Raw genomic sequence first — 123,863 nt, forward strand, 5'->3', positions numbered from 1 at the left:
AGAGCTCACCTCTAGCCTTTTTATACAACAGGGACTCCAAGCTGAGTATAATAGAAAGATTCAGAATTAGGTAAACCATACTCCTCTTGTAAACTTTCCCAAGACAGCATTCCCTGGTCATCCCACAATTGACCTAAGGTGGACAACGAAGCTTTAGCCCAACGCACAAATACCGCCCAAGAGACAGTCTGTAATCCAGGTGTATATAAAATAGCTGTAAATCTGAAATATTGGCAAAGCTGACGAAGAGAATACCAAAGGTGTAATAAACAACTTAACATCGGGAAAGCTCTACGCATCAAAACCGATAACTGAGGTAAAGGAAAACCTAGTATAGCCCACAGCGGCACCAAAGGCATTAACTGCTGCTCCATATGCACCCATAATTTAGGTAATGTTTTTAGTTTTAAAGCAAAACTAAAAACATTCTTGTTCCAAGATGCTTTTGGATAACAACTGTCCTCTTAAGGGCAAAATTTAAAATATCTGCTTGTTTACCCTAACCTATTTTTTTTTTTTAATTTATAATTTTGAATACATTACAATATCCAATACTTCAAAAGAAAAAAGGAAATCACATAAAACAATACATAATCAAATCATACATACATAATTCCTTTTAAGCCCACATTAATGGGGAGTATACCTTGCTATTTCTAATTAAATAAAATTCAAGCAAGTAAAGGACAATAATTCATGGTTCACTTATAGAACCGTGGATCATTCCTTAAACAATGGGATACTTTATATTAATTCTCCTCACAATCTCAGCTAGGTGAAACAAATCTCATTTATATTTATATTTCTATTGTCTTGCAACTAAAAATTGTTGTAATTGTATAGGGTCCCAAAATGAATACTCAATATCTTGTAACTTAATCAAACATTTGCAGGGAAATTTCAGGTAAAAGGATGCATCCAGTGCCAACACTCTCTCCTTCAATTTCAAAAATTCTTTTCTCCTCATCTGAGTGGTTCTGGATACATCCGGAAAAATCCTAACCAAATCCCCACAAAATTTCATTAACCTGTTTTTAAAGTAAAGTTTCATTATCAAACTCTTGTCCATCTGACTCATGCATGTTATTACCAGGGTGGACCGACTCTGAATCACATCCTGTGTATCTTCCAAAAATTCAGTCAAATTTACCTCTGGTGTGATCAGATGATCCGCCTCCTGGGTAGATTCAAGTTTTTTTGGAGAAATGTAATAGTAGTTATTTATTGGAAAATTCTCCGCATTGGCCATCCCCAGTACTTCTTTAAGAAACTTCCTTAATAAAATCTCAGGTGACAGTAAATGAGTTACTGGAAAATTAACCAAGCGGAGATTTTTCACTCTATTCATGTTCTCTATTGATTCAATTTTAGAATGTATCACTGTAGAATCTTTAACAGCTGATACTGAGACAGCTTGTAAATTATTACATTGAGATTCAATAACATTTAATCGTTTGTCCAAACAACCTAGATTATAATCCACATTTTCTAATTTGGAAGAAACTAACTGAGAAAAGTCTCCCATTTGTTTCATCGTTGATCTGAGAAACCCTTCAACTCTGGATATTCCTAACCATAAGTCCTTTAAAGTAATATCCTGTGTTTCCTCTGTTCTTGGGTTTTCATCCACTCCTCCAGAAAATATCAATGGTTTAGGTATTTCAGCATATACTAATTTACTTGTATGGGTAGATGAGACCACTTGAGCATCGGATATAGTAGGGTTTATATTCCCACTATCACTGGGTAATGGATGAAGGGGAGGAGTGCAGTTGAGGGGACTTATTGAGGCTCCTGACAAGGAGGAATCTATATTTGGTAGTACCCCAGGTAAATTATCAGAAAGTAATGTTAAATGTCTGTCCATTGGACCTGATACCACTGGTGTGGAGCTTTTTGGTTTAATTTTTCTTTTTCTCATTTTTAACTGTCATGTGAAAATATTTTTATAGGAAAAATTTATATTACTAACCAATTCCAGCTCCCGGACTCCTCATGGCTCCAAGGGGTTCCCAAGGGGCCTTGCGTGCCCCTTAGGGCACGCCCCTGCGGCCGCAACCGCGGCAGCGGCTTGATTTTAAAGAGTTGGAGACAGACCCGATGACGTCAGGGGGTCCGTCTCTGTAGATGCCTGCCGGGCACTGAAGAAAAAGCAAGAACCGCTGCTGCAGGGGGGGTCAGGAAGCAACAAGCAAACCCCTCCGTGGTATCCTCTGGGCAGATACAAGGCTCCTGGTACAGCCGCGGCAGCGGCTTGATTTTAAAGAGTTGGAGACGGACCCGATGACGTCAGGGGGTCTGTCTCTGTAGATGCCTGCCGGGCACTGAAGAAAAAGCAAGAACCGCTGCTGCAGGGGATCAGGAAGCAACAAGCAAACCCCTCCGTGGTATCCTCTGGGCAGAGACAAGGCTCCCCCTAACCTATTGTCTTTCCCTTTTATGTTGCTCCTTTTCTATAATAATTGTAGTTCTTCCCCACTACCCTAATGTTTGAAGTAGTTCCGTACATTACATTAAAACCTTCTGTTAAGTTTGGGCATTATCTAGTATCCCTTGTTTTCATGTGCTTTTATGTAATTTTATATTGTAAACCGCTTAGAAATCTGAATAAGCGGTCTAAAATTTTTTTTAATAAACTTGAAACTTGAGAACTTGTAATCTATTTGTCCAAGTCGTCAAAATTTGCAATTGCGCCATCCGACAATATTATGCAAAATCAGGTACTCCCATTCCCCCATGTTTTTTTTTAAAATGACACAAAACTGAACGTTTCACCTTGGGGGCGGGTTTCTGCCAAATATAGTGAAACACCTTTTTATTCAAATCATGAAAAAAAGAGCCTGGTAAAGCTATCGTTAATGACTCAAACAAATAAAGGATCTTGGGAAGCACTATCATTTTAATAGCAGCTATCCGCCCCAGCCATGAATGAGAAAGCTTATTCCAATCCTCCAAAAGCCCAAAGAGGTCCTGAATACAACCCAGAAAATTACTAGCATACAGATGATCTATAGTGCTAGGCAAGTTAATCCCCAAATACCAAAGTGTCCCAGAGGTCCACTTTGGGATACAATTGTTGTAAACATTGGACCTCATCCCCAGGTACCGTCAAATCCAAAATTTCAGATTTTACATATTGAGATCTTGAAGTCTGTCCACATACGTCTTATTACGTAGACCACACACCATTTTAGTGGCCTCCTTCTGGACCGACTCCATCCTTTTTATATCTTTTTGAAGATGCAGTCTCCAGAATTGTACACAATATTCTAAATGAGGTCTCATCAGAGTCTTATACAGAGGCATCAATACCTCCTTTTTCCTATTGACCATACCTCTCTCTATGCACCCTAGCAACCTTCTAGCTTTCACAGTCACCTTTTCAACCTGTTTGGCCATCACATACAATAACACCCAAGTCCTGCTTTCCCTCTCATACACAAAAGTTCTTCACCCCCTAAACTGTACCGTTCCTTTGGGTTTTTGCTCCCCAAATGCATAACCTTGTATTTCTTAGCATTAAAGTTTAGCTGTCAAATTTCAGACCATTCTTCAAGCTTCACCAGGTCTTTCTTCATGCTGTTCATACCATCTGGGTGGCTACTCTATTGCAGATTTTGGTATCATCCACAAAGAGGCAAATCTTACACAACAGCCCTGCAACAATATCATTTATGTTTAAATGTGTTTTATTAAATTTTTCATATAGTGCCAGAACAAACATTCAGAAAATATGAACAGATTCTCCTACATGTGCACAAATCGATTCCTACCCCCCCCCTACATCTAAAGGGTTAGAGTCCAGTAACAGATCATGCAATAGGCGGTCATCTTCACAAATTCAATAATCTACGCCAAGCACGGGGTGTGAGGTCCATCCAAAAGTGTTCCCAAATCTGAGAAAAGTGATGTCCTCGTCTCTGGTCAAGAGCACCAACCTGTCTCCGCTCCAAAGTAGCATACACTTCAAGGTAAAATAACACTATTCGCCGATGACGCCAAACTATGTAATATAGTATGTGAATGCAGTTTACAGAATTATATGGCGCAGGACCTGCTTACATTGGAAAGTTGGTCCTCAACCTGGCAGCTAGGCTTCAATGCTAAGAAATGTAAGGTCATGCACCTCGGAAGCGGAAATCCATGCAGGACGTATTTCTTGAACGGAGAAACTTTAACTAGGACTTCAGCAGAACGAGATTTAGGAGTAATCATCAGTGCAGACATGAAAACTGCCAATCAAGTGGAGAAGGCTTCATCTAAGGCAAGGCAGATATTGGGTTGTATCAATAGAAGTTTCGTCAGCCGAAAGCCTGAAGTCATAATGCCGTTGTACAGGGCCATGGTGAGACCTCATCTGGAGTACTGTGTGCAATTCTGGAGGCCACATTACAATAAAGATGTGTGCAGAATTGAATCGGTTCAGCGGATGGCCACCAGGATGATCTCGGGGCTCAAGGGTCTCTCGTACGAAGAGAGACTGAACAAATTGCAGCTCTATACTCTTGAGGAACGTAGGGAGAGGGGAGACATGATCGAAACATTTAAGTATCTCACAGGATGTGTCGAAGTGGAAGATGATATTTTCTTTCTCAAGGGACCCTCGGCCACAAGAGGGCACCCGCTCAAACTCAGGGGCAGAAAATTTCATGGCGACACCAGAAAGTATTTCTTCACAGAGAGAGTGGTTGATCATTGGAACAAGCTTCCAGTGCAGGTGATCGAGGCAGACAGCGTGCCAGACTTTAAGAATAAATGGGATACCCATGTGGGATCCCTACGAGGGTCAAGATAAGAAAATTGGGTCATTAGGGCATAGACAGGTGGTGGGTAAGCAGAGTGGGCAGACTTGATGGGCTGTAGCCCTTTTCTGCCATCATCTTCTATGTTTCTATGTTACACTATCATTAAGGTTCTCCATTGACTGTATGAAGGCGGATCCCGAGACAGACAGTTGGTTAAGATAGCTTTTTTACCCATAAGTAACACTCGGGTCACAAAGGCTGTCATCCCTTTCGGTTTCGGCGCTGTTATTGTATAATATCCAAATAATGCTCTTGGAGTAGGAACCCAGCACTGGCCCCAAAGAGAAGTTGTATAATTACCCAGTCAAATCCAAAACTGCTGGATGTGTGGACAAGTCCAAAGCATATGACCCAAAGAAGCATGGGCTTGATCACATTTGGGGCAATTATGATGTGAAGTGATTCCCATTCTGGATGCTCGCTCAGGTAATATGTAGAGCCACAAAACAATCTTCAGTTGTAATTCCCAGTGAATAACATTAGAGGACAATTTCTGTATGTTTTTTAGTACTTGTACCTGTTGCGCTGTCAAAGAGCATTGCAGGTCGTCCACCCAGGATGCTGCCAAAATGTCCAAATTCGGGCCCGGTTGGAATTCCTGGATGCTTTGTAAGTGAAAGCGAAGTGGTATCCTCTGTTGCGCTGAAAGACAAAAAAGTTCAGAGAGTGTTTCTCGGCTATCTTCTGTCAAATGCTCTGCTGGTAAAGAGTGAACATAATGTTGAATCTGGTAATAAGCATAAATATCCGTTGCCGGTATGTCAAATGAACGACATAAAGCAGGAAAGGATGCCATCCGTCCATCATCCGTAAATAATTGAAAAAGATATTGTAATCCTTTCTTGTCCCTGCGTTTAAATGAAACATTCTGTAAACCAGGCAGAAAGGAGCCATTTCCCTGAATGGGTAAGTACAAAGAGACCCCAGAGGACAATTTAGCAATTTTACACAGCCAGCACCATGTCCGCCGAGCGGGGGCCAAAACAGGTAGTTTGCCACCACTGGGCGGAGCTTCTGGTCTGAGCCATGTAAAAAATAGCTGATATGATAAGGAGCTAGCACTGATAATTCCAGGGAAGTAGCAGTGAAACAAGAGGTACCCCTAAACCAATCATTGATATGTCACATTTGGCAAGCCAGGGCATACCAACGAATATTCAATAAACCATACCCTCCCCTGTCTCTAGGCAGGCACATCCAAGAAAGTGTCATACGAGGTTGTTTGCCCCCTTATATAAAACGTTGCAAACCCTTAGTAAGCTGTGTGTTATGAGTATGGGATAATAACAACGGGAGCACTTGAAAATAGTACAACCATTTTGGAAAAAGGACCATATTATATAAAGCAACCCATCCTGCCATTGTGAGGGGAAATGTAGACCGGATTTGCAAGTATTGTAAAGTGTCCTGCAGTACAGAAGAGATATTGCTTTTATAAAGAATCTTCAGATCTCTAGGGATCCATATCCCCAAATATTTAATAGAGGTAAAGGCCCATGTAAAGGGAAAGTCCCCGTCCCATGACTGTTGCACTGTAATCGGGCTGGCCATAGCGATAGATTTCTGGTAATTTAAGGTAAAGACCGAGTAAAATCAAAATTCCTCCAGAGCTTGCAGAAGGTGGGGAATAGATTGACCAGGACTCGTTAGGGTAAAAAGTAAATCGTCGGCAAAAGCTAAGACTTTGATTGATTGGTCTACAAAATCAACACCATGAATATCACAGTCTTGAGATACGGTTCGAAGAAAAGGTTCCAAGTAAAGCAAAAAAAAGTAAGAGGGACAAGGGACAACCCTGCCTAGTACCCGTTCTATTAATATAGGGTCTGTAATGACCTCATTAACCAGCAGCTGAGCTCTTGGATTAGAATACAAGGACCGCAACGCACTAACATACCCGCCTGTCATTTCCATATAATCAAGCACTTCAAATAAATACGTCCAATTTACTTGGTCAAAAGCTTGTGCTACATCTAAACTAAGTAACAGCATCTGTATGTTTTGGGATTGTGTATGTGCCAATGCTAATATTGCCTTACGGACATTATGTACAGCCTGTCTATCTCTCACAAAGCCCACCTGATCCGAAGCAATAAGGTTCGGAAGAAGGAGAGCAAGTCTATCAGCTAAAATTTGTGAAAGAATTTTAATGTCCACATTTAAAAGAGAAATGGGTTGGTAGGACTCGGGGGCGGCACCTTCCTTCCCGGGCTTTAGAATCAAAGTAATTAGGGCATCAGTAGCTCCCTCTGGGAACTTCTCATCCTTTATCGCCCAAGTATAATATTCGCGTAAAAAGGGCCCAATCTGTACAGATAACATCTTACTGCCGTAAAGCCATCTGGCCCTGGTGCAGAGTAGTTTCTTTGAAGCTGAATGACCTTTTGTAATTCTTTGGGTGTAATAGGTGCATTCAAAGACTCCACATTCCAGTCCGATAACCGATGGAGGCCTGAATCTTCCAAATAGTCCCGAATAAGATTCTTATCCCCCGGGTCCCGTCGACCATAGACTCTCTGAAAATAAGCATGAAAAATCTGCGCTATCTGCTCAGTAGAATGTTGCAACTGACCCATATCATCTCTAAGACCTGACACAAAACGTTGTCCCCACGCCTGTTTAGTTAAACAGGCTAAGAGTTTCCCAGAACGATTCCCATAACGATGATATTGAAATTTCTGATATAACAACATCTTAACTGTACGCTCATGTATGTAAGAATTAAGGGTCGTTTCTACAGAAATTAATTATTCTTTAAGAGTTCGTGTCAGTTGTTGAATGTATCATCTTTTAGTTGCTGCCAACTCTCGCTCTAATCAGATTATGCCCTCTAGACAAACATCGATTTTGAGCTATAACGTATGCAATGCAATCCCCTCTAAGGATCATCTTAGCAGTATTCCAAAACAAAGCAGGATTGTGACAATGCTGACCATTGAACTCTAAATATTCTTCCCATTTAGTTGCTAAGTATGTGTTAAAATGATCATCAAAAAACAAACAGCTAGGAAATCGCCAGCGGACTGGGCCCCGTAAGCCAGAGCCTACATTCACATCTATCCATATCAATGCATGGTCTGATATAACTGTGGGGCCTATGACCTCAGAATCAACATTTAAAAAGGCCCGGCTCGTGGTAAGTATATAATCTATTCGGGAAAGCGTGCCGTGCGCGCGCGATCTATGTGCATAGTCCTTTTCCATCGTATGTAGCAAGCGCCAGGGATCTACCAAGTCTAGTGTGGAACAAAGATATGGGATGCCAAAAATGCAAGGTCATGCACCTTGGCAGCAAAAATCCATGCAAGACTTACACCCTTAATGGTGAGATCCTAGCGAGAACTGTAGTAGAACGAGACTTAGGGGTGATCATCAGTGAGGACATGAAGACTGCTAATCAAGTGGAGAAAGCTTCATCTAAGGCCAGACAAATCATAGGTTGTATACGCAGGAGTTTCGTTAGCTGTAAGCCTGAAGTCATAATGCCATTATATAGGTCCATGGTGAGACCCCATCTGGAATACTGTGTACAATTCTGGAGGCCACATTACCGCAAAGATGTGCTGAGACTTGAGTCGGTCCAGCGAATGGCCACCCGGATAGTCTCAGGACTCAGGGATCTCCCGTATGAGGAACGGCTGAATAAATTGCAGCTCTACACACTATAGGAACGCAGGGAGAGGGGGAGACATACATAGTAACATAGTAACATAGTAGATATGATCGAGATGTTCAAATACCTCACGCGCCATATCGAGGTGGAGGAGGATATCTTTTTTTCAAAGGTCCCACGACAACACGAGGGCATCCGTGGAAAATCAGGAGAGGGAAATTGCATAGTGACACTAGGAAATACTTCTTCACCGAGAGGGTGGTGGATCGATGGAATAGTCTTCCGCTACAGATAATTGATGCCAGCAGTGTACCTGATTTTAAGACTAAATGGGATCAACACGTGGGATCTCTTCACAGAGAGAGGTAAGGGAGGGTCATTGGTTTGGGCAGACTGGATGGGCCATGGCCCTTATCTGCCGTCACTTTCTATGTTTCTATGTTACCCCATGTTTGTATTCCTCCAGTACATGGTCCTGGAAAGGATTGGTCACAACTCAGAGCTAGGACTTGGTTAAAATCGCTGCAAGGAATATTGGATCCAGCACCCGCTCTAACAACAGAGTTGTGATATGTTCAAAAAACGAGTGGTCATAAATAATGGGAGCATACACATTTAAAAGATAAAATGAATATGTGCCCACTGTCAAAAAAAGCAACAAATAGTATCCTTGGGGCTTGCTTTCCCCCATTCGGACAGTGCAGGGCAAGGATTTGCGTATTAAAATTGCTACCCCTGCTCGCTTCTGCGGAGACGATGCGGCATATACTGCGCTCACCCAGGATCTACCCAATTTAGAGAGCTCCACATCCGTCAGGCGGGTTTCTTGCAAGCAGTCTATATCGACCCTATGTCATTTTAACTGATTTAAAATTTTTGTTCTTTTAATAGGGGAAGTAATGCCTGATACATTCCAAGATATAATTCGTAACGTGGTAGCTATAGTCTAAGGCGTACTATCCCGCCTGTGTTCCTTTTTCTGTCACTAATATACCTGAAGAAGGATTTGTCCCCCTTTTTAATGTTTTTTGCCAGAATTTCTTCCACTCAAAGTTTTGCCTCCCTAACTGCCATTTTGACCGCTGTAGACCTGGTCCTATATTCTACTTTTGCCTCTCTTTTCTCCGTGCACTTGTAGGAGAGAAACGCTTTTTTCTTCTCCTTAATGAAGTGCGAGATCTCCGCGGTGAACCATTGGGGTTTACTGTTTCTTTGTCGTTTATTTACTGATTTTATGAAGCGGCTAGTTGCTTCATGTATGGTTGATTTCAGTGTTAACCACTTGGCTTCTACATCATCGGTCTCCGCTTGGTCCTGTAGCGTCCGATGGACGAAATCTCCCATGCGTGTGAAGTCTGTGCCCCGGAAATTGAGTACCTTTGTTTTCGTGTTTGATCTAGGGAAGCCTTTCCTAAGGTTGAACCATACTATGTTGTGGTCGCTGGAGGCTAGCGTATCTCCTACTGAGACCTCTGAGACGCTTTCCCCGTTGGTGAGTACCAGGTCAAGGATCGCCTGGGCCCTAGTGGGCTCCGTTACCATTTGTTTGAGACGTGCTCCCTTTATGGAGGTTAAGAGCCTCCTGCTACTGCTGGTTGTCGCTGAAAATGAATTCCAGTCTGCATCAGGCATATTGAAGTCCCCTAGCAGTACAGCTTCTCCTCGTAAAGTGATATTCTCTATGTCTTCAATTAATTCTGCGTCCATGTCTTCCAGTTGTCTTGGGGGTCTGTATACCACACCTAGATACAGGCATTTTTCTCTGCCTCTTGCCAGGTTTACCCAGAGGGACTCCCCTCTGGGTAAACCTGGGTACTTGACATCTGTGATCCTGGTGGTTTTGGTGTCCTCTTTAATGTATAGAGCTACCCCCCTTCCTAACCTGCCCTCTCTGTCCTGACGATGTAGATTGTAGTCCGGTATAGCCATATCCTACCCATGTGAGTCCGTGAACCAAGTTTCAGATATTGCCACCACATCTAGGTCGGCATTCCTTATTTCAGCCTCCAATTCTAGAATTTTGTTACCTAAACTGTGTGCATTGACATACATGGCCCTCCATATCTTGTGTTTGCTAAGTCCCTGTGAGGCGTATCCTACCCGAGTCGGTGTGACTCCTAAAGAACTGTTTGCAATGTGGGTACTTACCTTGGACATGGAAGCGGAGTTTCGACTCACCTCATCAGGATAATTCCTTTCTGCACTAATATGTGAATGGGTACCCTCCCCCGACTTACCTAGTTTAAAGCCCTGTGAAGCAGGCGGGCTAGTCGGTGTCCGAAAACGTTCTTACCCTTACTGGTCAGATGGAGTCCGTCTGGTCCCTGAAGTCATTGTAGCGCTTCCCCATGGTTTAGGAATCCGAAGTTCATATCCCGGCACCATCCCTGTAGCCACTCGTTCGTCCTCAGGATACGTTCATCTCTGGCTCTTCCCTTGCCTCTAACTGGGAGGATCGATGAGAAAACCACCTGCGCTCCTGTCCGCCTCAGCCTCTCACCCAGTGCTCCAAAGTCTCTGGTGATGGTCTCCGGTGTGTTCCTGGCAGTGTCATTGGTTCCTATGTGGACAAGAAGCATAGGAAAGTGGTCTCGGGGCATGAGTAGTCTATCCAGACTGGCGGTGACATCTCGTATCCTGGCTCCAGGCAGACAGCAGACCTCCCTAGATTGCATATCCGGTCTGCAAATTGGTCCCTCGGTGCCTCTCAGCATGGAATCCCCGATGACTATTACTCTGCGCTTCTTTGGGGGGAGCCGGTCAGTTGTCCCTGGAGATGGAGCTGTGTGTTGGGCCTGCTCCTGTTCCTGCTCCTCATCGGCAGTTCCTTCCTGAAGAATCTGGAATCTGTTCCGCAGGGTGAGTTGAGGGGTTGATGTATAGCTGCCCTGTTTGTAAGAAGAAGGAGAAGATGAAGAGATTGAAAAAGGGGGGGGGGTGTCTCCTATGTTTGACCGTGGAGGAGGTCACCAGCTGCCAGGAGTCAGTGCCGCTAGCCATTTCCTGTATCCCAATTGTTGGTTTCAAAGCTGATGATTTGGGCGTCTCGAGGATGGACTTGTCATGGGCCTGCTCGGTGTTTGGGACAGCTCCTGGACGACTCCGTCGATGTAGGCCTCTTCCTCTCGGATGCTTCTCAGGCGTATCACCTCCTCCCTGAGGCTCCTTAGTTCCTGCATGAGATCTCCATCCAGCTGCGCGGCCTCCTCTGTCTGTGTAGAGACTGTAGTGTAGCACTGGGGGATGGTCTCGGTCTGTACAGAGACCTCTGTCCACCGTCCTGGGTCCTCCTCCTTCTGCACGCAGTCCATGGTCACTTCCTGGATACCCATAGCGACTGGAATACTGGTCTTTGATTGTAGACTTCGCGCTTCTTGTCCTCCCTGCCATTGCTGAGTTGTAATTAAGGACTGCCTGTCAGTAAGGTAGAGAATTAGGAAAATTAGAAAAATCTGTCTGTGAGCAGGTGTGAGATTTTGAAAGATTAGGGTGTCTGAGAGTTGGAAGATTGGGGTATCTAGTGCTTGAAAGATAAGGGTGTATGAGAGACTGAGAGTTTGAGATGTCTGAGAGGGTTGCTGTCTGTGAGTTAGTATGAGAGCCTGTACGATTAAGGTGAAGGGAAAGTGTGTTTGAGAGGTCCGCTTGTTGCCCTAAGGTATCGTTGTCTTGTGTAGTTTGGCTCTTCGCAAAGGCGCTCTCGCTAAGGCGAGCGCCTTTGGCTTGTCCCCTTTTATGGGGGGAGTTTGGCTGGTGACGTCAGGGGTGGGCGGAGTTAGCTCTCGCCTCTTCCCCTGCTAGCACCGCCTTCTCTGCTTCTTCCTGCTAGCACACTCTCCGCTCACTGTTCTGCCATGTGCTCAGGACTCTTCTACCATGTGCTCAGGACTAGGCCCAGCTCCTACAGTCTCCCTTCGGCTGGCCTTGTTCCGTCCTCTTTGATCTCTCATGGTTTTGTCCTTTTGCGTACTATTTCCTTTAATATGCTTCATAGGGAGTAGGAATATAAATTCCTTCATAGAACGTTTATTTCCCCGCAGAGGGCCTACCGAGCTGGCTTTGCCGATCATGCCTGTTGTCCCAAGTGCCCTGTGAGTCCTGCTACCCTGAGTCATATGTTTTGGGTTTGCCCTCTGATACGGGCTTTTTGTTTACGGATGTGGGCCTTTTTGTCCTCCTTATATCCTTCGTTGCCTACATGCACCCCTCCTATTTCCCTTTTTTATGATGGAGCGGCCCTTTTATGCTGCTCAGTTGGGCAGCGGCTGTTAGTGTTCAAGGCTCTCTTTTTAGCTAAGAAGGCCATTTTGATTTCTTGGCGGGCCCCGCATGCTCCCTCCTTCTCTCAGTGGCAACTCTCACTCTATGACTTAGTGCTTTTGGAGCGCAGGGCAGTGGGGACGCATGATGAGAGCCGGTGGAACAAATTTCAGGATGTTTGGGAGGGGTACTAGTTGTCCCTTCCGCAGCAGGAGCGGAGCTTGCTGCTGAACTGCTAACCTGATGGGCTGTGTGGTTCTTGAGGGGGGGTTGGGTGTTGTTTTCTGGGTGCACTGTTGGCTCTGCTTTTCTTTTCTCTCTTTTTCCTTTTCTTTTCCCATGCTTTCTTTCATTTTGTATCAGTCTACTCACTACATGGGTCTGGGTCGGGGGGGGGGGGGGGGTTGGATGGTTTGGTTTCTGTAAGGGAGGTTGTTGGAGGTTATTGGAAAATCCTGTATTGGGCTTGTTGTTGATCTTTTACCATCTGCCTTCTCCTGTATTATTGTCTTGTGGTGTTTGTTTGCCTTGTTTCGGTAGCCGATCTGGGGATGCGGATGTGTTTTGGCTTCCTATTGTTCTGTATCCTATTGCTTTTGCCCAATAAAGAAATATCATACTAAAAAAACCCAAACTTCGATAGTAGAGTTTCCATCTTAGAATAGGTATTTAGTGGAAGCAGAAACATAGAAACATAGAAATAGACGGCAGATAAGGGCCACGGCCCATCCAGTCTGCCCACCCTAATGTCCCTCCCCTACCTTCGCCCTGTGAATAGATCCCATGTGACGATCCCATTTGGCCTTAAAATCAGGCACACTGCTGGCCTCGATCACATGCAGTGGAAGACTATTCCAGCGATCAACCACCCTTTCTGTGAAAAAGAATTTCCTGGTGTCAGCTCATAGTTTCCCTCCCCTAATTTTCCACGGATGCCCTCTTGTTGTTGTGGGACCCTTGAAAAGGAAGATATCTTCCTGCGCCTCTATGCGGCCTATGAGATACTTGAACGTCTTGATCATGTCCCCCCTCTCTCTGTGCTCCTCGAGTGAGTATAGCTGCAATTTGTCTAGCCGTTCCTCGTATGGGAAATCCTTGAGTCCCGAGACCATCCGGGTGGCCATTCTCTGAACCGACTCCAGTCTCAGCACATCCTTGCGATAATGCGGCCTCCAGAATTGCACACAGTATTCCAGATGGGGCCTCACAATGGATCTATACAATAGCATAATGACTTCCGGCTTATGGCTGACGAAACCCCTGCGTATGCAACCTATGACTTGTCTTGCCTTGGATGAAGTGATTTTAGGAGACAATACCATTTTAATAGAGTCCAATCTCCCGCACCATGTAATGGAGACCATTGTGATGTTGTGGTCTTGATTAAATGGAAAATGTGATCGACAATAAAAGAAGTAGATTCCTCAATAGTAGTACCAAAATAAATTCCTAAATATTTTAACTTGGTCTGAGTATACTTAAGATCATGATGAGATATAATGTCTCTACATGGGAAATCAATCAGGGGCATTACTTCTGTCTTGGAACTATTTAATTTGTAGCCTGATAGAGGAGCATAAGATCTTATAGTATTGAGAACATGCGGTATTGAGTCCAATGTAGCATAGATCAATAGGTCATCTGCATATGCTGAAAGTTTGATCTCCAATTCTTCTATTCGTACTTGAATTGACAAAAAATAAATATAAAGTGCATTTAGTGCTTAAGGTGCTAAAAAGGAAGGCACTTATCTTTTGTGCCCAAAGGAAGACACTTATTTTTTGTGCCCGACGGCTGCCCAACCGTTTCACACGATGTTTCATCAGGGGCTATGCCTCCTTTATGTTTAAATGATTTTTATTATTCCAGCAGTAAGAAGCAAATACAAACAGTAGTACCATTCAGGAAATAACATTTTTAACAATATAATCAGTTCCCCTCCCATCCCCCCCTCCCCTCCGCTCCCCAAGAATCCATGGCCAGTCCAACAGCTGAGAGTGGGAATAAAATCTTAAAGATTCAAAAGTCTACTGCGAGCACACGGTGTGAGGTCCTGCCAGAAGTGCTCCCACACCTGACAAAATTTGCGACCCGGGCCAAGAGTCAAGTCTCCCACCATGCGTCTCTCCAGTGTTGCGTGCACTATCATTAGGGATCTCCATTGTGCATATGACGGGGGATCACGGGAGAGCCAGTTGGTGAGGATGGCTTTTTTTCCCATCAAAAGGGCTCTGGAGATAAATGCTGACATTCCCCTGGGTTTGGGCGAGGCTATATTATAAAATCCAAATAACGTCCTCGGTTGCAGAAGCCATCGCCGTCTCCAAAGCGATGTGGTATATAGGCCCAGATGTCTCCAAAACTGTTGGATTGCGGGGCAGGCCCAAAACATGTGACTCAAAGATGCGTGAGCCTGATTGCATTTCGGGCAAGAATGTGACGCAGTAATCCCCATCCGGGCTGCACGTTCCGGTGGAATGTAAAGTCAAAGAACAATTTTCAATTGCATTTCCCAGTGAGTAATATTGGGTGACACCTTCTGAATGTTCTTCAGAACCCATTGTAACTGTTGAGCAGTCAACTGGCAATGCAAGTCCTCAGCCCACGCTGTCGCTAATATATCCAGATTCGTACTTGGTTGGCAATCCCGGATCCCCACAATATGAAATCGTAGAGGAATCCTCTGTTGTGCTGAAAGGCTGAAGAGTTACGAAAGCGCCTCCCTGCAGACTTCAGTAAGGGCAGCCACTGGGAGGGACTGAACATAGTGACGGATCTGGTAATAGGCAAAGAGATCATTAGCCTGTAGGTCAAAAGTCCGTTGCAGCTCGGCAAATGTGACCCAGGCTCCCCTCCTCCGAAAACAGGTGAAAAAGATATTGTAGACCTTGTGCTTGCCATCTAAGAAAGGTGGCATTTTGCATGCCCGGCTGGAAAGCGCTATGCCTCCTTTAAATATATGCACCAAAAATTGTGTAAACTGCCCTGAATACGCAAAAGATATCCAGCACCCGCACAGCTTGTCTCGTATCAATAAATTAAAAAGATTTGAGCATATGTCATTCACCAAGACCAATGATGAATTACCACCTCAGTAAGAGCATGAAAAATCACGAAGTAGTGCCTTGGGTATTTGTGATCTGGTTAATTAATTTGACTTGATATCAATTTGCTCAACTGATGGCAGCTGAGTCAGCAGGGGAAGCCCCGAATGGCCGAGTGGCAGGGGAAGTAGTGCTGTGACTTAGTTGATTGGAGCAGGGAGAGCAGTTCGAGACTGACAGGAGGGAGGAGCTGTGCCAAGGAAGAGCAAGCACCAGGCACAGTTCCTCCCCTTTTACCAGTGATTCTTTGCATGAATAGCATACATATAATTTGCATGCTATTATGCTGAGTACTACATGTACATAAAAAATCGCTCCCACCACGGTAATTTTTACCATGATGGAAGTTTGTGCATCCTGCCCATAATCTGTTTATTTTATCTGGGTAATGGAGGTTTAAGTGACTCATCCTGGGTCATAAGTAGCTGCAGTGAGAATTGAACCTGGTCCCCTGCACTGACCATCGGGCTACTCCCTATGACGCTTTTGTGATGGAGACCACTGACTATTTTAGTGGCCAGAACTTTAAAGGGCAGTTTTACAAAACAGCAGCAAAATTTGGCCTTAGTGTGCTTTCCCGCTCATTTCAAAAAAGAAAGAAGTCCAGAAAATGGCAGAGATCGGCACTTGCATGTCTTACTGACAAAGACGCCCAAATGCTGATTTTCAAAACCAGCTTTCTTTCTAGTCGTCTTGCTAGATTTTTTGTCTGCATTGCATCTAAAGTTCAGGGGGGTGGTTTTGAGGCATGCTATGGGCGAGAGTTGGACGTGCTTAGCACTTGGACTTCTTGGGCCATAACCATTTCCCAAGATGTCCACAATGCCATTTAGACGTCCAGAATTACATGTTTTAAAAGGTTCCCAAACTGACCAGATGACCACTGGATGCATGAAGGTAGGAACCCCCCATCCCCCCAGTGGTCACTGACCCCCCCTTCCATCCCCCATTGCATAAAACAGTATATATCTGTCTTCTAGAAACAGAGAAACATGAAGGCAGGTAAGGGGCCCATCCATTCTGCCCATCCGCAGAATCCACTAGCTCCTCCTCTCCCTAAGAGATCCCACGTGCCTGTTCTGGAATGGAAAATCCTAGTAGAGCAGCAAGCAGGTATCTGAAGCAGTGAACCATAGAGAGGAGGATCCAGGCCCATAACACAGTATAGCCACTACATTTATGGTGGAAAGTGTGAGCCCACCAAAACTCACGCAAAACATACTGTACTGCTATATAGGTGCCATCTGCAGTCATAAAGCCTATTGAGATGGTAGACAGGTGGGCATAGTAGGTTTGGGGGAGTTTTAGAGGGCTCACCACAAACTAAAAGGGGGTTCTAGTGAAACATGTACTTAGCACACACACACCCCCCGGTTGCTTAAAGGTCCTTCTATGAGTTCATCCGGGGAGGAGCCTAAGGCTCTGATTTGCCTAGATGAGTATGACTTAGGTAATGTAAGCCAATCAGAGCCTTAGGCCCCTCCCCGGCGCATCTCAGTATGCACCAAGGTGGGGAATGCCCGCCATTTTGAAGAGGCGAGTCTGCTGGCTGGAGAGAGTAGGCATCCCTTTGGCCGGCCTTTATAAACAAGGTAAGGAGGGCAGGGGTTTGCTGGAGGTCTGAGAGGGTTGTTGGGGGCATGACAGTGACAGGGGAAGGGAGTGGGCATCCCTCTCGCTGCAGGTGGGTATCGGGGGCTTGGTTGGCAGTGGGAGGGATTGGGCATCCCTCCTACTGCTGAGAGAGTGTCTGTGGGGCTGCAGCAAAATTTTCTGGTAGGTAGTGCTGCCTACTTCAGTTGAATCGTTTTAAAATTAAAAAATCAGCCTCCCGATTCAGTGACTGACCCTCCCCCCTCGCCCTCTAAAACAGGAGCAGCAGCGCTGCCTCTTGCTGGCTGGCTGCTGCCGCTCCTGCTTTAGAGGGTGAGGGGGGAGGGTCAGTCGGTAAGTGTTGGTGTCTGTCTTCCCCCCAGGCCTCCAGCGCATCCATTTACCTAATTCCAGCAGCAGAGCAGCCTGCAGAGAGGATCGCCGGTTCTTTAGTGATCCTTGAAGGTTCCCATTGGCCTCCTGAGCTATTGTTTCCTCTGCTGCGATCCTGCCTCTGACGTCAGAGGTGGGGTGGGACCGCGGCAAAGGGTCTAGCACCGGAGGCTAGCACCAGCGAATCTCTCTGCAGGCTGCTTTGCTGCTGGAATTAGGTAAATGAGGAGTGTGTGGCGCAGTGGTTGAATCTACAGCCTCATCTCCCTGGGGTTGTGGGTTCAAACCTCGCGCTGCTCCTTGTTACCCTGGGCAAGTCACTTAATCCTCCATAGCCCCAGGTAGATTGTGAGCCCACCGGGACAGAGAGGGAAAATGCTTGAGTACCTGATTGTAAAAACCGTTTAGATAACCTTGATAGGCGGTATATAAAATCCTAATAAAAACTTGGAAAAAAAAACTTGATGTGCGGGAGGTCAAGGGGGAGCACGCAGGCCTTCGGGGGGGGGAGGTGCAGGCCTTCGGGTGGAGTGTAGACATTCAGGAGGGATAGGCAGGACTTCAGGGGTGAGCTGCAGGTCTTCAGGGGGGACGGTGCAGGCCTTCAGGGAGAGGGTCCTGGTGTAGAAGTACACGGAGAGAGGGAAGGGGGGGTTCAAAGAAATGTGCATATGCCAAGCTTTGGGGGGAAGAAATAAAGGGTCTAAAAACAGAGGAGAAGGAGGGAGATAATGGACAATGGGATTTAGGGAGGGAAGGAACAGAAAGGGAGAGAAGTTGGACATAAGTGATGGTGGGGGGGGAGATAGAGATACTAGATAGGAGGGTAGTTGGGAAGAGAAAGGGAGAGATGGTGGACCCAGGGGTGGTGGGGATGGAGTAAGAGATGAAGGATGACAGGGTAGTTGAGAAAAGGTGGATCTGGGAATGGAGACGAAAAAAAGGAAAGATGCCATACCTCCAGGGGTAGGAAGGGGAGGACAGAGATGGAAGATGGATGGTTAGCACGGAGAAAAAAAATGGCAAATGGGCAGGAAACCCTGGCAAGTCCATCTAATGATGGCATCAAATGATTAATAGAATAAGGTTTCCCTTAAATGGCATGAATGATGTGGGGGAGCTGTTACTGTCTGAGTGCCAGGCAAGAAATAGAAGCTCACAGAAATGAGAGCTTTATGTTCTAAGTGCCAGTGTGAGAAGGAATGTGGTTGGAGAGAGAGAGAGCAAACTAAGGCTCCAAGGCTTTCTCCCTTTCTACCCTTGAGTGGATGGGGAGAGATTCTGCTTAATGCAACTTTAGGAGGGGTCACAACTAGAGAGCTGCACGGGAACGGGGACGACGGGAATCCCGCGGGTTCCCCCTTCGGGTCACGGGGATCCCGTGGGGACGCCACCTAGGGTCGCGGGGATCCCGTGGGGACGCCTCCGAGGGTCGCGGGGTTCCTGCGGGGCTGGATGTATTCAGCCGCGAGGCTCGTCTCCCTACCTACCTGCCCTGCCGCACACAGCCGAACGAAAGTCTTCCTGATGTCAGCGCTGACGTCGGAGGGAGGGCGTAAGCATAGCCCTCCCTCCCTCCGACGTCAGCGCTGACATCGTGAAGACTTCCGTTCGGCAGTGTGCTGCGGCAGGGCAGGCAGGGAAAAGGCAGTGGTACAAGGCGGGGGGCGGTCCGCCCCGGGTGCAGCACAGCCAATTAATATTTCCAAATTAATAAAGTCTTTTTGCTTATTTGTAAACGGGTTTCTACCAGAGCCTTTAATTCAGTAGCATAATTAAATGAAATAACTATTTCTGTAGTTTATAGGGACGGAGGGGATTCCTCATGGGGACGGGTGGGACTTTGGCGGGGACGGGTGGGATTTCTGTTCCCGCGCACCTCTCTAGTCACAACCCAGGCTGACAAGATGCAACTGAAGAAATAAATATATATAAAGGAATGAGCACTTTTAAAGGAATATTCAGAATAGAAAAAACTCCAAAGAGAGAGATTAATGTCAGACTCTTTTCATTACCACTGTGGTCTAAATTCCCAGAAGAGTCTCTTTCTCCTGTTTTTAGCCAGAGCTGACAGGCTGGTAGACTCTTTCTCTCCACAGTGGGCTGAAAATGCTTCCGGGGTTGGTTCTGCTGGAGGATCTGAGAGTGACGCCTTCTTTTCTCCCCTCCTCCAATCAGGGATAGAGGGCGGACCCTGCAGCCATCGTCCGGCCATCTGCACAGTTCCATGTCCAGCCCTTGCTCCGCCTCCCGCCCTAGCTATGAGTAGCAGGAGCTGAGAGTGACGCCTTCTTTTCTCCTCTCCCCCAATCAGAGCTAGAGGGCGGACCCTTCTATGACTCTCCCAAACCAGGGACCATTCTGACCAATCAGCACTGAAAGGGATTGGAGACCGTGCGTCACTCAGCCCTCAGTGAGAACAAGCTCCACCCAACAGGAAACCTCGTGTTTCGTTCTTTGTTCTTTTCGTTTGCAGATAAACCGGAGATCTCGAGCTCCATATCTCCGTCTCTGCCCTTCTCTCCCTCCCTCCAGCGCTGCAAGAGGCCAGAAAAAGAGCCTCCAGGTCAGGAAAATGCCTGCAAGAGCTTCTGCGCAGGTAGGAGACTGGCCCTAACATCCTGCCCCTGCTGCACTTTTCTCATCTGGGATCCTAAGCAGTCCTGGGGCTGGACACTGGCACTTTGGGCCTCTTGTCTAGTTGCTCTGCTCCTTTTCTGGGACACAAATCTCTCTTCAAATAAATATGACCCTTCTCTGAGCCTGTGTTATGTGACACTGAATTATATACTCACAAAAATATGTTCTTCTGCTCTGCTGAGCCCCAGTACTGGGTGATGTGAACTATAACCCCACTGTGGCTTCTGCAGTTCTAAATTATATGCATTCTGCAAACTTTTCCCTACCCCAATGGGCACCAGCATTGGGAGATCTGGAGATCTATGCAATGCTGAAGATTCTGAGTGTGTTTCTGCTTTGAATTTCAGATGCTGGTAAAATTTGAGGACATGGCTGACTCTTTCTCCCAGGAGGAGTGGGAGTATTTAAATGAAGAGTGGGAGTATTTAGATGAAGAGCAGAAGGAGCTCTACAGGGAGGTGATAAAGGAGAATTATCAGATCCTGATCTCACTGGGTAAGGGATGATGTTACTTTTTTTTTTTTTAATCAGTATTAAGACACCATTATAAAGCCAAAAACCGCACTGATGACCTTTAAAATCCAACAAATTAACGCAACAATATTTCTGGATCGTCTTCTAATACCATATTCTCCAGTTAGGACACTTAGATCAACAGAACAGCATATGCTGACTATCCCTTCTTTAAAAGTAATAGGTACTAGGAGATCTACTTGTATAAGGATGCATTTGAGACATAGATAGCATAATTCATCTATCATTAATGTATATGCTCTAATACCTAATTTTAATCAGATTTTACGTATAGGTCACAATCTCCTTTACCTTCTCCTTTAGGCTTAGCCATGCTTTCAAGATTATTTTTATTACCCTCCAGTTGTTTTTTTCCCCTAAATTTATCTCTATTTTCTTTAAAGATTGTAGTTCACCCTCCTTTTCTTTTGTACTGGTAAATATTTGTACGTATACACTATGGCCCTGATTCTCCAAAAGTGCGTCCCGATTTTAGGCAGCTGTAGGCGTCCTACAGCTGTCTAATCAGCCAATCGGGATGCACGTTTTTTAAAAAAATGCTCCCCAGGCATGCCGCCTATATTGAAGGCGAGGCCCGACCGCCCCCCCCCCCCCCCGACACTACTGATCGCTGGCAGGAGGGTGCCCAATCCCTCCTGCCAGAAGATGCCCCCCCCCCCGACATGACCGCCCGCCCCCCAACACTACCGACCGCCCCCCCCCCGACTCTACCGATCGCTGGCAGGAGGGTGCCCAATCCCTCCTGCCGGAAGATGCACCCCCCCCCGCGCTAACAGCCCTCAAACCTCCCCCCAACCAAACTAACCTTTCCTTGTTGGCCAGATGGGACTTGCCCGTCCAGCCGGCAGGCCAGTCTCGTCGAAAGGAGGCGGGCCCGCCCCTTCCCGGCCCATCCTTTCGAAGCCTAAGGCCTCATTGGCCCAGGCTCTAGAAGCCTGGACCAATCAGGCCTTAGGCATAGCGGGTCCGCCCATCCTCACTAAGTCTAAGGCCTGATTGGCCCAGGCGCCTAGCGATCGGTAGTGTTGGGGGGGGCGGTCAGTAGTGTTGGGGGGGGACGGTCGGTAGTGTCGGGGGGGGGGGCATCTTCTGGCAGGAGGGATTGGGCACCCTCCTGCCAGCGATCAGTAGTGTCGGGGGGGCATCTTCTGGCAGGAGGGTTTGGGCACTCTCCTGCCAGCAATTGGACAGGCGGCCGCGGCCTGCTATACTTATAGCAGCAGAGGGATCCCTTGCCGCAATAAGTATAGCGGCCGCGTCTACTTACAATGTAGACCAGCATTTTGTTGGCCTACATTATAAGCGTCTCTTCCTCTACTAGGGAGATGTGTAGGGCTGCCTAGGTTCGCCTAAGGCCCTTAGGCGAGCTTAGGTGTCTTGCGGGCCTCGCCTTAAATATAGGCGGCCTGCCTGGGGAGCATTTGTTTAAAAAACGTGCATCCCGATTGACTGATTAGACAGCTGTAGGACGCCTACAGCTGCCTAAAATCGGGACGAACTTTTGGAGAATCAGGGCCTATATGTTTATTTGTATAAAGTTCTTTTATTGTTTGTCTCCTACTTTTAAACTGTCATGTGCATTGAAGTATTTGACATTGCATGTACAACAAATTTTTAATAAACTTGAAACTATATGTAGATAGATAAAAAAAATCACATAGATACAAATTTTTTATTAATGCTCAAAATAATGTTATGTAGAAGCACCAGCACACTCAGTCGATCACATCAGTGAAAAAATAGACAGCAATTGACAGTCTCCCTTCATAAATTGGCACCTATCGATCACAGGTGCTTAAACTACATAAATAATGGACATACTTTCAATCCCAGCTTTATCCATATTTACAGATAATGTTATGGTAATCTTTTATTTCCTTTTCTGTTTTGCCTCTCTGAATCTTAAAGACAGGCCTTAGGCATAGCGGGTCCGCCCATCCCCACTAAGTCTAAGGCCTGATTGGCCCAGGCGCCTAGCGATCGGTAGTGTTGGGGGGGGCGGTCAGTAGTGTTGGGGGGGGACGGTCGGTAGTGTCGGGGGGGGGGGCATCTTCTGGCAGGAGGGATTGGGCACCCTCCTGCCAGCGATCAGTAGTGTCGGGGGGGCATCTTCTGGCAGGAGGGTTTGGGCACTCTCCTGCCAGCAATTGGACAGGCGGCCGCGGCCTGCTATACTTATAGCAGCAGAGGGATCCCTTGCCGCAATAAGTATAGCGGCCGCGTCTACTTACAATGTAGACCAGCATTTTGTTGGCCTACATTATAAGCGTCTCTTCCTCTACTAGGGAGACGTGTAGGGCTGCCTAGGTTCGCCTAAGGCCCTTAGGCGAGCTTAGGTGTCTTGCGGGCCTCGCCTTAAATATAGGCGGCCTGCCTGGGGAGCATTTGTTTAAAAAACGTGCATCCCGATTGACTGATTAGACAGCTGTAGGACGCCTACAGCTGCCTAAAACGGGACGCACTTTTTGAGAATCAGGGCCTATATGTTTATTTGTATAAAGTTCTTTTATTGTTTGTCTCCTAATTTTAAACTGTCATGTGCATTGAAGTATTTGACATTGCATGTACAACAAATTTTTAATAAAACTTGAAACCATATGTAGATAGATAAAAAAATCACATAGATACAAATTTTTTATTAATGCTCAAAAATAATGTTATGTAGAAGCACCAGCACACTCAGTCGATCACATCAGTGAAAAAATAGACAGCAATTGACAGTCTCCCTTCATAAATTGGCACCTATCGATCACAGGTGCTTAAACTACATAAATAATGGACATACTTTCAATCCCAGCTTTATCCATATTTACAGATAATGTTATGGTAATCTTTTATTTCCTTTTCTGTTTTGCCTCTCTGAATCTTAAAGACAGTGATTCATAATTTAAACTTGATTCTTGGGGTTATAGGCAGCCTGTGTATTTATTTGATTAATTTTCCATCCCATTTGCTGATAAGAGCTTGGAACGGGTTACAGGTTGACATACATAATATACACAGGAGGATTGCGAAGACCTGCAACAGGACATAAACATGCTCGAGAAATGGGCTGTGACATGGCAAATGAAGTTTAACGTGGATAAGTGTAAGGTGATGCATGTCGGTAACAAAATTCTTGTACACGAATACAGGATGTCTGGTGCAGTACTCAGAGAAGCCCCCCAGGAAAGAGACTTGGGAGTACTGGTCAACAAGTTGATGAAGTCCGCGCAATGTGCGGCAAAAAGGGCGAACAGAAAGCACAGTTACTTACCATAACAGGTATTATCCAGGGACAGCAGGCAGTTATTCTCACATATGGGTGACGTCACCGAAGGAGCCCGGATGCGGAAGCCTCGCAAACAGACTTGCTTGTGGAAACTAGAAGTTTTGAGTCAGCCGCACCACGCATGCGCGAGTGCATTCCCGCCCAGCGCAGGGCCCGTCTCCTCAGTTCAGATAGCTAGCAGAGAAGCCAACCAGGGGAGGTGGGTGGGTTGTGAGAATAGCTGCCTGCTGTCCCTGGATAACACCTGTTACGGTAAGTAACATTGCTTTATCCCAGGACAAGCAGGCAGCCTATTACCTTCTTTTGCAGCAACGTCGCAGCGTTTGGTAACGCGACACGTTTCTTCAAAGCAGCATTTAGTGAGATTGTGCACTTTTTATACGAAGACTCATAAGACTCCTGAGGCAGGCCGTTTGGGCCGAAACATGCGCATGTCGAGTCGTAGAGTCATTTTATGAATTTTGGAAGAATAAAGGCATTTGGATTTATCAGATGAGTAGAAAGACACTTTTTTGTGCACCATTCTAATTGGGACAATTCCACCTTTGTTCTGACCTCCAAGCTAACCAGAATGGGATGGTGGGAGCGTTGGCAAATTAGGAGAATAAATTTTGTAATACGCTCTAGCCAAAATGGCCATCCCTTCTGGAGAAAACATCCAGACAATAGTGAGAAGTGAAAGTATGAACTGAGGACTAAGTAGCAGCTTTGCAAATTTCCTCAAGAGGTGTAGATCTGAGGAAAGATACTGAAGCTGCCATTGCTCTGACTTTATGGGCTGTAACTCTACTCTGTAGTTGTAATCCAGCTTGGGCATAGCAGAAGGAGATACAAGCAACCATCCAGTTGGAGATGGTATGCCTAGAGATTGGATTGTCCCAACTTGTTTGGATCGAAGGAGACAAAAAATTGAGGAACAGTTCTGTGTGGTTTAGTGCGTTCCAAATAGAAGGCCAAAGCACGTTTACAGTCCAGAGTGTGAAGAGCTGATTCTACAGAATGAGAATGAGGCTTTGGAAAGAACACTGGAAGAATAATGGATTGGTTGAGATGAAATTCCGAAACCACTATAGAGAGGAATTTAGGATGAGTAGGAAGAACCACCTTGTCATGATGGAACACAGTGAAAGGTGGGTCAGCAGAAGTGAGGGCAATAAGAAACACCACTTTCCAAGTGAGATACTTCAGATGAGCCATAGACATTGGTTCAAAGGGAGGCTTCATCAATTGAGTAACAACAACTTTGAGGTCCCAAACTATTGGAGGTGGTTTGAGAGGAGGTTTGACATTGAAAAGTCCTTTCATGAATCTGGAAACCACCGTATGAGCAGAGAGGGGTTTCCCGTCAATAGGCTGATGGAAAGCAGCAATTACACTGAGATGGACTCGGATAGATGTAGACTTGAGGCCAGAGGTGGATGTGCAATAGGTAATCTAAAATAGAAGATAAGGAGGAATGTTGAGGCTTCTTATCGTGAGAAAGCCTGTATCTCTCACATACCCACCCCAATCTCTCTCTCATTAGGGTCAAAGTAGGTGTAACAGTGCTTCGCCAGTGGCGAGCCACAGTCAACCTAGCCGCTGTGAAAGCTAACCGTACCAGTCTATCTTGGGTATCATCTGCCCAACCCGTGGGAAACCCCAATAAGACCATCTCCCGCCTGTTCTTCAAGGGGCACCTGAAGGAGTGTCCCCACATACTTAAACACCTGCCTCCAGAAGTCTTGAATTGAAGGGCAGCTCCACCACATGTGAAAAAATGTTCCCCGCTGTCCACATCCCCTCCAGCAGAAATCTGAGCCTTGAGCAGACATCTTACTCGGGATAATTGGGGTCATGTACCAGCGGACCAGCATTTTAAGAGCATTCTCCACCATATGGTGTATCCTAAACGAGATATTTTCCCATAGAACCTCATCAAACACCTGCCCCAAGTCCCCTTCCCAAGCCACTAGGTACGAAGGCTTCCAGGCCCTGTCCTGATGCACCCATTTATACAACAGCAAAATGCAACCTCTGCGCACTGGTGACACCAACATCTGCTCAAAGTCAGAGCAGCTATAAACCGCGTCTGTAAATAACTTTTCACTTGAAGATATGGGAAAAGGTCCTTAGAGTCTAACTTGTGCTTGGAGCTCAGGAAAAGCACGGATGGACTCCCCCTCAAGAAATTGGCCAAAGTACTGCAACCCTTTCCTTGCCCACCCGGCAAGAAATCAGATGCATGGCACAATGGCAGATGATACAAACCCTTGCTTTTACTGAGTAATTTGCGAGCTTCTCCCTTCCAAACCCACATTGTCCATTTAGTGAATGGATTAGAAATGGACCCCAACTCCTGCGCCCCCAAGCCCCCCCCCCACATTAGCGACCTAAGGGTCCGTGCCCCGCATGAACACCCAACACTCCCTGCTCAACCTGCACCCACAACTTCAAAGAGGGTGCATGCTACTCCACTCCTGCCCTTAGCTGAGCCACTCGATAGTAATGTTCCAGATGGGGGATTTCCAGACCCCCTTCCACCTTAAACTTAAACATGGCCCATTGAGCCACCCATTGATGTCTGCCTCCCCACACAAACCGTAATAGGCTACGCTGCCACCGGAGAAAATACTTTTGAGGGATTTCTATAGATAAAACTTGAAAAAAATATAAAAAGTTAGGTAGTATTAACATTCGGGCTACCTCCATTCGCCCCATGCAAGACACATATAATTTGTCTCACCATTCCATATCCCTAACCAGGAATGCCACCAAGGGAATATAGTTAAGTTGAAATAAGGACGTCCAATCCACCCCAGCTGGATAACCAAATATCTTATAAGGCCCTTACCCCACCGAAAAGGCACCACCCGTTTAGTATGCGGTATATCTGAGTCCGGGACCGATATATTAAGTATCTCCATTTTAGTTATATTGGCCTTAAAGCTCAATAAAGCCCCATAGTCTGTCATAAGGTTCTGGAGGGTCCTAAGCGACTTCTCCGAACCCTCCACAATTGCTAAAATATCATCAGTGAATAAGGACAATTTATGCTCGCACCGCTGAACCTTTATGCCATGCACCTGAGCTGTCTGTCAGATCTTTTGCATGAGAGGCTCGATCACCAATGCAAAAAGCAAGGGCAATAACAGGCAGCCTTGCCTCGTCCCCCACCGTAGCTCAAAAGGGGAGGAATAGACCCCGTTGACTTTCACACACGCCATGGGTCCGTTATACAGAGATAGAATCCAAGACACATAGCGAGCCCCCAGGCCTACATGTCGGAGGACCGCCTCCATAAATCGCCATTCCACGGGGTCAAAAACCTTTTCGGCATCCAATGCCACTGCTACCCAGGAGTCTCCACTACATCGGGCCTGCCAGACCAAATTCAAAACTTTACGGATCCCATCCGCCGCCTGCCGTCCCCTTATGTACCCCATCCGGTCTGGGTGAATAAGTGCCGGCATATGAAGCGACAAACGATCAGCCAACACTCGAGCAAGAATTTTGGTTTCAATACCCCACAGTGAGATAGGCCTGTAACTCCCACACTGAGTGGCATCCTTCCCTGGCTTTGGTAAAATTGTAATCCCCGCCAACTGCATAAAGAAAGGCAATTGGGCTCCCTCTCTCATATCATTATATAACCGCACGAACAATGATGCCACCAAGATAGATATCTTCTTATAAAACAACCCCGTGAACCCCTCTAATCCTGGGGATTTTCCCGGTTTCAGCTGTCGAATCACATTATGCACCTCCTCTAAGGTAATATCCTCATCCAGCCCAGAGTCCATAAGGGATGCCAAGGCCAAGTCCCGAAGATAAGTTCCGATCTCTTCCTCTGTCCCCTGACTCTCTGGCGTATAAAGTTGCTGATAGATTTCACAAAATCGTGCGTGGATAGCTCCTTCAGCTGTCAACGTCTGGCCAGAGCCATCCTTAATAGCCATAATATTAGATTGTGTCTGCTGCAGGCGTAGAGGATGAGCCAACAATTTCCCTGCTCTGTTACCAGATTAAAAAAAACCATAAATGAAGACGCTCAAGATAGAAAGGGGCACTGAGGGCATTAAGGACATAGGAAGGGGCACTAAGAACATAGGAAGGAGGCACTGAGGGCACTAAGGACATAGGGAGAGACACAGGCAGAAAAAATGACAGAGAGCCAGGCAGCGTCCAAGGAGAGAGAGACAAAAAAAAAAATCCCAGACAGACAGACATCTATTCTAGCATCCGTTAATGTAACGGGTTTAAACACTAGTAATATAATAATAATAAATTGTCTGGTTTCAGGAGTGAACTGCCATAGAGATGGAAGTAATAACTTCACAGTGTGGGAAAGAGCACTGGGTTCATGAAGGACATCGTTATTGTCGTGACCGAGTTATGGCAGACGATTCCACATCCTGGAGGTGTGTGCGTCGTGACTGTGTAGGCAGAAGAAAAAGGCACATGGATGGATCTTCTGTCGAGATAATGGTGCATGTACATGCACCCAACAATGCCACTCACTTGTCTGCTCTCAGATGTCTTGGCTCACTTATCTTGTGCTCACTTGTCTTCACGCTCATTTGTCTGCGCCCATTTGTCTGCTTCCCATTTGTCCGCGCTTATGTCTTGGTGCACTTATCTTTCGCTCACTTGTCTTGCGCTCACTTGTCTTCGCGCTCATTTGTTTGCTCCCAATTGTCCACGCGCTTAAGTCTTGCGCGCATTTGACTATGAACCCGCTTATGTTGATCAACTAGCCGACATAGATTCTCTCTCAGACTCTGTTCCTTCTGCAATTTAAGCTTCTTTTTATGAGCGGCCATAGATATAAGCTCCCCCCCACAGTAGGCCTTCAGACTTTCCCATATCATTATCGGAGAGTAGTGACTAACATTATTATGCTCCAAAAAATCCAAAATAACCTGCTCCACCTTACGGACCAGCATCGGATCCCTTAATAAGCTATCATTCCATCTCCAGTATCGATCCCCTACTGTCGATGCTTCCCATCTTATATCCATCCAAATGGGAGCATGATCCAACCACCCAATGTCCTCAATGTGGGACCCCATTAATCTACCCAAGTACAACATATCTAATTTTGATATAAACCCCATGAACAGGTGAGTAATATGAATAATCTTTACCCATCCAGTGCTGGGATCGCCATCCATCTACAACAGGGGTGCCCAATAGGTTGATCGCAATCGACCGGTAGATCGCCAAGGCAAAATGAGTCGGTCGCCCAGGACTCCCTTTACCTTGGCGATCTATCGGGCCGATCAGCATTCCTCTCCCAGACGTCAATTCTGCTGTTGGAGAAGAAGTTCTGGCCAGCCAATCGCTGCCTGGCTGGGGCGGAACGTCCTCTCCGACGGCAGAATTGACGTTGGGGAGAGGAATGCTGGTCGACCCGACGCAGGGAAGCAGAGAGAGCTTGGGGCGACGGAGACGGCTTTGGGGCCTGTTATCCGATGGCGGTGGCTTGGAGGCCTGTTCCCCGATGGCAGCGGCAGTGGCTTGGGGGAGGGCAGGGAGAAAGAAAGAAAGAGGACAGGTAGGGAGACAGAAGGAAAGAAGAGAAACAAAAAAAAAAGAAAGGGAGGCAGAGAGAAAGAAAGGGCAGGGAGAGAGGAAGAAAACGTTGGAGGAGTGAATGAGGTCTGGAGGAGAGGAAGCATACAGGCTGAAAGAAGGGAAGAAAGATTAGATGCACAGTCAGAAGAAGAAAGTGCAATCAGAGACTCATGAAATCACCAGACAAGGTAGGAAAAATGATTTTATTTTCAATTTAGTGATCAAAATGTGTCTGAATTTATATCTGCTGTCTATATTTTACAATATGGTCACCTTTTACTAAACCGCAATAGTGTTTTTTAGCGCAGGGAGCCTATGAGTGTCGAGAGCAGCGCTGGGCATTCAGCGCAGCTCCCTGCACTAAAAACTGCTATTGTGATTTAATAAAAAGGGAGGGATTATATTTGTCTATTTTTGTATGGTTGTTACTGAGGTGACAGTGCATAGAGTCATCTGCTTTGACCTCTTTGAAAAAAACCCCGGAATAGGAATGATAATTAACATTTTCTATGCGTACAGTGTGCTTTGTGGTTTTTTTTTTAATTTTATTGTTGTTAGATCATTTTGACTTGGTCATTTTAAAAGTAGCTCGCAAGCCCAAAAAATGTGGGCACCCCTGATCTACAACATTTAGTACTTCTACAAAGTGCTTAAGATACTTCCTATCCGACTTAAGCCGGTCCCCCCAACCCCCAGATTAAAGTCCCCTCCCACAAGCACCGAACCCTTCTTAACCAGCAGTACCTTGGCCAATACCTCATCAAAAAAGGAACCCTGCTTAGAATTCGGGGCACACAGATTCACCAAAGTAACCACTTCCCCATTTATCTGACCCAACCAAATAACCCAAAGCCCCCCCCTCATCCCTCCATTCTTGTTCAGGCACTATTTTAAGATGTTTAGCGAACAAAATACCCACCCCTGCCTTCTTCCTCTCTTTCCTATTAGAGGCCCAGACCCGTCCTGGATATTCTCTATATTGTATCAACTTTTCCCCTGGTTCATAAAGTGAGTTTCTTGAACAAAACTAATATCTTTAATTCTTTTAACAATAACTGATGTTTACGGGGCATGTTGAGCCATCTCTCAATAAAGGTGAGCAATACTGGACCTGGTACTCACAAATGGAGACAGTGTCTCGGAAGTATCAGTGGGAGACACGCTGGCCTCCAGTGACCACAACATGGTATGGCTTAACCTCAGGAAAGGCTTCTCTAAATCAAACACAGCAACGAGGGTCCTCAACTTTAGGGAGGCAGATTTCGACCACATGAGGGACTTTGTCCATCAAGAGCTGCAAAACCATGCAGAAACTGACAATCCGGAAACTATGTGGTCAAATCTAAAATCCATCCTGAATGAAGCATCTAGCCGCTACGTAAAAACAGTAAGCAAACGCCGGAGAAACAAAAAACCACAATGGTTTAACAAGGAACTTTCGGACCTCATTAAAATGAAAAAAGAAACATTTATCACCTATAAACATCTTGGGAAAAGGGAGGCAAAAGAAGACTATCTGGCCAGATCTAAGGCTGTCAAAAAGGCAGTCAGGGAAGCCAAACTTCAAACAGAGGAAGATCTAGCACGGAACATTAAAAAAGGGGACAAATCCTTCTTTAGGTACATTAGCGACAGGAAGAGAAACAAAAATGGAATAGAACGCCTTAGGCAATCAGATGGAAACTACGCAGAATCTGATACTGCCAAGGCAGAACTGCTAAACGAATACTTTTGCTCAGTATTCACCTGTGAAGCACCGGGAAATGGTCCACAACTGCAAATAAGAGACAGCCAAAATGACCTGTTTCGTGATTACGAGTTTACACCTAGTAGCGTCTACCACGAACTTTCAAGACTCAAAGTAGACAAAGCCATGGGGCCAGACAACCTACACCCCAGGGTACTCAGAGAGCTGAGTGAAGTTCTGGCAGAACCACTATCCGTACTCTTCAATCTTTCCATGCGCACGGGAAAAGTACCCCTAGACTGGAAAACAGCTAACGTAATTCCACTCCACAAAAAGGGCTGCAGAACAGAGACAGGAAATTATAGACCGGTGAGTCTCACGTCCATAGTGTGCAAACTCATGGAAACACTGATCAAACAGGAACTTGACAAAATTCTAGACGAAGAAAATTTACGTGATCCACATCAACACGGATTTACCAGGGGAAGGTCCTGCCAATCTAATCTGATTGACTTCTTTGATTGGGTGACCAGTCATCTGGATGCCGGTGAGTCCCTTGACGTGATATATTTGGACTTCAGCAAAGCTTTTGATAGCGTCCCACACCACAGGCTGTTGAACAAACTAAAATCGATGGGATTAGGAGATACATTCACTACATGGGTAAGGGATTGGCTAGATGGTAGGCTTCAAAGGGTGATGGTAAACGGTACCCCCTCCAAAATGTCAGCAGTGATGAGTGGAGTACCTCAGGGCTCCGTCTTAGGGCCGATTCTATTCAATTTATTCATAGGAGATTTGACCCTAGGACTTAGAGGAAAAGTATCACTGTTTGCCGACGATGCCAAACTATGCAACATAGTTAACAAAAGCAGTGTGCCTGACTTTATGACGCAGGACCTAAAACAGCTTGAACAGTGGTCATCAACTTGGCAGCTAGGCTTTAATGCTAAAAAATGTAAAGTAATGCACCTAGGCAAAAAAAATCCACACAGAACTTACACACTAAATGATGAAACCTTGTCCAGGACCACGGTGGAACGGGATTTAGGAGTGATCATTAGCGACGACATGAAGGCTGCCAATCAAGTGGAGAAGGCTTCGTCCAAGGCAAGACAAATGATAGGCTGTATCCGTAGGGGTTTTGTCAGCAGAAAACCTGAAGTCATAATGCCACTGTACAGATCCATGGTGAGACCTCATCTCGAGTATTGTGTTCAATTCTGGAGACCACACTACCGAAAAGATGTGTTGAGAATTGAGTCGGTTCAGCGAATGGCTACCAGGATGGTTTTGGGGCTCAGGGAACTCACGTATGAAGAAAGGTTAAAAAAACTGCGGATGTACTCGCTGGAGGAGCGAAGAGAGAGAGGGGACATGATTGAGACCTTTAAGTATATTACTGGGCGTATAGAGGTGAAAGATGATATCTTCAGTCTTACAGGGCCCTCGGTAACCAGAGGACACTCGCTGAAAATCAGAGGAGGGAAATTTCAGGGTGATGCTAGGAAGTACTTCTTCACTGAAAGGGTGGTAGATCATTGGAACGAGCTGCCTCAGCGGGTGATTGAGGCCAGCAGCGTGTTAGATTTCAAGAGAAAATGGGATATTCATGTGGGATCTCTAGGAGAGTAAGAATCAGGGAGTGGGTCATTGGTATGGGCAGACTCGATGGGCTGTGGCCCTTTTCTGCCGTCAATTTCTATGTTTCTATCTTATGTTTTGCTTCAACTTGTGTCAAACAGCTGCATAGAATCTGGTGCTATAGCCCCAATCAGTATCTGTCCGACGAGGACCCATTTTGCCGCTAACAAGCGGCTTCCTCAGGGTTTACAAATTGGGCTACAACTGAAAATAAAGAAAAATGTTAGGCAGTCATTGCCATAATTCTAACAGTTGAAGCAAAAAAGCTGTACTTACTTTTAGCGTTAACACATCATACGCTCTGACACAAAAGTACAGTTGTAAAAATGGGTCAGGTTTATAAAAGCATGAACGCAGTAAAGTGAATGACGTGATCGTGTCTCATTGGTTTAAAAACTCCCTCAGCGGTACCATTATGCCCATGAAACAAACTAAACAAAAACTAACCAATCCATAACTATATTTAATGTATGCAGATGCATGCTTTTCAGAAGGTAAATCCACCTTAACTCTTTCTGTTTAAGTCTTTTTACCCTGTCCCCTCCGCTTAAAGATTTGGGTTCCTGGTCAATAGCAAGACATCAGAGATCCTGAAATTTATGTTGAAATAATGCACAATGTTCAATTATAACCTCTGAGCTACGATTCCGCTTCAGGTTTGACTTATGTTCACACATTCTGGTCTTCAGTTCTCTCGTAGTCATGCCCACGTAAAGTAAATTACAGGGGCAAATGATATAAATGATAAAGGTGGATCTACAATTTTTTAAAAATTCCGATCATATCTCTTGTTATTAGATGGATTGACGAAAACTTTAGCCTGTAACGTGATCTGACAAATGCTGCATGAATGGCATTTACAATATCGCTCTTTGATGTTGTCTTTGATTTAATCATTGCAGGGCATAGAATTTCTTTTAAGTTAGAGTTACGAGATGATTTGTACCACAGAATTACTTTTTGAACAGTATCGTAAAAACATGTTTCAACATAATCCTCAAACTCATTAGATCTTCGTTCATCCAAAAGATGTTCTCTATTGATGTATTTTGCGTGATGTCTCGCTCTTTCCATCACATGATTAGGGTATCCTCTAGACAAAAATTTTTTGTGAAGTTTTTAAAATTGAATTTTGAACTCATCAATTTCTGAACAATTTCTTCTAATCCTTACCATTTGAGAAAACGGTAAGCTCTCTTTGAGTTTCTTCGGATGGCAGCTGTCATATTTCAAAAGTGTGGTCTTATCGGAATTTTTTTTTTAACTTTATCTTTATTGAATTTTCAAAATATACACAAGACAACCTTGTTCAAGAAAATCAGCTGTAAAAATACAAGATTAAATCAGTTCTCAAAAAAAAAAAATTAAACCTTCTTAGATCACAATCCTCCTTAGGAAATTCCTGGAAAATGTGAAGAGAAACAGTATTTCGAATAGTAACTTGATATATAAAGAATAGGCTTAGCAGTAAGGTTCCCTGTACAACTTAACACTAGCAGTGGACAACTTCTTCATATCAAGAAATGCGCGCAAGTGTTCAGGTAAAAGAAATACATATTTCACTGCAAGGTACTTAACTAAACATTTATGGGTAGGCTAATAAAAAAGTTGCCCTCAGCGTCACCAAGATAAGTTTATGTCTCTCTTGTGTTTGTCTTGCGACGTCTGGGTATATCCAGACTCTTTTCCCCAAAAATGGTACTTGAGAATTTCGAAAATATAATCTCAGAAGTGAATTAGCGTCTTGCTCAAACACAAAAGAAACCAGTAAAGTGGCTCGCTCTGTGGAGTCTGTAAGAGATGATTCAAGCATATCTGTAAAATTTAATTGCTCCATCAGGAGTGGCTCCTGACTTTTTTGTAGGAATATAATATATACGATTAACCGAAGGAATTAAGTCAGATGAGGACTTCAATACTTCAACAAGATATTTTCTTAACATCTCTATAGGTGACACTCCAATAGAATGAGGAAAGTTGAGAATCCGCACATTTAATCTATTATAATTCTCCAGTTGTTCTATTTTCCTATTCAAATTAAGTTTATATTTTACCAGTTCTGAAGATAGTCTGTAAATCAGAAACTTTAGCCTTAACCTTAGATACTTCCATTTTGAATTGGTCTATAGTACCTTTTGGTTTCTCTCCCAAGGTATTTACTCACGAGCGCTGCAATTTCTTTAGAAGAGCTGGAAACTGTTGTGTTGATCTTCATGAGAGCCTTAATTGGGGAGAAATCGCCATGGTTTCTCTTGCCTCCAGCTTTTTCCTCGCGGCTGCAGCCCCTGCTACCGGGGTCTCCCTCGAGATTGCCAAATAGGGAGTCACATCCAGGTTAGGTGCTGGGATCGGCGGTGGAACTGACATCGGAGGGGAGAGAGAAACCTCCAGTCCAAAGCCCCAGCCTCTCTTCCAGCCGGGGAACTGCCAGACTCTGCTACGATGAAAGGGGAACCTGCCCCGACAAACTCCAGCATGGAGCATTGTGAGGGAGTTGAAGTTCGTGCCGCAGGGGGATCGGCTCGGACTACTCCCTTTCTCTTTGAATGTGGCATACTCGCCATGAGTAAGGCACAAATCAATGAAGTTCCGCTCCTGCAGGTCGAATTCAGAGACGCCGAGGGTAAGCTGCCACCATTTTGGAACCTACACCCTTATCGGTATTTTTTGTATAAACCTTTGTAACAAAGGTATTTTCAACTTGACAGATGTTCACATCTAAAAAAATTTCTGGAGGCCGCACCTTCAAAAAGATATAAAAAGGATGGAGTTAGTCCAGAGGAAGGCTACTAAAATGGTGTGTGGTCTTCATAATAAGGCGTGTGGGGACAGACTTAAAGATCTCAAACTGTATACTTTGGAGGAAAGGCGGGAGAGGGGAGACGTTTAAATATCTACGTAATATAAATGTGCATGAGTCTTTTTCATTTGAAAGGAAACTGCAATGAGTGGGCATAGAATGAATTTAAGAGGTGATACGTTCCAGAGTAATCTGAGGAAATACTTTTTACAGAAAGTGTGGTAGATGCGTGGAACAGTGGAAGAGGTAGTGGAAACAGAGACTGTGTCTGAATTCAAGAAGGCCAGGGATAGGCACGTGGGATCTCTCAGAGAGAGAAAGAGATAATGGTTACTGCGGATGGGTAGATTAGATGGGCTCCTATCGTCCTATATCTTTGATAAATCAGGACATCAAAATGTTTGCTGCTATCTTGGCTACCAGGTTGGGTACTGTCTTGCTGCCTTTGGTTCACTTGGATCAAGCCGATTTTGTGCCTGAGAGCTACCCTTCTGTTAATGTTCTTCATGCTCTCTCAGTGTTAACAACAGCCTGGGTTACTGAGCAAATGCATCTCTAAGTCAAGACTTACAGGTTCCAGATATCAGTAATTGATCCTCTAAACCTCTCCCTCCCAGATTTAAAACTCCCTTGCTGTGCTGTAAATTTGGCAGCAACATTCACTGCAAGGAGAGAGGAGGAAGCTGATCAGGCAGCAGGAGAGAGAGGCAAGCGGGGAGGCAGAGGCAGAGGAAAGCGCTAGGAGTGCCAAGACTCGTGCGGATCACTTCGGGGCAGCGGCAAGAGAGAAGCTCCGCCCACCCCACCGCGTCAGCGATTCTCGACCGGGCTCCTCCATTAAAGGAGGCAAGCCAACGGGCGCAGCGCTGTTCGGCTGCAGGAGAGAGGAGGAAGCTGATCAGGCAGCAGGAGAGAGAGGCAAGCGGGGAGGCAGAGGAAAGCGCTAGGAGCGCCAGGACTCGTACGGATCACTTCGGGGCAGCGGCGAGAGAGAAGCTCCGCCCACCCCACTGCATCAGCGACTCGCGACCGGGCTCCTCCAGTAAAAGAGGCAAGCCAACGGCGCACGGCAAAGGCGCTCGCCTTAGCGAGAGCGCCTTTGTGAAGAGCCTAACTACACACAACAAGGATACCTTAGGGCAGCAGCCGACCTCTCCAACACCCTATCCCATCACCCTAATCGTACCAACTCTCATTTTAACTCACAGCCACCCTCTCGGATACTCTAAACTCTCAATCTCTCAGACACCCTTATCTTCAAATTCTAGGCACCCCAATCTCCCAACTCTTGACACCCTAATCTTTCCAATCTCACACCAACTCACAGACAGAGTTTTCTAATTCTTCTACTTCTCTAACTTTTTGACAGGCATACCTCAACTACTTAGAAATGGCAGGAAGGACAAGAAGCACAAAGTCTACAATCAAGAACAGCATTCCAGTTGCCATGGGGATCCAGGAGGCGACCACGGACTGCGTGCAGAGAGAGGAGGACCCAGGTCGGTGGACAGAGGTCTCTGTGCAGACCGAGGCCATCCCCCAGTGCTACGCTACAGTCTCTACACAGACAGAGGAGGCCGCTCGGCTAGATGGAGACCTCATGCAGGAACTAAGGAGCCTCAGGGAGGAGGTGAAACGCCTGAGGAGCATCCGTGAGGACGAGACCTACATCGACGGAGTCGTCCAGGAGCTGTCCCAAATCATCGAACAGGTCCACGATAAGTCCATAAATCATCATCGGCTTTGAAATCAACAACAATTGGGATACGGGAAATGGCTGGCGGCGCTGACTCCTAGCAGCTGGTGACCTCCTCCACGGGCAAGCGTAGGAGACCCCCCCCCCCTTTTTCAATCTCTTCATCTTCTTCTTTTTCTTGCCAACAGGACAGCTCTACATCAACCCCTCAACTCACCCTGAGCAACAGATTCCAGATTCTTCAGGAAGGAACTGCCGATGAGGAACAGGAGCAGGCCCAACACACAGCTTCATCTCCAGAGACATCTGACCTACTTCCCCCGAAGAAGCGCAGAATAATAGTCATCGGGGACTCCATGCTGAGAGGCATAGAGGGACCCATTTGCAGGCCGGACATGCAATCGAGGGAGGTCTGCTGTCTGCCTGGAGCCAGGATACGAGATGTCACCGCCAGTCTGGGTAGACTACTCACACCCCATGACCACTTTCCTATGCTTCTTGTCCACATAGGAACAAATGACACTGCCAGGAACACCCCGGAGATCATCACCAGAGATTTTGGAGCATTGTGTGAGAGGCTGAAGCAGACAGGAGCACAGGTGGTCTTCTCATCGATCCTCCCAGTTAGAGGCAAGGGAAGAGCCAGAGATGAACGTATCCTGAGGGTCAACGAGTGGCTACAGGGATGGTGCTGGGATATGAACTTCGGATTCCTCAACCACGGAGAAGCGCTTCAAGGACTTCAGGGACCGGACGGACTCCATTTGACCAGTAGAGGTAAGAAGGACTTTGGACACCGACTAGCCCACCTGCTTTGCAGAGCTTTAAACTAGGTAAGTCGGGGAAGGGTACCCACTCACTTACTGGTGCAGTAAGGAACTATCCTGATGAGGTGAGTCGAAACACCACTTCCTTGTCCAAGGTAAGTACCTACATTGCAAACAGTTCTCTAGGGGTCACACCAACTCAGGAAGGAAACGCCTCACAGGGACATAGCAAACACAAGGTGTGGAGGGCCATGTATGTTAATGCACACAGTTTAGGTAATAAAATTCTGGAATTGGAGACTGAAATAAGAAATGCCAACCTAGACGTGGTAGGGATATCCGAAACTTGGTTCACGGACTCACATGGATGGGATATGACTATACCGGGTTACAATTTAATTCATAAGGACAGAGAGGGCAGGTTAGGCGGAGGGGTAGTACTATACATCAAAGAAGACATCAAAACCACCAGGATCACAGAGGTCAAGTACACCAGGGAGTCCCTATGGGTAAACCTGGCAAGAGGCAGTGAAAAATGCCTGTATCTAGGTGTGGTATATAGACCCCCAAGACAACTGAAAACCATGGACACAGAACTAATTGAAGACAGAGAATATCACTCTACGGGGCGACGCTGTACTGCTAGGGGACTTCAATATGCCTGATGCAGACTGGAACACATTTTCAGCAACAACCAGCGCCAGCAGGAGGTTATTAACCACCATAAGGGGAGCACGTCTCAAACAGATAGTAATGGAGCCCACTAGGGCCTAGGCGATCCTCGACCTGGTACTCACCAACGGGGAAAGTGTCTCAGAGGTCTCGGAAGGAGATGCACTAGCCTCCAGCGACCATAATATAGTATGGTTCAACCTTAGGAAGGGCTTCCCTAAATCAAGCACAAAAACAAAGGTCCTCAATTTCCGGGGAACTGACTTCGCATGCATGGGAGATTTTGTCCACTGGAAGCTGCAGGACCAAGCAGAGACCAGTGATGTGGAAGCTATGAGGTCAACCCTGAAATCAACCATACACGAAGCAACTAGCCGCTTCATTAAGACAGTAAATAAACGACAAAGAAACAATAAACCTCAATGGCTCACCACGGAAATCTCGCAACTCGTTAAGGAGAAGAAAAAAGCATTTCTTTCCTACAAGCGCTCGGGGGAAAGAGTAGCTAACGTGGAATATAGGAACAGGTCTACAGCGGTCAAAACGGCAGTTAGGGAGGCCAAACTTAGAGTGGAAGAAACTCTGACAAAAAACATTAAGAAAGGGGACAAATCCTTCTTCAGGTATATTAGTGATAGGAAAAGGAACACAGGAAGGATAGTACGCCTTAAAAGACCGGACGTAGAAGCAGATTCCGATAAAGCAGAACTACTGAATGAATATTTCTGCTCGGTCTTCACCTGCGAGGCACTGGGACACAGTCCACAATTGAAGGTGAAGCAAAACGCGGAAGACCCTTTTCAGAATTTTGAATTCACTCCAGGTGAAGTTTACAGCGAACTGACAAAACTCAAGGTGAACAAAGCCATGGGACCTGACAATCTACACCCAAGAGTGCTCAGAGAGTTGAGTAATATCCTGGCAGAACCGTTGGCCGTGCTCTACAATCTCTCCCTGAGCATGGGGATAGTTCCCCTGGACTGGAAAACAGCTAACGTTGTTCCTCTACACAAAAAGGGCTGCAGGGCAGAGGCTGCGAATTACAGACCGGTGAGTCTCACATCAATAGTGTGTAAACTCACGGAAATACTAATTAAACGCAAATTGGACATGGTCCTGAATGAGGGGAATCTTCGGAATCCCAGTCAACATGGTTTCACCAAGGGTAGGTCCTGCCAATCTAATATCATAAGCTTCTTTGATTGGGTAACAAGAAAGCTGGACTTGGGAGAGTCTTTGGACGTCGTGTACCTGGACTTCAGTAAAGCTTTTGACAGCGTCCCACACCACAGGTTGCCAAGCAAGATGAAATCGATGGGGTTAGGAGAGAAAATAACAGCATGGGTCGAGGATTGGCTAAGGGGCAGACTTCAGAGAGTGATGGTCAACGGTACCCCCTCTAAAACATCGGAGGTGACCAGCGGAGTGCCACAGGGCTCAGTCCTGGGTCCACTCCTTTTCAACTTATTCATAGGGGATCTGACTCAGGGGCTTCGAGGTAAAATAACATTATTCGCTGACGACGCCAAACTATGTAATATAGTGGGTGATTGCAATTTTAAAAATAATATGGAGCAGGACCTGCTTACTTTGGAAAATTGGTCCTCAACCTGGCAACTAGGCTTCAACGCTAAGAAGTGCAAGGTCATGCACCTCGGAAGCGGTAATCCATGCAGGACGTACTCCTTGAATGGAGAAACTTTAACTAGGACTTCAGCAGAACGAGATTTAGGAGTAATCATCAGTGCAGACATGAAAACTGCCAATTAAGTGGAGAAGGCTTCATCCAAGGCAAGGCGTATGATGGGTTGTATTAATAGAAGTTTCATCAGCCGGAAGCCTGAAGTCATAATGTCATTGTACAGGGCCATGGTGAGACCTCATCTGGAATACTGTGTACAATTCTGGAGGCCACATTACCGTAAGGATGTGCGCAGAATTGAATCGGTTCAGCGGATGGCCACCAGGATGATTACAGGCTTCAAGGGTCTCTCGTACGAAGAGAGGCTGAACAAATTACAACTCTACACTCTCGAAGAATGTAGGGAGAGGGGAGACATGATTGAGACATTTAAGTACATCACAGGACGTGTCGAGATAGAAGATGACATTTTCTTTCTCAAAGGACCCTCGGCCACAAGAGGACATCCGCTCAAACTCAAGGGCGGGAAATTTCATGGCGACTCCAGAAAGTATTTTTTCACGGAGAGAGCGGTGGATCATTGGAACAAGCTTCCAGTGAAGGTGATTGAAGCAAGCAGCGTATCAGACTTTAAGAACAAATGGGATGCCTATGTCGGATCTCTACGAAGGTTAAGTTAAGGAATTGGGTTATTAGGGCATAGACTAAAGGGGGTGGGTCAATAGGGTGGGCAGACTTGATGGGCTATAGCCCTTTTCTGCCATCATCTTTCTATGTTTCTATGGAAATTGGTTGGGGTCCAGAGAGTTCAATATCAATCTTTTCGCAGATGATATGCTCATATTTCTGAGTGATGTGGTACGTGGTGTCCCCTTAATTAGGAACTCTTATATATCACTGTGGGGCATTCTCAGGTTTGTGGATCAACTTTGAGAAATCAGAGGCTTTGGCACTATCCCCTGGGTGTGTGGCCCAAGGTGATCCGTCCTTTCCCATGTTATTCCCCGAAAGATTGGCTACGTGATTGGCTGGGCCATTGTATGCTAATTGCCAAAGAATGATGTTAGAAAAAATATAAATGTTTAAACTCTAAAACTGCTGTTTGGAGATAAGATCATGAGGTGCTAAAGGGTGCTCTTCTCTCCCTGGACACAAAAGAATGTTATATTTGACTCATCTTGTTATAAAATAAACTCAAATATCTGTTTATTGTAGCACATCTTTTTTGTGTCCAATCTATTTGAAATAGCAGGTGAGAATCCTCTCTCATTCTTATCTTGGGAAACTAATATCCAAGGAAATAGCAGCTGCCTTGGATAGGATACTTCTTCCACTTTCTGAAAAGTTCTCTTTTAGCTCTAATAGCTTCCTTCATGTATCTCATTAACCACTCAAAGGGCAAATACAATGGCACACAGTCTCACTAATCAACTGAAAAGCAACAAAAGAGACTTGTGTAGAGAATGCCTGTGTGAATAGAGCTCTCAGATACCTACACCGTCAAATCATAATAGATTAGACAAACGGCTCTTGTAGGTTACAGATATCATTCATTGAGCTCTAAACATTTAAAGTGCAAATGCTTGTGCAATAAACTTAATAAATTCAAAGTGCACAGTGCTAAATAAAAACTGAATGGCACTTATCTGCTGAAGTTTGGCACTCAGCTCAAAATAGAATTCAGAATACTCTGTGCCCAACGGGACCCGTTTCGCCTCAATAATGGCTTCTTCAGGGGTCTAAATCATCTAAAAGCACACAGAATCAAAATTAATCCCTCTAAACCATCACAGACATTAATAAAAAGTTTAACAGTAGGTTTACTCACTGAACAGCTCCTAAAGCATTACTTGTCAAAATGGCGTTGGCGATTGTAGAACGCCACGCATGCGCTTTTGAAGGTGCATTAATTATTCATCACTTTCAAAATTTAAAGCGCCAAACATTGCTTCATTGATGTATGATTAAACAACTACTAAATACAAAATTCAAAAGAATGAGCTACAGTAGCATTTAAACCTCCTGGTTTTAGAGTTCCCAAACGAAAAATCCAACGGGACTCTTTTTGTAAAAGTCTTCTCTGTCTGTCTCCCCCACGTATATTCGGCAACTCTCTGTCTATCGCAAAACATTTGAGATCTGCAGATCTATGATTAAACTGGTTGCAATGCTCGACGAGAGGTGCTGTACCCCTTATATACGTGATGTTTGATCTGTGCTCAATTATCCGTGTTTTTAATGATCGTATAGATTTTCCTACGTGCCATTTATTGCATGGACATATGATGACATAAACTATATAATCCGAAGAACAAGTTAAAAAATGTTTTATCGAAGAAACTTTACTGTCCACAGGATTGGTAAACTCCTTAAGTTGAATCATGTTGTCACAGACACTGCATTTACCGCATTTATAAAAGCCCTTAGGGAAAGGATTCAAATCTCTAAAGCTGGCATGTTGATGGACCGCTGGTGAGAGTATCTCTTTCAAGTTTTTCATCTCTTGCAAAAGCAGTGCGTAAATCCACATTCTCAAAAACAGGATTAGTTCTCATGATCTTCCAATTATTTTGTAGAATAGTGGCGACACCATTGCCATGTGCTAAATATTTTAACACACAGGTCATTTTATCATCCGCTCTGATCTCACTGGTTGTTGCTTGCTTATCTAAAAGCCAATCTCTGTGATAATATTTAGTTCTCTTGTATGCTCTCTTTAGTATGTTCCTTGGGTATCCTCGATTCTCTAGTTTTTGAATTAAGGCTTTAGAGCGATAGTTAAACTTACTTGAGGAAGAGCAATTCCACTTCAATCATAGGAATTGCGAAAACGGTAAGTTTTTCTTCAAACTCACTTGGGGACAGCTCTGATAGTTCAAGAACGTATTTCTATCTGTTGGCTTGATAAATACATCAAACTCAAAGTGTCTATCTTGAATAATCATCACATCTAAATAATTCAACTGGTGAATTGAATACTGCATGGTGAACTTGATATTAGTGTCACATCTGTTTAACCAAATTAAAAAACTATGTAGATGTTTCTCTTCACCTTTCCAGAGCATCAAGATGTCATCTATATATCTGGACCAATTGTAGATGTTAGACAGAAATGGAGAATGTTCTAACCAGATAGTTTCAAAATCAGCCATATAAAGATTGGCCACTGATGGTGCAAAAACCACCCCCATAGCTACTCCCAGCTTTTCCTTGAAGAATTCTTTATTGTACATAAAAAAATTTTCCTTCATGACTAATCTTGCCAAATACAGTAAAAATTCAGAGGGAATCGCATGCGGACTCATTCTGTTATCGAAAATCTTCTTTATAATGTTCAAAGCATCATCCTGCGGTATAGAAGTGTAGAGTGAAGTAATATCGAGATAAACTATTATGAAGGGAAACATTTTAGGAGGGACCTTTTCTAGTTTAGCCATAAGAATACTTGAATCTTGAATATAGGACTTAATTTTAGGAACCTCACTTTTCAGAAACATGTCAACAAGTTGAGAGAGAGGTTCTAGTAAGGAATCACGTGACGACATTATAGGTTTACCAGGACGATCTATTAGACTCTTGTGAATTTTTGGTAATGTGTAAAAGATCGGTATTGTTGGAAATTTTTGTTCAAAAATCTATAGTCTTTCAAGGTTAAAAAACCTTGTTTTAAGCCTCATCGGTGACTCTTGCTATCTGTTTTTGTAACCTTTTAGAAGGGTCTAAGCGAAGTTTTTCATAGACCTCTTGCTCGTTCAATTGTCTAAGATTTTCTGAATGATATTTATCACTTATCCAAAAGCTCAATCGCTCCTCCTTTATCAGCTTTTTTTTTATCACGATCGAATTGTCTCTACTGAGCTTTTTGATGGACTCTTGTTCTATTTTGTTCAGATTACTGTAATGATATCTTTTATTGACTCTCCAAGATTCAATGTCTTTTAATACACATGATTTAAACGCATTCACTATAGGGTCCAGAGGAATCAGAGGGGACCATGTGCTGTTAGGGGATATTGTTGTGCGATCTTGAGAACTAGGTTGAGCATCAAAATTAATTTTTAGTTATAATTTTCTTATCAATTTTTCTAAGTCCACATTAAATTGGAAAAAATCAAAATTTGTGGAAGGTACAAAAGAAAGACCGAAAGACAAAATTTTAATTTCTTCAGGGCTAAGACTACGTTGAAAAAGATTGATCACCACTGGTTCCTCTGTGTTTGGGACTTAAATTCATGGAATAAAGATCCGAATGAAGAAAATAAGAAGAGACACAAGCACTGGTAAGTTAGATGCAAAGCATTGATAAAGACAGCTAAGAAAGAATATGAAGAGAAACTTGTAAAAGAGGCAAAAACTCATAGCAGTTTTTTTAGGTACATCAAATCAACAAAATACAAAGTGATAAATCATCAGGACCAGATGGTATACATCCCAGGGCATTAAAAGAACTCAAAATTGAAATTGCTGACCTGCCGTTAGTGATCTATATAACTTGTCACTAAAATCGTCTATAGTACCTGAAGATTGGCAATGGTGGCTAATGTTACGCCGATTTTTAAAAAGGGCTCCAGGGGAGATCCAGGAAGTTACAGCCCGGTAAGCTTCACTTCGGTACCAGGCAAAATGTTAGAAACGATTATAAAAAAGAAAATTGTGGAACACGTAGACAAGCATGATTTAATGAGACGGAGTCAGTATGGGTTCAGCCGAGGGAGATCTTGCCACACAAATTTGCTTGACTTCTTTGAAGGTGTGAATAAACATGTGGATAAAGGTGAGCCAGTTGATATATTATATCTAGATTTTCAGAAAGCTTTTGATAAAGGTCCTCACGAGAGGCTTCTGAGAAAATTAAAGTGCCATGGGATAGGTGGCAAAGTTCAGTTGTGGATTAGGAATTGGTAATCGGATAAAAAACAGAAGGTAGGGTAAATGGTCATTTTTCTCAATGGAGGAGAGTAAGCAGTGGAGTGCCACAGGGTCTGTACTGGGACCGGTGCTATTTAACTTATTTATAAATGATCTGAAAATTGGAATGACAAGTGAGGTGATTAAGTCTGCAGATGACACTAAACTGTTCAAAGTTGTTAAAACACAAGCGGATTGTGAAAAATTGCAGGTGGACCTTAGGAAACTGGAAGACTGTGCGTCCAAATGGCAGATGAAATTTAATGTGGACAAATGCAAAGTGATGCACATTGGGAAGAATTACCTGAAACACAGTTACTGGATGCTAGGGTCCACCTTGGGGATTAGCGCCCAAGTAAAGCATCTGGGTGTCATTGTAGACAATACAATGAAATCTTCTGCCCAGTGTGCAGCGGCGGCCAAAAATCAAATAGGATGCTAGGAATTATTAAATAAAGGGATGGTTAACAAGACTAAGAATGTTATACTGCCCCTATATTGCACCATGGTGTGACCTCATCTAGAGTATTGCGTTCACTTCTGGTCTCCTTATGTCAAGAAAGATATAGTGGTGCTAGAAAAGATTCAGAGAAAAGCGACCAAGATGGTAAGGGGAAGGAACTCCTCTCTTATGAGGAAAGGCTAAAATGGTTAGGGCTTTTCAGCTTGGAAAAGAGACAGCTGAGGGGAGATATGATTGAAGTCTACAAAATCGTGAATGGAGTGGAACGGTTACAAGTGAATTGATTTTTCACTTCGTCAAAAATTACAAAGAATAGGGGACACTCGATGAAGTTACAGGGAAATACTTTTAAAAACCAATTGGAGGAAATTTTTTTTTCACTCAGAGAATACTTAAGCTCTGGAACGCATTGCCAGAGGATGTGGTAAGTCTGTTATTGAGAAAGATACGGGGGAAGCCACTGCTTGCCATGTATTGGTAGCACGGAATATTGCTATGCCTTGGGTTTTGGCCTGGTACTTGTGACCTGGATTGGCCACTGTGAGAACGGGCTACTGGGCTTGATGAACCATGGGTCTGACCCATTAAGGCAGGGGTGTCCAATGTCGGTCCTCGAGGGCCGCAATCCAGTCGGGTTTTCAGGATTTCCCCAATGAATATGCATTGAAAGCAGTGCATGCAAATAGATCTCATGCATATTCATTGGGGAAATCCTGAAAACCCGACTGGATTGCGGCCCTCGAGGACTGACATTGGACACCCCTGCATTAAGGCCATTCTTATGTTCTCATGTAACTCTATTCATCATATACTATATACTACCATATCGAACCACAAATGCATTACTTGCAATCCCATTACATAAACACCAAAAGAGAATGCAAAGAGTAATCCTCTCTTCCCCCCCCCCAGACCACATTATAATACCTGGGATCTAGTGATGTTGTGAGGGAAAGAGCAGGATTGAGCCCCAGCAATTCTTGGCCTTGTCAGCTCAAATCTTAAAATGGCTGTCATGATCTCGTATGCTGTCTCATGAGATTGGTGCCAGAGGTTGGACAGCCATTTGAGATCATAGCCAGCATGGGTAGGAGCGACTGGAGATCACTCCTGCCTTGACTACAACCCTAAACCACCAGGGATTGTAAAATAGGCCCAAGGGGGGCATCTGCAGGTACAAGGGAGTGGCAGCTACACCTCTTCAGAGGGGAGATAGAGGGATGGCCAAACTGAAACTGTGGCCACGGTCTTTAAGCTGAAACTAAAATTGGGCAGAGAAAGGAATTTGGGTGATTTTGTCACCAAAACTGAAATTTGATCAGCTTCTACTCATGCCACTTCCAAGAAACAATTCACTATTTCAAAAATCTGCAATTTGTTAGAAACAAATGGTTTTCAATTAAGAAAGAGACCAAATTGAATCCACACATAGAAAATCCCACTGTAAGATAATCAGTCCTCCTCTTAGAAACCACCACTGTCTTCTGGCACATGATTAATACCTTCTGTTTATATCCAACAGATCATCAGATCACACAAGAAAAGAAGCAAGGAGAAGATCCTGTAGAAATAGAACAAGTCCAAAGGCAATCAGGAAACGTCTGTGAGAATATTTCCCAGGGAAATGAGAGGATTAACACAAAGAATTGTAAGCAGGAATCAAAGGAGCATGAAGACCCTACAGGAGACTCAAGGGATGGACATCTAACAGGGAGACCCTTCCAAATTAATAGTAGTGATAAAATGACTTCTGAAGTCCACCATGGTAAGAGAAAAGGAAAAACACACCACAAAGAATTTACATGTATTAAACATAAGAGGAACTTTCCCTTGTTTTCAGAACTCCAAAGGCACAAAAGCAATCATCAAAATGAGAAACTAGATACATTCACTGAGTGTGATAAAAGCTTCACTTGGCTTTCAGAGCTAAAAATTCACCAGAGAATCCATACAAGAGAAAAACCATTTACATGTACTGAGTGTAAGAAAAGATTTACTCGGCTTTCATATCTAAAAAGTCACCAGAGGATCCATACTGGACACAAACGATATACATGTACCGAGTGTAATAAAAGCTTCACTCATCTTTTAGCTCTAAAACGTCATCAAAAGATTCACACGGGCAACAAACCATTTACATGTACTGAGTGTAATAAAAGCTTCACTCAGCTTTCAGATCTAAAAAGTCACCAGAGGATCCATACTGGACTCAAACCATATATATGTACTGAGTGTAATAAAAGCTTCAATCATCTTAGAACTCTAAAACAGCATGAAATGATTCACACAGAAAACAAACCATTTACATGTACTGAATGTAATAAAAGCTTCATTTGGCTTTCATATCTAAAAATTCACCAGAGGATCCATACTGGAGAGAAACCATATGCATGTACTGAGTGTAATAAAAGCTTCACTCGCCTTTTAAATCTAAAATGTCATCAAAAGATTCACACGGGCAACAAACCATTTACATGTACTGAGTGTAATAAAAGGTTCAGTCAACTTTCAAATCTAAAAAGTCACCACAGGATCCATACAGGAGAAAAACCATTTACATGTAACGAGTGTAATAAAAGCTTCAATCATCTTATAACTCTAAAACATCATCAAATAATTCACACAGGCAACAAACCATTTACATGTACTGAGTGTAATAAAAGCTTCACTCAGCTTTCAGAGCTAAAAAGTCACCAGAGGATCCATACTGGAGAGAAACTATTTACATGTACTGAGTGTAATAAAAGCTTTACTCTGCTTTCAAATCTAAAACGTCACCAGAGGATCCATACTGGAGAGAAACCATATACATGTACTGAGTGTAATAAAAGGTTCAGTCAACTTTCAAATCTAAAAAGTCACCACAGGATCCATACAGGAGAAAAACCATTTACATGTAATGAGTGTAATAAAAGCTTCAATCATCTTATAACTCTAAAACATCATCAAATAATTCACACGGGCAACAAACCATTTACATGTACTGAGTGTAATAAAAGCTTTACTCTGCTTTCAAATCTAAAAAGTCACCAGAGGATCCATACTGGAGAGAAACCATATACATGTACTGAGTGTAATAAAAGGTTCAGTCAACTTTCAAATCTAAAAAGTCACCACAGGATCCATACAGGAGAAAAACCATTTACATGTAACGAGTGTAATAAAAGCTTCACTCAGCTTTCAGATCTAAAAAGTCACCAGAGAATCCATACAGGAGAAAAACATTTACATGTACTGAGTGTAATAAAAGCTTCACGCAATTGTCAAATCTAAAACGTCATAAAATGATTCATACGGGAAACAAACCATTTACATGTACTGAATGTAATAAAAGCTTCACTCAGCTTTCAAATCTAATACGTCATCGAAAGATTCACACGGGCAACAAACCATTTACATGTACTGAATGTAATAAAAGCTTCACTCAGCTTTCAGATCTAAAAAGTCACCAGAGAATCCATACAGGAGAAAACCATTTACATGTACTGAGTGTAATAAAAGCTTCACGCAATTGTCAAATCTAAAACGTCATAAAATGATTCATACGGGAAACAAACCATTTACATGTACTTAATGTAATAAAATCTACACTCGGCTTTCAGAGCTAGAAATTCACCAGGAGATCTATACAGGAGAAAAACCATTTACATGTACCAAGTATAATAAAAGCTTCACTCAGCTTTCACATATGAAATGCCATCAAGTGATTCACATGGGAAACAAACCATTTACATGTACCGAGCATAATAAAAGCTTCAGTCAATTTTCAAATCTAAAAAGACATCAAATGATCCATACTGGAGACAAACAATATACATTTAGTGAGTTTAATTAAAGCTGCATTTGACTTTCAAAGCTAAAAAGTCACTAGATGATCCACATGGGAGACAAACCATATAGACTCGCTGAGAGCTAAATTCTATATATAGCACCTTGAAAATCAGTGCTGAAAAATGAGCTATTCTATAAGCTAGATATGGTTTATAAAATAGCATTTACACCTGGGAACTGCACCAACGAAAAGATGGTGTAAGTGCCTGTGACTAAATTTAAATGATGGTTAAATCTTCCAGAAAAGGAATTGAAACCCACTCAGCTATAATTGATATTGAAGCCTTAAGGTCTCTTCCCTTAAACTTTCTCTTATTTGCAATCTGAAATTTGTACTATTGTGTCCAAAGCTAAGAAGTAGAGAGTGACATGGGGACGGGTACCTGCCTTTAAACACGGGGTGGAGGATGAGCACCGACTGTGTCCCCATGTCTTTTTCTAGGCCTTAAACAGGCTTTTTCAAATAGATGGAACAGTATCTATAAAATGCTGGTATCAATAAGTAAACATAAGAACATATTAATAGCTTTACTGGGTCAGACCAATGGTCCATCAAGCCCAGTAGCCTGTTCTCACAATGGCCAAACCAGGTCCCTAGTACTTGGCCAAAATCCAAAGAGTAGCAACATTCCATGCTACTGAACCAGGGCAAGCAGAGGTTTCCCTCATGTCTTAATAACTGACTATGGACTTTTCCTCCAGGAATTTGTCCAAATCTTTTTTTTCCTCTGAATAAATTTTTTTGAATATATTCCAACAATAGCAAGCATATGGTCCTCATAAGACTGCTACAACCAAGTTGAAATCACACATCCAGGTGTTCTATCTAATACGAAGAAGCTTCTCTCTGTGTACTCCATTAAGATCAATTACATGAACCAACTGAGAAATGAATTGTCCAAACCTTTTTGGTAAATCAGCTATGCTATCCGCTTTTACCACAACCTCAGGCAAATTGCTCCAGAGCTTAACTATTCTCTGAGTGAAAAAATATTTCCTCCTATTGGTTTTAAAAGTATTTCCCTACAATTTCATCGAGTGTCGCCTAGTCTTTGTAATTTATGATGATTTGAAAATCTTACAAGACAACAGAGAACCAAATGGTAATCTATTAGCAAAATAAACAAATATTAGACCATTTACAAAAAATCAAAAATGAACACCAATTCTAAATATACTCATTAAATCATAGCATTTAGTTAATTTATTTAGCTATGAGTTCATTTAAATTTGAATTAAGCCTCAGACTTAGGAGTACATCTTCCCATCCTGGGACTTCTTCAAGAGAAGAATGACTTATTCTCTTGCCTCCTTATAACATCACTTCCTACCAATGTATTGAATTCATTAATCAACTAACTTTTTTTAAGCCTACATTGATCTTATATAAAAATGCTAATAAGTTTTATTTCCACTATCTATATAATTTAATTTTTTTTTTTAAATTAATCAATTTTAAAAAATTCCTTCAATATTCTCACTTTTTTGGTATGAAATTGAAGGAGGTGCTAGACAGATGAAGAAGTAATGAATTGGAAGAATAACCTTGAATGAGATAACTCTGAAGGAGAATAATTAGATGAATTGAGAATATTAATTACGGGTTGGTTTTGAGTTTCAAAAATGGCTTGATGATTCTTTGGAATTTATGTGTACCCCATACCAAAAAAAGTGAGTTTTTCAAATAGTGAGCGAATTGAAAATCTTAACACATCTTGTAAACTGGTAACTGAATTCAGTGATTAAAGAAACTGCTTTTGGATTGAAATGAACCACTGTTAAATGGCATCATTTGTGTTTTGTCTGCCTTTGATGTGCCATCGAGAGTCTTGTTTGCTGATCAGATTCATACCACTTGCAATGTCCTTCCATCACGTGCTCAGTTGGTCAGGCATCTTACTGTTACTGCAACAGACTCATAGAAACATGATGGCAGATAAAGGCCAAATGGCCCATCTAGTCTGCCCATCCGCAGTAACCATTTCTCTCTCTCTCTCTCTTTCTCTCTGAGTCCCCATGTGACTATCCCACTTCTTCTTAAATTCAGACTCTGTCTCCACCACTTCTTCCGGGAGACTGTTCCACACATCTACCACCCTTTCTATAAAAAAGTATTTCCTTAGATTACTCCTGAGCCTATCATCTCTTAATTTCATCCTATGCCCTCTCACTCCAGTGCTTCCTTTCAAATGAAAGAGACTCGACTCATCTAGGTATTTAAACATCTCATCTCCCCTCTCCCACCTTTCCTCTAAAGTATACAGATTGAGATCTTTTTTTTTTTAACTGTTTAATTTTGCAAAATAATATACAACAATAATACAAAAGCCTCTACCCAAGACTGTATTATGGCCCACCATACATGCCTTCAGAAACAACAATCCCAAACCCCATCCCAAAGACCCCACAACAAGCAGCCTTACCAAACAAAGCTCCCATAGGAGAACTCCGGACCAGAATATCCCATGAGGCACCTAGAGAGCGAAAGATATGATTCCAAAAGGATTGTATGTTAGGACGTTGCCAGAGGGCATGAGCATATTTGTTACATGAGGAAGAGATAAGCCAGCAGGAGTAAAGTACGCCCTATGTATGACTGTAGGGTTGCCAGATTTTGTGGAATTAAAATCTGGATCCATGGCCCACCCCAAATCCTATCCCATTCCGCCCCCACTGCCCTGCCCCAGCCCCGCCTCCCTCAGCATGTTCACTTGCCAGGAGGGCATCTGAGCAGGCGAAAGTGTAACATCACTGTATTGCATCCGTGCATGCGCAAATGCTGTCCCGACATTGCTCCTAGCTGGAAGCTTTTCAAAACCTGGACAAAAGTGCCAGGTTTTGAAAAGTTGTCCAGACACCCAAACATGTCCTCTAAAAGAAGGACATGTCCAAGGAAATCCAGACTTCTGCTAACCCTATCTATAAGTGCACTCTCTCCAGACATGTTATGATTTTTGAGAGTCGTAGAATCGCCTAACATCTGTGGCCCCTGATTCTTTTTCCTGTGGCTCCTCCTTAATATTGTGGACTATTTCCTTATTTGTGTAATTTTCTCTTATTAGTTTACTGATTTCTTTATTTCAACTGGTATTTTGCTTGAATATTAAATATACAGTATGTGTGTGTTTGTATAAAAATGTAAAATATAAAAAAATAATTCCACTCCATTCTTTATAGTCTAAGATTGTATGTCATTTAAAAATGAAAAGGCTCTCTTTTTACGAATCTATGCTTTTTATCTTTGAAATAATACTACATCCAAGTGTCTAGTGTGAAGTGACGCCATTCTGAAACAGGGCGATGTCAGCGCACTGATTTCTAAGCCCCTGTGAAAGAATGCTGAATTATTCCCTCTCTCCCCCTTACCTGTCACAAATTAACCCTTATCTTAAGCAGTCCTTATTTGGAAAGGACATCAGCTGACAGGGAACAGGTTTTGTCTACGTGTTAATCAGGCATTGCCTACGTGCAGAGTTCAGAGTGACACGATGTAAATGCATGTGACTTTGTATTCTACCAATCATTAGTGATGTACACAAGGGAGTTAAATGTAATGTAATGTAATTTATTTCTTATATACCGCTACATCCGTTAGGTTCTAAGCGGTTTACAGAAAATATACATTAAGATTAGAAATAAGAAAGGTACTTGAAAAATTCCCTTACTGTCCCGAAGGCTCACAATCTAACTAAAGTACCTGGAGGGTAATAGAGAAGTGAAAAGTAGAGTTAGAGGAAAAATAAAAATAAAATAAACATTTTAACAGCATTGATCTAAATGCTTTGGAAGGTAGAAGAGAGGAGAGAAAGGAATAGAAGCAGAAGGGGGAGTCGTTGAACAGTAGAATTCTGGAGAAATTTAAATGATAGAAATAGAACAAAACAAAGTCAAAAGGCAAAACAATAGATAAGATTAAGTTACTATGATGTCAGTTTGGAGCTGACCCTTATCCTGCGTGTGTGTGTGCTGTGTTCCATCCCTACACTAGGACAAGGGAAGAGCCGAACACATAATCTTCATAAATATGGTAAATTTTTCGTAAGTATATAGATTGGTTAATCTGGTTTTCAGTATCTGATGAGGTCAGGAATTGTTTTCCTCTCATGTGGGTGGAATCTGTAAAAGGAAATTTCATGTGATCTCCAGAGATCCCCCCCCCCCCCAGGTCCATGGAACTACCGCGGGGATGGACACTGCTTCTCCATGGTTCCCATGGAAATATCAGCCTACCTTCGTTCCAATGTTCCCTCTAAGCTTCTTGCTAATTTTCATCAAAGGGTGTCAGTAGTCCTTGAGCTGGGCGATCTAACCTAACCAACCCAGCCCTTTAGACCACCAGGATTTTGGCTTGGGGGAGCAGTCGTGGGAAGGGTCTTTGAGTTGGTGGGGTCTGACCCCTCCCAGCCCACTAGTTCTCCAGTGTTTTGTTTCAGGAGCTTGGAAGAGTGTTGGGGGTTGAAGAGGGCTTTTGCTGGCTGATCAGGTGAGTTGGCAGGGGAAGCCCCGAATGGCCGAGTGGCAGGGGAAGCAGTGCTGTGACTCAGTTGATTGGAGCAGGGAGAGCAGTTCGAGACTGACAGGAGGGAGGAGCTGTACCCAGGAAGAGCAAGCACCAGGCACAGTTCCTCCTCTACCGGTGATTCTTCGTATGAATAGCATACATATAATTTGCATGCTATTATGCTGAGTATTACTGTGCAAAAAGAATTGTTCCCACCACGGTAATTTTTACTGTGATTTTGGAACTTTGTGCATCCTGCCCATAATCTGTTTATTTTATCTGGGTAATGGAGGTTTAAGTGACTCATCCTGGGTCATAAGTAGCTGCAGTGAGAATTGAACCTGGTCCCCTGCACTGACCATCGGGCTACTCCCTATGACGCTTTTGTGATGGAGACCACTGACTATTTTAGTGGCCAGTACTTTAAAGGGCCGTTTTACAAAACAGCAGCAAAACGTGGCCTTAGTGTGCTTTCCCGCTCATTTCAAAAAAGAAAGAAGTCCAGAAAACGGCAGAGATCAGCCCAAGTGTCGATTTTCAAAACCAGCTTTCTTTCTAGTCATCTTGCTAGACTTTTTGTCTGCACTGCATATAAAGTTCAGGGGGGCGGTTTGGAGGCATGTTATGGGCGAGAGTAGGGCGTGCTTAGCACTTGGACTTCTTGGGCCATAACCATTTCCCAAGATGTCCAGGATGCCATTTAGACATCCAGAATTAGACCCGTTTTAAAAGGTTCCCAAACTGACCAGATGATCACTGGATGCATGAAGGTATGAACTCCCCATTCCCCCAATGGTCACTGACCTCCCCCTTCCATCCCCTATTGCATAAAACAGTATATATCTGTCTTATAGAAACAGAGAAACATGAAGGCAGATAAGGGGCACATCCAGTCTGCCCATCTGCAGAATCCACTAGCTCCTCCTCTCCCTAAGAGACCCCACATGCCTGTTCTGGAATGGGAAATCCTAGTAGAGCAGCAAGTAGGTGTCTGAAGTAGTGAACCATAGAGAGGGGGATCCAGGCCCATATCACACTCTAGCCACTACATTTATGGTGGAAAGTGTGAACCCACCAAAACTCACACAAAACCTACTGTACTGCCATATAGGTGCCACCTGCAGTCATAAAGCCTATTGGGATGGTAGACAGGTGGTTATAGTAGGATTTGGGGAAGTTTTAGAGGGCTCACCACACACTAAAAGGGGGTTCTAGTGAAACATGTACTTAGCACACACACACACCCCCGGTTGCTTAAAGGTCCTTCTATGAGTTCATCCGGGGAGGAGCCTAAGGCTTTGATTTGCCCAGATGAGTATGACTTAGATAATGTAAGCCAATCAGAGCCTTAGGCCCCTCCCCGGTACATCTCAGTATGCACCAAGGAGGGGAATGCCTGCCATTTTGAAGAGGCAGGTGTGCTGGCTGGAGGGAGTAGGCATCCCTTCGGCCGGCCTTTATAAACAAGGTAAGGAGAGCAGGGGTTTGTTTGAGGTCTGAGAGGGTTGTTGGGGGCATGACAGTCGAAGGAAGTAGGCATCCCTCCCGCTGCAGGAGGGTGTCGGGGGCTTGGTTGGCAGTGGGAGAGAGTGGGCATTCCTCCTGCTGCTGAGGGGTATAGGGGGGTTGGTTGGCGGTGGGAGGGATTGGGCATCCCACCTACTGCTGGGGGAGTGTCTGTGGGGCTGCAGCAAAATTTTCTGGTAGGTAGTGGTGCCTGACTCACGATTCGAATCAATTCACCGATTCACTTCATATGAATCGATTTAAAACCAAAAAAATTCAGCCTCCCGATTCAGTGACTGACCCTCGCCCCCTAAAATAGGAGCAGCAGCGCTGCCTCTTGCTGGCCGGCTACTGCCGCTCCTGCTTTAGAGGGGAAGGGTCATTTGGTAAGTGCTGGTGTACGGCTTCCCCCTGGCCTCCAGCGCATCCATTTACCTAATTCCAGCAGTAGAGCAGCCTGCAGAGAGGATCGCCAGTACTTTAGTGATTCTTGAAGGTTCCCATTGGCCTCTGGAGCTGTTGTTTCCTCTGCTGTAATCCTGCCTCTGATGTCAGAGGTGGGAGCGGGACTGCGGCAAAGGGGAAGACAGCCCCGGAGGTTAGCACCAGCGATGCTCTCTGCAAGCTGCTCTGCTGCTGGAATTAGGTAAATGGATGTGTGGGAGATCAGGTGGGAGCACGCAGGCCTTCGGGGGGGGGGGGGGTGCAGGCCTTCGGGTGGGGTGTAGGCCTTCAGGGGGGATAGGCAGGACTTCAGGGGTGAGCTGCAGGTTTTCAGGGGGACGGTGCAGGCCTTCAGGGAGGGGGTCCTGGTGTAGAAGGGGGGGGGGGGTTCAAAGAAACATGCATATGCCAAACTTTGGGGGGGAAGAAATAAAGGGTCTAAAAACAGGAGGAGGGAGATAGTGGACAATGGGATTTAGGGAGGGAAGGAACAGAGAGAGAAGTTGGACATAAATGATGGGGGGGGGTGGGGATAGAGAACTAGATAGGAGGGTAGTTGGGAAGAGAAAGGGAGAGATGGTGGACTCAGGGGTGGTGGGGGTGGAGTAAGAGATGAAGGATGACAGGGTAGTTGAGAAAAGGTGGATCTGGGAATGGAGACGAGAAAAAGGAAAGATGCCATACCTCCAGGGGAGGGAAGGAGAGGACAGAGATGGAAGATGGATGGTTAGCATGGAGAAAAAAAATGGCAAATGGGCAGGAAACCCTGGCAAGTCCATCTAATGATGGCATCAAATGATTAATAGAGTAAGGTTTCCCTTAAATGGCATGATTGATGTGGGGGAGCTGTTACTGTCTGAGTGCCAGCCAAGAAATAGGAGACCTCACAGAAAGGAGAGATTTATGTTCCAAGTGCCAGTGTGAGAAGGAACTGTGTTTGGAGAGAGAGAGCAAACTAAGGCTCCAAGGCTTTCTTCCTTTCTACCCTTGAGTGGATGAGGAGAGATTCTGCTTAATGCAGCTTTAGGTCACAACCCAGGCTGACAAGATGCAACTGAAGAAATAATTATATATAAAGGAATGAGCACTTTAAGGGAATATTCAGAATTAAAAAAAAGAGAGATTAATGTCACTCTTTTCATCATCACTGTGGTCTAAATTCCCAGAAGAGTCTCTTTCTCCTGCTTTTAGTCAGAGCTGACAGGCTGGTAGACTCTTTCTCTCCACAGTGGGCTGAAAATGCTTCCGGGGTTGGTTCTGCTGGAGCAGAAGGAGCTGAGAGTGACGCCTTCTTTTCTCCTTTCACCCAATCAGGGCTAGAGGGCGGACCCTGCAGCCATTTTCCCGCCCATCTGCACAGCAACATGTCCAACCCTGGCTATGATTAGCAGAAGGAGCTGAGAGTGACGCCTTCTTTTCTCCTCTCCCCCAATCAGGGCTAGAGGGCGGACCCTTCTTTGATTCTCCCCGCCCAGGAACCATTCTGACCAATGAGCACAGAAAGGGATTGGAGACCATGCGTCAGTCAGTGAGAAGATTCGCCTCTCCGTTGTGACGTCATCGGTCTGCGCCAATCCGGAGATCTCTTGTTTCCTGCTTCCTTTGTTTCTCTTGTTTGCAGATAAACCGGAAATCTCCAGCTCCATATCTCCGTCTCTCCCTCCCTCCAGCGCTGCAAGAGGCCAGAAAAAGAGCCTCCAGGTCAGGCAAATGCCTGCAAGAGCTTCTGCGCAGGTAGGAAACTGGCCCTAACATCCTGCCCCTGCTGCACTTTTCTCATCTGGGATCCTAAGCAGTCCTGGGGCTGGACACTGGCACTTTGGGCCTCTTGTCTAGTTGCTCTGCTCCTTTTCTGGGACACAAATCTCTCTTCAAATAAATATGACCCTACTCTGAGCCTGTGTTATGTGACACTGAATTATATACTCACAAAAATATGTTCCTCTGCTCTGCTGAGCCCCAGTACTGGGTGATGTGAACTATAACCCCATTGTGGGACTGTGTCTTCTGCAAACTTTTCCCTACCCCAATGGGCACCAGCACTGGGAGATCTGGTGGTCTATGCAATGCTGAAGATTCTGAGTGTGTTTCCGCTTTGTATTTCAGATGCCTGTAAAGTTTGAGGACGTCGCTGTCTCTTTCTCCCAGGAGGAGTGGGAGTATTTAAAAGAAGAGCAAAAGGAGCTCTACAGGGAGGTGATGAAGGAGAATTATGAGACCCTGATCTCACTGGGTAAGGGATGATGTTACTCTTATTTTTATCAGTATTAAGACATCATTATAAAGCCAAAAACCGCACTGATAACCTTTAAAATCCAACAAATTAACGCAGCAGTATTTCTGGATCATCTTCTAATACCATATTCTCCAGTTAGGACACTTAGATCAACAGAACAGCATCTGCTCACTATTCCCTCTTTAAAAGTACTAGGTACTAGGAGATCTACTTGTATAAGGATGCATTTGAGACATAGTTAGCATAATTCATCTATCATTAATGCATATGCTCTAATACCTAATTTTAATCATTTTATGTATAGGTCACAATCTCCTTTACCTTCTCCTCTAGGCTTATCTAAATTTATCTCTATTTTCTTTAAAGATTGTAGTTCACCCTCCTTTCCTTTTGTACTGGTAAATATGGTAAACACTGTATGTTTATTTGTATAAAGTTGTTTTATTGTTTGTCTCCTAATTTTAAACTGTCATCTGCATTGAAGTATTTGACATTGCGTGTACAACAAATTTTTAATAAACTTGAAACCATATGTAGATAGATAAAAAAATCACATAGATAAAAAATGTATATTAATGCTCAAAAATAATGTTATGTAGAAGCACCAGCACACTCAGTCGATCACATCAGTGAAAAAATAGACAGCAATTGACAGTCTCCCTTCATAAATTGGCACTTATCGATCAGTGCTTAAACTACATAAATAATGGACATACGTTCAATCCCAGCTTTATCCATATTTACAGATAATGTTATGGTAATCTTTTATTTCCTTTTCTGTTTTGACTCTCTGAATCTTAAAGACAGTGATTCATTATTTAAACTTGATTCTTGGGGTTATAGGCAGCCAATGTATTTATTTGATTAATTTTCCATCCCATTTGCTGATAAGAGCTTGGAACGGGTTACAGGTTGACATACATAATATACACAGGAGGATTGCGAAGACCTGCAACAGGACATAAACATGCTCGAGAAATGGGCTGTGACATGGCAAATGACGTTTAACGTGGATAAGTGTAAGGTGATGCATGTCGGTAACAAAATTCTTGTACACGAATACAGGATGTCTGGTGCAGTACTCAGAGAAGCCCCCCAGGAAAGAGACTTGGGAGTACTGGTCAACAAGTTGATGAAGCCGTCCGCGCAATGCGCGGCAAAAAGGGCGAACAGAAAGCACAGTTACTTACCGTAACAGGTATTATCCAGGGACAGCAGGCAGCTGTCCCTTCTATTCTCACATATGGGTGACCTCCAAGCTAACCAGAATGGGATGGTGGGAGCGTTGGCAAATTAGGAGAATAAATTTTGTAATACTCTCTGGCCAAAATGGCCATCTCGTCTGGAGAAAACATCCAGACAATAGTGAGAAGTGAAAGTATGAACCGAGGACCAAGTAGCAGCTTTGCAAATTTCCTCAATAGGTGTAGATCTGAGGAAAGCTACTGAAGCTGCCATTGCTCTGACTTTATGGGCTGTAACTCTACTCTGTAGTTGTAATCCAGCCTGGGCATAGCAGAAGGAGATACAAGCAACCATCCAGTTGGAGATGGTATGCTTAGAGATTGGATGTCCCAACTTGTTTGGATCGAAGGAGACAAAAAATTGAGGAACAGTTCTGTGTGGTTTGGTGCGTTCCAAATAGAAGGTCAAAGCACGTTTACAGTCCAGAATGTGAAGAGCTGATTCTCCAGAATGAGAATGAGGCTTTGGAAAGAACACTGGAAGAATAATGGATTGGTTGAGATGAAATTCCGAAACCACTATAGGGAGGAATTTAGGATGAGTACGGAGAATCACCTTATGATGGAACACAGTGAAAGGTGGGTCAGCAACTAAAGCTTGCAGTTCATTGACTCTTCGAGCAGAAGTGAGGGCAATGAGAAACACCACTTTCCAAGTGAGATACTTCAGATGAGCCGTAGACATTGGTTCAAAGGGAGGCTTCATCAATTGAGTAAGAACAACATTGAGGTCCCAAACCACTGGGGGTGGTTTGAGAGGAGGTTTCACATTGAAAAGTCCTTTCATGAATCTGGAAACCACCGTATGAGCAGAGAGGGGTTTCCTGTCAATAGGTGAACAAGAGGGCATTCGGAAAAGTTGAAAGGGGACAGATTCAAAACAAATGCTAGGAAGTTCTTCTTTACCCAACGTGTGGTGGACACCTGGAATGCGCTTCCAGAGGACGTTATAAGGCAGAGTACGGTACTGGGGTTCAAGAAAGGATAGGACAAATTCCTACTGGAAATGGGGATAGAGGGGTATAGATAGAAGATTACTGCACAGGTCCTGGACCTGTTGGGCCGCCGCGTGAGCGGACTGCTGGGCACGATGGACTTCGGGTCTGACCCAGCAGAGGCATTTCTTATGTTCTTATGTGATGGAAAGCAGCAATTGCACTGAGATGGACTCGGATAAATGTAGACTTGAGGCCAGAGGTGGATGTGCAAAAGGTAATCTAAAATAGAAGATAAGGAGGAATGTTGAGGCTCCTTATCGTGAGAAAGCCTGTATCTCTTACATACCCACCCCAATCTCTCTCTCATTAGGGTCAAAGTAGGTGTAACAATGCTTCGCCAGTGGCGAGCCACAGTCAGCCATGCCGCTGTGAAAGCCAACCGTACCAGTCTATCCTGGGTATCATCTTCCCCACCTGTGGGAAGCCCCAATAAGGCCACCTCTGCCTGTTCTTCGAGGGGCACATGAAGGAGTGTCCCCACATACTTAAACACCTGCCTCCAGAAGTCTTGAATTGAAGGGCAGCTCCACCACATGTGAAAAAATGTTCCCCGCTGTCCACATCCCCTCCAGCAGAAATCTGAACCTTGAGCAGACATCTTACTCAGGATAATTGGGGTCATGTACCAGCGGACCAGCATTTTAAGAGCATTTTCCACCAACACAGGAGCCACCGCTATATGGTGTATCCTAAACGAGATATTTTCCCATAGAACCTCATCAAACACCTGCCCCAAGTCCCCTTCCCAAGCCACTAGGTATGAAGGCTTCCAGGCCCTGTCCTGATGCACCCATTTATACAACAGCGAAATGCAACCTCAGCGCACTGGTGACACCAACATCTGCTCAAGTCAGAGCAGCTATAAACCGCGTCTGTAAATAACTTTTCACTTGAAGATATGGGAAAAGGTCCTTAGAGTCTAACTTATAAAGTGCTTGGAGCTCTGGAAAAGCACGGATGGACTTCCCCTCAAGAAATTGGCCAAAGTACTGCAACCCTTTCCTTGCCCACTGCACAAAGATCCCCCCATCTCTCTACCTGGCAAGAAATCAGATGCATGGCACAATGGCAGATGATACAACCCCTTGCTTTTACCGAGTAATTTGCGAGCTTCTCCCTTCCAAACCCGCATCGTCCATTTAGTGAACGGATTAGAAATGATCCCCAACTCCTGCGCCCCCAAGCCCCCCCCACACACATTAGCGACCCAAGGGTCCGTGCCTCCATGAACTACCCAACACTTCCTGCTCAACCTGCACCCACAACTTCAAAGAGGGCGCGTGCTACTCCACTCCTGCCCTTAGCTGAGCCACTCGATAATAATGTTCCAGAAGGGGGATTCCCAGACCCCCTTCTGCCTTAAACTTAAACATGGCCCATTGAGCCACCCGGGGACCATAATAGGCTACGCTGCCACCGGAGAAAATACTTTTGAAGGATTTCTATAGGTAAAACTTGAAAAAAATATAAAAACTTAGGTAGTATCAACATTCGGGCTACCTCCATTCGCCCCATGCAAGACACATATAATTTGTCTCACCATTCCATATCCCTAGCCAGGGATGCCACCAAGGGAATATAGTTAAGTTGAAATAAGAACATCCAATCCACCCCCAGCTGGATACCCAAATATCTTATAGGGCCCTTAACCCACCGAAAAGGCACCACCCGTTTAATATGCGGTATATCTGATTCCGGGACCGATATATTAAGTATCTCCATTTTAGTCATATTGGCCTTAAAGCTCGATAAAGCCCCATAGTCTGTCATAAGGTTCTGGAGGGTCCTAAGCGACTTCTCCGAACCCTCCACAATTGCTAAAATATCGTCAGCGAATAAGGACAATTTATGCTCGCACCGCTAAACCTTTATGCCCCGCACCTGAGCTGTCTGTCGGATCTTTTGCACGAGAGGCTCGATCACCAATGCAAAAAGCAAGGACAATATCGGTCAGCCTTGCTTCATCCCCCACCATAGCTCAAAAGGGGAGGAATAGACCCCGTTAATTTTCACGCACGCCATGGGTCCGTTATACAGAGATAGAATCCAAGACACATAGCGAGCCCCCAGGCCTACATGTCGGAGAACCGTCTCCATAAATCGTCAATCCACGTGGTCAAAAACCTTTTCGGCATCCACTGCTACCCAGGAGTCTCCACTACGTCGGGCCTGCCAGACCAAGTTCAAAATTTTACGGATCCCATCCGCCGCCTGCCGTCCCCCTATGAACCCCATCCAGTCTGGGTGAATAAGTGCCGGCATATGAAGCGACAAACTATCAGCTAACACTCGAGCAATAATTTTGGTATCAATACCCAACAGTGAGATAGGCCTGTACCTCCCACACTGAGTGGCATCCTTCCCTGGCTTTGGTAAAATCGTGATCCCCACCAACTGCATAAAGAAAGGCAATTGGGCTCCCTCTCTCATATCATTATATAACCGCACCAACAATGATGCCACCAAGGTAGACATCTTCTTATCAAACAACCCTGTGAACCCATCTAATCCTGGGGATTTCCCCGGTTTCAGCTGTTGAATCACATTATGCACCTCCTCTAAGGTAATATCCTCATCCAACCCAGAGTCCGTGAGGGATGCCAAGCCCAAGTCCCGAAGATAAGTTCCAATCTCTTCCTCCGTCCCCTGACTCTCTGGCGTATAAAGTCGCTGATAGAATTCACAAAATCGTGCGTGGATTGCTCCTTCAGCTGTCAACATCTGGCCCGAGCCATCCTTAATAGCCATAATATTAGATTGCATCTGCTGCAGACGTAGACGATGAGCCAACAATTTCCCCGCTCTGTTAATAGATTCAAAAAAACATAAATGAAGACGCTCAAGATAGAAAGGGGCACTGAGGACATTAAGGACATAGGAAAGAGGCACTGAGGGCACTAAGGACATAGGGAGAGACACAGGCAGAAAAAATGACAGAGAGCCAGGCAGCGTCCAAGGAGAGAGAGACAAAGAAAAAAACCCCAGACAGACAGACATCTACTCTAGCACCCGTTAATGTAACGGGCTTAAACACTAGTAATATAATAATAATAAATTGTCTGGTTTCAGGAGTGAACTGCCATAGAGATGAAAGTAATAATTTCACAGCGTGGGAAAGAGCACTGGGTTCATGAAGGACATCGTTATCGTCGTGACCGAGTTATGGCAGACGGTTCCACATCCTGGAGGTGTGTGCGTCGTGACTGTGTAGGCAGAAGAAAAAGGCACATGGATGGATCTTCTGTCGAGATAACGGCACATGTACATGCACCCAACAATGCCACTCACTTGTCTTGGCTCACTTATCTTGCGCTCACTTGTCTTCACGCTCATTTGTCTGCGCCCATTTATTTGTCCATGCGCTTATGTCTTGGTGCACTTATCTTTCGCTCACTTATCTTTTGCTCACTTGTCTTTGCGCTCATTTGTCTGCTCCCATTTGTCCATGCGCTTATGTTTTGCGCGCATCTGACTATGAACCCGCTTATGTTGATCAACTAGCCGACATAGAGTCTCTCTCAGACTCTGTTCCTTCTGCAATTTAAGCTTCTTTTTATGAGCGGCCATGGATATAAGCTCCCCCCACAGTAGGCCTTCAGACTTTCCCATATCGTTATCGGAGAGTAGTGACTAACATTATTATGCTCCAAAAAATCCAAAATAACCTGCTCCACCTTACGGACCAGCATTGGATCCCTTAATAAGCTATCATTCCATCTCCAGTATCGATCCCCTACTGTCGATGCTCCCCATCTTACATCCATCCAAATGGGAGCATGATCCAACCACCCAATGTCCTCAATGTGGGACCCCATTAATCTAACCCCCACCCCTTATCCAAGTACAACATATCTAATTCTGATATAAACCCCATGAACAGGTGAGTAATATGAATAATCTTTACCCATCCAGTGCTGGGATCTCCATCCAGGGGTGCCCAATAGGTTGATCGCGATTGACCGGTAGATCGCCAAGGCAAAGTGAGTCGATCGCCCAGGACTCCCTTTGCCTTTGCGATCTATCGGGCCGATCAGCCTTCCTCTCCCCGACGTCAATTCTGCAGTCGAAGAAGTTCTGGCCAGCCAATCGCTGCCTGGCTGGGGCGGAACTTCCTCTCTGATGGCAGAATTGATGTTGGGGAGAGGAATGCTGGTCGGCCCGACGCAGGGAAGCAGAGAGAGCTTGGGGTGGCGGCGGCGGCGGCTTTGGGGCCTGTTATCCGATGGCGGCGGCTTGGGGGCCTGTTCCCTGATGGCTGTGGCTTGGGGGAGGGCAGGGAGAAAGAAAGAGGGCAGGTAGGGAGACAGAAGGAAAGAAGAGAAACAGAAAAAAGAAAGGGAGGCAGAAAGAAAGAAAGGGCAGGGAGAGAGGAAGAAAAAGTTGGAGGAGGGAATGAGGTCTGGAGGAGAGGAAGCATACAGGCTGAAAGAAGGGAAGAAAGATTGGATGCACAGTCAGAAGAAGAAAGTGCAACCAGACAGGTTAGGAAAAATTATTTTATTTTCAATTTAGTGATCAAAATGTATCTGAATTTATATCTGCTGTCTATATTTTACAATATGGTCCCCTTTTACTAAACCGCAATAGCGGTTTTTAGCGCAGGGAGCCTATGAGTGTCGAGAGCAGCGCTGGGCATTCAGCGCAGCTCCCTGCGCTAAAAACTGCTATCATGGTTTAGTAAAAAGGGAGGGGGGTATTTTTGTATGGTTGTTACTGAGGTGACAGTGCATAGAGTCATCTGCTTTGACCTCTTTGAAAAAACCCCGGAATAGGAATAATAATTAACATTTTCTATGCGTACAGTGTGCTTTGTGTTTTTTTTTTTATTTTATTGTTGTTAGATCATTTTGACTTGGTCATTTTAAAAGTAGCTCGCAAGCCCAAAAAATGTGGGCACCCCTGATCTACAACATTTAGTACTTCTACAAAGTGCTTAAGATACTTCCTATCCGACTTAAGCCGGTCCCCCCAACCCCCAGATTAAAGTCCCCTCCCACAAGCACCGAACCCTTCTTAACCAGCAGTACCTTGGCCAATACCTCATCAAAAAAGGAACCCTGCTTAGAATTCGGGGCATACAGATTCACCAAAGTAACCACTTCCCCATTTATCTGACCCAACCAAATAACCCAAAGCCCCCCCCCCTCATCCCTCCATTCTTGTTCAGGCACTATTTTAAGATGTTTAGCGAACAAAATACCCACCCCTGCCTTCTTCCTCTCTTTCCTATTAGAGGCCCAGACCCGTCCTGGATATTCTCTATATTGTATCAACTTTTCCCCTGGTTCATAAAGTGAGTTTCTTGAACAAAACTAATATCTTTAATTCTTTTAGCAATAGGTGACGTTTACGGGGCATGTTGAGCCATCTCTCAATAAAGGTGAGCACTTATCTTTTGCTTCAACTTGCGTCAAACAGCTGCATAGAATCTGCTGCTATAGCCCCAATCAGTATCTGTCCGACAGGGACCCATTTTGCCGCTAACAAGCGGCTTCCTCAGGGTTTACAAATTGGGCTACAACTGAAAATAAAGAAAAATGTAAGGCAGTCATTGCCATAATTCTAACAGTTGAAGCAAAAAAGCTGTACTTACTTTTAGCGTTAACACATCATACGCTATGACACAAAAGTGCAGTTGTAAAAATGGGTCAGGTTTATAAAAGCATGAACGCAGTAAAGTGAATGACGTGATCGTGTCTCATTGGTTTAAAAACTCCCTCACTAGCCTGGCAGCAGAACCATTATGTCGATGAAACAAACTAAACAAAAACTGACTAGTCCATCACTGTATTTAATCTATGTGGATGCATGCTTTTCAGAAGGTAAATCCACCTTAATTATTTCTGTTTAAGTCTTTTTACCTTGTCCCCTCCGCTTAAAGATTTGGGTTCCTGGTCAATAGCAAGACATCAGAGATCCTGAAATTTATGTTGAAATAATGCTCAATGTTCAACTATAACCTCTGAGCTACGATTCCGCTTCAGGTTTGACTTATGTTCACACATTCTGGTCTTCAGATCTCTCGTAGTCATGCCCACGTAAAGTTTATCTTTTACAAGTTCTGAAGATAGTCTGTAAATCAGAAACTTTAGCCTTAACCTGAGATACTTCCATATTGAATTGGTCTGTAGTACCTTGTAGTTTCTCTCCCAAGGTATTTACTCACGAGCGCTGCAATTTCTTTAGAAGAGCTGGAAACTGTTGTGTTGATCTTCATGAGAGCCTCTGGTTTTCTTAATTGGGGAGAAATCGCCATGGTTTGCCTCCAGCTTTTTCCTCGTGGCTGCAGCCCCTGCTACCGGGGTCTCCCTCGAGATTAAATTGGGAGTCACATCCAGGTTAGGCGCTGGGATCGGCGGTGGAACTGACATCGGAGGGGAGAGAGAAACCTCCAGTCCAAAGCCCCAGCCTCTCTTCCAGCCGGGGAACTGCCAGACTCTGCTACGATGAAAGGGGAACCTGCCCCGACAAACTCCAGCATGGAGCATTGTGAGGGAGTTGAAGTTCGTGCCGCAGGGGGATCGGCTCGGACTACTCCCTTTCTCTTTGAAAGTGGCATACTCGCCATGAGTAAGGCACAAATCAATGAAGTTCCGCTCCTGCAGGTCGAATTCAGAGATGCCGAGGGTAAGCTGCTGCCATTTTGAAACCTACACCCTTAACGGTATTTTTTGTATAAACCTTTGTAACAAAGGTATTTTCAACTTGACAGATGTCCATATCTAAAAAAATTTCTGGAGGCCGCACCTTCAAAAAGATATAAAAAGGATGGAGTTAGTCCAGAGGAAGGCTACTAAAATGGTGTGTGTTCTTCATAATAAGGCGTATGGGGAAAGATCTCAATCTGTATACTTTGGAGGAAAGGCGGGAGAGGGGAGATATGAGAGAGACGTTTAAATATCTACTTAATATAAATGTGCATGAGTCTTTTTCATTTGAAAGGAACTCTGCAATGAGTGGGCATAGGATGAATTTAAGAGGTGATAAACTCCAGAGTAATCTGAGGAAATACTTTTTACAGAAAGGGTGGTAGATGCGTGGAACAGTGGAAGAGGTAGTGGAAACAGAGACTGTGTCTGAATTCAAGAGTGCCTGGGATAGGCACATGGGATCTCTCAGAGAGAGAAAGAGATAATGGTTATTGCGGATGGGTAGATTAGATGGGCCATTTGGCCTTTATGTGCCATCATGTTTCTATTACAAGTAAAAAGGCGCCCAATGGGTCGATGGTGTCCACACTGGAGGATGTTCAACAGAATTTTGTTAATTTTTACCAATAAAGGACATTGTGATGTAGATATGCAATCTTTTTTTCAAGGGCTTTAACTCTCCACTGTGAGTCGGGAACAGAGGGATCTGCTGAATGCTCCTATGCAAGGGCTAGAAATCCAAAGGGCAATTAAAGCTGAGATAGATGACAGGAGCCTATGGGAGACTTTGACAAGTTGTGAGACCTATTCCTGCATTTTGCTGAAGTTGCTAAAGTCACGGGCTTATATAAACTGGTTTCAGTTCAGATGCTGAGATGCTAATGTGTTATAACAACCTAAAGAGAGGGTTTCACTATAACCCTCCCACGAAATCTTCTATGCCACAACTGCTCAATAACCAGAACCTTCAGGCCCTCAGAGGTGCCACCAGATGCTCAATAATATCTCATAGCAACTGGCTTTACGCCCCCTATCGTCATCGGGTCATTAATTTTTTAGAGATATTTTTTTGTGCAATGCTATAGTTTGCTCGTGTGTTCATTCAATAAATAGTTAATAAAATTTGTTACACTTATTTTGGGTGGTTCAGCCAAGAGGGACAGAGTACTGCCAACATGTTTCACCCTATCCGGGTTTCCTCAGGGCACAATCCCTCAAAACTGTGTAACTCTATACGACGTGGCCACCCGAATGATTGATCATTGTGTGTTCATTCAATAAATAGTTAATAAAATTTGTTACACTTATCTTGGGCAGTTCAGCCAAGAGGGACAGAATGATTGATCATTCGGGTGGCCACGTCGTATAGAGTTACACAGTTTTGAGGGATTGTGCCCTGAGGAAACCCGGATAGGGTGAAACATGTTGGCAGTACTCTGTCCCTCTTGGCTGAACCACCCAAAGTAAGTGTAACAAATTTTATTAACTATTTATTGAATGAACACACGAGCAAACTATAGCATTGCACAAAAAAATATCTCTAAAAAATTAATGACCCGATGACGATAGGGGGCGTAAAGCCAGTTGCTATGAGATATTATTGAGCATCTGGTGGCACCTCTGAGGGCCTGAAGGTTCTGGTTATTGAGCAGTTGTGGCATAGAAGATTTCGTGGGGAGGGTTATAGTGAAACCCTCTCTTTAGGCTGTTATAGCACATATTCTTCTATAATTATTCTTTAGTTACAAGCCTATATACTAATTTCTTTTTTTTTTAACTTTATTTTTATTGAATTTAACATACTTTACAAGTATAACTACTTGATTTAGAAATACAGAATCATGTTCCAAAAGAAAAACATCATTAAACATTGCAGTCTTTAAAATAAATATGTATGAAACTTAACTCTTCCTTAGACCTCAATTAGAAGGAGGAAAAGAAAACAAAGATATTATAGGAGTAATATTACAATGATACAACAAAGAAATAAAAGTAAAGACTTAAACGCTAGAACCCAGCATTTCCTTTAAGCTACATTCCCTCCACTAGATAAACCTTTGAGATCTAAAAAGGAACATAGATGATCTGGTGTAAAATACACATATTTCAGGCCCTTAAACTTAATGACACATTTGCATGGATAAGCTAGCAAAAAAGTAGCACCTAGCTTCTTTGTCTCTTCTCTCATGCCCAAAAACATTTTCCTTCTTTCCTGGGTTATTCTAGTTACATCATGATATAACCATAAACGTTGACCACAAAAAAGTGATCCAGACTTTTTAAAGAATAACCTCATAACTGCGTTAAGATCTTGTTCAAAGATAAAGTTAACAATTAAAGTTCCTCTTTCTTTAACTTCCATAGATGATTCCTCTAATATTGCCGTGAGATTTTGCAGATCTTTATCAGTAGCCAAATTCTCACCCTTAGGTATATCTAAATTTCTTTTTGAAGTAGGTAAGAAGTACACTTTGTTTAAAGGCGGAATCTGATCTTGCGGATAGTTCAAACATTCTACCAAAAATTTTTTAAAAATCTCAATAGGTGATATTGCCGAAATCCTTGGGCAATTTAGAATTCTCAAGTTCAATCTTCTGTTAAAGTTCTCAATCATTTCTATTTTACGGGCTGTAGAATTTTGTTCTTTAACAATGGTGGTAATTGAGTTTTTCAGTGAAGCTGTCTCAATTTGTATTTTATCCATGCATTCTTGCTTAACTTTTAGCAAACTTTCAGAAAAATTATCCATTTTCTTAACCATTACCTCAACATCTGAGGCAGTCTTCTCCACCTTCACATCCATTCTCTTGATAGCCTCCAAAAGTATTTCCAGTGTTACTGCTGGGGTGCTTGTTGGTGTTCCTTCTCCTTCGGCAGCCCTTCCTCCCAGCGTTCCAGCTAGGGAAGTAGCTCCTCCCATTGCCTGCTCCGGGGTCTCCAACTCCTCTCCCTCGGGGCCAAGCTCGACACTCTGCGCCTCTGCTGGACATGGAGGCGCAGAGAGATGCGGTGGAGACAACGATGTCAGCAAGTCCAAAGACCCGAGTGCTCCCTCACTCAGGTCCGACGCGGAACTCTCCCGCCGCGGGGACATCTGGGCGTCGGCTGGGCTCAGCGGCTGCAAAAACCGCTGAATTGACTGCTGGGCTGGAGACGATGTGAGCAGCGGCAAATGACCCGCTCTCACACTCCCCTTCCTCTTTGCATGAGGCATTCCGACAAGTAAGTACAGTATCTGGTTGAAGTATTAATTTGAAGAAAAAACGCTAAGCCTGCCGAGCACAGCTACATAGCGTCCGCCATCTTGTATCCTCCTTGGGTTTTTTTTGCCTATATACTAATTTCATTGAGATGCTAATGTGTGGCATGTGAGTGTGTGGATTTCGTGCTGTGAAGTTTCTCAAGGACACCAATCAGTGCTGGAAAGACAATGAACAGTGCTGAAAGAAAAATGCAAAGACACTCCATCATCCGGGAACCCAAGAGCTGATAAAGTGATGCCAGGCTAATGCGCTCAGGCACTGATTTTGATGTACCCGTGTGACGAATGGAAACTTCAAGAAGAAGAAGGTTCTAAGAGCTATGCCTGTCCAGGACACCCCAGGGAAGAATGGAGGCATGGACTAGGAGAGGGTTAGATAGGCATTTGGTCTCTCCAATAGGGGAAGGGTCTGAGACAAAGATACTTTCTATATAAACCCCCATGCTCTGGCAGAGTTTCTTTAGAGGGACTGCACCATACTTACAGAAAAATGCTGGCACTGTTTCTATGGGTTTTTTCTCTCCATTTTATATGTCCAAACTGATTTATTTCTGATTTGACAAATGCTGCTATAATACTAATTACTAGAATAAAAAGTTATTTCCTTTAGAATATACAATGTAATCTTGTGTGTTTTATTTTTATTTTTTGGTTTTTTTCCCTTCACGACAGACTCCCGGTGAGGTAAAGTAAGCAGCTTTTTACTTCAAAGCTCTGAAACTTGCTAAAGCACCTGGCCCAGATGGTCTATAAGAATTTGTATACCATAGTGGTGGAATGCTTCCAGGCTCTCTGTAACACCCTCTGTTCCCCTAAGATACCTCCTGACAGGCTTACTCATGCCACTGTTGTGATTCTACTCAAACCTTGCAGAGCTCTGGATCAGCGGGGCTCCTATCGTCCTATATCTTTGATAAATCAGGACATCAAAATGTTTGCTGCTATCTTGGCTACCAGGTTGGGTACTGTCTTGCTGCCTTTGGTTCACTTGGATCAAGCCGATTTTGTGCCTGAGAGCTACCCTTCTGTTAATGTTCTTCATGCTCTCTCAGTGTTAACAACAGCCTGGGTTACTGAGCAAATGCATCTCTAAGTCAAGACTTACAGGTTCCAGATATCAGTAATTGATCCTCTAAACCTCTCCCTCCCAGATTTAAAACTCCCTTGCTATGCTGTAAATTTGGCAGCAACATTCACTGCAAGGAGTGTTCAAAGAGTTCAAAATCAATCTTTTCGCAGATGACATGCTCATATTTCTGGATGATGTGGTACATAGTGTCCCCCTAATTAGTAACTCTCATACATCACTTTGGGGCATTCTCAGGTTTGTGGATCAACTTTGAGAAATCGGAGGCTTTGGCGCTATCCCCTGGGTGTGTGGCCCAAGGTGATCCGTCCTTTCCCATGTTATTCCCCGAAAGATTGGCTACGTGATCGGCTGGGCCATTGTATGCTAATTGCCACAGAATGATGTTAGAGGAAATATAAATGTTTAAATCTAAAGCTGCTATTTGGAGAGAAGATCAGGAGGTGCTAAAGGGTGCTCTCCTCTCCCTGGATATAAAAGAATGTTATATTTTACGCAAATATCTCAAATATCTGTTTATTGTAGCACATCTGTTTGTGTCCAATCTATTTGAAATAGCAGATGAGAATCTTCTCTTATTCTCGAGAGGAACTCTCATCTTGGGAAACTAATATCCAAGGAAATAGCAGCTGCCTTGGATAGGATCCTTCTTCCACTTTCTAAAAAGTTATCTTTTAGCTCTAATAGCTTCCTTCATGTATCTCATTAACCACACCAGCTGCTGTTTGGTCTTCCTTCCTCCCTTTTTCTAAAATACATGGAATATATCTACTCTGGGCTTCCAGGATGGTATTTTTGACCTTTGCAGCTGCCCCTCTTAAGTTTCTTTTTTTACCATTCTGTTCATGTTATCATAGTCTCCTTTTTTAAAATAAAATGCTGTTGTATTAAATTTCCTGTGTGAACTTATTCCAGGTATTGTATCAAATCTGATTGCTAAGATCACGGTTATCAAGTGGCCCCAGCACCATTACCTCCCGCACCAATTCATGCTTTCCACCAAGAACTAGGTCTAGAATTGCTTCACCTCTTGTTGGTTCCTGAATCAGCTTCTCCATAAAAAAGTCCTTAATTTCATCAAGGAATTTTATCTCCCTTGGATGCCCTGATGTTACATTTACCCAGTCAATATCGGGAAAGTAGCACGCATAAAATCCTTCTCCAGCATCAAAGCTCAAAGGAGTCAATCTTCTTTCTGTCTTGTTTCTGTAGTATCCAGCTTTCACATCCATAATTGACAACTGAGAAAATGAGTGTGTGGACAAGTCTGATCTTCGTTTGAAGTGTTATTCCTTTGACCAACAACTAACACTCAAAGCCCACACCAATATCTTAATCAAAAAATGTTTCAACCTTCTATGGAAACTACGCACGCTAAAACCCTACTATGACTCCACATCATTCAGACTACTAGTACAATCATTAATCCTCAGCTCACTGGATTACTGCAACATAATCAACCTTGGATCCCACAAAAAAAACTTTTAAAGACTGAGAACGATCCAAACACAGCGGTACAATTGATCTTCGGACTAAAAACATCAGACCACATCACCCCATATTTCAAAAAACTCCATTGGCTACCAGTCGAGGCTAGAATTATCTTCAAATTCGAATGGCTATGTTACAAGACACTATTCGGCACCTCAGGCACCTACCTTCTGAGACAAACCCCGCCTCTTTCGCAGACCATTACTATTTACTTTCCCTAATCCCAAGGGATGTCAATTCAAAACATTCCTCGAAGGACACTATCCTTCCAAGCAGGCATCTGGAACAACACCCTAAGTAACCTCCTCCTGAATTCCTCGACATACCAATCTTTCAGAAAAGCAATTAAATCTCACCTATTCAACAAATTTGTTTGAACTCTCTTCCTTCAAAATCTGACTATCTCCCCTCCAACTTCTCCATCAAGCCCAGTACCCCTCTTTTTCCACCCAAACCCTGATACTCATGTACAAGCTACAACCCTGTACGTATAGATCTTCCTGCACCTTGTAATCACTTCGGTCCTGCCAATCTAACCTAATCAGCTTCTTTGACTGGGTGACAGGGAAGCTGGATGTTGGGGAGTCCCTAGACATCGTATACTTGGATTTCAGCAAAGCATTCGATAGCGTGCCACACCGCAGGTTGTTGAACAAGATGAGCTCTATAGGATTAGGAGACACATTGACAGCATGGGTTAGGGACTGGCTTGGAGGTAGGGTTCAGAGGGTGATGGTGAACGGCACCCCCTCCGAAAAGACGGAGGTGATCAGTGGAGTGCCGCAGGGCTCGGTCTTGGGCCCGATCCTATTCAACATCTTCATAAGGGACTTGGCTGAGGGACTTCAAGGTAAAATAGCGGTATTCGCCGATGACGCCAAACTATGCAATGTAGTAGGCAGGAACATGTCAGACCAAAGCACAGGGCCAGATGGAAACTCAATGCCTGACAGTATGGTGCACGACCTACTCCTACTGGAGCACTGGTCCAGGACCTGGCAACTCAGTTTCAATACTGAAAAATGTAAAGTCATGCACCTGGGCAGCCAAAATCCATGCAAGACGTACACCTTTAATGGTAAAATCCTACAAAGGACTGTAGCAGAACGTGACTTAGGGGTGATCATCAGTGAGGACATGAAGACTGCCAAGCAAGTGGAGAAAGCTTCATCTAAGGCTAGACAAATCATAGGTTGTATACGTAGGGGTTTCGTCAGCCGGAAGCCCGAAGTCATTATGCCATTGTACAGATCCATGGTGAGACCCCATCTGGAGTACTGTGTACAATTTTGGAGGCCGCATTACCGCAAAGATGTGCTGAGACTTGAGTCGGTCCAGCGTATGGCCACCCGGATGGTCTCGGGGCTCAAGGATCTCCCGTATGAGGAAATGCTGAAAAAATTGCAGCTATACTCACTCGAGGAACGCAAAGAGAGGGGGGACATGATCGAGACGTTTAAATATCTCACGGGCCGTATAGAGGTGGAGGAGGATATCTTCTTTTTCAAAGGCCCCACGGCAACAAGAGGGCATCCGTGGACAATCAGGGGTGGAAAACTACACGGTGACACCAGGAAATACTTCTTCACCGAGAGGGTGGTTGATCACTGGAATAATCTTCCACTGCAGGTGGTCGAGGCCAGGAGCGTGCCTGATTTTAAGTCAAAATGGGATCGCCACGTGGGATCTCTTCACAAAGAAAGGAGTTATTGGGGTGGGCAGACTCGGTGGGCCGTGGCCCTTATCTGCCGTCTATTTATATGTTTCTATGTTTCTACTGTATACCATCTTGAACTGAAAAGGTATGATGGGATATAAATAAAGCCAGCAAGTAAGATATTCCCTGGAGTTTTTCTTCCCTTTAGCAGATCTTCACTCAGCACCACAAATGAACACCATGATATTGGGGATAGGATATGGATTGCAAAACTATCAAGAAATACCCAGATTTAGAATTGAAAAGAAATCCTTATGGTTTGGTTTAAGGTAATCTCTGAAAAGAGTTTTCTGGGACATAGGAAGTTAATTTTCCCTTCCTCGCTCTTTGTGTTCATATTGGTCTGAACAACAAAGAAAAATGGGGAGACCCAATAATTCACAGTGAAAACAAACAACTGATGAAAACAAAAACTGTAGATACGGATGCTCTGGAGATAATTTATTAAACACTGACATATAAAACCATGAAAATTCAATTAAAAAAGTACAATGATAAAAAATACTGTGATAAAAATCCAACCAGACCCTACACGGTCCGTGTTTCGCCTTCCTCAGGGGTCCAATGGTTTGCAACCTCACATATAAAGAATTGGACTGAAAACAGTCTATTGTCTTTAAACATGTGAGCAAAGAACACCGCATGGTTTTATATGTCAGTGTTTAATAAATTATCTCCAGAACATCTGTATCCACAGTTTTTGTTTTCATATTGGTCTGAACATTATCTGGGCGTTTGTATCATCTTATTCTAGATGTTCTGGATTAGATGGAGACCTGCTTGTTATATAAAGATAAGGAAGCTCACACATATTGAAATAAGCCTGATCTCAATATATAAGATGATGAGTAAAGAGGGTTTATGTGATTTTACTGAGATTTGCAGGGTCTAAAACTGTTCCACTAACTGAGGGTTTGAGAATTTTTGTTTTTTTTGAAGTTGGTGAAATTGTTTAGGCTGGAAATTGTGTTAAGTCTTGAATTTCAGGGAATCCAACAAAATATATACTTTTGGGAGACCTAATGCAGTTTTCTTTCCCCAGGAACAGGCTCTCCTCCCGTCACTCCTGATATTATATCCCACATTGAACGGGGGGAAGAGCCATACATCAGAGAAGAGCCAGGATCAGAGGAAAGAGGACCTGTGAGAAGCAGTTGCTCAGGTGAGTGCAGTAATAAGAGGGACGGAGGTGAAACTGATAAGATGAAGGGGGGAGTTGTTCCAAACCTGGCTCATCTTTATCTGAGTGTGCGAGAGATACTCAGATCTTTATATAAGGGGCAAAGATCTGTTTTATGTGAAAATATCTTTGAGTTTTATTTATTCAATCCATAAATCACATACATGCTACAAACCCCTCCAACATAATCCAAATTAAAAGCTACAAACTGTGTATTCTACAAGTGATGCTATTTCCCCTTTACCAACCAACTAACAAAACTAGGGTCACCTGTGTTGTTCCTTCACGGTGACCCCTACTTCTAGTACAGAAAACTGAAAGAAGACAGTCGCATTCCCCAACCCCCCAACTGTGCTCAGTCAGAAATTTAACAAATATCTGTGGGCTCTATGTGGAAGTTTGTCCCATTCTGGCATCCTGATTTGTTGAAATGTCTTCTACGCCCTGGAAAATCCCTTTTATGCATCCAGCCATTCCCATTTCATCATTTCTCCAAAGTGTAAGTGAGGGCAGCTGTGTGTATTTTAATGTAAAGGTCTGAGCCAACACAATGCCTTCATACAGGAGGACATTAACACCTTTTCTAGTGCCCAAAGATACAAAGTTTGAAGCCAATTGAATGTCTGCTCGTAATGGTATTCTCTTCATCAAAACTACATTGAAACAGGTCAATATTCTCCTGAGGCGCCTGAGCCAATCAGGGACTTCCTTAGGCCAGCATTGCACAAGAGCAGGCTGGAGAAGCAGGCTGGTCTGATTGGGCCCCTCCTGCTACCGACTTAAGTCACAGGGAGGCCGACGAGTGGGAGGGGGTCCGACGGTAGGAGGGAATGGGCATCCCTCCTGCCATATCTAAGTTCGGCGGGGGAAGAGGGATGATGGCAGGAGGGAGTGGGCCTCCCTTCTACCATTTTTTATGTGCTCGGGGAAGAAGGGGATGCTTTATTGGGGGTGGGGGCGCTGTCGGGAGGCTTTTTTTATTTCTTTTTTATTTGCCAGATATTTTACATGTGTAATACACGCAAAATATCTGTGCCATTGCAAAAAAAATGAAAACAAAACAAAACAGGGAGATGTCGTTAACACAGTTACCGACAGGTCTAAAGCAGTCAGGTATTTAGGATAGTAAAACCCGATGGAAAATAGCCAAGCAATGCAAGTGAATCAATCGGTTGGCTATTTTGCATGGGGTTTTACTAATTTGCATGGCCGGCTTGGAAAATGGGCGATCGAGGGAGATAACACGTGGTGGGCCATTTTGTGAATCGGATTGGTTAGCAGCGATCGTCAGGATTAGCGACAATGGCTGACTTTAGTAAATCGGGGCCAAGACGGGTATTAGGAGAGAGAACTTGCCTGGGCAAAACGCCTTTGGTCAGGCAGCTAAAACTCTCTCTACAGAATGGAGTTTAAGAGTGATTAAGTACTTTTTCAATAGTAAGCTTGAGAGGAAGCTAAAACATCTAATTCTTGCTAAAGTTTAGTTGGAAAATAAGCTCAGCTAAGCTAACTAGTTGCAGCTGTTTCTGCCGTCTTTTATCTAAGTTTCCTACCTCAAGCATCCTGACAATTAAGCACCTGTGGGTCAAATACCTTTATATGGTTCATCCAGTGTCTCTGAGGAACAACAACAGCTCTCTGATCATCCTCCATGTTTCCTGTGGAAGGTTCCGGTTGGGTCTTCAGCCCAGTCTAGTTCTTCTACTGCATGTCCTTATCATGTGTTTGATTAACTAGGTTTATTTTGGTTCTGTAACTGACAGTTGTAAAAACAGGTGGGGAGACAGACAGGCAAATTCCTGACTTAAATTCATGGAATAAAGATAATCAGTCCTCCTCTTAGAAACCACCACTGTCTTCTGGCACATGATTAATACCTTCTGTTTATATCCAACAGATCATCAGAAGAGAGAAAAGAAGCAAGGAGAAGATCCTGTAGAAATAGAACAAGTCCAAAGACAATTGGGAAATGTCTGTGAGAATATTTCCCAGGGAATTGAGAGGATTAACACAAAGAATTGTAAGCAGGAATCAAAGGAGCATGAAGACCCTACAGGAGACTCAAGGGATGGACACCTAACAGGGAGACCCTTCCAAATTAATAGTAGTGATAAAATGACTTCTGAAGTCCACCATGGTAAGAGAAAAGGAAAAACACACCACAAAGAATTTACATGCATTAAATATAAGAGGAGCTTTCCCTTGTTTTCAGAACTCCAAAGGTACAAAAGCAATCATAAAAATGAAAAATCAGATACATTCACTGAGTGTAATAAAAGCTTTACTCGGCTTTCAGAGCTAAATATTCACCAGAGGATCCATACTGGAAACAAACAATTTACATGTACTGAGTGTACTAAAAGCTTCACTCAGCTTTCAAATCTAAAATCTCATCAAATGATTCACACAGGAAACAAACCATTTACATGTACTGAATGTAATAAAAGTTTTACTCTGCTTTCATATCTAAAAAGTCACCAGAGGATCCATACTGGAAACAAACAATTTACATGTACTGAGTGTAATAAAAGCTTCACTCATCTTTTAACTCTAAAACGTCATCAAATGATTCACACGGGCAACAAACCATTTACATGTACTGAGTGTAATAAAAGCTTTACTGAGCTTTCAAATCTAAAATGTCATCAAATGATTCACACAGGAGAGAAACCATTTACATGTACTGAATGTAATAAAGGCTTCACTCGGCTTTCAGATCTAAAAAGTCACCAGAGTATCCATACTGGAGACAAACCATATACATGTACTGAGTGTAATAAAAGCTTCACTCGGCTTTCACATCTAAAAAGTCACCAGAGGATCCATACTGGACACAAACCATATACATGTACCGAGTGTAATAAAAGCTTCGCTCGGGTTTTAACTCTAAAACGTCATCAAATGATTCACACGGGCAACAAACCATTTACATGTACTGAGTGTAATAAAAGCTTCACTCAGCTTTCAGATCTAAAAAGTCACCAGAGGATCCATACTGGACACAAACCATATACATGTACCGAGTGTAATAAAAGCTTCGCTCGGGTTTTAACTCTAAAACGTCATCAAATGATTCACACGGGCAACAAACCATTTACATGTACTGAGTGTAATAAAAGCTTTATTGAGCTTTCATATCTAAAACGGCATCAAATGATTCATACGGGAGACAAACCATTTACATGTACTGAGTGTAATAAAAGGTTCAGTCAACTTTCAAATCTAAAAAGTCACCAGAGGATCCATACAGGAGAAAAACCATTTACATGTGACGAGTGTAATGAAAGCTTCATTTGGCCTTTTGAGCTAAAAATTCACAAGAAGATCCATACAGGAGAAAAACCATTTACATGTACTGAGTGTAATAAAAGCTTTACTCTGCTTTCATATCTAAAAAGTCATCAAATGATTCACATGAGAGACAAGCCATTTACATGTAACGAGTGTAATGAAAGCTTCATTAGGCTTTCACATCTAAAAAGTCACCTGAGGATCCATACTGGAGACAAACCATATACATGTACTGAGTGTAATAAAAGCTTCACTCAGCTTTCAAATCTAAAATTTCATCAAATGAGTCACATGGGAAACAAACCATTTACATGTACTGAGTGTAATAAAAGCTTCACTCGGCTTTCAGAGCTACAAATTCACCAATGGATCCATACAGGAGAAAAACCATTTACATGTAACGATTGTAATAAAAGCTTCATTAGGCTTTCACGTCTAAAAAGACACGAAATGATTCACACGGGAAATAAACCATTTACATGTACTGAGTGTAATAAAAGCTTTACTCGGCTTTCAAATCTAAAAAGTCATCAAATGATTCACAAGGGAAATAAACCATTTACATGTACTGAGTGTAATAAAAGCTTCGCTCAGCTTTCATATCTAAAACATCATCAAATGATTCACAAGGGAAACAAACCATTTACATGTACTGAATGTAATAAAAGCTTCACTCGGCTTTCATATTTAAAAAGTCACCAGAGGATCCATACTGGAGAGAAACCATATACATGTACTGAGTGTAATAAAAGCTTCACTCATCCGTCAAATCTAAAACGTCATCAAATGATTCACACGGGGAAACAAACCATTTACATGTACTGAATGTAATAAAATCTACACTCAGCTTTCAGAGCTAAAAATTCACCAGGAGATCTATACAGGAGGAAAACCATTTACATGTACCGAGTGTAATAAAGCTTCAATGTGCTTTCAGAGCTAAAAATTCACCAGGAGATCTATACAGGAGAAAAACCATTTACATGTACCGAGTGTAATAAAAGCTTCACTCAGCTTTCACATCTAAAATGCTATCAAGTGATTCACATGGGAAACAAACCATTTACATGTACTGAGCATAATAAAAGCTTCAGTCAACTTTCAAATCTAAAAAGACATCAAATGATCCATACTGGAAATAAATAATATACATGTACTGAGTGTAATAAAAGCTGCATTTGACTTTCAGAGCTAAAAAGTCACCAGAGGATCCACATGGGAGACAAACCATATAGACTTGCTGAGAGCTAAATTCTATATATAGCACCTAGAAAATCAGCGCTGAAAAATGAGCTATTGTATAAGATTAAAGTTAGACGTGGTTTATAAAAGAGCATTATCAACTCGGATATGTGAAAATTCAACAATGTTCAAATATACACTTTCACAGTAACAGAAAATATCATATGTCAGTTTAAATGAAAGGAGTTTAAAAAAATGGAGGAAAAAGCCTCAGACTGGAGTCCTCCCACCACCACAATGGTGGTCCAGGATTTTTGCCAGTGAGGATATCGTCTAACCACCTTGGACCACCATTGTGGTGGTGGGAGGGCTCCAGTCTGAGACTTTTTCCTCCATTTTTTTAAACTCCTTTCATTTAAACTGAGGCAGCACTGTACACTGACACATGTTATAAAATAGCATTTACACCTGGGAACTGCACCAACGAAAAGATAGTGTAAGTGCCTGTGACTAAATTTAAATGATGGTTAAATCTTCCAGAAAAGGAATTGAAACCCACCCAGCTATAGTTGATATTGAAGCCTTAAGGTCTCCTCCCTTAAACCTTCTTTCTCTGATTTGCAATCTGAAATTTGTACTATTGTGTCCAAAGCTAAGAAGTAGAGAGTGACATGGGGACGGGTACCTGCCTTTAACCACGGGGTGTGGGACAGGCACAGACTGTGTCCCCATGTCATTTTCTAGGCCTTAAACAGGCTGTTTCAAGTAGATGGAACAGTATCTATAAAATGCTGGTATCAATAAGTAAACATAAGAACATATTAATAGCTTTACTGGGTCTGACCAATGGTTAATCAAGCCCAGTAGCCCGTTCTCACAGTGGCTAATCCAGGTCCCTAGTACTTGGCCAAAATCCAAAGAGTAACAACATTCCAAGCTACCGAACCAGGGCAAGCAGAGGCTTCCCTCATATCTTAATAACAGGCTATGGACTTTTCCTCCAGGAATTTGTCCAAATCTTTTTTTTTCTCTCAATAAATTGTTATGAATATATTCCACAAATAGCAAGCATATGGTCCTCATAAGACTGCTACAACCAAGTTGAAATCACACATCCAGGTGTTCTATCTAATACGAAGATGCTTCGCTCTGTGTACTCCATTAAGATCAATTACATGAACCAACTGAGAAATGAATTGTCCAAACTTTTTTGGGAAATCAGCTATGCTATCCGCTTTTACCACAACCTCAGGCAAAACGCTCCAGAGGTTAACTATTCTCTGAGTGAAAAAATTTCCTCCTATTGGTTTTAAAAGTATTTCCCTACAATTTCATCGAGTGTCGCCTAGTCTTTGTAATTTATGATGATTTGAAAATCTTACAAAACAACAGAGAACCAAATGGTAATCTATTAGCAAAATAAACAAATATTAGACCATTTACAAAAAATCAAAAATGAACACCGATTCTAAATATACTCATTAAATCATAGCACTTAGTTAATTTATTTAGCTATGAGTTCATTTAAATTTGAATTAAGCCTCAGACTTAGGAGTACATCTTCCCATCCTGGGACTTCTTCAAGAGAAGAATGACTTATTCTCTTGCCTCCTTATAACATCACTTCCTACCAATGTATTGAATTCATTAATCAACTAACTTTTTTTAACTACATTGATCTTCTTATATAAAAATGCTAATAAGTTTTATTTCCACTATCTATATAATTTTTTTTTTTTTTTTAAATTAATCAATTTAAAAAAAATTCCTTCAATATTCTCACTTTTATGGTATGAAATTGAAGGAGGTTCTAGACAGATGAAGAAGTAATGAATTGGAAGAATAACCTTGAATGAGATAACTCTGAAGGAGAATAATTAGATGAATTGAGAATAATAATTACGGGTTGGTTTTGAGTTTCAAAAATGGCTTGATGATTCTTTGGAATTTATGTGTACCCCATACCAAAAAAAAGTGAGTTTTTCAAATAGTGAGCGAATTGAAAATCTTAACACATCTTGTAAACTGGTAACTGAATTCAGTGATTAAAGAAACTGCTTTTGGATTGAAATGAACCACTGTTAAATGGCATCATTTGTGTTTTGTCTGCCTTTGATGTGCCATCGAGAGTCTTGTTTGCTGATCAGATTCATACCACTTGCAATGTCCTTCCATCACGTGCTCAGTTGGTCAGGCATCTTACTGTTACTGCAACAGACTCATAGAAACATGATGGCAGATAAAGGCCAAATGGCCCATCTAGTCTGCCCATCCGCAGTAACCATTTCTCTCTCTCTCTCTCTTTCTCTCTGAGTCCCCATGTGGACTATCCCACTTCTTCTTAAATTCAGACTCTGTCTCCACCACTTCTTCCGGGAGACTGTTCCACACATCTACCACCCTTTCTATAAAAAAGTATTTCCTTAGATTACTCCTGAGCCTATCATCTCTTAATTTCATCCTATGCCCTCTCACTCCAGTGCTTCCTTTCAAATGAAAGAGACTCGACTCATCTAGGTATTTAAACATCTCATCTCCCCTCTCCCACCTTTCCTCTAAAGTATACAGATTGAGATCTTTTTTTTTTTAACTGTTTAATTTTGCAAAATAATATACAACAATAATACAAAAGCCTCTACCCAAGACTGTATTATGGCCCACCATACATGCCTTCAGAAACAACAATCCCAAACCCCATCCCAAAGACCCCACAACAAGCAGCCTTACCAAACAAAGCTCCCATAGGAGAACTCCGGACCAGAATATCCCATGAGGCACCTAGAGAGCGAAAGATATGATTCCAAAAGGATTGTATGTTAGGACGTTGCCAGAGGGCATGAGCATATTTGTTACATGAGGAAGAGATAAGCCAGCAGGAGTAAAGTACGCCCTATGTATGACTGTAGGGTTGCCAGATTTTGTGGAATTAAAATCTGGATCCATGGCCCACCCCCAATCCTATCCCATTCCGCTCCCACTGCCCTGCCCCCAGCCCCGCCTCCCTCAGCATGTTCACTTGCCAGGAGGGCATCTGAGCAGGCGAAGGTGTTACATCACTGTATTGCATCCGTGCATGCGCAAATGCTGTCCCGACGTTGCTCCTAGATGGAAGCTTTTCAAAACCTGGACAAAAGTGCCAGGTTTTGAAAAGTCATCCAGACACCCAAACATGTTCTCTAAAAGAAGGACATGTCCAAGGAAATCCAGACTTCTGCTAACCCTATCTATAAGTGCATTCTCTCCAGACATGTTATGATTTTGAGAGTCGTAGAATCGCCTAACATCTGTGGCTCCTGTTTCTTTTTCCTGTGGCTCCTCCTTAATATTGTGGACTATTTCCTTATTTGTGTAATTTTCTCTTATTAGTTTACTGATTTCTTTATTTCAACTGGTATTTTGCTTGAATATTAAATATACAGTATGTGTGTGTGTATATATATATATATACAGTATATATATATATATATACTAGTCTTATAGCCTGTTACATTAATGGGTGCTAGAATATATGTGTGTGTGTCTGTCTTTATTTCTTTCTCTCTCTCTCTCCTTAGCCGCTTTCTTTCTTTCTGTCTTTCTTTTTCCTTGGCTGTCTATCACCACCCCTTGCCTGCTCCCCCAGTCCATTCTCCCTTCCTTATACCTCCCCTGTGTCCACCACCACCCCTTCAGTGCTCTTCTTATGCAGCAGCAGCCCTTCTCCCTTTGTTTTACCTTCCCCCTGTCCAGCAGCATCTCTTTCCTTCTCCCCCTGTCCAGCAGTAGGCGACCCTTCCTTTTTCTCCCCCCCCTCCTTCTTATCCCTATGATACACTTACCTTGCTCTGCCCCTGATCAGAGGTTCCCGACAGCCACCCAGTTGCACCCATTGGAAAAGTTCCCTCTGCCGCATCCCGCACCCCTCCTGACGCGGCTCCCGCTGTCTTTCTTTCTGTCTGTCTCTGTCCCTGGTCCCCTTTGTCTTTCTGTCTTTCTGTGTATCTCCCTGCCCTGTGTCTTTCTTCTTTTCTTTCTATCTCCCTTCCTCCCTCTGTCTGTCTGTCCAAAGCAGCATCCCCTCCCCCTTCATTTCCCTCCCCCCACACTAGTTCCCTGCAGCAGCATTAGCGTTTCTTCTACCCCCCTTTCCTTTCCCGCGGTACAGACTATGAACCTGGCGATTCCAGCGTGTGCAGCAGTCTACACACGCTGCTTCGGGCCCTTCTACTGGCCTGATTTACTCTGGCACGTCACTGATGACATCATCAGAGACGCGGCAGAGCTTATCAGGTCAGTAGAAGGGCCCCAAGCAGCGTGTGAAGACTGCTGCACACGCTGCTTGAATCGCCAAGGTAGTCGGATCCGCAGGAAGGGAACGGGGGGGGGGGGGGGCAAAGGACTCGGGTCCCGGTCCGGGGCGAAACGTTGCTGGGCTCCTTGGTGGGGGCGCTGAGTGGCCGCGATCCCTCTCCGAGACACCCCCCCGCCCGCCCGCCCGCTGGAGGAACAGAGATTGGTGGCTGGCTGCGGTCCCGGCTTGTGGAGGCATCAGCGGCTGGTGACGTAAGTGCGCATGCGCACTCCTACCTAAGGTGCCCTACATCTCACAGAAAACGGATGCACGCAGATGGGAGTGCGCATGCGCGACTTAGCATTTTATTATATTAGATACACACACACACATAAATAAAACTGTAAAATATTAAAAAAGAATTCCACTCCGTTCTTTATAGTCTTTCTAAGATTGTATGGCATTTAAAAATGAAAAGGCTCTCTTTTTACGAATCTATCTTTGAAATAATACTACATCCAAGTGTCTAGTGTGAAGTGACGCCATTCTGAAACAGGGCGATGTCAGCGCACTGATTTCTAAGCCCCTGTGAAAGAATGCTGAATTATTCCCTCTCTCCCCCTTACCTGTCACAAATTAACCCTTATCTTAAGCAGTCCTTATTTGGAAAGGACATCAGCTGACAAGGATCAGGCATTGCCTACATGCAGAGTTCAGAGTGACACGATGTAAATGCATGTGACTTTGTATTCTACCAATCATTAGTGATGTACACAGGGGAGTTACTATGATGTCATTAGCATAGAAGCATAATAAAAGGAGTTTGGAGCTGACCCTTATCCTGCGTGTGTGTGTGCTGTGTTCCATCCCTACACTAGGACAAGGGAAGAGCCGAACACATAATCTTCATAAATATGGTAAATTTTTCGTAAGTATATAGATTGGTTAATCTGGTTTTCAGTATCTGATGAGGTCAGGAATTGTTTTCCTCTCATGTGGGTGGAATCTGTAAAAGGAAATTTCATGTGATCTCCAGAGATCCCCCCCCCCAGGTCCATGGAACTACCGCGGGGATGGACACTGCTTCTCCATGGTTCCCATGGAAATATCAGCCTACCTTCGTTCCAATGTTCCCTCTAAGCTTCTTGCTAATTTTCATCAAAGGGTGTCAGTAGTCCTTGAGCTGGGTGATCTAACCTAACCAACCCAGCCCTTTAGACCACCAGGATTTTGGCTTGGGGGAGCAGTCGTGGGAAGGGTCTTTGAGTTGGTGGGGTCTGACCCCTCCCAGCCCACTAGTTCTCCAGTGTTTTGTTTCAGGAGCTTGGAAGAGTGTTGGGGGTTGAAGAGGGCTTTTGCTGGCTGATCAGGTGAGTTGGCAGGGGAAGCCCCGAATGGCCGAGTGGCAGGGGAAGCAGTGCTGTGACTCAGTTGATTGGAGCAGGGAGAGCAGTTCGAGACTGACAGGAGGGAGGAGCTGTACCCAGGAAGAGCAAGCACCAGGCACAGTTCCTCCTCTACCGGTGATTCTTCGTATGAATAGCATACATATAATTTGCATGCTATTATGCTGAGTATTACTGTGCAAAAAGAATTGTTCCCACCACGGTAATTTTTACTGTGATTTTGGAACTTTGTGCATCCTGCCCATAATCTGTTTATTTTATCTGGGTAATGGAGGTTTAAGTGACTCATCCTGGGTCATAAGTAGCTGCAGTGAGAATTGAACCGGGTCCCCTGCACTGACCATCGGGCTACTCCCTATGACGCTTTTGTGATGGAGACCACTGACTATTTTAGTGGCCAGTACTTTAAAGGGCCGTTTTACAAAACAGCAGCAAAACGTGGCCTTAGTGTGCTTTCCCGCTCATTTCAAAAAAGAAAGAAGTCCAGAAAACGGCAGAGATCAGCCCAAGTGTCGATTTTCAAAACCAGCTTTCTTTCTAGTCATCTTGCTAGACTTTTTGTCTGCACTGCATATAAAGTTCAGGGGGGCGGTTTGGAGGCATGTTATGGGCGAGAGTAGGGCGTGCTTAGCACTTGGACTTCTTGGACCATAACCATTTCCCAAGATGTCCAGGATGCCATTTAGACATCCAGAATTAGACCTGTTTTAAAAGGTTCCCAAACTGACCAGATGATCACTGGATGCATGAAGGTATGAACTCCCCATTCCCCCAATGGTCACTGACCTCCCCCTTCCATCCCCTATTGCATAAAACAGTATATATCTGTCTTATAGAAACAGAGAAACATGAAGGCAGATAAGGGGCACATCCAGTCTGCCCATCCGCAGAATCCAGTAGCTCCTCCTCTCCCTAAGAGACCCCACATGCCTGTTCTGGAATGGGAAATCCTAGTAGAGCAGCAAGTAGGTGTCTGAAGTAGTAAACCATAGAGAGGGGGATCCAGGCCCATATCACACTCTAGCCACTACATTTATGGTGGAAAGTGTGAACCCACCAAAACTCACACAAAACCTACTGTACTGCTATATAGGTGCCACCTGCAGTCATAAAGCCTATTGGGATGGTAGACAGGTGGTTATAGTAGGATTTGGGGAAGTTTTAGAGGGCTCACCACACACTAAAAGGGGGTTCTAGTGAAACATGTACTTAGCACACACACACCCCCCCCGGTTGCTTAAAGGTCCTTCTATGAGTTCATCCGGGGAGGAGCCTAAGGCTTTGATTTGCCCAGATGAGTATGACTTAGATAATGTAAGCCAATCAGAGCCTTAGGCCCCTCCCCGGTACATCTCAGTATGCACCAAGGAGGGGAATGCCTGCCATTTTGAAGAGGCAGGTGTGCTGGCTGGAGGGAGTAGGCATCCCTTCGGCCGGCCTTTATAAACAAGGTAAGGAGAGCAGGGGTTTGTTTGAGGTCTGAGAGGGTTGTTGGGGGCATGACAGTCGAAGGAAGTAGGCATCCCTCCCGCTGCAGGAGGGTGTCGGGGGCTTGGTTGGCAGTGGGAGAGAGTGGGCATTCCTCCTGCTGCTGAGGGGTATAGGGGGGTTGGTTGGCGGTGGGAGGGATTGGGCATCCCACCTACTGCTGGGGGAGTGTCTGTGGGGCTGCAGCAAAATTTTCTGGTAGGTAGTGGTGCCTGACTCACGATTCGAATCAATTCACCGATTCACTTCATATGAATCGATTTAAAACCAAAAAAATTCAGCCTCCCGATTCAGTGACTGACCCTCGCCCCCTAAAATAGGAGCAGCAGCGCTGCCTCTTGCTGGCCGGCTACTGCCGCTCCTGCTTTAGAGGGGAAGGGTCATTTGGTAAGTGCTGGTGTACGGCTTCCCCCTGGCCTCCAGTGCATCCATTTACCTAATTCCAGCAGTAGAGCAGCCTGCAGAGAGGATCGCCAGTACTTTAGTGATCCTTGAAGGTTCCCATTGGCCTCTGGAGCTGTTGTTTCCTCTGCTGTAATCCTGCCTCTGATGTCAGAGGTGGGGGCGGGACTGCGGCAAAGGGGAAGACAGCCCCGGAGGTTAGCACCAGCGATGCTCTCTGCAAGCTGCTCTGCTGCTGGAATTAGGTAAATGGATGTGTGGGAGATCAGGTGGGAGCACGCAGGCCTTCGGGGGGGGGGGGGGTGCAGGCCTTCGGGTGGGGTGTAGGCCTTCAGGGGGGATAGGCAGGACTTCAGGGGTGAGCTGCAGGTTTTCAGGGGGACGGTGCAGGCCTTCAGGGAGGGGGTCCTGGTGTAGAAGGGGGGGGTGTTCAAAGAAACATGCATATGCCAAACTTTGGGGGGGAAGAAATAAAGGGTCTAAAAACAGGAGGAGGGAGATAGTGGACAATGGGATTTAGGGAGGGAAGGAACAGAGAGAGAAGTTGGACATAAATGATGGGGGGGTGGGGATAGAGAACTAGATAGGAGGGTAGTTGGGAAGAGAAAGGGAGAGATGGTGGACTCAGGGGTGGTGGGGGTGGAGTAAGAGATGAAGGATGACAGGGTAGTTGAGAAAAGGTGGATCTGGGAATGGAGACGAGAAAAAGGAAAGATGCCATACCTCCAGGGGAGGGAAGGAGAGGACAGAGATGGAAGATGGATGGTTAGCATGGAGAAAAAAAATGGCAAATGGGCAGGAAACCCTGGCAAGTCCATCTAATGATGGCATCAAATGATTAATAGAGTAAGGTTTCCCTTAAATGGCATGATTGATGTGGGGGAGCTGTTACTGTCTGAGTGCCAGCCAAGAAATAGGAGACCTCACAGAAAGGAGAGATTTATGTTCCAAGTGCCAGTGTGAGAAGGAACTGTGGTTGGAGAGAGAGAGAGCAAACTAAGGCTCCAAGGCTTTCTTCCTTTCTACCCTTGAGTGGATGAGGAGAGATTCTGCTTAATGCAGCTTTAGGTCACAACCCAGGCTGACAAGATGCAACTGAAGAAATAATTATATATAAAGGAATGAGCACTTTAAGGGAATATTCAGAATTTAAAAAAAGAGAGATTAATGTCACTCTTTTCATCATCACTGTGGTCTAAATTCCCAGAAGAGTCTCTTTCTCCTGCTTTTAGTCAGAGCTGACAGGCTGGTAGACTCTTTCTCTCCACAGTGGGCTGAAAATGCTTCCGGGGTTGGTTCTGCTGGAGCAGAAGGAGCTGAGAGTGACGCCTTCTTTTCTCCTTTCACCCAATCAGGGCTAGAGGGCGGACCCTGCAGCCATTTTCCCGCCCATCTGCACAGCAACATGTCCAACCCTGGCTATGATTAGCAGAAGGAGCTGAGAGTGACGCCTTCTTTTCTCCTCTCCCCCAATCAGGGCTAGAGGGCGGACCCTTCTTTGATTCTCCCCGCCCAGGAACCATTCTGACCAATGAGCACAGAAAGGGATTGGAGACCATGCGTCAGTCAGTGAGAAGATTCGCCTCTCCGTTGTGACGTCATCGGTCTGCGCCAATCCGGAGATCTCTTGTTTCCTGCTTCCTTTGTTTCTCTTGTTTGCAGATAAACCGGAAATCTCCAGCTCCATATCTCCGTCTCTCCCTCCCTCCAGCGCTGCAAGAGGCCAGAAAAAGAGCCTCCAGGTCAGGCAAATGCCTGCAAGAGCTTCTGCGCAGGTAGGAGACTGGCCCTAACATCCTGCCCCTGCTGCACTTTTCTCATCTGGGATCCTAAGCAGTCCTGGGGCTGGACACTGGCACTTTGGGCCTCTTGTCTAGTTGCTCTGCTCCTTTTCTGGGACACAAATCTCTCTTCAAATAAATATGACCCTACTCTGAGCCTGTGTTATGTGACACTGAATTATATACTCACAAAAATATGTTCCTCTGCTCTGCTGAGCCCCAGTACTGGGTGATGTGAACTATAACCCCATTGTGGGACTGTGTCTTCTGCAAACTTTTCCCTACCCCAATGGGCACCAGCACTGGGAGATCTGGTGGTCTATGCAATGCTGAAGATTCTGAGTGTGTTTCCGCTTTGTATTTCAGATGCCTGTAAAGTTTGAGGACGTCGCTGTCTCTTTCTCCCAGGAGGAGTGGGAGTATTTAAAAGAAGAGCAAAAGGAGCTCTACAGGGAGGTGATGAAGGAGAAATTATGAGACCCTGATCTCACTGGGTAAGGGATGATGTTACTCTTATTTTTATCAGTATTAAGACATCATTATAAAGCCAAAAACTGCACTGATAACCTTTAAAATCCAACAAATTAACGCAGCAGTATTTCTGGATCATCTTCTAATACCATATTCTCCAGTTAGGACACTTAGATCAACAGAACAGCATCTGCTCACTATTCCCTCTTTAAAAGTAATAGGTACTAGGAGATCTACTTGTATAAGGATGCATTTGAGACATAGTTAGCATAATTCATCTATCATTAATGCATATGCTCTAATACCTAATTTTAATCAGATTTTATGTATAGGTCACAATCTCCTTTACCTTCTCCTCTAGGCTTATCTAAATTTATCTCTATTTTCTTTAAAGATTGTAGTTCACCCTCCTTTCCTTTTGTACTGGTAAATATGGTAAACACTGTATGTTTATTTGTATAAAGTTGTTTTATTGTTTGTCTCCTAATTTTAAACTGTCATCTGCATTGAAGTATTTGACATTGCGTGTACAACAAATTTTTAATAAACTTGAAACCATATGTAGATAGATAAAAAAATCTCATAGATAAAAAATGTATATTAATGCTCAAAAATAATGTTATGTAGAAGCACCAGCACACTCAGTCGATCACATCAGTGAAAAAATAGACAGCAATTGACAGTCTCCCTTCATAAATTGGCACTTATCGATCAGTGCTTAAACTACATAAATAATGGACATACGTTCAATCCCAGCTTTATCCATATTTACAGATAATGTTATGGTAATCTTTTATTTCCTTTTCTGTTTTGACTCTCTGAATCTTAAAGACAGTGATTCATTATTTAAACTTGATTCTTGGGGTTATAGGCAGCCAATGTATTTATTTGATTAATTTTCCATCCCATTTGCTGATAAGAGCTTGGAACGGGTTACAGGTTGACATACATAATATACACAGGAGGATTGCGAAGACCTGCAACAGGACATAAACATGCTCGAGAAATGGGCTGTGACATGGCAAATGACGTTTAACGTGGATAAGTGTAAGGTGATGCATGTCGGTAACAAAATTCTTGTACACGAATACAGGATGTCTGGTGCAGTACTCAGAGAAGCCCCCCAGGAAAGAGACTTGGGAGTACTGGTCAACAAGTTGATGAAGCCGTCCACGCAATGCGCGGCAAAAAGGGCGAACAGAAAGCACAGTTACTTACCGTAACAGGTATTATCCAGGGACAGCAGGCAGCTGTCCCTTCTATTCTCACATATGGGTGACCTCCAAGCTAACCAGAATGGGATGGTGGGAGCGTTGGCAAATTAGGAGAATAAATTTTGTAATACTCTCTGGCCAAAATGGCCATCTCGTCTGGAGAAAACATCCAGACAATAGTGAGAAGTGAAAGTATGAACCGAGGACCAAGTAGCAGCTTTGCAAATTTCCTCAATAGGTGTAGATCTGAGGAAAGCTACTGAAGCTGCCATTGCTCTGACTTTATGGGCTGTAACTCTACTCTGTAGTTGTAATCCAGCCTGGGCATAGCAGAAGGAGATACAAGCAACCATCCAGTTGGAGATGGTATGCTTAGAGATTGGATGTCCCAACTTGTTTGGATCGAAGGAGACAAAAAATTGAGGAACAGTTCTGTGTGGTTTGGTGCGTTCCAAATAAAAGGTCAAAGCACGTTTACAGTCCAGAATGTGAAGAGCTGATTCTCCAGAATGAGAATGAGGCTTTGGAAAGAACACTGGAAGAATAATGGATTGGTTGAGATGAAATTCCGAAACCACTATAGGGAGGACTTTAGGATGAGTACGGAGAATCACCTTATGATGGAACACAGTGAAAGGTGGGTCAGCAACTAAAGCTTGCAGTTCACTGACTCTTCGAGCAGAAGTGAGGGCAATGAGAAACACCACTTTCCAAGTGAGATACTTCAGATGAGCCGTAGACATTGGTTCAAAGGGAGGCTTCATCAATTGAGTAAGAACAACATTGAGGTCCCAAACCACTGGGGGTGGTTTGAGAGGAGGTTTCACATTGAAAAGTCCTTTCATGAATCTGGAAACCACCGTATGAGCAGAGAGGGGTTTCCTGTCAATAGGTGAACAAGAGGGCATTCGGAAAAGTTGAAAGGGGACAGATTCAAAACAAATGCTAGGAAGTTCTTCTTTACCCAACGTGTGGTGGACACCTGGAATGCGCTTCCAGAGGACGTTATAAGGCAGAGTACGGTACTGGGGTTCAAGAAAGGATTGGACAAATTCCTACTGGAAATGGGGATAGAGGGGTATAGATAGAAGATTACTGCACAGGTCCTGGACCTGTTGGGCCGCCGCGTGAGCGGACTGCTGGGCACGATGGACTTCGGGTCTGACCCAGCAGAGGCATTTCTTATGTTCTTATGTGATGGAAAGCAGCAATTGCACTGAGATGGACTCGGATAGATGTAGACTTGAGGCCAGAGGTGGATGTGCAAAAGGTAATCTAAAATAGAAGATAAGGAGGAATGTTGAGGCTCCTTATCGTGAGAAAGCCTGTATCTCTTACATACCCACCCCAATCTCTCTCTCATTAGGGTCAAAGTAGGTGTAACAATGCTTCGCCAGTGGCGAGCCACAGTCAGCCATGCCGCTGTGAAAGCCAACCGTACCAGTCTATCCTGGGTATCATCTTCCCCACCTGTGGGAAGCCCCAATAAGGCCACCTCTGCCTGTTCTTCGAGGGGCACATGAAGGAGTGTCCCCACATACTTAAACACCTGCCTCCAGAAGTCTTGAATTGAAGGGCAGCTCCACCACATGTGAAAAAATGTTCCCCGCTGTCCACATCCCCTCCAGCAGAAATCTGAACCTTGAGCAGACATCTTACTCAGGACAATTGGGGTCATGTACCAGCGGACCAGCATTTTAAGAGCATTCTCCACCAACACAGGAGCCACCGCTATATGGTGTATCCTAAACGAGATATTTTCCCATAGAACCTCATCAAACACCTGCCCCAAGTCCCCTTCCCAAGCCACTAGGTATGAAGGCTTCCAGGCCCTGTCCTGATGCACCCATTTATACAACAGCGAAATGCAACCTCAGCGCACTGGTGACACCAACATCTGCTCAAGTCAGAGCAGCTATAAACCGCGTCTGTAAATAACTTTTCACTTGAAGATATGGGAAAAGGTCCTTAGAGTCTAACTTATAAAGTGCTTGGAGCTCTGGAAAAGCACGGATGGACTCCCCCTCAAGAAATTGGCCAAAGTACTGCAACCCTTTCCTTGCCCACTGCACAAAGATCCCCCCATCTCTCTACCTGGCAAGAAATCAGATGCATGGCACAATGGCAGATGATACAACCCCTTGCTTTTACCGAGTAATTTGCGAGCTTCTCCCTTCCAAACCCGCATCGTCCATTTAGCGAACGGATAAGAAATGATCCCCAACTCCTGCGCCCCCAAGCCCCCCCCCCCCCCCACACACATTAGCGACCCAAGGGTCCGTGCCTCCATGAACTACCCAACACTTCCTGCTCAACCTGCACCCACAACTTCAAAGAGGGCGCGTGCTACTCCACTCCTGCCCTTAGCTGAGCCACTCGATAATAATGTTCCAGAAGGGGGATTCCCAGACCCCCTTCTGCCTTAAACTTAAACATGGCCCATTGAGCCACCCGGGGACCATAATAGGCTACGCTGCCACCGGAGAAAATACTTTTGAAGGATTTCTATAGGTAAAACTTGAAAAAAATATAAAAACTTAGGTAGTATCAACATTCGGGCTACCTCCATTCGCCCCATGCAAGACACATATAATTTGTCTCACCATTCCATATCCCTAGCCAGGGATGCCACCAAGGGAATATAGTTAAGTTGAAATAAGAACGTCCAATCCACCCCCAGCTGGATACCCAAATATCTTATAGGGCCCTTAACCCACCGAAAAGGCACCACCCGTTTAATATGCGGTACATCTGATTCCGGGACCGATATATTAAGTATCTCCATTTTAGTCATATTGGCCTTAAAGCTCGATAAAGCCCCATAGTCTGTCATAAGGTTCTGGAGGGTCCTAAGCGACTTCTCCGAACCCTCCACAATTGCTAAAATATCGTCAGCGAATAAGGACAATTTATGCTCGCACCGCTAAACCTTTATGCCCCGCACCTGAGCTGTCTGTCGGATCTTTTGCACGAGAGGCTCGATCACCAATGCAAAAAGCAAGGACAATATCGGTCAGCCTTGCTTCATCCCCCACCATAGCTCAAAAGGGGAGGAATAGACCCCGTTAATTTTCACGCACGCCATGGGTCCGTTATACAGAGATAGAATCCAAGACACATAGCGAGCCCCCAGGCCTACATGTCGGAGAACCGTCTCCATAAATCGTCAATCCACGTGGTCAAAAACCTTTTCGGCATCCACTGCTACCCAGGAGTCTCCACTACGTCGGGCCTGCCAGACCAAGTTCAAAATTTTACGGATCCCATCCGCCGCCTGCCGTCCCCCTATGAACCCCATCCGGTCTGGGTGAATAAGTGTCGGCATATGAAGCGACAAACTATCAGCTAACACTCGAGCAATAATTTTGGTATCAATACCCAACAGTGAGATAGGCCTGTAACTCCCACACTGAGTGGCATCCTTCCCTGGCTTTGGTAAAATCGTGATCCCCACCAACTGCATAAAGAAAGGCAATTGGGCTCCCTCTCTCATATCATTATATAACCGCACCAACAATGATGCCACCAAGGTAGACATCTTCTTATCAAACAACCCTGTGAACCCATCTAATCCTGGGGATTTCCCCGGTTTCAGCTGTTGAATCACATTATGCACCTCCTCTAAGGTAATATCCTCATCCAACCCAGAGTCCGTGAGGGATGCCAAGCCCAAGTCCCGAAGATAAGTTCCAATCTCTTCCTCCGTCCCCTGACTCTCTGGCGTATAAAGTCGCTGATAGAATTCACAAAATCGTGCGTGGATTGCTCCTTCAGCTGTCAACATCTGGCCCGAGCCATCCTTAATAGCCATAATATTAGATTGCATCTGCTGCAGACGTAGACGATGAGCCAACAATTTCCCCGCTCTGTTAATAGATTCAAAAAAAACATAAATGAAGACGCTCAAGATAGAAAGGGACACTGAGGACATTAAGGACATAGGAAGGAGGCACTGAGGGCACTAAGGACATAGGGAGAGACACAGGCAGAAAAAATGACAGAGAGCCAGGCAGCGTCCAAGGAGAGAGAGACAAAGAAAAAAACCCCAGACAGACAGACATCTACTCTAGCACCCGTTAATGTAACGGGCTTAAACACTAGTAATATAATAATAATAAATTGTCTGGTTTCAGGAGTGAACTGCCATAGAGATGAAAGTAATAATTTCACAGCGTGGGAAAGAGCACTGGGTTCATGAAGGACATCGTTATCGTCGTGACCGAGTTATGGCAGACGGTTCCACATCCTGGAGGTGTGTGCGTTGTGACTGTGTAGGCAGAAGAAAAAGGCACATGGATGGATCTTCTGTCGAGATAACGGCACATGTACATGCACCCAACAATGCCACTCACTTGTCTTGGCTCACTTATCTTGCGCTCACTTGTCTTCACGCTCATTTGTCTGCGCCCATTTATTTGTCCATGCGCTTATGTCTTGGTGCACTTATCTTTCGCTCACTTATCTTTTGCTCACTTGTCTTTGCGCTCATTTGTCTGCTCCCATTTGTCCATGCGCTTATGTTTTGCGCGCATCTGACTATGAACCCGCTTATGTTGATCAACTAGCCGACATAGAGTCTCTCTCAGACTCTGTTCCTTCTGCAATTTAAGCTTCTTTTTATGAGCGGCCATGGATATAAGCTCCCCCCACAGTAGGCCTTCAGACTTTCCCATATCGTTATCGGAGAGTAGTGACTAACATTATTATGCTCCAAAAAATCCAAAATAACCTGCTCCACCTTACGGACCAGCATTGGATCCCTTAATAAGCTATCATTCCATCTCCAGTATCGATCCCCTACTGTCGATGCTCCCCATCTTACATCCATCCAAATGGGAGCATGATCCAACCACCCAATGTCCTCAATGTGGGACCCCATTAATCTAACCCCCACCCCTTATCCAAGTACAACATATCTAATTCTGATATAAACCCCATGAACAGGCGAGTAATATGAATAATCTTTACCCATCCAGTGCTGGGATCTCCATCCAGGGGTGCCCAATAGGTTGATCGCGATTGACCGGTAGATCGCCAAGGCAAAGTGAGTCGATCGCCCAGGACTCCCTTTGCCTTTGCGATCTATCGGGCCGATCAGCCTTCCTCTCACCGACGTCAATTCTGCAATCGAAGAAGAAGTTCTGGCCAGCCAATCGCTGCCTGGCTGGGGCGGAACTTCCTCTCTGATGGCAGAATTGATGTTGGGGAGAGGAATGCTGGTCGGCCCGACGCAGGGAAGCAGAGAGAGCTTGGGGTGGCGACGGCGGCGGCTTTGGGGCCTGTTATCCGATGGCGGCGGCTTGGGGGCCTGTTCCCTGATGGCTGTGGCTTGGGGGAGGGCAGGGAGAAAGAAAGAGGGCAGGTAGGGAGACAGAAGGAAAGAAGAGAAACAGAAAAAAGAAAGGGAGGCAGAAAGAAAGAAAGGGCAGGGAGAGAGGAAGAAAAAGTTGGAGGAGGGAATGAGGTCTGGAGGAGAGGAAGCATACAGGCTGAAAGAAGGGAAGAAAGATTGGATGCACAATCAGAAGAAGAAAGTGCAACCAGACAGGTTAGGAAAAATTATTTTATTTTCAATTTAGTGATCAAAATGTGTCTGAATTTATATCTGCTGTCTATATTTTACAATATGGTCCCCTTTTACTAAACCGCAATAGCGGTTTTTAGCGCAGGGAGCCTATGAGTGTCGAGAGCAGCGCTGGGCATTCAGCGCAGCTCCCTGCGCTAAAAACTGCTATCGTGGTTTAGTAAAAAGGGAGGGGGTATATTTGTCTATTTTTGTATGGTTGTTACTGAGGTGATAGTGCTTAGAGTCATCTGCTTTGACCTCTTTGAAAAAACCCCGGAATAGGAATAATAATTAACATTTTCTATGCGTACAGTGTGCTTTGTGTTTTTTTATTTTTATTTTATTGTTGTTAGATCATTTTGACTTGGTCATTTTAAAAGTAGCTCGCAAGCCCAAAAAATGTGGGCACCCCTGATCTACAACATTTAGTACTTCTACAAAGTGCTTAAGATACTTCCTATCCGACTTAAGCCGGTCCCCCCAACCCCCAGATTAAAGTCCCCTCCCACAAGCACCGAACCCTTCTTAACCAGCAGTACCTTGGCCAATACCTCATCAAAAAAGGAACCCTGCTTAGAATTCGGGGCATACAGATTCACCAAAGTAACCACTTCCCCATTTATCTGACCCAACCAAATAACCCAAAGCCCCCCCCCTCATCCCTCCATTCTTGTTCAGGCACTATTTTAAGATGTTTAGCGAACAAAATACCCACCCCTGCCTTCTTCCTCTCTTTCCTATTAGAGGCCCAGACCCGTCCTGGATATTCTCTATATTGTATCAACTTTTCCCCTGGTTCATAAAGTGAGTTTCTTGAACAAAACTAATATCTTTAATTCTTTTAGCAATAGGTGACGTTTACGGGGCATGTTGAGCCATCTCTCAATAAAGGTGAGCACTTATCTTTTGCTTCAACTTGCGTCAAACAGCTGCATAGAATCTGCTGCTATAGCCCCAATCAGTATCTGTCCGACAGGGACCCATTTTGCCGCTAATAAGCGGCTTCCTCAGGGTTTACAAATTGGGCTACAACTGAAAATAAAGAAAAATGTAAGGCAGTCATTGCCATAATTCTAACAGTTGAAGCAAAAATGCTGTACTTACTTTTAGCGTTAACACATCATACGCTATGACACAAAAGTGCAGTTGTAAAAATGGGTCAGGTTTATAAAAGCATGAACGATTAAAGTGAATGACGTGATCATGTCTCATTGGTTTAAAAACTCCCTCACTAGCCTGGCAGCAGAACCATTATGTCGATGAAACAAACTAAACAAAAACTGACTAGTCCATCACTGTATTTAATCTATGTGGATGCATGCTTTTCAGAAGGTAAATCCACCTTAATTCTTTCTGTTTAAGTCTTTTTACCCTGTCCCCTCCGCTTAAAGATTTGGGTTCCTGGTCAATAGCAAGACATCAGAGATCCTGAAATTTATGTTGAAATAATGCACAATGTTCAACTATAACCTCTGAGCTACGATTCCGCTTCAGGTTTGACTTATGTTCACACATTCTGGTCTTCAGATCTCTCGTAGTCATGCCCACGTAAAGTTTATCTTTTACAAGTTCTGAAGATAGAGTCTGTAAATCAGAAACTTTAGCCTTAACCTGAGATACTTCCATATTGAATTGGTCTGTAGTACCTTGTAGTTTCTCTCCCAAGGTATTTACTCACGAGCGCTGCAATTTCTTTAGAAGAGCTGGAAACTGTTGTGTTGATCTTCATGAGAGCCTCGGGTTTTCTTAATTGGGGAGAAATCGCCATGGTTTCTCTTGCCTCCAGCTTTTTCCTCGCGGCTGCAGCCCCTGCTACCGGGGTCTCCCTCGAGATTGCCAAATTGGGAGTCACATCCAGATTAGGCGCTGGGATCGGCGGTGGAACTGATATCGGAGGGGAGAGAGAAACCTCCAGTCCAAAGCCCCAGCCTCTCTTCCAGCCGGGGAACTGCCAGACTCTGCTACGATGAAAGGGGAACCTGCCCCGACAAACTCCAGCATGGAGCATTGTGAGGGAGTTGAAGTTCGTGCCGCAGGGGGATTGGCTCGGACTACTCCCTTTCTCTTTGAATGTGGCATACTCGCCATGAGTAAGGCACAAATCAATGAAGTTCCGCTCCTGCAGGTCGAATTCAGAGACGCCGAGGGTAAGCTGCTGCCATTTTGAAACCTACACCCTTAACGGTATTTTTTGTATAAACCTTTGTAACAAAGGTATTTTCAACTTGACAGATGTCCACATCTAAAAAAATTTCTGGAGGCCGCACCTTCAAAAAGATATAAAAAGGATGGAGTTAGTCCAGAGGAAGGCTACTAAAATGGTGTGTGGTCTTCATAATAAGGCGTATGGGGAAAGATCTCAATCTGTATACTTTGGAGGAAAAGCGGGAGAGGGGAGATATGAGAGAGACGTTTAAATATCTACTTAATATAAATGTGCATGAGTCTTTTTCATTTGAAAGGAACTCTGCAATGAGTGGGCATAGGATGAATTTAAGAGGTGATACACTCCAGAGTAATCTGAGGAGATACTTTTTACAGAAAGGGTGGTAGATGCGTGGAACAGTGGAAGAGGTAGTGGAAACAGAGACTGTGTCTGAATTCAAGAGTGCCTGGGATAGGCACATGGGATCTCTCAGAGAGAGAAAGAGATAATGGTTATTGCGGATGGGTAGATTAGATGGGCCATTTGGCCTTTATGTGCCATCATGTTTCTATTACAAGTAAAAAGGCGCCCAATGGGTCGATGGTGTCCACACTGGAGGATGTTCAACAGAATTTTGTTAATTTTTACCAATAAAGGACATTGTGATGTAGATATGCAATCTTTTTTTCAAGGGCTTTAACTCTCCACTTTGAGTCAGGAACAGAGGGATCTGCTGAATGCTCCTATGCAAGGGCTAGAAATCCAAAGGGCAATTAAAGCTGAGATAGATGACAGGAGCCTATGGGAGACTTTGACAAGTTGTGAGACCTATTCCTGCATTTTGCTGAAGTTGCTAAAGTCACGGGCTTATATAAACTGGTTTCAGTTCAGATGCTGAGATGCTAATGTGTTATAACAACCTAAAGAGAGGGTTTCACTATAACCCTCCCCACGAAATCTTCTATGCCACAACTGCTCAATAACCAGAACCTTCAGGCCCTCAGAGGTGCCACCAGATGCTCAATAATATCTCATAGCAACTGGCTTTACGCCCCCTATCGTCATCGGGTCATTAATTTTTTAGAGATTTTTTTTGTGCAATGCTATAGTTTGCTTGTGTGTTCATTCAATAAATAGTTAATAAAATTTGTTACACTTATCTTGGGTGGTTCAGCCAAGAGGGACAGAGTACTGCCAACATGTTTCACCCTATCCGGGTTTCCTCAGGGCACAATCCCTCAAAACTGTGTAACTCTATACGACGTGGCCACCCGAATGATCAATCATTCTGTCCCTCTTGGCTGAACTGCCCAAGATAAGTGTAACAAATTTTATTAACTATTTATTGAATGAACACACAATGATCAATCATTCGGGTGGCCACGTCGTATAGAGTTACACAGTTTTGAGGGATTGTGCCCTGAGGAAACCCGGATAGGGTGAAACATGTTGGCAGTACTATGTCCCTCTTGGCTGAACCACCCAAGATAAGTGTAACAAATTTTATTAACTATTTATTGAATGAACACACGAGCAAACTATAGCATTGCACAAAAAAATATCTCTAAAAAATTAATGACCCGATGACGATAGGGGGCGTAAAGCCAGTTGCTATGAGATATTATTGAGCATCTGGTGGCACCTCTGAGGGCCTGAAGGTTCTGGTTATTGAGCAGTTGTGGCATAGAAGATTTCGTGGGGAGGGTTATAGTGAAACCCTCTCTTTAGGTTGTTATAGCACATATTCTTCTATAATTATTCTTTAGTTACAAGCCTATATACTAATTTCATTGAGATGCTAATGTGTGGCATGTGAGTGTGTGGATTTCGTGCTGTGAAGTTTCTCAAGGACACCAATCAGTGCTGGAAAGACAATGAACAGTGCTGAAAGAAAAATGCAAAGACACTCCATCATCCGGGAACCCAAGAGCTGATAAAGTGATGCCAGGCTAATGCGCTCAGGCACTGATTTTGATGTACCCGTGTGACGAATGGAAACTTCAAGAAGAAGAAGGTTCTAAGAGCTATGCCTGTCCAGGACACCCCAGGGAAGAATGGAGGCATGGACTAGGAGAGGGTTAGATAGGCATTTGGTCTCTCCAATAGGGGAAGGATCTGAGACAAAGATACTTTCTATATAAAACCCCCATGCTCTGGCAGAGTTTCTTTAGAGGGACTGCACCATACTTACAGAAAAATGCTGGCACTGTTTCTATGGGTTTTTTCTCTCCATTTTATATGTCCAAACTGATTTATTTCTGATTTGACAAATGCTGCTATAATACTAATTACTAGAATAAAAAGTTATTTCCTTTAGAATATACAATGTAATCTTGTGTGTTTTATTTTTATTTTTTGGTTTTTTTCCCTTCATGACAGACTCCCGGTGAGGTAAAGTAAGCAGCTTTTTACTTCAAAGCTCTGAAACTTGCTAAAGCACCTGGCCCAGATGGTCTATAAGAATTTGTATACCATAGTGGTGGAATGCTTCCAGGCTCTCTGTTCCCCTAAGATACCTCCTGACAGGCTTACTCATGCCACTGTTGTGATTCTACTCAAACCTTGCAGAGCTCTGGATCAGCGGGGCTCCTATCGTCCTATATCTTTGATAAATCAGGACATCAAAATGTTTGCTGCTATCTTGGCTACCAGGTTGGGTACTGTCTTGCTGCTTTTGGTTCACTTGGATCAAGCCGATTTTGTGCCTGAGAGCTACCCTTCTGTTAATGTTCTTCATGCTCTCTCAGTGTTAACAACAGCCTGGGTTACTGAGCAAATGCATCTCTAAGTCAAGACTTACAGGTTCCAGATATCAGTAATTGATCCTCTAAACCTCTCCCTCCCAGATTTAAAACTCCCTTGCTATGCTGTAAATTTGGCAGCAACATTCACTGCAAGGAGTGTTCAAAGAGTTCAAAATCAATCTTTTCGCAGATGACATGCTCATATTTCTGGATGATGTGGTACATAGTGTCCCCCTAATTAGTTACTCTCATACATCACTTTGGGGCATTCTCAGGTTTGTGGATCAACTTTGAGAAATCGGAGGCTTTGGCGCTATCCCCTGGGTGTGTGGCCCAAGGTGATCCGTCCTTTCCCATGTTATTCCCCGAAAGATTGGCTACGTGATCGGCTGGGCCATTGTATGCTAATTGCCACAGAATGATGTTAGAGTAAATATAAATGTTTAAATCTAAAGCTGCTATTTGGAGAGAAGATCAGGAGGTGCTAAAGGATGCTCTCCTCTCCCTGGATATAAAAGAATGTTATATTTTACGCAAATATCTCAAATATCTGTTTATTGTAGCACATCTGTTTGTGTCCAATCTATTTGAAATAGCAGATGAGAATCTTCTCTTATTCTCGAGAGGAACTCTCATCTTGGGAAACTAATATCCAAGGAAATAGCAGCTGCCTTGGATAGGATCCTTCTTCCACTTTCTAAAAAGTTATCTTTTAGCTCTAATAGCTTCCTTCATGTATCTCATTAACCACACCAGCTGCTGTTTGGTCTTCCTTCCTCCCTTTTTCTAAAATACATGGAATATATCTACTCTGGGCTTCCAGGATGGTATTTTTGACCTTTGCAGCTGCCCCTCTTAAGTTTCTTTTTTTACCATTCTGTTCATGTTATCATAGTCTCCTTTTTTAAAATAAAATGCTGTTGTATTAAATTTCCTGTGTGAACTTATTCCAGGTATTGTATCAAATCTGATTGCTAAGATCACGGTTATCAAGTGGCCCCAGCACCATTACCTCCCGCACCAATTCATGCTTTCCACCAAGAACTAGGTCTAGAATTGCTTCACCTCTTGTTGGTTCCTGAATCAGCTTCTCCATAAAAAAGTCCTTAATTTCATCAAGGAATTTTATCTCCCTTGGATGCCCTGATGTTACATTTACCCAGTCAATATCGGGGAAGTAGCACGCATAAAATCCTTCTCCAGCATCAAAGCTCAAAGGAGTCAATCTTCTTTCTGTCTTGTTTCTGTAGTATCCAGCTTTCACATCCATAATTGACAACTGAGAAAATGAGTGTGTGGACAAGTCTGATCTTCGTTTGAAGTGTTATTCCTTTGACCAACAACTAACACTCAAAGCCCACACCAATATCTTAATCAAAAAATGTTTCAACCTTCTATGGAAACTACGCACGCTAAAACCCTACTATGACTCCACATCATTCAGACTACTAGTACAATCATTAATCCTCAGCTCACTGGATTACTGCAACATAATCAACCTTGGATCCCACAAAAAAAACTTTTAAAGACTGAGAACGATCCAAACACAGCGGTACAATTGATCTTCGGACTAAAAACATCAGACCACATCACCCCATATTTCAAAAAACTCCATTGGCTACCAGTCGAGGCTAGAATTATCTTCAAATTTGAAAGGCTATGTTACAAGACACTATTCGGCACCTCAGGCACCTACCTTCTGAGACAAACCCCGCCTCTTTCGCAGACCATTACTATTTACTTTCCCTAATCCCAAGGGATGTCAATTCAAAACATTCCTCGAAGGACACTATCCTTCCAAGCAGGCATCTGGAACAACACCCTAAGTAACCTCCTCCTGAATTCCTCGACATACCAATCTTTCAGAAAAGCAATTAAATCTCACCTATTCAACAAATTTGTTTGAACTCTCTTCCTTCAAAATCTGACTATCTCCCCTCCAACTTCTCCATCAAGCCCAGTACCCCTCTTTTTCCACCCAAACCCTGATACTCATGTACAAGCTACAACCCTGTACGTATAGATCTTCCTGCACCTTGTAATCACTTCGGTCCTGCCAATCTAACCTAATCAGCTTCTTTGACTGGGTGACAGGGAAGCTGAATGTTGGGCACCGAGGGACCAATCTGCAGACCAGACCTACAATCAAGAGAGGTCTGCTGTTTGCCAGGGGCCAGGATCCGGGATGTCACTGCTTGCATTGACAGACTCATTAAGCCCCGAGACCACTTCCCCATGGTTCTAATCCACGTCGGAACCAACGACACCGCAAGGAGCAGCCTTCAGGGCCCTGGGGGAGAAGCTGAGGAGGATGGATGCGCAGGTAGTCTTCTCCTCGATTCTCCCAGTGAGGGGCAAGGGCAGAGCCAGAGAGGATCGAATACAGAGGGTGAACGACTGGCTGCGAGGATGGTGCAAGGAGATGAACTTCGGGTTTCTGCACCATGGAGAAGCATTGCAAGGACTACAGGGACACGACGGGCTACACCTAACCAGAAGAGGGAAGAATGTCCTTGGACACCGCCTAGCCCGCCTACTCCACAGGGCTTTAAACTAGGTAAGTCGGGGGAGGGTACAGGCACAAACAACATACCAGGCGAACTAAAATGCCAATACATTTTTGAGGCTGAGGAAAGTAGTCACCGAAATTCTGGGTCAGGGGTGAGTGCACACACTTTTGAGTCGGGAGTAGGGTCACATCATATTTATGGGTCACATTGTAATTCCGGGTCTAGGGGGAGTACACACTGTAGTTCTGGGTATATGGGGAGTACACATTGTGGTTCTGAGCATCAGGAAAGCACAAATAACACAAACAATGTTAAAGGTGTTCAAATAGCTCAAGCAGGAATATCCCCACTGAGACGTAACAAAAATATAACATGGAGGGCTATGTACGTCAACGCACACAGTTTAGGAAACAAGATCCTGGAATTGGAAACAGAAATAAGGAATGCCGACCTGGATGTGGTGGCGATATCCGAAACCTGGCTCACAGACTCCCACGGGTGGGACATGGTCATACCGGGTTACAACTTGCTTCGCCGGGACAGAGAGGGTAGGATGGGAGGGGGTGTAGCATTATATACTAAAGATGACATTAAGGTCACAAGAATCTCAGATGTCCAGTATACTGGGGAATCCCTTTGGGTTAATTTGGCCAGAGGGAAGGACAAATGCTTGTATCTTGGCGTAATTTACAGACCCCCAAGACAACAGGATGACCTGGATATGGAAATAATCGAAGATATAGAAAATATCACCTTGCGTGGGGACACAGTACTGCTAGGTGACTTCAACATGCCTGATGTGGATTGGGTTACACTTACCTCTGCTTCCGGCAGCAGCAGGAGGCTATTAAACTCTATGAAAGGAGCAAGCCTCAGGCAACTGGTGTTGGAACCGACAAGGGATCAGGCGATACTGGACCTGATACTTACCAATGGAGAAAGTGTCACAGAGGTCTCGGTGGGCGACACATTGGCCTCCAGTGACCACAACATGGTATGGTTCAATATCAGGAAAGGTTTCACTAAATCTACTACACTAACCAAAGTCCTCAAATTCAAGGACACAAATTTCAAAGATATGGGAGACTTCGTTCACCAGGCGCTACAAAGCCAAGAAGAAACCGATAACGTGGAAGACATGTGGTCGACTTTGAAAGCAACCATACAAGAAGCAACAAACCGCTATGTAAAATCAGTAAGTAAACGGAGAAGGAACAATAAGCCACAGTGGTTTACTGCGGAGATCTCAGACCTGATCAAGGAGAAGAAAAAAGCATTCATCTCTTACAAACAATCAGGGAAGCAGGACTCTAGAGCAGACTACCTGACCAAATCAAAAGCCGTCAAAACAGCAGTCAGGGAGGCTAAATTCCTCATGGAGGAGTCTCTAGCAAAGAACATCCAGAAGGGAGATAAATCCTTCTTCAGGTATATCAGTGATAGAAGAAAAAACTCAGGCGGGATTGTACGTCTTAGGACTCCAGATGGAGACTATGTGGAAAAGGATTCGGAAAAAGCCCAACTATTAAATGAATACTTCTGCTCAGTCTTCACCCGAGAAGCGCCAGGGCTCGGCCCTCAGCTACAGACAAGGGTTGGCTCAGTTGACCCGTTTAGTAACTTTGAGTTTACGCCCAGCAGTGTCTACGGTGAGCTGTCAAAGCTCAAAGTTAACAAAGCAATGGGGCCGGACAACCTGCACCCCAGGGTGCTTAGGGAGCTGAGTGATGTCTTGGCGGAGCCACTGTCCGCGCTCTTCAACCTCTCCCTTAGTACAGGCAGCGTCCCGTTGGACTGGAGGACGGCTAACGTCATTCCACTGCACAAGAAAGGCTCAAAGATGGAGACAGCAAACTACAGACCAGTGAGTCTAACATCGATAGTGAGCAAACTAATGGAAACTCTAATCAAACACCAATTAGATAAGATCCTGGATGAGGAGAATCTACGGGATCCCCGACAACATGGATTTACTAAGGGGAGATCCTGCCAATCCAACCTGATCAGCTTCTTTGATTGGGTGACAGGGAAGCTGGATATTGGGGAGTCCCTGGACATCGTGTACCTGGACTTTAGCAAAGCATTCGATAGCGTACCACACCGCAGGTTACTGAGCAAGATGAGTTCTATAGGATTAGGTAACACATTGACGAAATGGGTTGGGAGCTGGCTTGGAGGTAGGCTCCAAAGGGTGGTGGTGAACGGCACCCCCTCCGAAATGACGGAGGTGATTAGTGGAGTACCACAGGGCTCAGTCTTGGGCCCAATCCTATTCAACATCTTTATAAGAGACTTGGCAGAAGGGCTTCGAGGTAAAATAACATTATTCGCCGATGACGCCAAACTGAGTAATGTAGTGGGCAAATGCACAACAGACGAAGATTCAATGCCTGACAACATGATGCACGACCTACTCCTACTGGAGCGATGGTCTAGGACATGGCAACTCAACTTCAATGCCAAAAAATGCAAAGTTATGCACCTGGGCAGCCAGAATCCATGCAAGTCTTATACCCTTAATGGCGAGATCCTAGCAAAAACGGTAGCAGAACGAGACTTGGGGGTAATCGTCAGTGAGGACATGAAGTCTGCCAATCAAGTGGAGCAGGCTTCGTCCAAGGCAAGACAAATCATGGGCTGCATACGAAGGGGTTTCGTCAGTCGTAAGGCGGAAGTCATTATGCCATTGTATAGATCCATGGTGAGGCCCCACCTGGAATACTGTGTGCAATTCTGGAGGCCGCATTATCGCAAGGATGTGCTGAGACTGGAGTCGGTGCAAAGAATGGCCACCCGGATGGTCTCGGGACTCAAGGATCTACCATACGAAAAACGGCTTGACAAATTACAGCTATACTCGCTCGAGGAGCGCAGAGAGAGGGGAGACATGATTGAGACGTTCAAGTATCTTACGGGCCGCATCGAGGCGGAGGAAGATATCTTCTTTTTCAAGGGTCCCACGACAACAAGAGGGCATCCGTTGAAAATCAGGGGCGGGAAACTACGAGGTGACACCAGGAAATTCTTTTTCACTGAAAGAGTGGTTGATCGTTGGAATAGTCTTCCACTGCAGGTGATTGAGGCCAGCAGCGTGCCTGATTTTAAGGCCAAATGGGATCGGCACATGGGATCTATTCACAGGGCAAAGGTAGGGGAGGGACATTAAGGTGGGCAGACTAGATGGGCCGTGGGCCCTTATCTGCCGTCTATTTCTATGTTTCTATGTTTCTATGTTTGGGGAGTCCCTAGACATCGTATACTTGGATTTCAGCAAAGCATTCGATAGCGTGCCACACCGCAGGTTGTTGAACAAGATGAGCTCTATAGGATTAGGAGACACATTGACAGCATGGGTTAGGGACTGGCTTGGAGGTAGGGTTCAGAGGGTGATGGTGAACGGCACCCCCTCCGAAAAGACAGAGGTGATCAGTGGAGTGCCGCAGGGCTCGGTCTTGGGCCCGATCCTATTCAACATCTTCATAAGGGACTTGGCTGAGGGACTTAAAGGTAAAATAGCGGTATTCGCCGATGACGCCAAACTATGCAATGTAGTAGGCAGGAACATGTCAGACCAAAGCACAGGGCCAGATGGAAACTCAATGCCTGACAGTATGGTGCACGACCTACTCCTACTGGAGCACTGGTCCAGGACCTGGCAACTCAGTTTCAATACCGAAAAATGTAAAGTCATGCACCTGGGCAGCCAAAATCCATGCAAGACGTACACCTTTAATGGTAAAATCCTACAAAGGACTGTAGCAGAACGTGACTTAGGGGTGATCATCAGTGAGGACATGAAGACTGCCAAGCAAGTGGAGAAAGCTTCATCTAAGGCTAGACAAATCATAGGTTGTATACGTAGGGGTTTCGTCAGCCGGAAGCCCGAAGTCATTATGCCATTGTACAGATCCATGGTGAGACCCCATCTGGAGTACTGTGTACAATTTTGGAGGCCGCATTACCGCAAAGATGTGCTGAGACTTGAGTCGGTCCAGCGTATGGCCACCCGGATGGTCTCGGGGCTCAAGGATCTCCCGTATGAGGAAAGGCTGAAAAAATTGCAGCTATACTCACTCGAGGAACGCAGAGAGAGGGGGGACATGATCGAGATGTTTAAATATCTCACGGGCCGTATAGAGGTGGAGGAGGATATCTTCTTTTTCAAAGGCCCCACGGCAACAAGAGGGCATCCGTGGAAAATCAGGGGTGGAAAACTACACGGTGACACCAGGAAATACTTCTTCACCGAGAGGGTGGTTGATCACTGGAATAATCTTCCACTGCAGGTGGTCGAGGCCAGGAGCGTGCCTGATTTTAAGTCAAAATGGGATCGCCACGTGGGATCTCTTCACAGAGAAAGGAGTTATTGGGGTGGGCAGACTTGGTGGGCCGTGGCCCTTATCTGCCGTCTATTTCTATGTTTCTATGTTTCTACTGTATACCATCTTGAACTGAAAAGGTATGATGGGATATAAATAAAGCCAGCAAGTAAGATATTCCCTGGAGTTTTTCTTCCCTTTAGCAGATCTTCACTCAGCACCACAAATGAACACCATGATATTGGGGATAGGATATGGATTGCAAAACTATAAAGAAATACCCAGATTTAGAATTGAAAAGAAATCCTTATGGTTTGGTTTAAGGTAATCTCTGAAAAGAGTTTTCTGGGACATAGGAAGTTAATTTTCCCTTCCTCGCTCTTTGTGTTCATATTGGTCTGAACAACAAAGAAAAATGGGGAGACCCAATAATTCACAGTGAAAACAAACAACTGATGAAAACAAAAACTGTAGATACGGATGCTCTGGAGATAATTTATTAAACACTGACCTATAAAACCATGAAAATTCAATTAAAAAAGTACAATGATAAAAAATACTGTGATAAAAATCCAACCAGACCCTACACGGTCCGTGTTTCGCCTTCCTCAGGGGTCCAATGGTTTGCAACCTCACATATAAAGAATTGGACTGAAAACAGTCTATTGTCTTTAAACATGTGAGCAAAGAACACCGCATGGTTTTATATGTCGGTGTTTAATAAATTATCTCCAGAACATCTGTATCCACAGTTTTTGTTTTCATATTGGTCTGAACATTATCTGGGCGTTTGTATCATCTTATTCTAGATGTTCTGGATTAGATGGAGACCTGCTTGTTATATAAAGATAAGGAAGCTCACACATATTGAAATAAGCCTGATCTCAATATATAAGATGATGAGTAAAGAGGGTTTATGTGATTTTACTGAGATTTGCAGGGTCTAAAACTGTTCCACTAACTGAGGGTTTGAGAATTTTTGTTTTTTTTGAAGTTCGTGAAATTCTTTAGGCTGGAAATTGTGTTAAGTCTTAAATTTCAGGGAATCCAACAATATATACTTTTGGGAGACCTAATGCAGTTTTCTTTCCCCAGGAACAGGCTCTCCTCCCGTCACTCCTGATATTATATCCCACATTGAACGGGGGGAAGAGCCGTACATCAGGGAAGAGCCAGGATCAGAGGAAAGAGGACCTGTGAGAAGCAGCTGCTCAGGTGAGTGCAGTAATAAGAGGGACAGGGGTAAAACTGCTGAGATGAAGGGGGGAGTTGTTCCAAACCTGGCTCATCTTTATCTGAGCGTGCGAGAGATACTCAAATCTTTATATGAGGGGCAAAGGTCTGTTTTATGTGAAAATATCTTTGAGTTTTATTTATTCAATCCATAAATCACATACATGCTGCAAACCCCTCCAACATAATCCAAATTAAAAGCTACAAACTGTGTATTCTACAAGTGATGCTATTTCCCCTTTACCAACCAACTAACAAAACTAGGGTCACCTGTGTTGTTCCTTCACGGTGACCCCTACTTCTAGTACAGAAAACTGAAAGAAGACAGTCGCATTCCCCAACCCCCCAACTGTGCTCAGTCAGAAATTTAACAAATATCTGTGGGCTCTATGTGGAAGTTTGTCCCATTCTGGCATCCTGATTTGTTGAAATGTCTTCTACGCCCTGGAAAATCCCTTTTATGCATCCAGCCATTCCCATTTCATCATTTCTCCAAAGTGTAAGTGAGGGCAGCTGTGTGTATTTTAATGTAAAGGTCTGAGCCAACACAATGCCTTCATACAGGAGGACATTAACACCTTTTCTAGTGCCCAAAGATACAAAGTTTGAAGCCAATTGAATGTCTGCTCGTAATGGTATTCTCTTCATCAAAACTACATTGAAACAGGTCAATATTCTCCTGAGGCGCCTGAGCCAATCAGGGACTTCCTTAGGCCAGCACTGCACAAGAGCAGGCCGGTCTGACTGGGCCCCTCCTGCTACCGACTTAAGTCACAGGGAGGCCGACGAGTGGGAGGGGGTCCGACGGCAGGAGGGAATGGGCATCCCTCCTGCCATATCTAAGTTTGGCGGGGGAAGAGGGATGATGGCAGGAGGGAGTGGGCCTCCCTTCTACCATTTTTTATGTGCTCAGGGAAGAAGGAAATGCTTTATTGGGGGTGGGGGCGCTGTCGGGAGGCTTTTTTTATTTCTTTTTTATTTGCCAGATATTTTACATGTGTAATACACGCAAAATATCTGTGCCATTGCAAAAAAAATGAAAACAAAACAAAACAGGGAGATGTCGTTAACACAGTTACCGACAGGTCTAAAGCAGTCAGGTATTTAGGATAGTAAAACCCGATGGAAAATAGCCAAGCAATGCAAGTGAATCAATCGGTTGGCTATTTTGCATGGGGTTTTACTAATTTGCATGGCTGGCTTGGAAAATGGGCGATTGAGGGAGATAACACGTGGTGGGCCATTTTGTGAATCGGATTGGTTAGCAGCAATCGTCAGGTTTAGCGACAGTCGCTGACTTTAGTGAATCGGGGCCAAGACGGGTATTAGGAGAGAGAACTTGCCTGGGCAAAACGCCTTTGGTCAGGCAGCTAAAACTCTCTCTACAGAATGGAGTTTAAGAGTGATTAAGTACTTTTTCAATAGTAAGCTTGAGAGGAAGCTAAAACATCTAATTCTTGCTAAAGTTTAGTTGGAAAATAAGCTAAGCTCAGCTAACTAGTTCCAGCTGTCTCTGCCGTCTTCTATCTAAGTTTCCTACCTCAAGCATCCTGACAATTAAGCACCTGTAGGTCAAATACCTTTATATGATTCATCCAGTGTCTCTGAGGAACAACAACAGCTCTCTGATCATCCTCCATATTTCCTGTGGAAGGTTCCGGTTGGGTCTTCAGCCCAGTCTAGTTCTTCTACTGCATGTCCTTATCTTGTGTTTGCTTAACTAGGTTTATTTTGGTTCTGTAACTGACAGTTGTAAAAACAGGTGGGGAGACAGACAGGCAAATTCCTGACTTAAATTCATGGAATAAAGATAATCAGTCCTCCTCTTAGAAACCACCACTGTCTTCTGGCACATGATTAATACCTTCTGTTTATATCCAACAGATCATCAGAAGAGAGAAAAGAAGCAAGGAGAAGATCCTGTAGAAATAGAACAAGTCCAAAGACAATTGGGAAACGTCTGTGAGAATATTTCCCAGGGAATTGAGAGGATTAACACAAAGAATTGTAAGCAGGAATCAAAGGAGCATGAAGACCCTACAGGAGACTCAAGGGATGGAGACCTAACAGGGAGACCCTTCCAAATTAATAGTAGTGATAAAATGACTTCTGAAGTCCACCATGGTAAGAGAAAAGGAAAAACACACCACAAAGAATTTACATGTATTAAATATAAGAGGAGCTTTCCCTTGTTTTCAGAACTCCAAAGGTACAAAAGCAATCATAAAAATGAGAAATCAGATACATTCACTGAGTGTAATAAAAGCTTCACTCGGCTTTCAGAGCTAAATATTCACCAGAGGATCCATACTGGAGACAAACAATTTACATGTACTGAGTGTACTAAAAGCTTCACTCAGCTTTCAAATCTAAAATCTCATCAAATGATTCACACAGGAAACAAACCATTTACATGTACTGAATGTAATAAAAGTTTTACTCTGCTTTCATATCTAAAAAGTCACCAGAGGATCCATACTGGACACAAACCATATACATGTACCGAATGTAATAAAAGCTTCACTCATCTTTTAACTCTAAAACGTCATCAAATGATTCATACGGGCAACAAACCATTTACATGTACTGAGTGTAATAAAAGCTTTACTGAGCTTTCATATCTAAAACGGCATCAAATGATTCATACGGGAGACAAACCATTTACATGTACTGAGTGTAATAAAAGGTTCAGTCAACTTTCAAATCTAAAAAGTCACCAGAGGATCCATACAGGAGAAAAACCATTTACCTGTAACAAGTGTAATGAAAGCTTCATTTGGCCTTTAGAGCTAAAAATTCACCAGAGTATCCATACAGGAGAAAAACCATTTACATGTACTGAGTGTAATAAAAGCTTTATTCTGCTTTCATATCTAAAAAGTCATCAAATGATTCACACGGGAGACAAACCATTTACATGTACTGAGTGTAATAAAAGCTTCATTCGGTCTTCAGAGCTAAAAATTCACCAGAGGATCCATACAGGAGAAAAACCATTTACATGTAACGAGTGTAATGAAAGCTTCATTAGGCTTTCACATCTAAAAAGTCACCAGAGGATCCATATTGGAGACAAACTATTTACATGTACTGAGTGTAATATAAGCTTCAGTCAGCTTTCAAATCTAAAATTTCATCAAATAAGTCACATGGTAAACAAACCATTTACATCTACTGAGTGTAATAAAAGCTTCACTCAGCTTTCAAATCTAAAATTTCATCAAATGAGTCACATGGGAAACAAACTATATACATGTACTGAGTGTAATGAAAACTTCACTCAGCTTTCAGAGCTAAAAACTCACCAGAGGATCCATACAGGAGAAAAACCATTTACATGTACTGAGTGTAATAAAAGTTTTACTCGGCTTTCATATCTAAAAAGTCACCAGAGGATCCATACTGGACACAAACCATATTCATGTACCGAGTGTAATAAAAGCTTCACTCATCTTTTAACTCTAAAACGTCATCAAATGATTCACACGGGCAACAAACCATTTACATGTACTGAGTGTAATAAAAGCTTTACTGAGCTTTCAAATCTAAAATGTCATCAAATGATTCACACGGGAGAGAAACCATTTACATGTACTGAATGTAATAAAGGCTTCACTCGGCTTTCAGATCTAAAAAGTCACCAGAGTATCCATACTGGAGACAAACCATATACATGTACTGAGTGTAATAAAAGCTTCACTCGGCTTTCAGATCTAAAAAGTCACCAGAGGATCCATACTGGACACAAACCATATACATGTACCGAGTGTAATAAAAGCTTCACTCATCTTTTAACTCTAAAACGTCATCAAATGATTCACACGGGCAACAAACCATTTACATGTACTGAGTGTAATAAAAGCTTTATTGAGCTTTCATATCTAAAACGGCATCAAATGATTCATACGGGAGACAAACCATTTACATGTACTGAGTGTAATAAAAGGTTCAGTCAACTTTCAAATCTAAAAAGTCACCAGAGGATCCATACAGGAGAAAAACCATTTACATGTGACGAGTGTAATGAAAGCTTCATTTGGCCTTTTGAGCTAAAAATTCACAAGAGGATCCATACAGGAGAAAAACCATTTACATGTACTGAGTGTAATAAAAGCTTTACTCTGCTTTCATATCTAAAAAGTCATCAAATGATTCACATGAGAGACAAGCCATTTACATGTAACGAGTGTAATGAAAGCTTCATTAGGCTTTCACATCTAAAAAGTCACCAGAGGATCCATACTGGAGACAAACCGTATACATGTACTGAGTGTAATAAAAGCTTCACTCAGCTTTCAAATCTAAAATTTCATCAAATGAGTCACATGGGAAACAAACCATTTACATGTACTGAGTGTAATAAAAGCTTCACTCGGCTTTCAGAGCTACAAATTCACCAAAGGATCCATACAGGAGAAAAACCATTTACATGTAACGATTGTAATAAAAGCTTCATTAGGCTTTCACGTCTAAAAAGACACGAAATGATTCACACGGGAAATAAACCATTTACATGTACTGAGTGTAATAAAAGCTTTACTCGGCTTTCAAATCTAAAAAGTCATCAAATGATTCACAAGGGAAATAAACCATTTACATGTACTGAGTGTAATAAAAGCTTCGCTCAGCTTTCATATCTAAAACATCATCAAATGATTCACAAGGGAAACAAACCATTTACATGTACTGAATGTAATAAAAGCTTCACTCGGCTTTCATATTTAAAAAGTCACCAGAGGATCCATACTGGAGAGAAACCATATACATGTACTGAGTGTAATAAAAGCTTCACTCATCCGTCAAATCTAAAACGTCATCAAATGATTCACACGGGGAAACAAACCATTTACATGTACTGAATGTAATAAAATCTACACTCAGCTTTCAGAGCTAAAAATTCACCAGGAGATCTATACAGGAGGAAAATCATTTACATGTACCGAGTGTAATAAAGCTTCAATGTGCTTTCAGAGCTAAAAATTCACCAGAGGATCCATACAGGAGAAAAACCATTTACATGTACCGAGTGTAATAAAAGCTTCACTCAGCTTTCACATCTAAAATGCTATCAAGTGATTCACATGGGAAACAAACCATTTACATGTACTGAGCATAATAAAAGCTTCAGTCAACTTTCAAATCTAAAAAGACATCAAATGATCCATACTGGAAATAAATAATATACATGTACTGAGTGTAATAAAAGCTGCATTTGACTTTCAGAGCTAAAAAGTCACCAGAGGATCCACATGGGAGACAAACCATATAGACTTGCTGAGAGCTAAATTCTATATATAGCACCTAGAAAATCAGCGCTGAAAAATGAGCTATTGTATAAGATTAAAGTTAGACGTGGTTTATAAAAGAGCATTATCAACTCGGATATGTGAAAATTCAACAATGTTCAAATATACACTTTCACAGTAACAGAAAATATCATATGTCAGTTTAAATGAAAGGAGTTTAAAAAAATGGAGGAAAAAGCCTCAGACTGGAGTCCTCCCACCACCACAATGGTGGTCCAGGATTTTTGCCAGTGAGGATATCGTCTAACCACCTTGGACCACCATTGTGGTGGTGGGAGGGCTCCAGTCTGAGACTTTTTCCTCCATTTTTTTAAACTCCTTTCATTTAAACTGAGGCAGCACTGTACACTGACACATGTTATAAAATAGCATTTACACCTGGGAACTGCACCAACGAAAAGATAGTGTAAGTGCCTGTGACTAAATTTAAATGATGGTTAAATCTTCCAGAAAAGGAATTGAAACCCAGCCAGCTATAATTGATATTGAAGCCTTAAGGTCTCTTCCCTTAAACTTTCTCTTATTTGTAATCTGAAATTTGTACTATTGTGTCCAAAGCTAAGAAGTAGAGAGTGACATGGGGACGGGTACCTGCCTTTAACCACGGGGTGGGGGATGGGCACCGACTGTGTCCCCATGTCTTTTTCTAGGCCTTAAACAGGCTTTTTCAAGTAGATGGAACAGTATCTATAAAATGCTGGTATCAATAAGTAAACATAAGAACATATCAATAGCTTTACTGGGTCAGACCAATGGTCCATCAAGCCCAGTAGCCTGTTCTCACAATGGCCAATCCAGGTCCCTAGTACTTGGCCAAAACCCAAAGAGTAGCAACATTCCAAGCTACCGAACCAGAGCAAGCAGAGGCTTCCCTCATATCTTAATAACAGACTATGGACTTTTCCTCCAGGAATTTGTCCAAATCTTTTTTTTCCTCTGAATAAATTTTTTTGAATATATTCCAACAATAGCAAGCATATGGTCCTCATAAGACTGCTACAACCAAGTTGAAATCACACATCCAGGTGTTCTATCTAATACGAAGAAGCTTCTCTCTGTGTACTCCATTAAGATCAATTACACGAACCAACTGAGAAATGAATTGTCCAAACTTTTTTGGTAAATCAGCTATGCTATCCGCTTTTACCACAACCTCAGGCAAAACGCTCCAGAGGTTAACTATTCTCTGAATGAAAAAATATTTCCTCCTATTGGTTTTAAAAGTATTTCCCTACAATTTCATCGAGTGTCGCCTAGTCTTTGTAATTTATGATGATTTGAAAATCTTACAAAACAACAGAGAACCAAATGGTAATCTATTAGCAAAATAAACAAATATTAGACCATTTACAAAAAATAAAAAATGAACACCGATTCTAAATATACTCATTAAATCATAGCATTTAGTTAATTTATTTAGCTATGAGTTCATTAAAATTTGAATTAAGCCTCAGACTTAGGAGTACATCTTCCCATCCTGGGACCTCTTCAAGAGAAGAATGACTTATCCTCTTGCCTCCTTATAACATCACCGGCTTATTCCCCCTTCCTACCAATGTATTGAATTCATTAATCAACTAACTTTTTTTAAACCTACATTGATCTTCTTATATAAAAATACTAATAAGTTTTATTTCCACTATCTATATAATTTAATTTTTTTTAAAAAATTAATCAATTTTAAAAAATTCCTTCAATATTCTCACTTTTATGATATGAAATTGAAGGAGGTTCTAGACAGATGAAGAAGTAATGAATTGGAAGAATAACCTTGAATGAGATAACTCTGAAGGAGAATAATTAGATGAATTGAGAATATTAATTACGGGTTGGTTTTGAGTTTCAAAAATGGCATGCTGATTCTTTGGAATTTATGTGTACCCCATACCAAAAAAAGTGAGTTTTTCAAATAGTGAGCGAATTGAAAATCTTAACACATCTTGTAAAACTGGTAACTGAATTCAGTGATTAAAGAAACTGCTTTTGGATTGAAATGAACCACTGTTAAATGGCATCATTTGTGTTTTGTCTGCCTTTGATGTGCCATCGAGAGTCTTGTGTGCTGATCAGATTCATACCACCTGCAATGTCCTTCCATCACGTGCTCAGTTGGTCAGGCATCTTACTGTTACTGCAACAGACTCATAGAAACATGATGGCAGATAAAGGCCAAATGGCCCATCTAGTCTGCCCATCCGCAGTAACCATTTCTCTCTCTCTCTCTCTTTCTCTCTGAGTCCCCATGTGACTATCCCACTTCTTCTTAAATTCAGACTCTGTCTCCACCACTTCTTCCGGGAGACTGTTCCACACATCTACCACCCTTTCTATAAAAAAGTATTTCCTTAGATTACTCCTGAGCCTATCATCTCTTAATTTCATCCTATGCCCTCTCACTCCAGTGCTTCCCTTCAAATGAAAGAGACTCGACTCATCTAGGTATTTAAACATCTCATCTCCCCTCTCCCACCTTTCCTCTAAAGTATACAGATTGAGATCTTTTTTTTTTTTAACTGTTTAATTTTGCAAAATAATATACAACAATAATACAAAAGCCTCTACCCAAGACTGTATTATGGCCCACCATACATGCCTTCAGAAACAACAATCCCAAACCCCATCCCAAAGACCGCACAACAAGCAGCCTTACCAAACAAAGCTCCCATAGGAGAACTCCGGACCAGAATATCCCATGAGGCACCTAGAGAGCGAAAGATATGATTCCAAAAGGATTGTATGTTAGGACGTTGCCAGAGGGCATGAGCATATTTGTTACATGAGGAAGAGATAAGCCAGCAGGAGTAAAGTACGCCCTATGTATGACTGTAGGGTTGCCAGATTTTGTGGAATTAAAATCTGGATCCATGGCCCACCCCCAATCCTATCCCATTCCGCCCCCCACTGCCCTGCCCCCAGCCCCGCCTCCCTCAGCATGTTCACTTGCCAGGAGTGCATCTGAGCAGGCGAAGGTGTTACATCACTGTATTGCATCCGTGCATGCGCAAATGCTGTCCCGACGTTGCTCCTAGATGGAAGCTTTTCAAAACCTGGACAAAAGTGCCAGGTTTTGAAAAGCCTCCCAGACGCCCGAACATGTTCTCTAAAAGAAGGACACGTCCAAGGAAATCCAGACTTCTGCTAACCCTATCTATAAGTGCATTCTCTCCAGACATGTTATGATTTTGAGAGTCGTAGAATCGCCTAACATCTGTGGCTCCTGTTTCTTTTTCCTGTGGCTCCTCCTTAATATTGTGGACTATTTCCTTATTTGTGTAATTTTCTCTTATTAGTTTACTGATTTCTTTATTTCAACTGGTATTTTGCTTGAATATTAAATATACAGTATGTGTGTGTGTATATATATATATATACAGTATATATATATATATATACTAGTCTTATAGCCTGTTACATTAATGGGTGCTAGAATATATGTGTGTGTGTCTGTCTTTATTTCTTTCTCTCTCTCTCTCCTTAGCCGCTTTCTTTCTTTCTGTCTTTCTTTTTCCTTTGCTGTCTATCACCACCCCTTGCCTGCTCCCCAAGTCCATTCTCCCTTCCTTTTACCTCCCCTGTGTCCACCACCACCCCTTCAGTGCTCTTCTTATGCTGCAGCAGCCCTTCTCCCTTTGTTTTACCTTCCCCCTGTCCAGCAGCATCTCTTTCCTTCTCCCCCTGTCCAGCAGTAGGCGACCCTTCCTTTTTCTCCCCCCCTCCTTCTTATCCCTATGATACACTTACCTTGCTCTGCCCCTAATCAGAGGTTCCCGACAGCCACCCAGTTGCACCCATTGGAAAAGTTCCCTCTGCCGCACCCCTCCTGACGCAGCTCCCGCTGTCTTTCTTTCTGTCTGTCTCTGTCCCTGGTCCCCTTTGTCTTTCTGTCTTTCTGTGTATCTCCCTGCCCTGTGTCTTTCTTCTTTTCTTTCTATCTCCCTTCCTTCCTCTGTCTGTCTGTCCAAAGCAGCATCCCCTCCCCCTTCATTTCCCTCCCCCCACACCAGTTCCCTGCAGCAGCATTAGCATTTCTTCTACCCCCCCTTTCCTTTCCCGCGGTACAGACTTTGAACCTGGCGATTCCAGCGTGTGCAGCAGTCTACACACGCTGCTTCGGACCCTTCTACTGGCCTGATTTACTCTGGCACATCACATCAGAGACGCGGCAGAGCATATCAGGGCAGTAGAAGGGCCCGAAGCAGCGTGTGAAGACTGCTGCACACGCTGCTTGAATCGCCAAGGTAGTCGGATCCGCAGGAAGGGAACGGGGGGGGGGGGGGCAAAGGACTCGGGTCCCGGTCCGAGGCGAAACGTTGCTGGGCTCCTTGGTGGGGGCGCTGAGTGGCCGCGATCCCTCTCCTCCGAGACACCTGCCCGCCCGCTGGAGGAACAGAGATTGGCGGCTGGCTGCGGGCCCGGCTTGTGGAGGCATCGGCGGCTGGTGACGTAAGTGCGCATGCGCACTCCTACCTAAGGTGCCCTACATCTCACAGAAAACGGTTGCACGCAGATGGGAGTGCGAATGCGCGACTTAGCATTTTATTATATTAGATACATACACACACACATAAATAAAACTGTAAAATATTAAAAAAAGAATTCCACTCCGTTCTTTATAGTCTTTCTAAGATTGTATGTCATTTAAAAATGAAAAGGCTCTCTTTTGATGAATCTATGCTTTTTATCTTTGAAATAATACTACATCCAAGTGTCTAGTGTGAAGTGACGCCATTTTGAAACAGGGCGAGGTCAGCGCACTGATTTCTAAGCCCCTGTGAAAGAATGCTGAATTATTCCCTCTCTCCCCCTTACCTGTCACAAATTAACCCTTATCTTAAGCAGTCCTTATTTGGAAAGGACATCAGCTGACAAGGATCAGGCATTGCCTACATGCAGAGTTCAGAGTGACACGATGTAAATGCATGTGACTTTGTATTCTACCAATCATTAGTGATGTACACAGGGGAGTTACTATGATGTCATTAGCATAGAAGCATAATAAAAGGAGTTTGGAGCTGACCCTTATCCTGCGTGTGTGTGTGCTGTGTTCCATCCCTACACTAGGACAAGGGAAGAGCCGAACACATAATCTTCACAAATATGGTAAATTTTTCATAAGTATATAGATTGGTTAATCTGGTTTTCAGTATCTGATGAGGTCAGGAATTGTTTTCCTCTCATGTGGGTGGAATCTGTAAAAGGAAATTTCATGTGATCTCCAGAGATCCCGCGGGGATGGACACTGCTTTTCCATGGTTCCCATGGAAATACCAGCCGACCTTTCTTCCAGTGTTCCTTCTAAGCTTCTTGCTAATTTTCATCAAAGGGTGTCAATGGTCCTTGAGCTGGGGAATCTAATCTAACCTAACCAACCCAGCCCTTTAGACCACCAGGATTTTGGCTTGGGGGAGAAGTTGTGGGAAGGGTCATCCCCCCAGCCCACTAGACCACCAGGGTTTTGTTTCAGGGGCTTCGAAGAGTGTTGGGGGGTGGAAGAGGGCTTTTGCTGGCTGATCAGGTGAGTTGGCAGGGGAAGCCCCGAATGGCTGAGTGGCAGGGAAAGCAGTGCTGTGACTCAGTTGATTGGAGCAGGGAGAGCAGTTCGAGACTGACAGGAGGGAGGAGCTGTACCCAGGAAGAGCAAGCACCAGGCACAGTTCCTCCCCTTTTACCAGTGATTCTTCGCATGAATAGCATACATATAATTTGCATGCTATTATGCTGAGTACTACATGTACATAAAAAATCGCTCCACCACGGTAATTTTTACCACGATGGAAGTTTGTGCATCCTGCCCATAATCTATTTATTTTATCTGGGTAATGGAGGTTTAAGTGACTCATCCTGGGTCATAAGTAGCTGCAGTGAGAATTGAACCTGGTCCCCTGCACTGACCATAGGGCTACTCCCTATGACGCTTTTGTGATGGAGACCACTGACTATTTTAGTGGCCAGTACTTTAAAGGGCAGTTTTACAAAACAGCAGCAAAACGTGGCCTTAGTGTGCTTTCCCGCTCATTTCAAAAAAGAAAGAAGTCCAGAAAACGGTAGAGATCGGCCCAAGTGCCGATTTTCAAAACCAGCCTTTTTTCTAGTCGTCTTGCTAGACTTTTTGTCTGCAGTGCAGCTAAAGTTCAGGGGGGGCAAGTTATGGGCGAGAGTTGGCCGTGTCCAGGATGCCATTTAGACATCCAGAATTAGACCCGTTTTAAAAGGTTCCCAATCTGACCAGATGACTACTGGATGCATGAAGGTATGAACCCCCCATTCTCCCAGTAGTCACTGACCCCCCCTTCCATCCCCCATTGCATAAAACAGTATATATCTGTCTTCTAGAAACAGAGAAACATGAAGGCAGATAAGGGGCCCATCCAGTCTGAAAACGCAAGCAAAAGAAAAATCCAACAGGAACTGCAGCAAACCAAGCAGCAAAGCAAAAAAAAAAAACACCAACTGCAGACTATGTACAAGATGCAGGCACTGTTTATTTCAAACTTTAATGGTATATACAATCTTACTACCAAACCTGTCTGGGCTCTCCATAAACCTGTAGTTTCATTTGTTGTGGGGTTTTTACTGCATTCGCAACGTTTTTTATAACCCAGCACTACTTTTCTTTGGGCACTTGTTTGTTCCTTTTAACGCTGTTTGTCATAACACCTTATCTACCATGGACCCCTGAAGAAGGCGTGTTGTCCGAAACACGGACCGTGTCGGGTCCCTGGTTTGGTAATAAGGTTGTATATATCATTAAAGTTTGAAATAAACAGTGCCTGCATCTTGTACAGTCTGCCAGTTGTTTTTTGTTTTTTTGTCCATCCAGTCTGCCCATCCACAGAATCCACTAGCTCCTCCTCTCCCTAAGAGATCCCACGTGCCTATTCTGGAATGGGAAATCCTAGTAAAGCAGCAAGCAAGGTGTCTGAAGTAGTGAACCATAGAGAGGGGGATCCAGGCCCATATCACACTCTAGCCACTACATTTATGGTGGAAAGTATGAACCCACCGAAATTCACCCAAAACCTACTGTACTGCTATATAGGTGCCACCTGCAGTCATAAGGGCTATTGGGATGGTAGACAGTAACATAGTAGATGACAGCAGATAAAGACCCAAATGGCCCATCCAGTCTGCCCAACCTGATTCAATTAAAATTTTTAAATTTTTTTCTTACCTAGCTCTGGGCAAGAATCCAAAGCTCTACCTGGTACTGTGCTTGGGTTCCAACTGCTGAAATCTCTGTTAAAACCTATTCCAGCCCATCAACACCTTCCCAGCCACTGAAGCCCTCCCCAGCCCATCCCCCACCAAACGGTCATACACAGACAGTGTAAGTCTGCCCAGTACTGGCCTTAGTTCAATATTTAATATTGTTTTCTGATTCTAGATCCTCTGTGTTCATCCCACGCTTCTTTGAACTCAGTCACAGTTTTACTCTCCACCACCTCTCTCGGGAGCGCATTCCAGGCATCCACCACCCTCTCCGTAAAGTAGAATTTTCTAACATTGCCCCTGAATCTACCACCCCTCAACCTCAAATTATGTCCTCTGGTTTTAGCATTTTCCTTTCTCTGGAAAAGATTTTGTTCTACGTTAATACCCTTCAAATATTTGAACATCTGAATCATATCTCCCCTGTCTCTCCTTTCCTCTAGGGTATATATATTCAGGGCTTCCAGTCTCTCCTCATACGTCTTTTGGCACAAGCCTCCTATCATTTTCGTTGCCCTCCTCTGGACCGCTTCAAGTCTTCTTATGTCCTTCGCCAGATACGGTCTCCAAAACTGAACACAATATTCCAAGTGGGGCCTTACCAATGACCTGTACAGGGGCATCAACACCTTCTTCCTTCTACTGACTACGCCTCTCTTTATACAGCCCAGCATCCTTCTGGCAGCAGCCACTGCTTTGTCACACTGTTTTTTCACCTTTAGATCTTCGGACACTATCACCCCAAGGTCCCTCTCCCTGTCCGTGCAAATCAGCTTTTCACCTCCCAGCAACTACGGTTCCTTCCTATTATTAATCCCCAAATGCATTACTCTGCGTTCGACAAGGTTCCCCACGCAAGGCTTCTGAAGAAACTACAAAGCCATGGAATAGAAGGAGAAATACTAAGATGGATAGGCAAATGGTTAGAAAACAGATTGCAGAGGGTGGGCATAAATGGGAAGTTCTCGGAATGGGAAGAGGTAACGAGCGGTGTACCCCAGGGATCGGTTCTTGGGCCCATCTTGTTCAATATCTTCATAAACGACCTAGAAGATGAAACAACAAGTAATTTAATCAAGTTTGCGGACGACACAAAACTATGTCGGGTAATTGGGACACAAAAGGACAGA

The 123,863-nt window shown here is 43.8% G+C and overlaps 2 protein-coding genes and 1 pseudogene across 3 annotated transcripts; all 3 read left to right on the top strand.

The window, feature by feature from the left end:
* Positions 1 to 20,113: 20,113 nt before the first annotated feature.
* On the top strand, positions 20,114 to 51,667 carry LOC117354612 (annotated as a pseudogene).
* Positions 51,668 to 55,744: 4,077 nt separating this feature from the next.
* LOC117354608 (oocyte zinc finger protein XlCOF6-like) lies at positions 55,745 to 82,398 on the top strand. 2 transcript variants are annotated; one of them, XM_033932400.1, is made up of 5 exons: positions 55,745 to 55,848; positions 57,767 to 58,064; positions 58,437 to 58,563; positions 76,058 to 76,177; positions 78,093 to 82,398. In XM_033932400.1, exons 2-5 carry the CDS (start codon positions 58,041 to 58,043, stop codon positions 80,309 to 80,311), a joined length of 2,490 nt encoding a protein of 829 aa, XP_033788291.1. In that variant the 5' UTR covers positions 55,745 to 55,848; positions 57,767 to 58,040; the 3' UTR covers positions 80,312 to 82,398. The 2 variants fall into 2 exon arrangements, with proteins under 2 accessions (XP_033788291.1, XP_033788292.1); XM_033932401.1 differs by having other exon boundaries at positions 55,808 to 55,848; positions 57,645 to 58,064; positions 76,064 to 76,177.
* A 5,285-nt stretch (positions 82,399 to 87,683) lies between these two features.
* Positions 87,684 to 115,503, top strand: LOC117354973 (oocyte zinc finger protein XlCOF6-like). Its single transcript, XM_033932930.1, has 6 exons — positions 87,684 to 87,795; positions 89,712 to 90,009; positions 90,382 to 90,509; positions 110,081 to 110,200; positions 112,103 to 114,844; positions 115,442 to 115,503. The coding sequence occupies exons 5-6, from the start codon at positions 112,321 to 112,323 to the stop codon at positions 115,501 to 115,503; spliced, it is 2,586 nt and encodes an 861-aa protein (XP_033788821.1). The 5' UTR covers positions 87,684 to 87,795; positions 89,712 to 90,009; positions 90,382 to 90,509; positions 110,081 to 110,200; positions 112,103 to 112,320.
* The last annotated feature ends 8,360 nt before the right edge of the window (positions 115,504 to 123,863 follow it).

Source organism: Geotrypetes seraphini, chromosome 2 (assembly GCF_902459505.1).
Source record: "Geotrypetes seraphini chromosome 2, aGeoSer1.1, whole genome shotgun sequence".
Taxonomy (NCBI): domain Eukaryota; kingdom Metazoa; phylum Chordata; class Amphibia; order Gymnophiona; family Dermophiidae; genus Geotrypetes; species Geotrypetes seraphini.

Coding starts and splice junctions, on each gene's coding strand:
- LOC117354973 (XM_033932930.1), top strand. CDS start 112,321: ATGACTTCTGAAGTCCACCATGGTAAGAGAAAAGGAAAAACACACCAC. Junction 114,845..115,441: donor GTGTAATAAAAGCTTCGCTC/AGCTTTCATATC, acceptor TTTGACTTTCAG/AGCTAAAAAGTCACCAGAGG.
- LOC117354608 (XM_033932400.1), top strand. CDS start 58,041: ATGCCTGCAAGAGCTTCTGCGCAG. Junction 58,065..58,436: donor CTGCAAGAGCTTCTGCGCAG/GTAGGAAACTGG, acceptor TTTGTATTTCAG/ATGCCTGTAAAGTTTGAGGA. Junction 76,178..78,092: donor TGTGAGAAGCAGTTGCTCAG/GTGAGTGCAGTA, acceptor TATATCCAACAG/ATCATCAGAAGAGAGAAAAG.